The 144,179-nt window shown below is 41.6% G+C and overlaps 1 protein-coding gene across 1 annotated transcript; it reads right to left on the bottom strand.

The window, feature by feature from the left end:
* Window positions 1–76,144: 76,144 nt before the first annotated feature.
* On the bottom strand, window positions 76,145–141,155 carry MKX (mohawk homeobox). The gene is made up of 6 exons (XM_057733363.1): window positions 140,968–141,155; window positions 139,119–139,278; window positions 124,777–124,930; window positions 124,012–124,347; window positions 76,437–76,470; window positions 76,145–76,331 (listed from the first exon to the last, which is right to left on the bottom strand). Exons 1-6 carry the CDS (start codon window positions 141,153–141,155, stop codon window positions 76,145–76,147), a joined length of 1,059 nt encoding a protein of 352 aa, XP_057589346.1.
* Window positions 141,156–144,179: the final 3,024 nt, after the last annotated feature.

Here is a 144,179-nt window from a genome sequence, read left to right as displayed (position 1 = left end):
TCCAGTTTTGTCAACTTCTATTTCTGCATGATTTACTGAGATTTAAATTTTTTTTGAAGACCTATTTCTAAAAGAGAATTATTGCTTGAGTGCAAAATTAAAAGAGCAGAATAAGAAGACAAGTTTTCAGAATAACTGCCACCATACTTTTCAACTCTGCATCCCAGCAACACAAAATTGTCATGTAAGAAACACAAGTAACGTATTTTCTCTGGAAACCAGTAACAGCAAAAATCCCTTAAACAGCAAAAAGAAAAAAAAATTAAGTAGATTATAATTAAGGAAATGTTTTAAACAAATCCTGCTATTAATCTAAATGCTGATGTTTTTCTGTTTATTATAGTTTTGGGTCAAAACTCAAAGAATGCCTCAGAGTAAAATTAAAACTTATTGATTGTATCATTTTTGCCTATATTCTCCTGAGCAGAAGTACATTCTGCTTGGCTCATATAACTGTCATACTAATAACAAAAGGAACAAAAGAGGCTCTATTTAAACAGACAATTGCAAATTTTCTGGTGTCATCCTAGAGCATTTTATAAGCTCATATATTTGTTGCAAGATTTAATTGATTGATTGAAAAACGATGACCAAGGAATACGAACATATAAGAACAAGCTTACATATTACGGATTCCCATCCTCCACCCAAAAACTGCTCTCAAAAAGAGACTAAAGAAACAAAATTTGGGGACAGGGGGGTAAAAGAAAACAAGTCTTGAATTTAGGAAAATGCCGACTACCTTGTACAAACATCATGGAATTCCTGCTGCATACATCACAGTTTGGACCAAGTGAAGACATGGAGAATCACGGGTCTCTTCCTTTTCTGAGAAAGCAGTACCGTGTTTCTGGGAGTGAAAAAAGAACATTCTGGAAGTGGTGGTGTGTTGGGGGGTGGGAGGGATTGTAAGGGCTGGGTCTGAACACTGGGGATGTCCCAGTCTTCAGGGGCTGAATTATCAAGATAAAAAATAGAACATAGAAGAAACTGGGTCATATTTACTTGAGATTATTTCCACAGCTTTGGACCAACACTAGTAAAGGGAAGAGTAGCTATGAATACCTTTGTCACACGGAAAACCGATGCTCACTGAGGGTTTTATTGTTGTTTTGTCATCATTAAAGTTCTTGGTAATATAGCTGGTTATCTTGGTCATTGCTGCAGGGAAACACACTGAAATCACAGCCCTGTCTCTTTGGTAGGTCATCATACACCTCTGAGATGCTATACTTCCACCAGGAGCATGGTTCCAGGAAACCAAACTAACGAAGCAAACAATAACATAAAAAAACAGAAACGAAGTTGCCAAAGGCAAAGCTCCTGGGCTGTTTGGCCCATGACACCCACATTCCTCCTGTACGTGTCACACTGCTGTGTGGTCCATGGATAACAACATAAATCTACGTCCTGCATATTATTCCATGTAAATATTTTATTTTTGAACATGTAACATATATACAGGTTAAAAAAAAAACCCCAAAGGACACAAAAATCATTTTAGTAATCAGAAATAATCCCTTTTTCTTTTTATTATATTTTAGTTACAAAAATTGATATATCCTTCTTGTAACAAATGTATAGGAGTGACTGAAGTAAAAAGGGAAAGCTGGACTATATTAGTTTCCTGTTGCTGCTGTAATGACCATAAACTTGGTGGCTTAAAACAACACAAATTTATTCTTTTATAGCCCTGGTGCTGGAAGCTTGAAATGGATTAGTTTCCACCTCAAGATTCCCAGGGGTTCTGATTTAGTTGGTATGTGCTGTTGTCCTGGGCCTTGACCTGCAAGAGTCCTGACCTGAGGTGCTGCTTTGTGACAAAAATGGGTGATTAATTTGTTTTATGACTCCTGGTACTTTCCACTCTAAGGCTCACCCCTGCCTGCTCCTTGTACTCAGGATGTTAGATCCAGGGTGTGGGCTCCTGCAGGTTTTGGGGCCCTTTCCTAACATCCATTAGACAACTCTAGGAGTATGATTTAATTAGCCAAAATAATGATGGGTTTGTGGAGTGCAATTATTTCAAAAGAAAAATAACAAACCAGAGATCCTTGGGAGTATTAGAACCAAATGGACCAAGATATTTAAAGAAACTTAAGGGAATACGCTGGCATCCAGTGATTACGTGTCTGCACTTTCACTGAGGAGGGTGTGAGTTCAATCCCTGGTTGGGAAACTAAGATCCCACAAGCTGCATAGCATAAATAAATAAATAAACTTAACACATACCTGAAAAGACATAAATGGACAATATAGGCAGTATGAAGCAGAAACACAAAAACAAAAAGAACCTAATAAGTATCAGATATGAAAAAGAAAATAATTTGAAATAAGAAACATAACAGTATAAATAATAGAAGAACCAGCTGATGAGTTAAACAGATTGAAAAATCTCCCAAGAAGAAAGCAGCAGAGGACAAAGAAATACAAAATAGAAAAGAAATAAAAAATACAGAAAAAAAAGCTAAACTATATGGAGGACAGAAGTGCTAACTTCTACAGATAAATGATTCTACAAGGAGAGAAAAATAATAAGAAAATACGTGAAGAAATTATGTAGAAATTTTCCCAGAATTGAAGAAATGAGAAAGACTTTAGATTACAAAAGCTCCTAAAGTTTCAAACAAAGAAAAGCATGTGACCTTCAAACAAATGATGTTCTTCTTCCCATTAGAAACAGATGCAGGAAGACAGTAAGGTTTCAATGCATTGAAGGACAAAACTTTGAGCCTAGAATTTTATATCCTTTGAAATTTCCTTTTGCATGTCAGAGCTTAATGAAACAATTTCAGACATACAAGGCTTCAAAAGGGTCATTACACAAAGATCCACAGTTTTCAAGAAAGTCTTCAAATATGAAGAGGAACAAATCTAGGAGACGCTACAAATAGACACGGAAAGTTAGAATGATCAAATAACTGTTGTAAAAAAACACAATATAATAATAAAACAGAATAAAAATAAAAAGATAAGCAAAATGAAGAGAGAAACTTTGTACATAACAACCCAGGATTTAAATTTTAAAAAATATCACACGACCAAGGTGACAGGGTATGAAAGGAAAGAAAAGAACATAAAAATGTGTTTGAAGTTCTAATGTTGGAAGGAGGGTGCTGTGGGTTGAATTTGTCCCCCAAAAGATAGTTCAAGTCCCTAACCCCCAATGTCTATGAATGTGGCCTTATTTGGAAATGGGGTCTTTATAGGTGTACTCAAGTTAAGATGAGGGTCATATTAGATTAGGCTGGGTCCTAAAAACAGTGACTGGTGCCCTTATTAAGAGGGAAACATTTAGGGATTTCCCTGGCAGTCCAGTGGTTATGACTCTGTAATTTCACTGCTGAGGGCCAGGGTTCAATCTCTGGTCTGAGAACTAAAATCCTGCAAGCTGTGCAGAGTGGCGGGGAAAAAAAAAAAAAAGGAGACATTTGTATGCAGCGACACAGACATGCAGGGAGGAAGGCTGTGTGGAAATGAGGCACAGATTGGAGAGGTGCAGCTACAACCAGGAACTGCCAGAGCACGAGTGGAGGAAGGTTCTCTCTCAGAGCCTCCAGTGGGGGAAGGCCCTGCCCACACCTTGGTGTCAGACTTCTAGCCTCCAGAACTGCAACACGGTATTTTTCTGTTGTTTTAAAAACCATCCAGTCTGTGGTACTTTATTTTGGCAGCCCCACAAAACTAATACAGAAAGAGATGCAGATATCAAGTTTAAAAAAAAAGAAAAAAGAATATAGAAAAAGGAAGGAAATTGAATGTAAAAAAGTAAGATGATAATCACAGTTAATTTAAATGAACTAAACTTGTCAATGAAAAAAGAGTGATGAAATAGATTTTTAAAAATCTAGCTATATGCTGATTTATAAGACAGACCTAAACACATAAGGCTATAGAGAATTGGAAGGTAAAAGAATGGAAAATATATGTTAGGTAAATGCTAATTAAAAGAAAGCTGGTGTGACTGTATTAATATAAAATATACAAAAAATGTTTAAAACAGAGAGCATCATTAGGGATATAGAGGTTTACTATACACATGCATATATCTAATAAATTAATTTGAATATTCAACAATTGATAAAACTACAGGATATAATTGACAAATTCAATGTCATTGTGGAGAATTTACCAAACATCTCTTGTTGATATGAAAAGAAAAATAATCAGTCAAAAATATAGATCTGAATGACACAAGAAAGCTTGATCTGATAGACACATATGATGTTATAAAAATACATTATTCTCTAAGCTGTAAAGCAAATCTCAGCAAATTTCAGAGAATAAGGTATCATACTGGCCAAAGTAGGGTCTTTGTAGAGTACTCAAGTTAAGATGAGGGTCATACTAGATTAGGATGGACCCTAAAAACAGTGACTGTTGCCCTTATTAAGAAGGAGACATCTGGAGAATTCCAAAACAAGACACTAAAATTTTCCATTATTTGGAGATTTAAGCAATCTATACTTCTAAAAAGCTCATGGCTTAAATATAAAATTGTGAACAAAATTAGAAAATAATTGACATATACACACTATTATATATAAAATAGATAGCTAATAAGGACTTACTCTATAGTACAGGGAACTCTACTCAATACTCTGTAATGACCTATATGGGAAAAGAATCTGAAAAAGAGTGGATATATGTATATATATATAACTGACACTTTGCTGTACAGCAGAAACTAACACAACATCATAAATCAACTGTACTCCAAAAAAAAGAATGACATTCTTTTCAATGACATGAACATTTGAAAAATGACCCACATATTGTGATTCTCTGAACACAATGAATCCAAAAAGTTATTAGAAAATCCTAATGTGTTTGGTATTTAAATAGTATACTTTTGATCATTTTTATGTAGTAAAAATAATAACCCATGTGTCAAAGAAGTCTTAATGTAAATCAGAACATGTTCTGAACAATAACAGAAATAATTCATATTAAAACATGTGGTATATTAGCTGCACTACATTAAAATATATATTGAGGAAAAACTATAGCCATCAATGCATAGATTTAAAAAGAATAAATGCTAAAAATTAATGTCAGGCAAAATAAATCATCAAAATAAATAAAAGAAAGTAGAAAGAAGGAAAACAATATAACAGTAAAAATAGCTACAACAACATACAACAATATGAATTATAATTCAGTAGTGTTCAGTGGAAAAAAAGCTACATGTAGCATGATAATCTTTTTGCGTGAATGAATTAATTAAATTTATGGTAAGAGACCCATAACATAAAATTTACCATCTTAACCATTTTTAAGTATAAAGTTCAGTAGTAAGTGTATTGATGTTGCTGTGAAACAGATCTGCAGAGCTTTTTCATCTTGCAAATCTGAAACTATACCCATTACATAGCAACTGCCCTTGTGCCCCTCGTCCCAGCCCCTGGTAACCACTTTTACTTTCTGTTTATGTGAATTCAACTACTTTAGACACATCACACAAGTGGAATGATACAGTAATTGTATTTTTGTGACTGGCTTGTTTCACCTAACATAACGACCTCAAGCTCCATCAGTGTTGTAGCATGTGTCAGAATTTCCTTCTTTCTTAAGGCTGAATAATATTCCATTGTATGTATATATCACATTTTATTTATCCATTACTATCAATGGACAGTTGGATTGCTTTTGCCTTTTGGCTATTGTGAATAGTGCTGCTATAAGCACAATACCACCCCCCCCCCCCGCCCCCGGTTTTTTAAGTTCAAAGGACATTTAGAGCTAAACAGCATTTTTTTTTAAGTTGTGTTAGATAAAAATATTCCAAGATGTCAACAGGATGCTAAATAGAAAATTCAGAGTGGTTGGTGATTTGGAGCTGGGTTTAAAGGCCAGGGAAAGAAATGGGTAGACATGATGATCAGAGTTATAGCTCTGCAGCTGGCCAGGCACTTGTGACTCTTCATAACATGTGATAAATACACTGCAAATAAGTAAAATAAAGAGTATGCATAAACCTTTTTATTTATTCAATTGTGTTCACCTGAGTTTCACTAGCAAAACAATTGTGGTGAGTCCCCTCCGTGAGGTGTATCTGTTTGCATGTGCTCAGGCAGCTGGCAAATAATTTGAGATTTTTTTAATTCATAAGATTCAGAGTAAATTGTCTTCTATTGTTTTTTGAATGGCTTTCCTCAGGTATAATTGTTATGCAATAACTGCACATGTATAAAGTAAACAATCTGATCATTTTGATATACACCCATGATGCCATCACCACAGTCAAGCTAAGCAACACAGCCATGATCCCCAGAGGTTTTCTCCTGCAACACTGTAACCCTTCCCTTCTGATTCTCCCAGCCACCTTCAGCAACCATGGATCTATCTGCTCCCTGTCCCAAGAGATCAGCTTATAGTTCCTAGAGTTTTATATACATGGACTCATACCATGTACTTTTGTTGGCTGGCTTTTTTCATTCAGAATAATTATCATGAAGCTCATTCATGATGTTGCCTGCATCAATAAGCCATTCATTTTTACTGGCAGATGGTATTCCATTGTATGGATCTACCACAATTTCTTTACCCATTCATTTTTTTAATTTTAGCCATTTTAGTAGGTGAGTAATAGTATCTTGTTTTAATTGGCATGTCCCTAATAACTAATGAGGGTGAGAATCTTTTCATGTATCTGTTTGCCATCTATATATATTCTTTGTTGAAGAGTCTATTGAAATCTTGTCATTTTTTTTAGCCAAGGCTTTTTTAAAACTTATTATTGAGTTTTGATAGTTCTTCATATATTCTAGGTACAAGTCTTTTATCAGATATATAATCTGAAAGTATTTCTCCCAGTCTGTAGCATGTGTTTTTGTGCTAAGCCCACATTTTGAAGAGCAGGTTTTCAAATTTCTTTTCTTTAAGAACTTTTATTGAGATACAATTGACATACAATAAACTGCATATATTTAAAGTGTTCAATTTGATTTTTTTTCTTATTAGTAATCTATATACGGCAATCCCAATCTCCCAATTCATCCCACCCCAACCCCTCCTGCTTTCTCCACTTGGTGTCCATATATTTGTTCTCTACATCTGTGTCTATTTCTGCCTTGCAAACCGTTGACCTATACCATTTTTCTAGATTCTGCACATATGTGTTAATATACGATATGTGTTTTTCTCTTTCTGACTCACATCACTCTGTATGACAGTCTCTAGGTCCATCCATGCAGAAGTTTTCAATTTTGATGAAGCCCCATTTATCAATTTGTACTTATGCATATTGTGCTTTTGGTATCATATTTAAGAAATCGTTGCCTAACCTAAGGCCACATATATTTCCTTCTATAGCTTTTCTAAAAGTTTTATAATTTTAGGCTTTACATTTACATCTGTGATCCATTTTGAGTTAATTTTTGTATATTGTGCAAGGTATGGGTGAAAGATTTGTTGTTTTTGTTTTTGTTTTTGCACTTGGGTATCTAATTGTTCTAGCATCATTTGTTGAAAAGATCATCCTTTATCACAAAATTGCATCTGCATCTTTATTGAAAATTAGTTGTCTGTATTTGTGTGGATTTATTTCTGGACTCTTTAATCTGTTCTAGTGATTTGTCTACCTTTATTCCAGTAGTACCAATGTCTTGGTAACTATAGGCAGAGATAAATAACATAGTAACCACAATGAATGCAACTTAAATATTAGTTGACTTCCTACTTCCTAATAGCTACATTGAAAGCCAGAGACAGTGGTAAAATATATTTAATGTGATAAGACAAAGTAATTGTCAACCAGAGTTGTGTACCTACAAAAATTATCTTTCAAGAATATGGGTCAATAAAGCATTTTCAGTCAACCTGACATAAGACTGTTGGGTAACAATAGAGGGGACCCCACTATAAGAAATTCTAATGGATGTTTTTCAGGAAAAAGGAAAATGATCCAAGCTGGATGGTCTGAAATATAAGAATAAATATAAAGAAAAAAATATTGGTAAAAAACAAACATTAGTTTAATAATGTCTAATTTGAGCTGTAAAAATAAAGTAGTATCAAAACTGGGAGAAAAACATAGGGGAAAGATATTGACTATCACTGAGTTGTTAGATATACTTATTAAAATATCTAGAGAAACCTGTAAATATAGATATTGATAAAAAAAACATTAATCCAATGGAGAGAAAAAAACTTGTTTCATTCAAAAAAGAGAAGAATAGAGGTGGAAAATCATTGAAAATGTATAAAATAATACAGGAGGAATAATTGTAAGTACTACATATTAGTACAATAAATATAAGGATACTATACACTCTCTAGGTAAAAGGCAAAGATTACCAGATTGACTTTTAAAAAAATTCAGGTGTATTCAATTTTAAAAAGATACACCTAAAGCATAATAACTCAAAAAAACTGGAAGTTCAAGATAAAAAAAGATATAATCACTAAAAGAAAGATGGCATTGCTATATTCATATCAGATACAAAATATTTTAAGGCAAAATTCATTACTAGTAATAAAGAGGTTTCCTGCATAACAATAAAAAACTAAGAAAATTAGTTTATTAACTGCATATTAACTAAGAAAATAGGATATTCTATCTGCTTCTATGCACTTAATACCATCTCCTCAAAATATGTGAAGCATATGTTGAGAAGTACTAAGAAAAATTAACAACCCAACATGATAGTGGGAGATTAGTGCACTCATTTCTCAATATTTCATAATAAATTTCTTATTCCTTCAGCAAATACTTATTGAGCACCTACTATGTACCAGTGCTGTGAATACAGCTGTGAATAAAATAGGCAAAAATCCTTACCCTTCAAGGAACTTTGATTCTGAGGCTAGATAGAGCAATAAAAAATTAGTAAGAACAAAGAACACTTGAACAGCACAATGAACAATCTTTATCCAGTGGACACATGCAGAACATGCAAAACATTTATGAATACTTGACTGTGTGCTAGGCTATAAACTCAACACAGACACAAAATCTTAGAATTAATATCATATAGACCATGTTTTCTGACCACGATATATTAAGTTAGAAATCCGAACTAAAACTTGCAGAAAAGATTTTTGCATCATTCAGTAAAGCTAAAAATATGCATTCACTCAAATTCTCAAGTGTCCCTAATTTGAGAACCCTATAAGAGTAGCGTTAGGGCCAGGCTGTCCTCCTCTCCCCAGCAGTAAACCTTGTATTTTGTTCTCTACCCATGAGTTTTGAACTTCACCAACAATGGCCAGATTATTTAATTTGTGGGGGAGGGCAAGAGTCTTAGTAGGTAGGAACATACCCAAAGCAGTTAATTAGGCAGCCTGGCAGAAGAAGCCTGGAGAAAACTGGAGATCTAGTACAGAAAGGAAGGGTTATTTATTAACAGTAGTTGTCTTTTGAAAGTTTTTATTTTTGGCAATAAAAAGCACAACATTAAAAAAAAAAGATAAGCATATTCACTCACTCTGTAATTACAGTCTTAAGTTTCTACCCTTGAGAAAATCTGACACAAGTGAACCAGGAGGTATGTACAAAAATGTCATAGATGCTATACCTGTTTAAAAAAAAAAACAAAAAAACTATTGGTGACACTTTGTCCAGAAACAAATGTTTACCTGCAAGAGATAGATTAAAAATAATTGTGGTCTATTCTTATAATCAGTAATAGACATTTATAAACTTCACCTGCTTGCATCCATATACATGCAAAACTCAAAAGGTTAGTTTCATGTTATTTCATCTAGACCTAGTTTGAAGTTGTGTACTTACTATGGAATGGTATTGCTTCATGTTGCATGCAAACGTGATGAGGGAGAAAGAAAAGCAAGGGGAGGCTGCACCCAGAATCCAGGATTGTAGGAAGGGGTAAGATCAGGGAGGTACTCACAGATGATTGACAATGTTTCCATCTTTGTACCTGGGTGCTGGCTACAAGGTGTGGTAAGAGTAATTCTAAGATGGCCCCAATGATTTCTGCCCCCTAATGTTACACCTGTGATTATGTCACTTAACATTGCAGAAGGGATTTTACAGGCGTAATTAAGGTTACTAATCAGTTGATTTTGAGTTAATCGAAAGGGAGATTGTCTGAGTGGTCTAACCTGATCACTTAAACTCTTTAAAAGCAAAGCATTTTCTCCAGCTAGTTGCAGAACAGAAAGTCAGAAATTCAAAGCATGAGAAGAATTTGACTGACATGCCATTGCTGTCTTGAAGATAGAGGGGCCACACATCAAAGAAGTGAGGACTTAAATCCTACAGTTGCAAGGAACTGACTTCTGCCAACAAGAATGAGCTTGGAGACTGGTTCTTCCCCAGAGCCTCCAATGAGAATTCAGCCTGGCCTGATTTCATCCCAGCAGAGGATGCTGTCCCACCATGCTGGGCTTCCATACAGAATTGTGCGCTAATAAAAGGATGTTGCTTGTGGTAATGTGGTATAGAGCAATAGGAGGCTAATATACATAGGCATTTATATTGTTGGACTTGTACCTTTTACTTATGTTATAAATAATCTTTAGTGTGATTTCATTATTTAATAAACTTTTTAATTTATAGAATTAAAAAATTCATTTTTATTGAGATTTAATTGAAATATAGCATTGTGTAAGTGTAAGTTGTACAAAGTGTTGATTTGATATATTTATATATTAAAGAGAAATCTAGCGATTAATTCTCTTGACTTTAGAGGGCCTTCTGAACAATGTGGGTGTTGGGGGGTTGTTGTGTGTGAAGAGAATGTAAAGATTTGGCCTGCACAATAATGACAACATGTCTTAAAGAGAAATCATGGGTTATGGGCCAAGCCCAGGACCATTTTTATGATGTCTTTCATTAGACTGTATAAAGTTACAAAGTACAGATTACAACTGGGCCAAGAATGCAGACTGCTATTTATGGAGGCCCAGAATTTGGGAAAGGATTCAGTCCTGTTTATTCTATGTAATGATGTTATTGTTGCGCTAAACATAGGGGTTGTAAAATGATTCTGTATGTTAGTTTAAGTGTGTAAATATTTCTGTATGGCATCCTTATGTACACTGACCATGAATATTTTATTTTATAGTGTGCTTGAATTAAATCCATTATAACCAAAGAAGGCATCTGAACCTGGAGTAACACTGGCATGGCCTGTATCCTGAACCCATCGAGCATGGAATTACTACTAATAATACACGTGAAATATGAGTAAAAGCCCTGCAGGCTTAAGAGAGTAACTCCATTGACTCCAACAGACACTTCAACAGATTTAACAGATGTGAGATGAATGACACAAAATAAATAAAACCTAATGCGAATAATCAGCCGCAAGATGGCATTTGAATACTAATATATTTAAAGTTTGGGACAATACTGTAACCTAAACACGTGCCTATCTTAACCTCTTCCCTTCCCCAGTCACTTTTTCTCATATCACCGTGTGAGAAAATCACAGCTTTATTTGCTCTGTAGCCTAAGAGTCATAAAACATCTTATTTATTTTTCAACTTATTTTTTATCTCTTGTGATGGTTAATTTTATGTGTCAATTTGACTGGGTCATGGGTGTTTCTGTGGGGTATTTCTGGATGAGATTAACGTTTAAATTTCTAGACTGAATAAAGCAGGTTGCTCTTTGTTACGTGGCTGGGCCTCATCCAATCAGGCAAAGACCCTAATAAGGTTGATCCTTCTTTACATAAGAGAGAATTCTCCTTTCTGACGACCTCCAAACTGGAATGTAAGCTCTTCCTGGTTCTACAGACTCAAACTGGGACATGGGCTCTGCAGACTTTGGACTTGCCGGCCTCCACAATTCCATAAGCCAATTCCTAATCATCTATCTATCTGCCTATCACATTGGTTCTGTTTCTCTGGAGAGTACTGACTACTACATCTCTCAATTTATTGTTAATTAACTGCCCACCATAATGGACGTTCCATAAAGGCATGGACTTTGTCTCGTTGCTGTTACATCTCTAATATCCAGACTGGCTCTTAAAAATTATGCAAACAGTTATTGGCTGAATGAAAGTATCTTGGTAGGGGATCAGTGACTGCATTTAGATGCACTGAATGGGGACAAATGCATCAGCTTTAGAAAATGGCATCACTTGGATGGATGTTGAAATCATGTCACAGTGATATGAAAAGTAAAATGGAAGAAAATTTTGAGTCAAGCCATATTGTTACTAAATGGGGAAGTTTATGTAAACTCTGCTAAAAGGAAGGGATCATCTATTCCTGAGTTTTAAATGTTGTTTATAGGTATTCGGAAATTATATATGTTGATAACAAAATTTGAGACTGTTCTACTGAAGTTTTGGCCGGCACCAAAGTATGCAATCACACATTTCTGTTGCCCTCCGTCTCACCACGTCATTCAGCTGAAAGCAAAACCTAAAGAAATCAGTGTCAGTTATGATTACAAATTCTGGTTGCCTCAGGAAGAGATGGAAGAGACAGGAATCAAGGGAGTGAATGAAAGGGAACTTTGTCAGTGTTTTGTTGATGGTGGTCAAGACTGTGAAAGTGAGTCGAGGGGATCATGTGTCACATTTGTGAGCTGCAAATACGATTATAAATCACCATGTCTTCGTGCAATGTGACTATGATAAAGTGGGTAAGTCCTCCATCCTAACCAGTCTTACAAAGATTATTTTTAAATCAAATGAGAACTATATCATGTGTAACTGACTCAGCAAGCTGAATAGATTGAGGGTACAGTCAGGAAACAGCACTATTTCTTTTCTCACTGCTGCCTTTAAGCACACTCTCTGTGACCTCCCTTTTGTCTTCTCATCAATGACAACTCAGTTTCATGTTTTCCAGTTCACTCTCAGATGTAAGAACTGTCACATTTCCAGATACTAGAAGTCCAGTCCAGTATCACTCAAAACTCCAACCTCGCCTCCAGTTCCCAGCGTCTCCCCTTCTTGCTCTTCAGACCCCAAGGTTTGGTTCAGGAATCTGCAGTGCGGTTGGGGTGGAGGCTGTGCTTTCATTGACCTCACATTTTCCCTCCCATCACTAATGTTTTCCTAAGTGGAGGTAGGACAAGGAAGGAGGAGAAGGGTTAGAGGGAAAGGGGCAAAGCTGTCTTCATATAGACGCTGCTGTTTATAGTTATCTCTGCCGTCTGTCACTCAGACCACCAAACGCTGGCTCTTTTCGGGGCATATTAGTAGACTCCTTAGAGATGCCCAGTAGGGGGCTTTGCCCTGTATTATTTCCTGGCGCTCTCTGGCTGGCCGCTTCCATCTTCATCCTATTTCCTGCTTGCCCGGCACAACACCCACCCTCTTTCTTCAAGGTCTCCTCGTCCAGTCTGGAAGCCCCGCCCGGTGTGGCCCTTTCAAAACGGAGCATGCTCAGTTGCCTGAAAAGCATCCCGGGGAACTCGTACCCCCCAGAGAGTGCAGACTACTGCCCGCTGCAGCCTCCTCCTTCGTGTGCCATGCAGATTGCTCCCGAGCGCCTCCTGCCTTCAGGCTCTCCCGCCTGGGAAGCAGACATCCCCAGTCTCTGCGAGTGTTTCTCCTCTGAGCCACCCTTCCCCTTTCCCCACGAAGGGACAGTGAAGTTGGGTGCTGGCCACCTAACTGCGCACCTGAAGGATGCTCCCTAGAGACTGGGCCTTCGACTGCGCTCCAGCCACACCCTTGAACTCTGGGGCTCTCAGGCGTCTGTCTCTGCCTAGGTCCCAGGAGGTGCCCAGGCAGTGGCTTCACATGGTCATACGGTTTTCAACACTTGCACAAGGAAGATATTTTAATTTTTGAATGAGGGGACCCTCAAACTGTATACATTCAGGCCCCACGAAACCTGGTTACTTCACCTCCTGCAGGAAACAGCTCAGACGCAGAGTGAGTTGTCCCCCACTCAAGGAAGGCGAAGAGTAGAAAGATGGGTGAGCCTGTGACCCCTCCCCCGCCATTGTCCTATTTTATCATTAAGAAACTGACTTGGGGGGTTCGAGTTGATTGGGATTTACATTTGGTTGAAATTCAGGAAATTGGTGTTTCCCCGGTGACGCAGTGGTTAAGAATCCGCCTGCCAATGCAGGGGACATGGGTTCGAGCCCTGATCTGGGAAGATCCCACATGCCATGGAGCAACTAAGCTGGTGGGCCACAACTACTGAGGGCCACATGCCTAGGACCTGTGCTCTGCAACAAGAGAAGCCACCACAGTGAGAAGCCCACGAACCACGATGAAGAGTAGCCCCTGCTCGTGGCAACTAGAGAAAGCCTGCACACAGCAACGAAGACCCAACACAGCTAATAAATAAATAAATTTAATTATTTATTTTTTAAAAAAAGAAATTTGGGAAAGAGTGCTTTAACTTGTCCTCAATACTCTAGGTAACTTAGCAGCCAATTGGAACATATATTATCTATAAATCTATCTAGGTTTCTATAAATCCAGATAAACTAAGGAATGAAATGGGAATATACACATAATTCTGCAATTTCCGTTTCTTAGTTAACACATCACAGACATTTCCTTGTTGTTTTATATGACTCTCTCTCTTTCCACTAATCCTAAAACTGTGCAATTATCATTAGTCCCTAGTCATTGACACTTGGGCTCTTGTAATTTTTCTTTATTATACACATACTACTTTTATGCAATTTTTACCATCCCACAAGGCCATACAAATTTACCCTCACCAAGACTATATGATAATAGCCATTTTCTCACACCCTTAAAAACATCAAGTGCTATAAATCCTTTAATTTTTGCTAAAAATATGGGCCTCAAACTGTATCTCCTTCCTTGAGTTTGAAAAAAAATTATAAATGAAATTGATCATTTTTTACAGATGTGTATTGAACTTAAACTTCTATTTCTTCTAGAATGAATTGATACTTTTTCCTTTCCTACCTTTCTGTTCTAACTCTGGAAGTCCCATTAAGTCAATGTTAGTACAGACTGAGATGTTGAACACTCAGGGTTTTCAGGAGCCTGTCAAGTGGCATTACCCCACGGCAGGTTACTGCACTTAGAGTGGTTTTATCCCCACACAGGGGACGCTTTTTATTCAGATGAGCAGTTGTACGATCTTAGTCAGGGCTGAGAGTCCCTAGTGCAGTTGGTGTGTGGGCTGGTGGGCCTGAGCCAGAGCTATGGAGGCTGCTTGAGGGGAGGGGTTTAGGCTGAGGCTGGTGCAGCATGACCTTGATTCTCACTGGAACAAGAGTCTTCAGGAAAGACCAAGGTGGGGTCAAGACTTCCTCAGGCACTGCTGGTGGAAACAACATTTAGTGCCCTTGAACGGCAAGGGAGCTGCATTCCACCTATACCACTGGGCAGTAGTGAGATTCCAGGTTGTGTGGTCGCCAGGCCTAGCTAAGCATCACCAGACCAGTTTGCTCCAAAAGACAGCTTCCGTTCAGTGCCAAGGAAGGAAGTGTGGAGGGGTCAACCTTGTGCTTAAGTGTCTGTCCTCAAGCTGAAAGGTCACCCCCACCACATGGTATCCAGTTAGCTCTGGATTTGGGTGGCCAGATTGAGCAAATGGAAATACAGGATGCCTAATTAGATCTGAATTTCAAATAAACAGCAACAAAGTTAGGTATTCAAGTATATCCTACACAATATTTGGAATATGCTAAAAAGTATCTGTTGTTTATCTGAAAGTCATATCTAACTGAGAATGCTATTGTATCTGGCTTGCTCTACACTAGATCCATCGATTATACATGCTTTTAAAATAGCTGTAGAAGGGTGGGAGGGAGTCGCGGGAGGGAGGGGATATGGGGATATATTTATAAATACAGTTGATTCACTTTGGTGTACCTCAAAAACTGGCACAACAGTGTAAAGCAATTATATTCCAATACAGAGCTTTAAAAAAAAATAGCTGTAGATGCCCAGGACCAAACTGCACAGTTTCCTAAATTTGGCAGCTTTAAAGCCAGTGTCGTGGTAGTCTTACCTTTCTTTGAACACATTGGACTTTTTTTAAATTAATTACTTTTTTATTTATTGGCTGCATTGGGTCTTCGTTGCTGTGCTTGGGCTTTCTGTAGTTGTGGTGAGTGGGGGCTGCTCTTCATTGCGGTGCATGGGCTTCTTATTGCAGTGACTTCTTTTGTTTTGGAGCACAGTTCTAGGCACGCCGGCTTCAGTAGTTTCGACACATGGGCTCAGTAGTTGTGGTTCATGGGCTCTAGAGTGCAGGCTCAATAGTTGTGGCGCACGGGCTTAGTTGCTCTGCGGCATGTGGGATCTTCCTGGACCAGGGCTAGAACCTGTGTCCCCTGCATTGGCGGGTGGATTCTTAACCACTGCACCACCAGGGAAACCCAACACTGGACTTTTTAAAGGCAGGGTGTATGAGAGGCTAGTTCAACCTGTGGTTCGAGGTGAACCACATCTTCCAGAGGACAATGCAATCTGAGGCTGCTGGCCAGCTCACTCCACCCAAGCACTGAGGACCATCTGGTGATGGCAAAATCAGATGTTAGGGAGGAGGAGGAATGTTAAACTTCTATTTCTTTGGATTTTTACCACATAAGGGCAAAAGCTTTTGGATATTGTCTTTGGACTGTAACTTAAGAGTTTTGGATTTTGATCTCTTTAGGATTTAATCTTCAAAATTTAATTTCTCAGGAGGAAATTCCTAATGGGATGGGGTTTATATTCAAATCTGAAGCAACACTATATTATTGGAAATTTACTATGTAACTTAAATAACAAGGTATTTAATACAAACACATTATGGGGTATCTCCATATCACTGAAGAGCCTCTGACAGTACAGGTGGGTGTAACTGGGTTGGAAAACGGAAGAGGAAGTGAGTATTCAACCTTGAATACAGATTGGCCTAAAGAAAAGAATTTATATATTTAAACTACTCTAGACCATATTAAAGGATGCAAAGCTTGCTAATTTTATGAAGCTGGCATAATCTTAATATCAAAATCTGATATAAAGGTAACATAAAGATATACAGCCAGTTCTTGTTATTTGCAGTAATTATGTTCTATAAAGTTGCTATAATATGGGATTAGTGAATGCCAGACCACTGCTCCTAGGGGAGATACGTGGCTAGGTTCCTGTGAGCCTCTGATCATGACATTTTGTGTGTTTATGTTTAGAGAAACCTTGTTTAATAGATACTGTTGATTCATTAACATTGAATTCACAGCCAACTCAGGCCTATAACTCATGCCTGAATGAAGCTTTTCTAATACACAAATTTTCTCTTTAAGGCACATCACGGCCTTTTTGCACCCTGGCACATTGGGTGATACTTCAGCACTGTGCTTAGGTGCTATTTTAAACAGCAAACTCACCAACAAAAAGCACAAAAATGCAAAAAAGCATGGCACTAAATACACCACAAGAAGGACGTTTGTTTACAGAATAAGCTGACACACAAAGACAGAGCATTGCCTTGTTCAGCCTCAGCTGGGAACTTGCACATCAGGTGACTCAAATTTTTTGCCGCTTTGCACATGTCCGTGAATGACAGAGAAAGCACGGCCATATTGATTTGAGATTCCAAATATATTTTAGTGAGTAGGCGAGTTTACAAATACGGAACCTGTGAATCACGAGGATTATTATTGTCTGCATGGCAAAATTTCATTCATATTAGCAGTGTAGTTCTAATTGTGGACTAATGACCCAAATGAAGATAATTATAAAACAGTACTAGAGGGCATTAGACAAGATCTAAATAAATGGAAAGATCTTAATCTTAGATATTTCTGGATAGGAAGACTTAATCACATAAGATGTAATTTCAATCAGAATTCCAGTGGAAAGTTTTTTAATAGACAAGTATTTTAAAGTTTTGGTGTAAAAATTGATATGCTAGAGTTGCCCCAAAATCTTTAGAAAAAATAAGACGGTTAAATTTTACTGTGAAAGTATTGTAAATGGAACAGTGTAGCATAGGCACAGGGATTTTAAAAAGAGAGTTTAGAAGCAGATCCATGTGATTTAACATATGAACCCATGGCATCCCTACTCACTGGAGGCTAGGGTGGTGTTTTCCAGACGGCCTTGTGGTAACTGGCCTTACACATCAGAAGGAATAAACCAAGACTGGACCTCACATAATACACACAAAAGTGAATTCAAGATGGATGCGTTAAAATTCTTGATCTTTTTAACAGCAAGTATTTTTAAAGAAAATTTAAGATACATATTTTATAACCTTGAGTGGCCTAAGCCAGAGTCCATGAAGAATTGACTATCTAAAAATTAAAAAATCTCTCTGTCAAAGGACAAGAATAAGAGCAAAATTAAAAGACAAACAAGCCTGGGGAAAAAAACATTATTAGCATATGTGAAAGACCAAGTGTTAATGTTATTCAGCTTTTGCAGATTCATAAGGAAAAGAACCTAATATGGGTGAGGACAGGCATTCACAAAAGAGAAAATATCTATGAAATGACCAGTAGACAAATACAAATATGGTCAACCTAGCACACAGAAATGCAAATAAAAAAACCAAAAAGATCATTTTACGCCCATCAGAGTGCAGGAGGGGGAGGAGAAATAAACTGTGATCCCAGAAATGTGGGAAAACAGGCACTTGTATCTACTCCTGGTGGAAGTAAGACTTGTTATTATAATTCTAAAAATAAAATGACAGTATTTATTAAAATATCAAATGTCCATGCTTGTAAACACTCTTAAACCATCCTATGGAAATCAAAGCAGCATTTTCATTTATATTAACATATATTTACTTGTCTATTGCTGCCTTGTTTATAATAGGAAAAGAGACTAGAAACAACTTGAATGTCCACCAGTAAACAGTGTAGCCATACCATGGAATAGTCTGCATCTATGAAAAAAAATGTGCATAGACTTTCTCTTTAAATGCAGTGGCTCTTTCCCAAGATTATGCCTTTAAGACCTTGTGAGATCTTGCTCGAAATTTCTCGAGAAATTCCCTTGGCCTTCCAGGGCTGCCTGAACCTCAGATAGGATAGTATTATGGAAAAATTGTGTTTGTGATCCTGCATTTAGTAGCAAAACAGGTGTCCCTCTCTGGGACCACCCACACGATCCTGCTTATGTACTTAATGGGTTCACAGCTTTCCCCCTCTGTACCCCTGAGAGGCAGAGGAAATAGCAGCATCCTTCTACCAAACCAGTTTGGGTTTCATTGGCCCTGGTGTGCATTGCCCCAGCTCCTTAGAAATATGACCACTTGGGTGGAACCATGTTAAAACTTTTTTTTTTTTTTTTTAAGATTTAAGAAAAGCCTGGGGGAGAGGGTAGGTGGGGATAAAAAAAACACAATATGGGTTTTTCAATAACATCTTGAACTTATAACTCTGTGAAATAGTGTCTTTGAGCCATTAATGAAACCCACATTTCACCAGTGGCCTTGATGTTGAACACGGAGGGGGAAGACCAAGTATTACTGGCCCTTGGAGCGCTGTACTCCTCATTAGGCTCTTGTTGCCTTTTGTACTTGAAGATAATTTCTGGAGCCTCCATGGCTTTTGTGCCATTTCTCCTGGGAAGAACTGGTTTAGAAATTCAAGCAGTGCTTGGCTATATGTCCTGTGTCTGCCATTGCCACCCGTGTAGCATGAATAACTTTTGGGGACCCCTGGCCCTGGCCTCCTCTCCCCAGTTTGGGTTGATGAGAATTCCCACAGAGCCTAAACCTTTAGGATAAGCCTAGTGCAACAGCAGTCTTACAAACTAGTAGGAAATTGGAAATCTTAGAAATCACAGATTTCGAGGCTGGTAGAGACTTTAGAGGTGATTTTTCGTGTTTTTTTTGTTTGGTTTTTTTTTTAAGTCTGCCCCCATTTACAGGCGGAAAGGAAATATGAATTCAAGAAAGACTTGCTTTAAGCTTCAGATGCTTGCTCTGGACCTGGGCGCCCCTCAGGCTGTGCTTCTCTGGTGTGGTCTGTGGACCAGTTGCTTACAAATCACAGGAGCTTGTGAAAAATGCAGATTTCACAGACTTCAATTTGGTAGGTCTGGAATGGGACCCAGAAATCTGGATTTTAAAGTCTTCCGGGTGATTTGTACATTCTCCAAACTGCAAGAACCACTGCACTAGGCTCGGTCCATCTTCCTGGAGGTGCTTCATCTTCGCTGATGAAGCTGCTGGCAGCTGCATCTGAAATTGTTAGCTGAGATTTAGAAGTTGAGCCCTTACATCACCCACAACATTTTCACTGAAAGGCAGAGTTGTTCTTCCAGGTCATTGAAAGGATTGTGACTTCTAGTACTACTAGAATTAAAGCTGACACTTGGTCTTAGTTCTGTGCCTGCATAAGCAAATCGATGATTCTACCTACCTGGGGAGGCAGCTGTTCTCCTGTGGCTGAGGTGACTTAATCATCTGTCCTTCTGTGCTTCCTGCTGCCTGCAGAGGGTACGAGATGCTGGTGTCTGACAAGGTTGGGCGAGAACAGGCAAGAATGGCAGTTTTGTGTGTGTGTGCAGAAAAATAGATCTTATCTTTTGAATCTGATGGAAGCCAGGGACATCCTCCCCAGAAACATTTATATACACAAACTTTCGCACAAATTTCTGAAGACATAAGAAGCTCCTAAACTCAAATTTAAGAACCTACGAGATCCTAAGAGAGGATCTTTTCTACTTTAACTGATTCTAGGGACTCACCTAGGGTATACGCTAGTGGATCTGGAATTCAAAAGAGCTGATTTTCAAGGGGAAAAAAACAACAATGGGTAGGGTAGCAGCAACAAACTTTGTAAAACGCGGATGACTGTTGAAGCTGGGCAATGGTTGTATTAGGGCTAATTACTGTCTTTGGGGTATGATCATTGCTGTAGTAAAAATGGGGGAAGATGAAATACCTAATTTTCTTCTATCCAGTTTATCCATTTGGATCTCAGTTGCTGATGGAATCTTGGGTGCCAACTGAATGTCTCTGAGGACCAACCAAGTCACACCAATAACATACAATTCCCAAGTTTTGCAGCTGTAAATATCCTGTATTACACACCAAGTGTCAGACTTCCACTTGTAATTTATAATCTGTTCTGCTTTCCATGGGGACTAATATCAGTCAGCTACTGCCAAACACTGTCACATAAAACGCCATCCTAAAACATGGTGGCATAAAAAAAATAAACTTTTACACTGGATCATGTATCTGCTGGTCAGCTGGTGCAGGCTGGCTCCAAATTTAGGCCAATCAGCTTGGGTGATTTCATCAGTTCGAGCATCTTCTAGGTGTTTCTCATTTTCCTGGGACCGTTCAGTTACCCAAGGCATGTGCTTCTCATGCTGGAGGCTCAAGAAAGCAAGCCTCTGCTTGCATCATGTAGCTAATATCTTGTTGGACAAAGCAAGTCATGCAGCAGGGCCCAAAGTCAGGGGAAGAAGAACATTCCACCTAGGAGGAAGAAGTAAAAGTCACACAGCAAAGGGACTGGATTCAGAGTGACCGATAATCTACCACAGGGCTAGCCCATCCCAATCAAAGGAAATGGGAAGTAACCCCAACCTCTGTTTCAGGCAGGTCTCCCTGCAAAAAGAACCACAGGAAGGCCTCTCCCCAGAACAGCTTTCCCTTGGCTCTGGCAAGACCGTTTTCAACTCTGGCTCTCCAATCTCCTAAAATTATGTTGTCAGTGGGTAGATAGTTATACTATATAAAATCCTAAAGGCTGTCAAATTGGATCCAGACACCTAAGGGACAATAAGCACATAAAAATGGTAGATGCATCTATGAAAACCCCCCAGGTCTCTGTTATCAGGAAGCTGTAAGGAGCCTGAACAGACTGGCTTACATCAACCAAGAAGCTGGAAAGCTTACTCTCCTCTGTTAACAGACATTGTGGGAAGTCCACTCTCTTTTGGCAAAGTTGCTTTTCTTTAAGGCTAAAGGATTTAAAAAAGGCCTCAAACTTTAAACCTGAAATTAAGGTTTTCTTCTTCCCTTCTACAACCCGTCCCCGTTAATGAAAGGAGTTTCAGTCACTAGGAGGCTAAACCCCCTCAGAAAAATCCCCTCTGAGAAACATATAGCAATTTTCCTGTTGGGCTTGCTGTTAGAAACTTCTGTCCCCAACAAATTATTACCTTTGAATTTAGACAGGACAGAAATTCGTGCAAAAGCATAGAAATACTCATCATTCTCTTCTACTGTGGAACATAAGGCTTATTTGTCCCATCTATTTAGGGTAAAACTGATGATAAAAATAGCCCCGCCTCTCCACCTCTCCCTGGTTCCACATGCTTTACAGTGTGATTTAGAAGTGACTTCCTCCCACCAAGACGTGGAGCCTGTTTTTGCACCTCTGGAATCTGGGCCAAATTTGTGATTTGTCTTAGCCAACAGAATGCTCTAGAAGAATAATGTACCAGCCTAAAGCCTAAAGAGGCTTTGTGTGCTTCTGCCCCGCAGCCACACGAGCCTGGGCTCACCCGCTGGGGGATGAGAGGCCAGCCGCCTCCAGCTGACCTGCCAACCGACCACAGGAGCCCGGCTGAGATCAGCTGCGCCTGCCCAGATCCCCAAAGCTGCCCAGTGGACCCAGAGAACTTGAGCAAAAATAAATGTCTCTTGTTCGATGCCCCGAAGGTTCTGTGATGAAAAAAAATAAACGATATGGCAGGAGTGAGGGAGACCGACAAGAAATGAACCCGCTGAACAGAGGGAACGGTTTTTCCTCCTTGGTGGAATTAGGTGACCACAGGGACCAGCTTAAAGGGGAGGACACCAGCAGGAAGAAAATGCATGCGTTAAGGTTACGGTGGCCGCTGGATTGGTTACTGGTTGCTGGAAGAGCAGATTATTTATTCCACAATATTTTACAAATATTGAAGTGTTGGATTCTCACATGAAATAAAACGTTTAAGCAGAAGGGCACTTAACTGCTGGTTTAGAGACAGAATGAATATGGGGGGGGGGTGGTGAAAGGCGGGGGACTGGCCAAAACATAAACCCTTGGTTATTACATGCAGATGCCTGCTTCCTTCTCCAAGAGATGTGTCAGAAGAGTTAAGGGAGTCCTTTCAACTGGCTCTTGGTCCTGGAGAGACTCTTCATGGGAGCCACGACTTAGCACGGCCAAGGAAGATTACAGGTGCCCTGTGCTCTACAGCCCTGGCACCTCACATAGGCCTCAGATAGATCGGTGGGCTTTGTCTCCTGAAATGATGCAAAATCTGGTGTAAGATCAGGTATTTTCCTCCCCGAAGAATAATGCCCAATGCTAGTTAACTCCTCAGCTCTTCTTGATGATGGGAGACAGACGGGTGTAAAAAGCGAGGTTGCGATTTTAGCAGGTCAGTCTTCCTCCGAGTCTCCTACATGGAAAGGTCTACCAAGCAGGTCCACTGCCCGTGAGCTCCCACCTTCCAGTCCAGCTGGCTGCACTCAGATCTAGCACAGAGTCACCTGGTCCTTGCTGCGTGTACCACCTTCCACCCTACATTGGCCACCACGAGAAACTAGTAAAGTCTTCTGTCTTGTGTGGGTGACGACCTGCTCTCTGCCCTGTACCATCTGCCCAGTAATCGGGGAGCAATACATTTCTTGTATGTTGAAGGCACTAATGCTTTAAAAGTGCTTTCTATCTCTTCACTCATTTTATCGTAAACATAAAAATGATGCACTAGGACAGAAAGGTCTTCTTATTTTATAGACAAGGGAGACTGAGACACAAAAGCTCAGGGGTGACCCAGGAGTCTGGCAGCTTCATGTGTGATGTTGACTCAGCTCATAAACTTGTTAGCATAGTTCTAATCTCGAAAGGTTGCTACAGAAGACCTCTTCCCAGAGAACTTCTGGAATCTTCCTGGAGTGGCTCTTTTACTTTGCTCACATGAAGCTTTCTGTTTTGATGCCTTCAAGTGAGTGACAGCAGAAGAGAGAGGACGAGTGTATTTTCATGCTGCTGAGTCTGATGACAGGTAATTGGTTCCACAGGTTCTGTTCTCCTTGACGTTCCTCCACGTGGAGCTCTCAGGAAATTCCATTACTATTGATCCCCTCCAATTTTAATGCTGTAATGACGTCACTTCCATTCGCAAGGGAAGTGATGTCGTGCACTCTGCATCGTGTGAATCCACATGTACCTATTTATATACACATCTCTGTTGTCCTAGCAGAGTCCTCAATGCAGTCAAAATGGTCTGTGAATGTCCTTCCAAAGCCCCTCCAGGAGGGTCCAACAGTGTATCATAAATTAGATTTTACTTTTTCGTTTGTTTGTTGGTATTTGGTGTTAACTGCCGAGCATTTTGAGTAATACAAAAGAGATTCCTAGAAAAGAGGTTTCTTCTCTTTCTCTTTTCTCTCCCCTCAACCCCCCACCTTCCAAAGAGCTCTTTTTCAATGTAAGAAGTCAAAAGCTTCCTGTGTTATTCTTTGGATGTCTCCCCACAACATTCAGACCTTTGTCTGGGCCAGAAGAAGAGTTGAGGAGGCTCCCTCCAGACTGGCAGCCAGCTTTCAAAGTCTCCCCTTTCCAAGTAGAGAGATAAATTAAAGCTGACACTTGGAGTGTGTGAACGCCCGCTGCCTTTCAATTTGTCCTCTCTCGTGCTTATTTATTTTTGCTCCATTGCAAAAAGATTTATGACCCCTAATTATGAATTCTGACGCTCTTGTGCTACGTGGATGCATTTAGATTAATTTTCACTTTCTGATGGCTTTGAAGAGCTTTCCTTTTCAATTCTAAACCCTCAAGGGCAACAAGGGTCCCTTTTGAAAGAGGGTCTGGCCGGTGCCACTGCCTTCAAAGGCTGTGTTTTCATGGCTTGGGCTTAATCAGGGCCCAGGGATTGATGGACGGGTAGTAACCTCAGCCGCTGCTTTATTTACTTTCTTGGCCCTTTTCTCTTTCAGAGAATTGAAGTGAATATATTAAAAATGTGCTTCTAAATAAAAGCTGGCAAGCAGAGTGTCAGCCTGGAAATAACCTTTTTAAGACATTTCAGGAAAACAAGAATACTTCATTATTTGAAATTTTAAAAAGATAGCAACTGATGGCTGATTTGGCTGGGAGCATGGTGATTTTGCAAAACAGAAAAACTGAAGTGAACTTCATGAACAATTCATCTGAACCAACATAGGATGATGCAGGATGCTTTGGTTTTCTTCTACAAATGCACAGTTCATGGCATTTCTTCAAAAGTAAGCAAGGGGACTTCCTAGGTGGCTCAGTGGTTAAGAATCTGCCTGCCAGTGCAGGGAACACGGGTTCAATGCCTGTTCCTGGAAGATCCCAATTGCCGCAGAGCAGCTAAGCCCGTGCACCACAACTGCTGAGCCTGTGCTCTAGAGCCCACGAGCCACAACTACTGAGCCCATGTGGCATAACTACTGAAGCCCGTGCGCCTAGAGCCTGTGCTCCGCAATAAGAGAAGCCACCACAATGAGGAGCCCACACACCACAATGAAGAGTAGCCCCTGCTCGCTGCAACTAGAGAAAGCCCATGCACAGCAACAAAGACCCAACACAGCCAATAAATAAATAAATAAATAAATACATTAAAAAAAAGTAAGCAAGAAGAGAGGTTGGTCTGATGGTTGGAGCAATAGCTGTAGAACTTGGCATCAGCCCAGGTCCCAAGGATTGCAGGAAGCATAGGGGTTCACCCTGGAGTGAAGGAAGCATAGGGGTTCACCCTGGAGTAGGTGCACTCCTATGCACCCCCTTGAGCACCAGCTAAAAATCCAGGCATATTCTGGAACCCGGTCAGGATTCTCACCTCTTCCTTTCCTGCCTCCCTCCCTGAGTCCCAACTTCCATTTACACCTTTTTGGTGTGTGGATCCTCTTCTTGGGTCATGGGGTGGCAGTCATCGCACTGATGGCCCTAGAATGTCACCTCTCATACTGGAAAGTGAGGTAGCCTGGGGGTGGCATCAATGCATCAGGTCAACATGTCAGAGGGTTGGAATTTTTTTTTATCAGAACACTGTCAGTGGAAAGCAAAATAACTTAATTGAGAAGATATTTTGAAACATTATAATTTCTAAATTTCATTTTAATTAACTAATTAAGCAATAGAAATTTATTTCTCACAGTTCTGGAAGCTGGAAGGCTGAGATCAGGGTGCCAGCACAGTCGTGTCCTCACATGGTCGAATGGGCTAGCAATCTGTCTGGAGCCTCCTTTGTGAGAGCACTGATCCCATTTGTAAGGGCTCCACCCTCATGATTTAAGCAGCTTGCAAAGCCCCTCCCCCCAACTAATGCCATTCCCTTTGGGGGTCAGCATTACCACATATGAATTTTGGGGAGACACAAACATTCCAACCACAGCACCCGCCCACTCATCATACTCATTCTTCAAGACCAGATAACGTGCCACCTTCTCCTGACATCCTTGTGAACTGACTCTGGTCACCAAGGGCTCCCTCCCCTGAACTGTGAGCACGGGGGAGTCCATCGGAAGAGCAGGACTTTAATGGAAGCTGCAAGACATTTCAAACTTTCCATATTACTCCTCTTAAAAGCTCCATAGGCAGCCAACCCTTTCATTAAGTGAGCACCTTCCAGGCTGCACCCTCCACGAGATGGGCACTGCCCCAGGATGCAGTGCATTCACCTTCTATTGGCTCCCACTTTTGCCACCTACCAAAGGATGACTTTGGATGACTCACTTGCTGTAATCTCTAAATTTTAAAACAAGCCTTGGCATGTCATGGAATAGGAAGGTAAATCCACATAACACGGAACATAGTCTCAGCCTCCAGTGAACAGGCTGCTTTCCCAGGGGTCACTCTCACTCACTCCTAGATGCTCCAGTGCTTTTATTTTCTGAGAAGCAATGGTCTATGTCTCAGGCTTGTTAGGAGCCAGATGCACAGCAGGAGGTGAGCGGCTGGGGAAGGAAGCTTCATCTGCTGCTCCCCAGCTCTCATTGCCACCTGAACCATCACAGCCCCCGCTCCCCCTCCCCCCAACAAACACCTTGGTGGAAGAATTGTCTTCCAGGAAACCGGTTTCTGCCGCCAAAAATGCTGGGGACCACTGGTCTATCACACTTGCTATGGCTGCCCCCCTCCCCAGCCCTGCTAGGCGACCAGGGTTGAAATAAATTTCCTCGCTGAAGAAGATAACTAAATTTTATTGGTAAATCCAGCCTTGCAGGAACTAGAGAAGCCTTTCCTCCTCTCTCTCCCCACGTTCTCCATCTTCAGTTTTACCGCTAAGCCGCCGTGGGGACGCCTGTGCCACAGGCACCAAGTCTGGGCTTCCAGGCTTCTGTAGGATTGCTCTGACCACCAAGATTTCTGCTGAACTTGTTCCAAAGAGCCCTTCAAACGCAGTATATAGCTGTCACGAGGAGATGTCTGAAGACATCCCCCCATCCCCACCTCCCCTAACCAGAGCAGGAAGCCTGACGTGGTGAGTTTTCAGTCCGTGAACTAGGATGTCCCTACTTTCATTGTTTCTATAAACCTCTGTACGCAGGAATCAGCTATTCTTTTAAAGTGCCAATTAAATCATGCCGCCGTCCTGCTCACTTAAACCTCGCCGGTGCTTTCCCTTGAACCCGGAACAAAACCCCAAGTCCTTGCCGCGGCCCGCGGCACCCACAGGACCCGGCCTCCCTCCCCGGCTCCCACGAGGCTGCACGCGGCCGCTTCCTGCTGCCGGGTCCCGCGGGGGCACGCGCAGTGGGATCTCCCCGCCCATCTCCGCCCGCCCGGGGGATGCTCCCCGCTCCACGTGACGCCTCCTACCGACCCCTGCTCCCCACCACCCCCCAGAAACACGTTATCCTCTTTCCTGTCTTCATGGAACTTAGCACCTGGAGTGACCTTGCTCGTTGAATGTATTCGTGTGCTGGCCTCGCCTCTCCCACCGCAGCCCTCATTGCTGAACCGAAACACTGCGAGGGCTTTTCCTCCTGTGCCCCCCGCAGCCCGGTGCCCAGCGGATGCTGCCAGGAGGAGGAGGAGCACAGGGAACACCTGCTGAACGAATGACGGAAGGTATGGATGAGTGAATGTGTCAGATGAACCGCGAGGAAGACGTGACACCACCTGCCTCCGTGGGGAGGAGACAGAACGTCAGATGCTCACCTCCCCCCGCCCCCCCCCACCCCCCCCCCCCCCCCCCCCCGCCGCTGGCTGCTCCACATCAGTGCTGCGAAGGAAGAGCTCAGGGATAGGACAGGCTAACAGCAGGCTGGTCTAGTGCGGGGACCCGGGGGGCTTCCCTGGAGAAGTGAGGTAACCTGAAGCACGAGAGCATTTTTCCCCTTGATAACCTGGTGTTAACTTGGTAACTAGCTTGACTCTACGCAGATGACGCTGCGAGAGAAGGGAGATGGCGTAGGGGTGGGTGGCCACCCGTCATAGCCCAGCGGGGTTCAGTTTCACAAGGCTTTTTACACTTGAGTTCACGCACTTTTCTCCTTTTCTTTCCTTCTTATCTGTTTCTCTTCTTTTCTTTTCTTTTTTTTTTCTTTCCTCTTCTTTTGTTTTCTGTTTGTTTTGAAAAGTATTAAGAAACTCTCCTCATCAAATACACTGATTTTTTTCAACCCACGTTTGCTCTCCCCACTTACATCGCCCCAGATATTTATATTTTCAACGCAGGCACCTCAAACATGTCTTTTCCTACATGTTTTTATCTTTTCTATTTGTCAGATGGCGACGATTCGTGCGTGTGTGATTGGCGTGAAACTCCTCTTCTTAAAGTCAGCTCAGCACTGTGTCATAGCTGCCCCCTTATCTCACACACACGCACGTGTACACACACTGACACAGACACACACGCACACGCCCACACGCCCACACACGGACACACGAGAGCGCGAGGTCGGGAGGGGCTGCCGCAGAGGGAACCCGGCATCTGTCATTGGCAGGTAGACTGTGTGTCTGAGTCACTCACTTTTCAAAAGGATAATGTAGACAAATCAGAACCCAGCTGGGCTCTGCCAGGTACGTTTTTGTTTCTCCTTAACCTGGGTGTGCACTTCAAAGGAGATTTCTTCTGTGAGTTTCCTCTTTTTTTAAATCAGCTTCTGCAAATGGTGGTGGTAAAAGCCATCTGAAGCTCCGTCAGTTTCTCTGCCCCCTTTTTACCTTTCCCAGCACATTGAAAGCAAAGTTAAGTACAGCCTAGAGATTTAAGAGCTGCTTGAGGTCCTAGATGCTCTCACCTGGGAATATCAGTTGTCCTTTATCCCATTCTTAGGGCTTTGCTGTGTGGGGTGGTTCTTCTTCTCAGCTGTCCCAACCTCAAAGTGAATGAAGCCTGAGGTGACCCAGTCCTTCCCTCTGTTGAAAAACAGAGCTCAACAGAGAAAAATTTTCAAGGTCTCATTGGCTTTATTCAAAGAATCAGGCAGCAGCCAATCTAGCAGATAGAAATGAAAGACATTTTTAAAAATTGAAGTATAGTTGATTTACAATATTGTGTTAGTTTCAGGTGTACAGCATAGTGATTCAGTATTTTTGCGGGTGATATTCCATTATAGGTTATTACAAGATAATGGGTATAATTCCCTGTGCCCAGTACATCCTTGTTGCTTGTCTATTTGTACATAGTCATCTGTGTCTCTTAATCCCTTACACTAATTTGTCCCTTCCCCTCCCCTTTCTCCTTTGGGAACCACAAGTTGGTTTTCTGTGTCTGTGAGTCAGTTTCTGCTTTGGATATATATTCAAAGTGAAAGGAGAAGGGAGTGGGAACAGGGAGGCAAAAAAGTGGGTGGGTTGTGGCAAGGTCACTTTCCTTTAGGGGACGGCAGGAGTCTGTCAGGCCAAGTGCTGATCAGGTGATTCCTGACTGGACTGATTTAACATTCCATTTCTGGGAGAGGACAAAACTGTAAATAAGTCTCAGCTGGGTGATGTGGGGGTTAGCATAGTGGCTCCATTTGGGGCTGTTGTTTTTAACACCTCCATGCCTTGACTACTTGTACATTTCAAGAAAAGGACTTCCTGTCCCGAATCAGAGAGAGACTTCAGTTATGGCCAGTTAGAAAACACTGCTTCTCTGGACTAAGAGTTCAAGTTCCAGCTGCTAGACTGATGCATGAGTTCCCCATTAGCCAATTGCCACCCTCCAGTTGGACAGAGGACAGCATGCCAGAGCCCAGCATCTGGAATGTGCTGTGTGCCATGTACCAGATGGTTCCAAACTCTCAGGACACTGAGTGCCCCACATTCCTCTTAAATACAAAGAGCAAATGTCCCTTTTAGGAGACATGGGGTTGCATGCTAGGTGCTTACATCTCCATGGCAGCAACGGAAGGGTGAAAATGACTGTTTAAAGCCTGTGAACTTAGAACAATTGATTGAATGTAAAGTTGATGTTAATCTGAAAAACACACATTTTTCACATGGAAGGATCAGATCTTTGCAGGCAGTAATTATCACAGACAAAAAGATCCTGCTTTGTGTGTAATGATGCTTAAAAATCAAGAAGAGAAAATATTCTTAGATAAAAACATTTTCTGAGATATTCCTGTAAGTAATTAATTCCTGTAATCTTGGTCCTTGCTTTAGGTAAAAGTTGAGATGGGAAGAAAAACAAATTCAGGGAAACAATAAGCTTACAACAGGGTTTTGGAAACGAGGTCTTTTTAGACAGATGGATGTAGTTTCAGAATTGTTTTTTGGAGATTGTTTCTTAACTCTTTGACCTGAAATTGTGCTTAAACTTTTGCAGAATAAAGAATAATTTTGGTGTTGGATGTATAATGTCCTGTTAAGAATTCAGCATTTATCTTATCAAGAGATATTTTTATCTAATAGGATAAGAATACATTTTTTTTCTCTTCCAGTTTCTTTAGACTGGGAAGGAATGAAAAGGAAACTATGGTGTTCATCGTTTAGGGCACGGCTGGCTTGTTAACAGTGGTACCTCAATTCAAGAACTGAGGAAGCAGGATGGTAGGAGAAAAGGGATGGCACAGGTTCTCTAAACTCTTGATTCAAGGTGAAGTTATATTAATTGCCTTCCATAAGTCTTCCATTCTTTGTTTCCAGAATGTGTAAGACCCTGGAAATCAGGTATTTCTGAGTTGTTCAGTTCCCATTTTTTGCTGGATTTTCAAAGTTCTGCTGACGTTCTCCCACATGCTAGATTTCTCAATATATGTTTCTTGTTAGAAGGAATCAGTATGGTTTAGCTTTTGCTTGTTAAAGTTATTTACATGGCCTGAGGTCAGATGATGTTTTTTTCACATTTTGCTTGATGGAAACCTCACTGGACTCCATTGTTTTTATAGCAAAAGATCAGTTTCAGTGAAGTGGTAGAGAACTTCACTTCTAATGTGTCTGTTTAGTAGTACATTCACCAGGCACTCAGACCTTCTGGAGAAGATATAAAACCATGAGGTCTGTATCTAGAGGTTTGATGTGCTGGTTCCTGATCGGAATTGGGCTGGTTCACATGTTGTCAGGCTCACACACCAGTGAGGGAAAAGGTCAAGTGTAACATTCTTTCCAACAGAGGCAATGGACAGATGGCTTTGCTTGCTGGAGGGTTATGTAAAAAAATGAGATGTCTGGAGGTCATCGGTGGTAACCGGAGGAGAAAATTGAACTGAACAGGCTGCTTCCATTTAGCGAGGCTTCTCTAGAAGATTATTTGCAAGTCTGAGTCCAGAGCTCAGTTTCATGGAGTCAGAGAAAAACTGTACAATAATCCTAAGTCAGTCCATCCAACATTTGAAAAGGCAAGGAGGGAAGGGGCACAACGAGGGAGGGAAGGAAGAGGATTCACTCTCAGATCCACCCAAAGGTAGTCCTTTCCTCTTTGTCTTTGTCTCCTTGGCTGTCATGTGTTTCAAGAAGTCTGCAAGGAGACCGAATGGGGGTGAATAGCCAAAATGGTAGCCATCTCTGCTGCTCTGGTAGGAAAGCCGCTGGACGTAGGCGGCCATTTTCCCTTGGATCAGGGATGTCTGAAGTCACATTCTATTAGCTCAGCAGCACATGCAAAATAATAACCATAAACCCAGAAACGTTCTGTGGAATTTTCTCTAGCTCTCTTAATGAGCTCTGCAAAGCTCCTCTGTCAAGGAGAGTGGGGAATGTGTAATTTCAAACACATTTTTAATAGTTTCTCTTGGCTCTCTCCGAAGAAGAGGGAGGCTTGCTGACGCGGCTCTAGGAGAGGCAGCAATTTTACAAGAGTCGTGTTAAACAAATCACCCAGGTGCTGGTAGCACTTGGAAAGCAAGGGGAGCCACCTGGGAAGCTAGGGCTCATCAGGCAAAGAGCAACACTGGCGTTGAATGTGTGGCTCTACAAGTCAGGCCAGTACGGCATACAGTGAGTACAGGTGAAGATAGGCATCCTCAAAGCTCTCTGACCAAATCAAGACCCTTTCCCCCTTATAACCAAGCAGGATTTGGTAAAAACAGAGGAGAGAGGGAACAAGAGTGGAAATGGTAGCAGGTGCCAGACCACCAAGGAGCATCAGTTAGGATGCCCGGAGCTCTTGGCTCTTGGCTGTAGCAGCAGACAGACACCTGGTGTAGCTCAATGTCTTAGACACATTGAAGAGGACTCAGAACCCCTGGAGACCAGAGAGGAGGAGGTGTGTCACTCCTGGGCTTCTCTTGCTCAAGAACCGCCCCCCCCCAAAAAAAGACTTATTAGAAAGGATGTGAAGAAGTAACAAGAAAACACTATACTCGTGATAAAAACAGTCATTTGAAATATGAACTCTACGCCCTTCTTCCCTTCTCCATTTTCCCACCAGTATGTATAAGTACCTGACCATGATGTCTTAACTGAAAATCAGAACTCATGGTAAGATAGCAGGTCAGAATATTTGAAATCCAGACAATTTTGAAAAATCTGTGACTATGGTCACTATAATACAGGTTTAATTCAGGAATATACTGAATATACTGAATTGATTTCAAATTAGTAAATGCCACCTTTATTGAGATAAAACCTTTTCTATCTTTTATCTGCTAACTGGTAATGGAGAAGTTATTTCCTCATGATCAATTTCTATGTATCATCAGTTTGTAAAGAAGAGAGGGATAGGAGATTTACTGAATCAAGGGGGCTGAAAAAGGCTCTAGGGATCATGTGTTCCCAGCCCTCGTTTTATAGAAGATGAGACCGGAGCTCAAGGAAATAACCAAACCAGTGGCTGAGAACCCAGAGCCCCCACTTCTAAGCTCGGTGTAATTTCTTCTGCCTTCTGCAGCCTACTGTGTATCTGCTGCATGCGGGCTAGTTCTGCCTTGAGAGGTCAACCCCGCCCCCACACCCCCACCCCCACCCCCACCCCCCACCCCCACCCCCGCCACCTACCCACCCGCTCTCCGTGTCTGCCGTGGAAGACAGCGGGCTGTGTCTTTAACTCCTAGCATTGCACTGGGCAGCACTGCGGCCCCAGTGGGAAGGAAAATGCTGAGTGGGGTCTGGCTTTGGTACAAGTAGGCTAATCATGGTGAGTGGCTGGTAGGAGCTGTGAGAAAGACATGAGCTCCCTGCGGTACCATTTTCCTCCCTGAGCCCTGAGTTTATCCTCCTGGCCTCCTTTAGGTCATCTATTTCTTTCCTGACAAAAACATCTGGTTGTTTCAAAACTGAAATTTTCATGCATTTCAGCTCATGTAGGAATGTCGAAAAGCTGTTCTGAAAAACATAGCTCCTCCCTGTGCCAAACCAGTTGGGCTGGATTGAACAACTGTTGTTATAAATCTCTGCTCTGCCTCTTCAACAGCCCCAGAAGGTACAAAATAGAATGTTTCATGAGACCAGCCAGACGGATTGAATAAGACCTGCCTGGAGGAGCCCTGTGCGTTGAGTCTGGAGAAATCCCTTTCTCTCCTCCCTCCTCAGACTCTTCTTTCAATTCCTGGGACTGCTGGCAAGAGGACAGCATGTCAGGGTTTGCTGTGTTCACAACAAATTCTTTTGTGTCCTTAAGTGGAAAAATATTTTATGACATGGCAGAGTGACTTCTTGTTCTATGAGTGATTCACAAGGAAAACTCAGCGACCTAATGAGGTATGTCCTCGCCAAGACTGAGGCGGGGAAAGGGATTTAAAAAAGTGACCCAGAATCAAAAGTCTGAGAGGAACTTTTAAGATGCAAGACCACCTTTCCACTGAGCAGTTCCCGCTGTGGGCTATGGAACTTCCACCTTTGCTGTCCTTTATTTCAACCCATCCTTGTCCACAGGTTGGAGCGCCTGCCCCCAAATTCCATGCATAAAACCTCCTGTCCACTTGGGCTTTGTTTTAGTGTTTTGTTCTCTAGTCCCTATTTCCTAGAATGTACATTCTTATCAAGATGGTCTGTTGCAATGCTTGGTACTTCTGTGTAATTCAGTGCTGTAAATAAGGCTTCCCCGATACTCCTAGAATCAGAGGACATGCAAGAGGGGAGACCTGAGGAATCATCCAGTTTGATCTATCAAACACTGCAGGATCTCTGGCTGCAAGATGTCTGTCAGTAGAAGCATTGGGTCTGGTCTGGTCTTGCAGCACAGGGAGCTGACTACTTCACAAGGCAGCCTTGCCAATTCCTTGGAGGTTCTCCACTCTCTCGTTGAACAAGTGTGTCTCCCTGACTTCCTTCTGCAACCCCCTCTTCTTCTTGATAGACTGTCCTTTAAATATTTGAAGAGAGCGCTCACATTTCCCCAAATTTTCTTTTCCAAGTAGCACATCCTATGTCTTTAGTTATTTCTCTTGTTTTTCTTTTTCTCTTCCTCCTCCACTTACATTCTAGTTATTCTTAGTCCTCTGATCTTTTTCTTATGAACTCATGTCAACCTGTCTCCTCCATCCCGTTGTTTTGTAATTTATTTTGGAGATTAAATGTAGGACACTTTCTTCCTTCTGTGTTAAGGTTCATTCCATCAATTTTAGCCAATATTTGAGATTGTTGTTGGCATTTTGAATCTTGAGTCTGTCATTTATAGTAGTGGCTATCTCTCTTGATTTTTTTCATTGCAATGTTAATATTTTCCCCATGAAAATAACTGATACAAAGTTAAAGTCTGGAAACAACTCTCTAGATGTTATCAGGCCATTAATCACCCTTGAGATTCAATAATCTGTCAATTTCAAATCCAGCTAGCTTTATTATCATCCAGGGCATATTCCACCATACTTTATATAAAAATACTGTTGGATGTTTTGGCATATGTTTTGCTGAAATCGTTGCATAGCATGTGCACTGCAGTTTCCTCATCTATCAATCTGGAGTGCTGTAAAAAGTGGAACTAAATCTAGGCTAGGAACCTGTGTTGGCCATGTGGGTAGAGCTTTCTTTTCTGAATAACCTTCTCATGACCCTGTTCACTTCACTGCCTGTGCTGCTGGCATCCTTCTTGGTTTCCCTTTTGGATCCATTTTCTTCCTTGTTCCGAGTACTAAGATGTTTTCTGTGGCCCATGAAAGAATTTAGCTAACTAGTTTCCTAAGTTCCTGTTGGTGTGTCCTCCAAGACAACACCTGTATTTTAATGGGGGCCTCTGCACCTCAACCCAAAAGAATGGGGCCAGGGAACGTGTGGCCACACCAGGGACTGGCTTCATCACATCTCCTGGGAGCTGCTGCTTTTCTATAAAGCTGACCTTCTCCTCACAATCTGGTTGTTTGTATGTCTGGCAACTCTTCCTGTGCAACCAGCTCCCCAAACCCTGTCCCCAGCATGGCAGGCAGGTGCTCCTGTTACACAGTGGGAACCTCCATGGGTCCCCAGGCCATGCTTCCTTTAGCCAGTATTGGAAATGGTCTCAAGCGATTTTTGCCTTCAAAGCTCTTTCCTGAACTGTGCTAAACCCAGTTAGAACAGTTAGGGGTTTAAAAACCTCCATCTCTTCTTTTTTTCTCATCTCCCTTCCCAACACTCTCCTTTGTTAGCAGCAAGTGGAGGGTTCATTCACTCATACATTCATTTGTTCATTCAGCAAAGAGTTGATAAGCATCTACTGTGAGCCAGTCTGAGGTGGGCACTGGGGATTCAGAGGTGAGCAACTCAGCAGAGCTCTGCTTTTGGAAAGTCACCAGTCCAACTAGGAAGACAGATTTTAAAAATATAAAAATGACAGTGTGAGAAGGAGGTTATGGGGAGGACAAGATCTTACCTCGCTCCAGAGGTCAGGACAATGATGTGGGAGGTGATATAGATCACCTGAGTGGACCTAAGAGCCCAAGAGAAGCCAGCCATCCCTGGCAACCATGCCCTGAGTCCTGTCCCCCAAAACCCTCCTAGACTCCCCCAAGGCTGAGAGCTCCATCTGTGTCTTGGGAAGGGGATGCAATAAGATCTCACTTCACAGCCCATCTCAGTGGAAACTCTGGGGCTGTCACAGCCTTTGTTTATCTGCAGGATATTTATCAACCTGCAGAGTGACTTATTTTGCAGGAGAAATGTCTGCAGGGTTTCCATCTCATCTCTGGAGCTGCCAGCTCTCCCTGATCTTGGGTGGCCGCAGCCCACAGTGACTTGAAGCAGGGTTTCGGTTCCTGGCCAGGGAAGGAGATTAGGTTGCAGCGGTGAGAGCACCGAGTCCTAGCCACTAGATCACTGGTCAGTGACAAGGCTCTGGCTCTTTGGCTTTGCAGAAAAGAATTCCCACAAAGATGGAAAGCAGTGAAACAAGTTAAGTGTTTATTAGGAGAAAAAAAGGGTACAGTATGTCTGGACAGACACACAGGTGGGCTCAGAGAGAGTCGTGCCCTCGTTGTAGTTTGAATCACTTACGTGGGGCATTTTTTCCAGGTTTCCTTTGGCCAGTCACCTTGCTTTGCCTGTTCTGAGTCCGTGCTGGTGTATCTCAGGGTCCTCCCGGTGTGTGTGAGCATCTCCTAGACATGATGGAGTCCAGTGAAGAGGCCTATGGGGAGTTGACATCACTTACTACCAGGTGGTGCCCCTTCCCTTTTTGACCTCCAGAGAGCCTTTCTGCACATGTGTAGGAGGGGAGGTCTTCTTGACTTTGAGGATGAGGACTATGAGGGCTTCATCTCTCATCTGGGCAGGGCCCAGCCTCCTCCATCATCCTACTTTTATGCAGTTTCTGTCCACAGGAGAGAAACTGTTCAGCCTGGGGCCCATCTACCTCCCGTTTCAACCCCACCATCTCCCCTTCCTCTTCAAAACCCCAGCTGTGCTCAGCAGTGCCCCCAAAGTAACCACTTAGAATTCCTGACTGTCCTGTCCACAGGGCATTGGATTTCAGAAAGGAGGGCTGGGAAATGGGTTTTTGAGGACCCTAACCCTGGCTCCACTTATGCGGCCCCGCAGGATCAGTGGAGGGCACTGTCTTCCAGCACCTTTTTCTGGGGGCTTCAGGATCTCCTGATATGCAGACCCCCAGACCTGCAGAGTCTGTGCAGTCAGAAGAAGAGCAAGTTGATGAGAAGCTTTTTTTCAGCCTTGTCCGTCTTGGGACCGGGCTGCTTCACCCTCGAAAACCCCTGCTCCCTTGTCTTGCTCCTGCCTCGGCCCCCTCCCCTGAGACCCCAGGAGGCACGTCGAGCTGACTGTGGCTGCACAGCCGCTTTGCCCCTAGCTGAGCGTCCGGTCCCTTCATTTCCCTTTCCCGGGCCATCCGGGGGCTCTTTCGCTCCAGAGTCTCCTTGGATGCCAGTGAGAGGCTTTGCACGGAGACTCGGAGCTGGAGCGCCGGGGACGGCATCTGCAAACGTGGAAAGTTTCCCTTTTGCGTTCTCCGGAAACATTTGACAAGAATTAAAGTTTCCCCCAGGGGAACCAATTTCACATATTAAAACCAAACTTTTCCCCTTCTTAGAGTCTCTCTCTCCCTCGCTCAGTCTCGGATTCGAAAGGAATGATTTCCTCTGAAATAGAGTCGCTCGTGGCCCACGCGCCCCGGGAGCGCGCGCCGAGCGGGGTGGCCCCGGGGGCTGCTCATCCCTCTGGGCTGGAGGCCGGGCAAAGGCAGAACCTGTTTTCTCTGGAAAAATAGTAAAACGCCGAGTCAGTTTCTTTTAAAAGGGCTTCTGTTTCACAATTCCAGTTGAGTTTTCGCTCAGGAAATGAGTACCGGTTAGGCCTTTAAGGCGGAGGGAGGGAAGGGGATGGGGAGGGATTGGAGGGCGGCTGAGGCTGCTCGGGGATGCGCTGGTGGTCGGGCCGCGACTCGCCCCTCTGAGCCCGCCTGGTGGAGCGGTCCAGGCGCCGAAGAGCTTCTGCTCACCGCCGAGCAGCAGCTGTGACCCCTCCGCCTGGGTTGGGGTCATTTGTGCAGCTCCGGGCGGGGCTCCCTTTAGGAGGGACAGGGTCCAGCATAACCAGACAGCATATACATCTGTGATGAAGCCAGGCAGCCACTGGATGTCGGCAGCCCGGGTCACTTTAGGACCACGGGGACGGGCCAGGGAAAATCCCAGGCGTCCCTGGACAAGTCTGCTTCCAGGAAAGCAAAAATGGAAATCGGGGGCATGGGGCTGGGGGGTGGGGCGGGGCGGGGAGACTGAAGACAGAGGCGTAGCCATAAATATGCATGTCTGGGCAGTGTGTGTTTCAAATGGAATGTTCGCGCGCACACGCAGGGTGTACTGGAGGCCGTTTGCGAACATCCCCGAAAGGGCGGAGGGCTCGAACACACATTTGGAATTTTCATTGGAAACACATGCACCGTTAGCAAAAATGAAAGCATGTCTTAGAGACATTGAACTTTCACCCAAGCAATTAGCAAGCTGATTTCCTTTTGATTTTGCTGGGTTCTGGGGGCTCAAATCGCCAAGTCTGCATGCGGTGGTGGCGGTGGAAGTTGGATACCTTTAAGCCCACGGAAGACTTTCCAGATCCTTGGTATGGCTGGGGGCGGGGGGCGGGGGTGGATGCTGGACTTGTGGTAGTTAACATCCTATGATTCCCAAGTGAACCAGTTTGGAAACGGGATTTAGAGAGAAAGTATTCAACCTGCGTGAGAACTTCTTAGAACACGCGCGCAGAGAAGTGTGTCCCTTAGGTCAATGCACTTTCTCATGCCGAACTTGTCTGTGTGATCAGCGCCCAGAAGCCTCACTTAGCTCCCTGCCAGGTGCTGCTCTCTTCCTCTTATCATTATATTTTAATTTACACTTTTATTTGTCAGTCCCCAAAGATGATAATGGTTTATTTTGTGCCTGAACCTCAGGGCAAAGCTGGTGTGTGCTGTGCTCAGCAGAGCCCTCCTCAGGCTCCCAGCGCCACCGGGACATCAGCTCCAACACCATGGCCCCGAAATCGCTCCAGATTGCTAGCTCCTCAATTCCAGTGGCCCTTGGAGTTTATACATTGACTCATATTATCTGTTGTCTCAGGCTGCTGTGACAGAATATCATAGACTAGGCGGCTTGTAAGCAACAGAAATTCATTTCTCTCAGTGATGGAGGCTGAAAGTCCAAGATCAAGGCACCAGCAGATGTGGTGTCTGGTGAGGACCTTGATCCTTGGTCTCCTCCATGTTTCCTCACATGATGGAAGGAGTGAAGAGGTCCCTATTAGAAGGGCATTAATCCCATTCATGAGGGATCCACTCTCATGGCCTAATCCCTTCCCAAAGGCCCCACCTCCTAATACCATCTACTCAGGGATTAGGACTTCAACATAGGAATTTGGGGAGGACACAAACATTCAGTCCATGCCACACATGTTGAGAGCCAACCAATACCAGGATCTCCACTCTCAAGGAGTTTAGCAATCTATAGCTGGAGAAAAACAAGGAAACAGTAGAATGTGGTCTCTGCTAAGGCCATAGTTAGCACAGGGAAAGGGAAGTACCCAAAAGGGAGCACTTGGTCTTACAAGGTCAAGGAAGGCTTCCTAGAAGAAGAAGAGCCTCAGCAAGGTCCTGGAGGACCACCAGGTGAAGGGGCTGGTAGTAAGGAGGACGAATTCAAGGCAGTGAGAACAGCATGTGCAAAATAAGAAAGGAGTAGGGTGAGGGTGGAGAGATTAGCTGGGATCAGCTCAGGAAGATCCCTTATGCTCTGGGTGACCAGATGTCTCCCTTTGCTCTGGGGTAGTCTCCACTTACACCTGCTGTTCCAGCATAACAGCCATCCTCTCCTCTCCTCCACTCTCAATAGTGATTGGTTTGGACCCCAAAATGATATAGTCACCTCATTCAAGCCATGCCAAAGAATTTGAATTCAGTCCTGAAGGCCTAAGGAGCCGGTGAAGGCCTTTGAGGAGGTAGAAATGTAATCACATTTGCGTTGTAGAAATATTACTTTGGCTGCAGTAAAAGAATATTTTGGAGAAAAGAATGATGTTTTAGGAGATTATTGCCTTCATCCAAGGTAGAGATGATGGTGGCCAGGGTTAAGAGATCAATCGTGATGATGGGTGAATTCAAAATGAATGAGAAATACTGAGAAGAGGAATCACAAGGACTTGGTGGTTGTATTTACTCTGTGTTCATTGGTCATTTATATACTGCCTGCTAAGATTTAACACTGGATTCTGCTGCTAGCCTGGTGCTCGGGTTCCAGGAGCAGAGAAGCCTTGGAAACACTGGAAGGGAAGAGAATGAAAGCAGGCTCCACTTGGTGTTTTCTGTCCCTGGAATGCAGAGCTTTCCTGTGCCGAGCCAGGTCCCCGCAGTGGCCTGGGTGGAGGCCAAGTTCAGGGCTAGGGCAGGGTGGTGCTGCTTTGGGGTGGTACACGCAGCTTGGTAGCACTGGGGTGCTCAGCACAGACTTCGCCCTTTGACTGGGAGGCAGGTTCGCATCCTGTAAGGCTGAGGGATGTCATAGGCTTGTGAATTACATTAGAGAAATATTTTATCCATACCTCTAAAGCAGTAGGAACTCCAGTCCATGCCACATGTGTTTTCCATGTGTGTCGCAACTGTAGAAAGTAACCAAACAACTCTGTATTGAACTTGTCAGAATATAATAAAAAATTCCGCTGATTACTTCAGCATGAAGCCGACGGCGCTCTCTCCCTTAATCATCAGAAGCAGGTCCGTCAGTGAGCACTGCAGCTCAGTAACAGCGCTTTATTGTGTTTCTTGGACAACTGCAAAAGTGTATCTTTCACTGCAAAGCTTTCTTGTTTTTGGAAACTTCGTCCCCATCACAGTCATCATTACTAACTCATCCAGAGTGCAGTGCTGGGAAGGTCCCATGCAAAGATATTCCAGAAATGGGAACAGACATTCATGCTGGAGTGGTGGTTTTTGCCAAAAAGTTCAACTCAAGCAAATGAATTGATTATCCTAGGCTGACGGCTTCATTGCCCGAGAAAGCAGCAAACACACAAATCCACCAGTGGGTCCCTGCTATTTGGCACACTTGTTTTGTCTCTGAAGGCCAATAATAATGACAGAAGAAAGCTGAAGGAGCTTAGAGCCCAGGAAGAAAAATTAAGAAGTTTTTAACATTTATAAAGAAAAACATTGTTTCTCTTTCATCTTTCTTGTCTCTCATTTCAGGTCCCATTAAGCATCTGCACATTTGGGGGACGGGGGGAAGGGGTGGAGGGAGGGTGGTGGAGAGAAGGAAAAAGAGAAAGTGAAAGCAGTGAAAAGAAATAGTAAGTTTTCAGATAGAGAGAATGCATAATTATTTACACGGATATGAGAGAGCCTTAGTGCAGAGTCTGTATATGTTTATATTTGGTTTTTAAATGAAATAAGGTAAGCCCTATTTACTATTCAGAATTCCAAATTTACAAAACAGATTTTTTTGTTATTGTTGTTTGTGGAAAGGGGAGTGGAAATGGGTTGGGACAGGAGTTTATTCACATTGCATAAAAATTCTTTACTTTGCAAAATGATTCACTGAAAGCTTCCTTTAAATAACAGCTCTGCTGGTGCATTTAATTTACCAAAAAATCAATTTTAAACAGAATTTTAGAAATAATGTCTGTGTTATGCAGTGGAAATATGGTAGGCATTTAAAAATAAAGACAGACTGGGGTGAATATGAAAAAAATTGTATTCTTTGTATAAACTCTTACTAGGCAAGTATCAGGATGGTGGAGGGAGAAAGTTGAAGGGTTAGGGAGGATTAGGGAAAGGAGCACGGATTTAACTTTAAAAATTGGACATGATATCATCTACAGAATGAGTTTTAGTAGGAGACCTTTCTTCACTAAAAGTAAATGAATGGATTTCTAGTTTAAGATGCAGATAACCTCCCCCGCATTTAAGCATGCAGGTATTGAAAATTTCCCCTCCCTTCTAAATTCCCAACGAAATAACCAAATAAATACATAACAGAGAAGTCTGCATCAGTGTTTACATGGTTGCAGCAAAAGCAAGTATGACAGTTAGAAAAGAACTGTGAAGGAAGGGAGAGTTGATCCTAATGTTTTTAGGCTGCAACTCCTGGGCAGATTGATAAGTTACTTGAAAGGTAATATACATAATGTAAAAAATTATTACTAGTCATTTGGATCCAAAAGCTTAGATTATTTCAACAGTAATTTGGAGCTAGGGGATATGAAGGCTGTTAAGTGTCTTATTTTACATGAGGGAGGGGCAGTGAGTAGATGTGATTTCTTTTTGCTTGATGTGATCAAGAATTTTGGCTCAAGTATTATTGAAAGGCACCCTCCTATAGAACAAACATAGGAATAGAGATAGGTAAAAAAAATAGTAGCGTAAGTCATGTCAAAAGGAAAAAAGAAGTCTTTCTATTGGTCTTTTCAATATATAGAGACAATTTGAGGCAAAGACTGAAACTTAAAATCACATGCAAATATTTTGGTGCTGGTAAGATCTGTAAACGCATGTCCCTTTTCTAGCATGGGATTTAATGAGTTTGGGGATCTACAAAGGGCAGTAGGCTTGACTGGGGTGGAGAGTTAAAATATTACCTATGCAAAAGTGAATGTCCAATAAGAAATGTCAGCCTTACACGGTGAGGGAACAGTCACCTGTAGGGGAAGGTGGTTCATAAGGAATCTGTAATGTCGGGATGACCAAAGAAGTTTTAAGAAGAGATTTGCCTCATTTGATATTACTAATTATTGTGCTGCTATAATTTATAATCCCTTATCACCTTGAGTCTTCAGTAAACGCTTTGCAGAAGGTTTGGAAGTAATGAAAAGCTTAGTATAAAGTTTGGAGGGGTGGACAGGTTGATGGGGAATAAAGAGAAAGGGAACAGGAAACCTCTGGGCCAGGACAAAGCTGTGGGTACCGCACAGCCATGGCAAGTGCTCAAGAGATGCTGAGGGTGGAAGACACAGACAATCAGAAGCAAAATTTGCCATGAAAATGTAAGTGGCTATAAATTTGCCCAAATCATGGAGAGGATTTTAGATTTCTCATTGAATGTGGTAGCAAGGATCAATGGTTTTGTTTTGTTTTGAAATATCAAGAAGCCATGTGATTGGGACTTCCCTGGTTACATAGTGGTTAAGGATCTGCCTGCCAATGCACAGACATGGATTCGATCCCTGGTCTGGGAAGATCCCACATGCTGCAGAGCAACTAAGCCCATGCGCCACAACTACTGAGCCCACGTGCCACAACTACTGAAGCTCTTGCACCTAGAGCCTGTGCTGCACAACAAGGGAAGGCACCGCAATGAGAAGCCCTAGCAGTACAACGAAGAGCAGCCCCCACTCACCGCAACTAGAGAAAGCCTGCGTGCAGCAATGAAGACCCAACACAGCCAAGCCAATAAATAAATAAATTTATATTAAAAAAAAGCCATGTGATATCTGTGTACACAGTGGCTACAGTACTAGAGTTAAAAAGATAAATCTATCAAAAAGTGAAATGAAAAATAGCCAGAATGCATTAAATAAGATATAAGAAGTTAGAGCAAATAAAATAGTTATATGAGTAGTTAAACTTGCTACTAAATGACAAAGACTCAGACACTTGCATTTTATGGCTGAACAGAGTAGGTCACAGCCACCCAATGTTCTCACTACATTAACTAGAAAAATCCTGGAAATTTCCAAAATTATATATTCAAAGACATAGGAGAGTTGTGGAAACAGAACCGGATGAATTGGAATTCCAATTCTGAGGTCACCTGGCACTCACCAGCTATTTTCTTTGCTGAACCCATTTGCCAATTTGGTTTTTAAAAAAGAAACTGACTATATGTTGTTTACAAGAGACACATTTTAAATAGAAGAATGTTTACAGGAGACTTTATTTATAAGGACACAGGAAGATGGAAAAATAGGAAGACACAAAAGATACTCCATACAAACACTAACCAAAAGGTAGTTGATATGGTTCTCTCAATAGCAAACAATAAGATTTAAGGCAAGAAACGTTAACAGAGACAGAAGGATAGCCACAATGATAAAAGAGCCAATTCATCAAGAAGACATGACAATTTTTTAAGTAATTAATTAATCAATTAATTTATTGGCTGTATTGGGTCTTTGTTGCTGTGCACGGGCTTTCTCTAGTTGTGATGAGTGGGGGCTACTCTTCATTGTGGTGCATGGGCTTCTCATTGCAGTGGCTTCTCTTGCTGCAGAGCATGGGCTCTAGACACTTGGGCTTCAGTAGTTGTGGCACGTGGGCTCAACAGTTGTGGCTCACAGGCTCTAGAGCACAGGCTCAGTAGTTGTGGTGCATGGGCTTAGTTGCTCCGCAGCATGTGGGATCTGCCCAGCCCAGGGATCGAACCCATGTTTCCTGCATTAGCAGGTGGATTCTTAATGACTGTGCTACCAGGAAAGTCCTGATATGATACTTTAAAGCTTGTATATTCTTAATAGTTACAAGCACTATAAGGCAAAAGTTGATAGAACTAAAAGTAGAAATTGATAATCCAAATTATAGCTGGAGATTTTAATACATCACTCTCAGTAACTGACCATAATTGACAGAAATACATAGAGAAAAAAATAAAAACATGGAAGATCTGAACCCAGTTGACAAATACTGTATAGAACATCACACCCAACAATGGCAGAACACATTCTTTTCAAGTTTATGTGGAATATTTACCAAAATAGACCATATGCTGTATCAAAGAGTAAGTCAGAAAATTTCAAAGGACTAAGAACACAGAGGAACTGTTCTTTGACCACAGTAGAATTAAACTTGAAATCAGTAACATAAAGATAAGTTGAAAACCTCCAACTTCAATAACACATGTATCAAAAAAGAAATCACAGTAATAGTTATGAGATATTCTGAACTCAATAATAATAAAAATTTGGCATATCAAAACCTGTGGAATGCATTTTCTGACCAAAGAGAAAGTTATACTTTTAAATGAATGTATTAGAAAAAGGAGGACTTCCCTGGTGGCACAGTGGTTAAGAATCTGCGTGCCAGTGCAGGGGACATGGGTTCCAGCCCTGGTCTGGGAAGATCCCACATGTCATAGCGCAACTAAGCCTGTGTGTCACAACTACTGAGCCTGCACTCTATAGCCCGCAAGCCACAACTATTGAGCCCGTGTGCCACAGCTACTGAAGCCTGCTCGCCTAGAGCCCATGCTCTGCAGCAAGATAAGCCACCACAATGAGAAGCCCGCTCACCACAACAGAGTAGCCCCCACTCCTGCAACTAGAGAAAGCCCGTGTGCAGCCACGAAGATCCAACACAGCCAATAGATAAATAAATAAGTTAATAAACAAATTTATAATAAAAAACATTTAAAAAAGAAAAAGAAAAAGGAAAGTTGAAAATCAATGATTGAAGCCTCCATCTTAGGAAATTACAAAATAAAAAGCAGATTAAATTCTAAGTACATGGAATGAAAAGTAAAGTTAAAGCAGAAATCAATGAAATCAATGACATAGAAAGCAAATATATAATGGAAATGAAATCAACAAATTGACCGTATGTACCACTTAAGAAAACTATTTAGCAATATCTATTAAAGGTAAACATGGGTATATTCTATGATCCAACAATTCCACTTTTGGGATATATACCAAGAAAAATTAGTTTTTATGTCCTCTGTAATAGGATATATATAAGACATGAACTAGACGTGTAAGAATGTTAATAGTAACATTTTTAATAATAGCCATGAATGGAATCAACACAGATTTCCATCAATGAAAGAATCGATAAACATATTGCAATGTGAGTTTTAAATGGAATACTGTATAGCAATGAAAAAGAATGACTTTTGCTACATGTAGCAACATGACGAATCTCACAGGCGTACTGCTGAACACAATAAACCAGAATGAAAAGAGTACATGCCCTGCAATTCCATTTAAATGAAATTCAAAATTAAGCAAACTAATCCACGGTAATAGAAGTGGGAATGATGTTTTCCTTGGGGGTTACTGACAAGGATACGGCAGACACGAGGAAGTCCTTACTGCCCAGACCCCTTCAGGGAAGGACGTTTTGCTCCAGCTGCTGGGAGTGCCATCAGTGAGCAGCCTTCAGCTGTTCATGTAAATCATACATCAAAAAATAAAAGAAAAAGGAAATGACTCAAAATGAGTTTAAAAATGCAACTATATGCTGTTTTCAAAAGACACATGTCAAAATAAATGATAGGAAAAGTTTAAAAAATAAATAACAGAAACATGGTATATGGAAAGCATGAGTTCCACTCTTTGCAGAAATCCCCCTGAAATGACTGTAAAAGAATATTCAAAGGGCTTAAATCCACAAATACAAGAAGAGAAGGATAGAAAACAATAGCAAGCGATATATATACATCAACATTTTGGAGGCAGGAAAAGGGTGACTGACTCAGCAAAGTAGAGAGAAAGTTGACATCTAAGCCTGCGGGTGGAGAAACCAACAGGAAGTGAGACAGTTTCCACACACGGCTGCAGCAAGGCTCAGGGAGACAAGGGCACAGCATGCGGCTGAGATCAGGAAGACTGGTTAAAAGTCCTTGTATTGACCACTTAGACTCCTGGCTGCTTTCCATGACCCCACACTGTCACGTCACTACTTCTCCCCATTTTCAGTAGAAGTCTGAAAGTTTTCTCTTTGGAGAGGGTGAATCTGACAGGTTCCAAACTTGGGCATAGCCAGCACCGCAGAGATGTGAGTGAGGTGCTGTATTGAAAACACAGGATCAGATGAAAGTTGACATCCTCATTGGTGAGACCTTGGCCATCTTCCTTCACTTGGGTCTCAGAAAACTAACAGCCAGCGTGAACCAACCAGTGAAAGGTTAGTTGATTCCTTTCTGAGGAAACTGCCCAACCCGGACGAAAAGACTGCTCTCATCCTTCCTTGCAAGGTCCCTGTGTTCTTGAAACTCAAGCAACTGGCTTTCAGCACAACCCAACTGAGTCAGTCAGTCAGCTGAGGGCCCTGGGCTGTGCGTTCTGAAGGTTTGCAAGTCGCCTGGAGAGCTTCTAAACCAACAGCCCAGCCTGTCCTTGAGGGTCCACCTACTTCGGGTTTTCCACTCCATTTGGAGGAAGGTTTAAGACAATTCAATTCGAATGTTTTAAAATGTGTGGAGTGCACAAGGCATCTGGATTATACCTCTATGTAGAAAACAGCAACATTTTAAAAGGGGAATTTTTTCTAAATTGTTATGATGCTGGGTGCTCCCCAATTTAATACATAAATCCTAATAGTATCTAACAGAATCAGTCAAATGATCCTAAATTTTACGCAGGATAATAAACATAAAAGACAATACCTTACTTACCATGTAAGCTATTAAAAGTGATCATCAATTTACAGGAATTAAAAGGAAAGGACAGGACTACCCTGGTGGCGCAGTGGTTAAGAATCCGCCTGCCAATGCAGGGGACACAGGTTTGAGCCCTGCTCCAGGAAGATCCCACATGCCACGGAGCAACTAAGCCCATGTGCCACAACTACTGAGCCCATGTGCCACAACCATTGATGCCCATGTGCCGAGAGCCCGTGCTCTGCAACAAGAGAAGCCACTACAATGAGGAGCCCACGCACCACAATGAAGACTAGCCCCCGCTCTCAGCAACTAGAGAAAGCCCGTGTGCAGCAACAATGACCTAACGCAGCCAATAAATAAATAAATAAAATAAATAAATTTTTTAAAAAAAGGAAAGAACAGCTCAGTACAACAGAGTAGAATTAAATATGAGGCCTCCACAGATGACAAAGGCAGCACTTTACATCAGCAGAGAAAGAGTAGACTGTCCAACGAATTGTGCTGATACTCATTAGAAAAAGGAAAGAAAATGATTTTATTTCTTTTTCAGTGATTAATTAATGGAGATTTCTGGAAAGCTGGGCACCCTGTGTCAAACCATGACTGCTCCCAGTTTCCCAAACAAAACACCATCAAGTGAGTTGCAGATGAAGCCCTCGCAGCTCAAACATTCTGTAGTCACTCTAAACTAAGGCGGTGGCTGCTTTTGTCTGTCTTTTTCAAAGCTCCATTGAGTAGTGGCATTTGGTAAGTCAAAAGAGAAAGACAAAAGTAAAAATAAACTTGCCTGACTTTCTCCCTTGAAGGAAGAGGAAAGAGGACCTTATGGGGTCGTTCCAGCCTCGAGGGCCTGAGGGACTTTGGAGCTTCTTGACATGCACTGTTTGTTTTCAATGGGAAATTACTCAAAATGTAATAAGGAAATATTTTGCTGAGTAAATAGATCGTTTACATCTTGTGGCATGGACGGTTAAAAAGAATCCTGGCTTTTTAGCTCGCTTGGCTGAAATCCCCAGTCAGAGAGAGGGATTTCTCTTTTCACTAGTACTTCTGTCTTTCCAAGGGGCTCTTCCTCCTCCTTCTTTTGAAATCAGATATTTTAAGATACTTGAAATCCAGGGAGGGAAAAGAGACTTTCTTCTACTGTGACGGGGAAGAAAATTATTAATGTTTTGTGGTCACAACCTTTCTAGAACCCTTCCTGCCTCTCTTGAGAATCTAGCTTTGTCAGCTCAGAGTTTATGATGTGGAATTGAGGCAATGGGTGAGACAGACACACAGCTGGATGAGCCAGGACATGGGGTTGACGCTGGAAAGGACTAGATTATTCATGAGGAAGAAAGCCAGAGATGGAAGGGAGGGTGGACAGAGGGAGGAGCAGGGCTGGGAGCTGAGGCAGAGGCACCAGGAGGCTGCTGGGGCCAGCTGCCATTTCTGGGTGAGTCCTGAGCGTGGAAGAGGCAAAGGAAGGACTCGGCACAAATGCTGTGCCTTAAAAGTGTAGTTCTCTCTACATGTCTTGGCAATTTTTCCCGAAGTAAAAGTTGGAACTGATTTCATTTCTGTTTTTCAGCCGAGTGTGGTTCTTTGAATCAAAATGTATGTGCTGAGGCCAAGCCAAGTGGGTTTCAGTACTATTTGGGTTGTGCCACAAAAGCCAAAGGTTGTATCACTCTTGGCCGCTTTCTCTCGCTTTTCTCTTGGCTTTGCCCCATCTCTTTGCCTCACGTAAGTGTTCTCTTGCTTCTCGCTGACGGGCCTCCTCTCTGCCTCAAGGCCGCCCCTTCACTGATTCCTCGAATCCCAATACAGGTAACAATGTATTCAGAAATGTCCATCTTGAACCTACCCACGTCGCCTCATCTTTGTCCTCACCTGCAGCCTCTGAAGAAAGTTTGGGTCTGGAAATGATTATTCCTTTTCAAATGACTGCAGCGTGGTCCCTACCAACCGGCCAGCACAATATTACTTTGATTAGCAAAACCCAGGCTACAGTGGAAACGTTCCCTGCTGGGTCCCTGCTCACTCAGATACCCACCCCCTGCCCCCAAACACACAGCACCCACTTCACGGCAGTTGCCAAGGATGATATTCATGCAACAAATAGTTACTGAGCACCAGATGCCAGGCGCTGTTCAAGTGTTGATGATACAGCGATACGAAGAGAGAAAGCCAAACAGAGCCCCCAAATCCTGCCTTCACGTTGTTTACAATCTAGTGGATGCATATTAGGTAGTGAGAGAGCGGTGAATGCTAAGCCTTAAAACTGAGGCAGGGATAACGGATGGATGGAGGTAGTTGACATTTTAGACCGGGCGGCCGGGGAGCTCGCACTGAGATGGTGGTACTTGAGTAAAGAGCTGGAGGACAAGAGAAGGAGAGACCTTCAGTAGAGGGAACCACTGGGGGAGGCTGTGAGGCCATGAGGTGCCTGCCAGAGTGGCTGGAGCAGGCTGAGTCGGGGGAGTAGAATGAGATGATCTCAGAGAGGCTGTGGGGCACATATGTTATAATGAACACTCAAGCTTTTTCCTCACGTGAGGTGGGAAGCCGTGGGAGGAATCTATGAAGGGAGGGGACACGATGCGACTTAAATTTTAACAGGATCATTTTGGCTTCCATTTTGAGAACAGACAATGAAAGGAGCAAGGAGATCAGCTATGAAGCTTTTTCAGATGAGACAGGGTGGAGGTTTGCACCACAGTGGTAGCACTGGAGTGAGAGAAACTCGATTCTGATTTGCTTTAAAGGAAAAGCCGATGTGTTGAGGTAGCTTCCTTCTATTTCTAGTTTGTTGAGTGTTTTCATCATTAAAGCATTGCACATTTTCAATTGTTTTCTGCATGAGTGGAGATAATCACGTGGATTTTTTTCCTCCATTCCTCCATTTAATGTGGTGTATCACACTGATTAATTTCTGTGTTTCAAAAAAAATTTTTTTTATTGGAGTATATTTGCTTTACAATGTTGTGCTAGTTTCTGCTATACAGCAAAGTGAATCAGCTATATGCATACATATATCCTCTCTTTTTTAGATTTCCTTCCCATTTAGGTCCCCACAGAGCAGTGAGTAGAGTTCCCTGTGCCATACAATAGGCTCTCATTAGTTCTCTGTTTTATACATAGTATCAACAGTGTATATATGTCAATCCCAATCTGCCAATTCATCCTACCACCGCCCCTTCACCCTTGGTAACCATAAATTTGTTTTTTTATTAATATATCTGTGACTCTATTTCTGCTTTGCAAATAAGTTCATCTGTACCATTTTTTTAGATTCCAAATATAAGCGATGTTATATGATATTTGTCTTTCTCTTTCTGACTTACTTCACTCTGTATGACAATCTCTAGGTCCACCCATGTTGCTGCAAATGACATTATCTCATTCCTTTTTATGGCTGAGTAGTATTCCATCGTGTGTATGTACCACATCTTCTTTATCCGTTCATCTGTTGATGGACATTTAGGTTGTTTCCACATCCTGGCTATTGTAAATAGTGCTGCAATGAATATTGGGGTGCCTGTATCCTTTCAAATTATGATTTTCTCTGGATATATGCCCAGGAGTGGGATTGCTGGATCATATGATAGCTCTGTTTTTAGTTTTTTAAGGAACCTCCATACTGTTCTCTATAGTGGCTGCACCAATTTAGATTCCCACCAACGGTGTAGGAGGGTTCTCTTTTCTCCACACCCTCTCCAGCATTTATTGTTTGTAGACTTTTTGATGATGGCCATTCTGACCGGTGTGAAATTTTTGTATGTTTAAGTACCCCTATGTCTCAGGAATAAATCCCCCTTGGTCATGGTGTATAATTTTTTTAAATACATTGTTGGATTTTGTTTGCTAGTATATTTTTGAGAGTTGTTACATTATTATTCATCAGGGATATGGGTCCGCAGTTTTTTGCTTTGTTTTGTTTTGTTTGTAGTGTCTTTGGGTTTGGTGTCAGAGTAATGCTGGCCTCATGGAATGAGTTAGGAAGTGTTTCTTCCTCTTCAGTTTTTGGTAAAATTCATTACTGAAGCCATCTGGCGGAGGGCTTTTCTTTGTTGGGAAATTTTAATTACTGATTCCATTTCCATACTTACATGTTATAGGTCTATGCAGATTTTCTATTTGTCCTGAGTTAGTCTTGTTAGGTTTGGTGTTTTTAAGAATTTGTGCATTTCATCTAGGTTATCCAATTTGTTGCCATACAACTGTTTATAGCACTTTCTTATAATTCTTTTTATTTCTGTAGAATCAGTAGTATTATCCCCACTTTAATTTCTGATTTTAGTATTTTTAGTCTAATCTCTCTTTGTTCTTAGTCCTCTAGTTAAAGTTATGTCAATTTTGTTGATCTTTTCAACGAAAAAACATCTGGTTTTGTTAATTTTCTCTATTTTTTTCTAGTCCCTATTTTATCTCTGTTCTAACCTTATTTCCTCCTTCCACTAGCTTTGAGTTGTTTGTTCTTTTCTAGTTGCTCAAGATATAAAGTTAGGTTGTTGATTTGGAATCTTCTTTTCAAATGTAAGTTGTTACAGAGATATATTTACCTCTTAGCTCTCTTTTGCTATATCCAATAAGTTTGGATATATTGTGCTTTTGTTTCCATTCATCTCTAAATATTTTCTTATTTCCCTGGCAATTTCATCTTTGACCCATTAGTTGTTTAAGAGTGTGTTGTTTAATTTCCACATATTTGTGAATTTTCCAGTTTTCCTTTTGTTAGTGAATTCTAATTTCATCTAATTGTGATTGGAGAAGAAACTTTGTAATAATAGGTATCTTTTTAAATCTATTAAGATGTTTCGTAGATCATATGTTCATATGGCCTATCTGGAAGAATGTCCCATGGGCACTTGAGAAGAATGTTAATTCAGTTGTTTTTGGATGAATTATTATGTGTGTCTGCTTATGATTTTCATGTCTTTTTGTTGTTAATACATAGCTTCCTTCTTTGTCTCTTGTAAACTTTTTTGATTTAAATTCTATTTTTCCTGATTTGGTATAGTCACCCCAGCTCTCTTTTAATGACTATTTTCATGGAACACCCTTTTTCATCTTTTCACTTTTTAACCTATTTGTGTTTCTGCATCTAAAGTGAGTCTTTTGTAGGATGTAGGATATAGTTGGATCATTTTCTTTAATCCATTCTGCCAATCTCTGCCTTTGATTGGACAGATTAATCCATTTACACACAATGTAGTTACTGATAGGAAAGACTTCTGCTGCCATTTTATCATTTGTTTTCTATATGCCTTATAGCTTTTTGTCTCTCATTTTCTTCATTTCTGTCTTCTTTTGTGTTTGGTTGTTTTTTGTTTTGTTTTTGTTTTTGTTTTGCAGTAAAATGTTCAAATTCCTTTCTCATTTTCTTTAGTACATATTCTATAGATATTTTCCTTGTGGTCACAATGGGCATTGTGTTTAACACCCTAAAGTTATAATGCTCTAATTTGATGCTAACTTCTATAGCATACAAAAACTCCATTCCAATATAATTCTGTCCCTACCCCCTTTCAGTTATTGATGTCACAAATTACATCTTTATACATTGTGAGTCCAAAAACACAGCCTAATAATTTTTAAATGAATTATGTAGAAATTAAAAAGTGGTATTATAAATCAAAGTTACACTAAAACTAGCTTTTATAACTGCCCATATGTTTCTCTTTACTGGAGATCTTTATTTCTTCATGTGATTCCTAAATATTGTCTAGCACCCCTTCACTTCGACAGGAAGGTCTCCCTTTAGATTTCTTGTAAGGCAGGTCTAGTGGTAATAAATTCCTTCAGTGTTTTTTTTTTTTTTTTTTTTAATCTAGGAATATCTTAATTTCTCCCTCACATTTTGAAGGACAGTTTTGCTGGATGTAAAATTCTTGGTTGAAAGTTACTTCTTTCAGTACTTTGAATGTATCATCCTGCTGCCTTCTGCCTTCCAAGGTTTCTGATGAGACATCTGCTGGGATCTTGTTGAGGATGCCTTACACGTGACAAGTCACTTGTCTCTTGAATCTTTGAGATTATCTCTTTGTCTCTTGACAACTTGATTATAACGTGTCTCTCTGGGGGTCCCTTTAAGTTTATTATACCTGAAATGCATCCAGCTTCAAGCTTCTTGGGTTTGTAGATTCATATCTTGCATCATATGCAGGAAGTTTGTGGCCATTACTTTTTCAAATAATCTCTCTGCTCCCTCCCCCCACCCCTTCTCCTTATGAGACCCTGCAGTGCATGTGCTGGTCTGTTTCATACATCCCACAGGTCCCGTGGGCTCTGTTCACTTTTCTTCAGTCTCTTTTCTTTGTGTTTCTCAGATTTGATATTTTAGGGTTTTTTTTTATTTAAGTTCACTGATCTTTCTACTGCCTGCTCAAATCTGCTTTTGAATCCCTCTAGTGAATTTTTCATTTCAGGTACTGCAATTTTCAGCTCCAAAATTCTTTTTGTTTTGTTTTCTGTTTTCTATATCTTTGATATTTACATTCTGTTCATACATCAGTTTCTTGAATTTGTCTATGTCTTAGTTTAGCTCTTTGAGACTCTTTAAGACAGTGTTTAAAACTCTTTTTCTGGTAGGTCGGCCATCTGATCTTCCTCACAGGTATTTTCTTTTGATTTATTTTTTCCTTTGAATGGGCCATATTTTCCTATTTCCTTGAATGTCTTGTAATTTTTTTTATTTAAAATTGAACATTTGAATCTTACAATGTGGTAACTCTGGAAATAAGATTCTCCTCCTTCCCCAGGGTTTGCTTAAAAACATTCTCATAGAGAATCTCTTCAGACATAAACTGAAGTTCTTCTCAGATTTTTTTCTGAGCCTGTGTCTTTGCCTTGGGCATGTGTAGTGACTTTATAAATTGCCCCACATATGTGGTTGCTTTTAAATGTCCTAATCCTTAAATGTCAGGCTCCCAAAAGGGAAAAAGGAGAAAATGAAGGGGAGAGAAATAGGCTCTGTTTCTTTCAGTTCATTGGAAGACACTGCAGTCAATGGGTGTGTCTTGCAACAGTGGTGGCCCACTTCTGTGTCTGCAGCTTTATGATCAGAAACAGCAATCAGAGATCAGAACATGGATCCCCAATATCTGGGGGACAAGGTCCTTCTTGGCCACTCTGGTTCCCAGGAGTTACTTCAGGAATGTTGGCATGGCTGCCGACCGAGGGGCTGGGGGCTGGGACCTTGGTAGCTATTACCCTACTCATAGCTGATAGTGACTGAAATTAACCTCAGTTTACAGTGCAAGCCTTCCCTTGGAAACTGCAAGCTTTTGAATAGACTCAAGAGTTCCAAAATAGTTGCATCAGACAGATTCTGACAGTACAATTGTTGTGGCGGTGGAGAAATGGATTTCTGGAGATTCCTACTCTATCATCTTCCCTGATGTCAGTCCTCCAACTCTTTTTTATACTATTTCCAGAAATAGTGTCAGTAAAATCAGGCTAGGAATAATGCTTGATTACTCTCTGATTCAGCAAAGAAATCACACACCTCATGAATATCAGTTAATAATTTTGTTTATTTTGATAAAGAAAAAAGTTAAGCAACATAGAAATATGCCAGATCTTTACTTCTTTGGTAAAGATGTGAGAGATTTCTTTGTTGAGTTGGATGATAGTTTTTGAACACTGGAAGAATATTTTCCCATTTTTTCTGCTATTCATAATATAACAATAAAAGACACAATATTCTCGATTTTAACATTTAAGTATCTGCATTCTTAACATTTCCTTCTCATTTTCTTAAATCTAGACCAGATCAGAAAACTGTTTCTGTAAAGAACCACACAGTAAATGTAAAAATGTAAAACAAAAAAGTAAAGTGAAAATGACTTTACAGGCCATACTGTCTCTATTGTAATGACTCAACTTTGCTGTTTTAGCACAAATTAGCAACAGACAACACATAAACATGGCCAAGTTCCAATAAAGCTTCATGGATGTTAAATTTTGAACTTTATATAATTTTCACATCATGAAATACTCCCCTCAGTGAAATGCTTGAACTAAATACTCCTGACTACTCTTTCAATTGCACACCCACCCCAGCCCCTCACATTCTTCCATACCCCTCAATGCAGGTCTTCATACAACCCAGCACAAGCTGAAATTATTTTGTTCATGTGTATGTTTCTTTCTACTCTCTTTCTCTCCACATCAGAATGTGAGTGTCATGAGAACAGAGAGACCTTCTTATTGCCAGCACTTATAACAGTGCGTGGCATCTTCTAAGTGCTCATAACTATTTTTTTAAAGGAAGAATGGAATTTCAATAGTAAACCCGTATTCATCTTACCATTATTTTCACTCTAGTACATGTTTTTATGAAACAGAGCCAAAGAATATTACAAATGATGTGGAGAATTCTCACTCCATTTTGCTCCTAAAAATGCTGCAAAGGGCCTTGCCCTGGGAGCCTGCTTGTGTCTGCAGGAGGTCCTATAGCTCCTCATAGAACGAATCCAGTGTTTCAGCCAGGGCGGCTGCATAAGGCAATGCTCTGTTGGAAGTTGGTTAAAAATATTTGGGAGAAATGTTTTCCTTAGCGTTCACAGCTTAATGGAAGGTTGTTATTTTAAATGTGCTGTAGGAGGCCAGTCATGTTCCTCAAACGGGTCCTCCCTGAAACAGCTCGAAATGAGTTTCAGGCTGTCTGGGGACTTACTGATAGAGAACAAATTTTGCAGTTCCTGACTTGGCCATGTTTGCTCAGGGAGACAGACTTGTCTGTCCTACTTGGTCATTGGGAGCCTGAGCTTCCTGAGAACCAGCCAGTTCCACGAAGGACTTCTGTGCGTGCGGGCTGATGCTTCTGCTGCCCTTTCAATGTGTTTCACATCCATCTTCTGACTCTAGGTGGATCTGTTGACCTGTAGAACTTTGGATATGTCACCACAAGGCATACTCTAATAAAAATTGTCATTTTGAAAACTAACCTGTGTCACTCATGATCTGGAATCATTTCCAAGCAGAGACAGAACATCCTGAGTATTATCTGCCACTAATGGAACATTGTTAGTCGAAACCTCAAAATTATCTAGATCAACAAGCATTCTTACAATTTGTATGTAATGACTGCACTTCAGAAACATATAGTTCAAGTAGATTTTCCACAAGTGTCTCAAACTCATCAAGTTACAAAAAAAAAGGGGGTCGGGGTGGGTGTCGGGGGAGGTAATCAGATCTGCCCTCCCAGTCCCACTGACCCGGTTTTCATTCGCTGTGCACTAGTTCAGACCTTCTTTAATTTTTCCGCCCACCCAAGCCGGAAAGGCCTCAGTTATCATCCTCATTGCGTCTCTCCCTGATACCCACACCCAGTCAACCAGTGAGCGCTGTAATTTCTCCTGAACCATCCGTTTCCCTCCATCCTCTCTGCCACCCCAGTATAGGATGCCTTGACCTTCCACCTGGTCTCCTAGTCTCTAAACGAGTCTATTTACTGTAGCCCGAGGGATGTTGTGCTAAACCACTCACGTGATGCTGGCTCGCGCCCGCTGAACGCTCATTTCCCGCACAAAACTTCTGAATGCGTGGGCGTGTCGGACCTTTCAGATCTGGTGCCACAACTCTCAGATCTCTCAAAACACCCCATCACTGCTCCTCAACCCTCCACCCCCGCCGTGCAGACCCAAGGCTACACCTGGCTTTCTCCCACGTTCCGGCCTCTACCCTAGAGGCCGTCCTTCCGCTGTGCCTCCCTGTTCAGCAGTAGCCTGACTCCCTCCCTCTACACCCCTCAGCCAGGCGAGGGGCCTCTCCCTCCTCACCCCGACCACCCTGCCTCCATCCTCATTACCTGCCTGTCTTCCTAGCGGGGCGGGAACCATGTCCTCGGAGCCTCCGAGCAGTGGCCTTGCAGGAAGTAAATAGAGAGGATCTCAAAGTCCATGGATGTCCTCTGAGTCCAAGGGCAAGGAGAGATGACCAGAGAAGGGGCGCTCCGTTTGGAGTTCTTTGGGCCCCCAGCCCCGGACAAAAGCAGCCAGAGAAAAGGCCTGGGACCCGGAAAGAGTGTGGAAGAGGTCTCTGCGGCCGTGGTGAGGGTCTTTCTGAGGAGCTGGGTCAAGGCCCCGAGGATGGTCTGGGAGTCCCGCCAGGCCTTGAGCATCGTCAGGCGGAGACCCATCAGGCTGCCCTGGAGGAGGCGGAGCCGCAGATCCCGGAGGAGGTGAGACCCTGCACCAGAGCCTGGAGGGGTGGGGTGTCACTAAGGCAGGTGGGAGCCCCCCTGCCTGGAGGGCCTGTCCTCTCCTCATCCCCCCGGGGAGGGGACTGCGCCTCCTTCCAAAAGGAATCCTTTTGGTACAAATGGTAGCCCAATAGTACAAATACTATTTGGTACAAATAGAACCCTCATTGTTCACAGAAGAAGAGAAAGGAAATGAGGACGGCCAAGAATCGGGAGGCCGCGCTTGCGAACCCGCGCCGCCACATGCTGTGCACCCCGGGCTGTTTGGTCTCTGGAGGGTGCTGATGAGAGGTCCGAGGTTGGGAGGGGGAGAAGCCAGGAGGGACCCCGCCCCCCCTTCGCCTCCCCAGCTTCAGGAGGACCCCTGGCGGTGGCTGCATCTGCCACCGCACAGGACTACCCCTGCCCCGCGGCAATGCCAGGCAGCGTGGCTCCGGCCTCCACCTGCACTGCCGCCACTCTCACCTCTCCATCCCGGTGTGTCTCAGCATCTCTGTCGTCACCTCTGGCGAATTCTCCGTCTATAACTTCCCTGTTTGAAACATCCAGAGTATTTATGTTTTTCTGGTTGAACTCTGACTCTTACTGGCCTAGGAAGAAATTCTCTAATAAAAAGAAAAACATATTAGTCCAAAGGAAGAGGGAACATAGTTTTATAAAAGATTTATTGCAGAAAAAGGAAGTCAGCACTCTGAATAAAATTTAAGAAAATGTGGACTCTACGAAATAGGACTGAAATCGGTCATCAAGCTAAATCGGTCATCAGGCTTTTCTGAAAAAGCTAAATGGGATAAGGAAGAATGCTATGAAATACAGGATGAAATGAAAGATCCGAATTCCTCTCTCTGAATATCAAGTTCGTAATATGGAAGGCAAGCTTAAAATATTTCTCAAAATGAAGAGAAAAGGAGGAAAAAATATTCTGAGAAAATAGTTTTAGAGGCCATCTTTGTAAACTTAGTAAAAAGTTCTATATTTTGGTAAATGCAAGATGGAAAATATAAAGAAGAGGGAACTTTGGTTACTTTTTTTTTCTTTAAGTTGGATTCTAAGCAAAATGTAGAAGTGTTGTCATAGTTTGTACCAGGAATTCTAAAAACCAGTTGTGAATCAGATTCACCTGAGAACAGTTAAACAAACAAATGCAAATTCACGAATTCTGTTCTCAGAGGTTTTATTGACTAGGACTGGGCCAGGGCCTGAGAATCTGTATTTTTAATGAAATGATCTCAGTTCATTTTTGGCATAGCTGGCCAGGACCAGGGTTTTAAAACTGGGTTTCCAGGAAAAGTTACAGTACTGCACCACCTAGTGGCAACATACCCTAATTGCAGATTCTCTGGGGGAGTGGTTGCTGGCTAGAATATGACATGGTTTAACAGTTTATTGAGCAAAAATTAGTAACTGGCTGGAAATATTTGGAGAAGGAGGAAGGAGATCATTAGGTAAATTGGACAGGAGAAAGCCAAGGAAATACTAACTTCCGTAATGAATCAAGTTAGTGTCAGAAGGGGACTCATTTTAGGAGAAACCCCAAGACTGTCGCTGCCGTAGAACCTCCTCTGTAGGGTCTCATTGAATCCTTAAGACACTCAGACCTAAACACTGGCAAAGAGATTCTTTCCTTGACCCCCTGAGAAAAATTATCTAATCATGGCTGGGGATAACCAAAGAGAAATGTGTAGAAAATACTGAAAGTAGAGGTAGTCTGTTAGCTTTGCAAAGTAGAGCTTGTGACCCAAAGGTCAAAGCCATGTGTGGGATACCAGAGTATCGCATCCAGCCTTGCTTTGAGACTTTCTTTCTAGGTGTCAGTTTGAAAATGCCATAGTTAACAACCACCATTTAGAAGCGGTCCCCTAGATATTAGACCCTGTGATGTCCAGACCAAGAAAAGCTGAACCGTCTTTTACACCTAACTGGGTCTGTGCTCTTGGTTCCAATTTCCTTTTTGAGGCTCAAGCTTCTTTCCCAAAGAAGTTGGCCTAGGAATCACTCCATCTTTCCAGTGAGACTCCACCTACCAACAGGGGCGCAATCCAACCCTTGTAGATTCAACAGTAAAACCATATTAAAACAAAACACAAATCTGTCATTTTCATCCTACAAGATACCCAAATACAGTAAGGTGGAGATTCCAGAAAGACGCTTTCACACTTGAGCTTCTGGGGTTTTGTGTATTGTGTGTGTTATGTTTGCTTTTGCCACCAGAGCACTGACTTCAACTCTGAGACAAAAATACCAAGGAAGAAGGAGGAAAAGGAGGAGGAAAAGGAGGAGGGGGATGGGCAAAGAGAAATGAGAACGTAAAATAGAAGCATGGGGTCCAGTTAGAGAAGCAGCGTGCCCGTGTGGGCTATTTTGGGGGATGACAATGGCAGAAAAGAGAGTGAAATGTAATCCCAGGTTCTTTGGTGCTGTTGTGCTGTGAACTGAGAGTGCAGTGCAGAAGCAGTCAGCTTTAAGGTGATCAGGAGCTTTGCCTCTGGGGTGAAATGCTAAAATCCACTGGCTCCTTTCTGAAAGGTCTTCATGAGCCAGCTTGAAGCTAAGGCTGCTTCTCCATTGGCCAATGGCAAAGGTATGGAAAATTCCAGACAGTGGATAAACAAAACCTCCCAGTGTATTTGGCTTTGGGGTGCATGATATACGATGGTGGGGCTTTCAGTAGCAGATTTCCTTCCTAATGATGTTTTTCTTAGGCTAATAGGCAGCCTCCTTTATGCTCCTGCACATCTGTGGCTCCGGCGGCCAGGCTGCCTCAGAAGCTCTGCCACTTCTTGCCACCTTCACCTGCTCATGAGAAAGTTCCTCTGGTGATTCTTAGAAATTTAAGCAGATATATGCAATAAAACTCTACTTCCTGTGTTCCCTGGAAACTGTCATGACTAAGTAAAAGAACTTTCACATTTAATAAATACTTTGGCGTATTGTTTCTCTCCTGCTGTGGTTAATGTGACAAATTCTATTTTTTGAGAAATCTGCAAATCAACTTGATAAGAACCACTGTTGGTTCTAACTGGGAATCGCTGGGCTAGAAACTTCAATTACCCGAAAGCAAATTCACTGAACATCAGTTCACTCAATGACTAATTTCCTGAATTGATGAGGATTCCCCCCGATTTGGTTGTGCCTTGGCTTCTGCGAAGGTCTCCCGCCCTGCCTCGCTCTGTCCTTGTCACTGCTGTTTTGAGATGGCTTCCTGTCTTTCCTACTCTGGCAGAGTTGAAGAATTGACCCCTGGCCTGGGCTTTGCAGCAGTATCTGCCCCCGCCTCCATCGTGTTTCAGAAGCAGGAGAGATCCTTCTTTAAGCACCGTTTAGGGCTGTCTCCACCCTGGCTGGTCTGTGCCTGGCAGCTGCTCCTGAGCCCAGCCCTTCCGCGGGCCGGGACCTGCCCCTGCTTCTGGCAGTGAACCTGCAGCAAACTGCCCCCGGGCTGGAAGGATTTAGGGCTGCTGCAGAAGTCAAACTGGTCACCCGCCTACTCGGTGATTTGGAACACCGGCTCCAGTGATCTGGTCCGGTTCCAAGTGGCCGGCAGGGCCGAGGTGATGGCTCTTCGTGGTCACACTGAGGAGGCGATGCTCTGAGTGTCGTTCCGTCTCTCCAGGGACAGGAGCCATGCTAGTCTCTGCCTGAAGGTCTTTGCTGTAGCATGGAGTTGGGTGAGTACGTTTTGTTAGATTTCAGCTGGTGCTGGTTGGAGTTGTCACATCCACCTTCCCATGGCCAGGACTCCCACAGGGAGTGTCGCTCAGCCTCAGAAGTGAGCAGAAGGACTTCAGAGGGGGAGGGTGCGAGAGAGGAGTCCAGTGGGGCCGCTCGGGGTGAGGGGGTTGGAACCAGGACTGGAGAAAGTGGGGAGGGTGGTGGAGAAAGAGCCACCAAGACAGAGTCAGGGGCCTCAGCTTTCTGAGTGAGGAGAGGGTCAGGACCCGCGTGGTCCCCCCAGAAGGGATGAGTGTGGAGGAAGCGGAAGCCCTGAAATGATGTCCTGACATCTTGTTTTTAGGTAATACATGTCTTTTAAAAAAACATGTAAACCATTTTAAAATGCACAATTGACATTAATTGCATTCACAATGTTGTACAACCATAACCACTATCTATTTCCAAAACTTCATCACCCTGGAAAAGAAACTCCATAACCATTAAGCAGTAAATCCCCATTGCCCCTCCCCCATCCCCTGGTTAATCTGTAATGCACTTTCTGTCTCTCTGAATTCCCTTCTTCTAGGTACCTTAAGGGCACTCATACAGCATATTTGTCCTTCAGTGTTTGGCTTATGTTACCCGATGTCTTCAAAGTTCACCCATGTTGTAGCATGTGTTAGAATTTCACTCCTTTTCATGGTTAAATAATGTTCCATGTCTCTTTTTTGACCATTGAATTTTCCCCACCGTGGATACCTTTGCAAAAACACAGGGTCCTGGATGAGATGTGTGAAGCCACATAGGTCATCAAAGCCTTTGCCTAAAGAAAAGACACCGGGGCTGGTGGAGAAGCAGCTGTGTGCAGCTCAGGCTGGGGAAGAAGCTGCTGCCTTAGGGAAGCCACAGTTCTCCATTAGAACTGACCATGTCTGACCTTTTTCGAGTTGGGCAAACTTGGAAGAGTGACCAGGCAAGGAGTTAATAAAAAGAGGAAAAGATGATTCCGTATCCATTTCGATCTTTGTCTACACCTTAAAATAAAGAAATGTCCCTAATTTGTGGTTATTTACAGCACAGTAAATCAAGCAAATGCCATGAGGTGCCAATAAAAATTTTTAAAAATCAGCCTTAAATAGCTAACCTCTCAACAGCAGCTCATAAAGTGAGGCTTGGCAGTTGTTAGGTAGTTATGGTTAAATTGACAGTCCTTTGGGGAGTTAAGATATCCAAAAAGCAGAGGTAGTTAAAACTATAGTGATAAATGGTTGGGCTTGTTGGTTGAAGAGATTTTATAGCACACATTTAAGCTTAACCGCCTGTGAGAAAGTGAACAGGAAATAGAGGTTATCACTTCTTCATAGCCACTCCATTCATATTGACCTCAGGGGGTCTTGTGACACACTAAGCAAGGCAAGACTGAGGCTATTTAAAGGAAGAAATCATTTCTAGGTAACATGATACTGTCAGGCAGAAAGAGAGAGTGGGGGATGGGTAGTGTTGGCGAGTTCTGCAAATGGAGCAAAGGTACAAAAAAGAAAGTAAAAAATGAAATATCAGAACAGGAATGTTTAAGATTGCAATAAAGAAAAATAATAAGCATGGAACTTCCCCTGAGACTTCTGGTGGACGATGACAGTACAAAGTTATATTTATTTGATTCCTTTGCTAGAGCTTCCCACAAGCACCAACAAGAAGAAAAACAAAGGGCAAAGTTTCATCTTTGACTCGGCTTGGACGCAGCCACGGAAGGTGGAGACTGTGTGTTTTGTGCAGCGGCACTTGGACCACATTGGGGGGGGCGGTGTGAGAGTTGATGCACACCTCTCCACATCTCAAGCACGGTATAGATTGCTCTAAAAGTAAGTGAAACAAAATCCTAAAATAGCCAATGAATAATCCCTTACTTAGGAAGACAAGGGCTTGGGTCTTAAGCAGACTACAGGTAAAGGGGTAAATCCCAAGGGGCATTTAGTTTCCTAACTGCAAGACTTATTTTTTCCTATCAAGAAATGGACTAGAAGTGAGAGAGGCCTGAAAAAAAGAGAGAAAACAATGATCTAGTTTGTAATTGCTGACTGGAGTCGTTTGAACAAATAAGTAATCTGTGAGTAATATTTCACTATGAGCCTCTTCAATTCCTGCCCATCCCGGGGAGAGGAGGTATACCCTCTGTACAGACACGGAGCAGATTTGGTAAAAGCAGGAGCAAGGTGTCGTTCTGAACACATACCTGGGCTGGAGCTGCCAGGGACACTGTGCCCTCACGGTCCCAACAGCCCTTCTTGAACAAAGAGTAAATCAAAAAGAGAACTCAGGAAGGGGGAAGAGCACATGACAGGACTCCTAGTCAGCACTAGACCAATTTCAGTAACTGGCAAAGAGTAGTAATAAGTGTAAAAGACAAAGAGTGGGACCTGAATGTTATTCCCCAAAAGGAAAAAAGCAAACATAACAAGCAAAAAGCAAATGAAAGACCTGCATGAAAATAGATTTTCCAGGAGAAGAAGAACATGTGTGACAAATATTGCTCTACATACTCAAAGAGGCTAAAAAGGAAACATGTCCTGAAAAGTTAGTTCAAAGAGATATAAATGATGTAACTGTCACAGACGAGAGAATAATGGGGACATAAAAAGTGAGCCTCTGAGGGCAGGAAAGAAAATAGAAGATAATTAAAAAATAATAATACAGAGATGTGAAAATAACCAAAGGATAATTTGACACTGCTAAAAATAGGTATGAAAGATGGACACAGAGGATTTAATTAGAATTCTGCTATACTCTGTTAGTATACGGTACTGATACTCAACACCTAGCAGAGTACCTGGAATAGCATAGTACATATAGTTGAATAAATAAATGAGGCAAATTGGTGATTTTGAAGAGGAGAACATAAAAAGGTAACTTAAGAAATAATTCAGGGGAATTCCCTGGCTGTCCAGTGGTTAGGACTCTGTGCTATCACAGCCGAGGGCCAGGTTTCAATCCCTGGTTGGGGAAGTAAGATCCCACAAGCCGAGCAGTGTGACCAAAAATAAATAAATAAATAAAAATAAAGGCAAGCATGGGGAGACTGAATCTTTCCATACCTAAAAAAAAGAAAAAAGAAAAAAAGAAAAAAAAAATTAAATTTAGATATAAGAATTTTTTTCCTGAAATAAATTAGATTTCAGTTTGTAGATTCAAGAGACAGAGAATGCTCTAGAATGCTTCAGATATTGAACACATTATTGTTAAGTCACTCAACTTTAGGTGTAAACAAAGACTTGTATGGGCATTGGGCATTCAGGCCAAAAAAAAAAAAAAATCAAGTAATGTATCAGGGGCAAATAAGGCTGGGATCAGAGTTCCCCATGGTAATATCTAATTTGTCACTTAGTAGTGGAGCAGTAATAAGATTTCCAAGGGCAAGCGTAAGACCTCAGGCTTATCTAGGATATCATGAATGTATAAGGGAACAGAAGACAGCTTCAACTTGAGGGAGTGCAGCATTCATGAGCTCATCTTTGAGAAAAACGACCAAATCCATCCAACCAAGAGAGAAATCAAAACAGAACTCGGGAAGAAGAGGTACTGTATGAAAGGACTCAGAGTCAGCATTAAAGCCATTTCAGTAACTGTGGGAGTCATGGTTTCAGAGAATAATTTAAGTAGCATAGATCCTGACATTGTAAACTTACAAGAACGTTGTTTAAATGGCATGTGAGAATGAGAGGAAGTTACTTTATTTTTCATATTGGGGATCCAACAGAGAGTGCTTAAACAGTGCAGCTCAAGGAGTAGAGATTGGGGACACGGCAGCCCCAGTGTGCACCTCACTGCGGGCCCCAGACCAGCTCCGCGGCGAGGCTAATCTTGAGTTCCCAGGCGGAGGCTGTGGAGTTGAGGGAGGACTTGGCCCTTGGAGGAGAGAGATGGGGAGAGGGAGGAGAAGGGCAATCAGGAGAGGGAAAGAAGGGAAAGGAGGGAGAGGAGTGGAGGAAGGGAAGGAGGGAGGGAGGGCGGTCATTCCTGTGTTTCTTCTGTCCAACTAGAACCTGATGCGTTATAGAGGAGAGCCCCGTGGTAAGCAGCAAGCTCCAGCTCGTGGAGAATGTCTGACTTGTGGACATGCAGAGGTCTCTGAGAAGAAGGCAGCTAGTCGGGGTGAGGTCCTGCCCCTCAGAGTGCTGTGAGATTGCTGAGCAATTGGCTTTCTTTCTACTTTTTGCAGAATTTTGCAGCCTGGTGAGCAGAAGGGATGCCTCTGGGCACCTTAGCAGGGGATGACAGTTTGCTACTGGGCTACCCCCTGATCCCCAGGGCTGAAAATGTCGGCCCACCCCCTATTGTAAGCTTTCCACTGCTTAAGACAGACCTGGGCTTCTAACTGAAGAAACCGTTGAGTGTGCAATGAAAAGCTGGCGACTGAGCAGCTGGATGGAGGAATAATAAAAGTAGTATACAGAGCAGACAGTTTCTACTGAAGCAACTGTTGGATGAAAACTATTACAAACTGAAGATAAACAAACAAACAAATATGTTCAAAGAAACTCAACTGTAGCATTAGACAAGATTTTTTTTCCTGAAAGATATTTGCTACACACGCTTACACATCTGATGAAGTATTCATATCCAGAATGTATTAAAGAACACTTGAAAATCACTAAGAAAAAACAGACAACCCAGTTTAAAAATGGGCAAACAACTTGAACAGGCTCTCCACAATATCCAAATAGTCAATACATATTGAAACACAAATTAAATGTTAATATTACATAATATTGATATATTTAATATTATTTTATTTTCATGCTAAAAACACAAATTCAGACCACAATGAGTTGCCTCTGCAATTCTACCACAATGGCTAAAACATTAAAAATAATTTGCTCCACAAACTTTGTAGAGCAACTAGATCTCTCATGTCCTGCTTGTAGAAATGTAAACTGGTGTTGCTACTATAGAAAACTCTTTGATAATATCCACTAAAACTGAACATAACAAGTTCACACCTACCTAGCAAAAAATACACAAAGTTACCAGAAGAAAGGTGCAAGAATGTTTATAGTAGCATTATTTGTCGTAGCCCCCAAAATGGAAATGTCTATTAACAGTTGGATATATTAACAATTTGTGGTATATTCACATATTGATGCAATAGTATATAGCAATCAAAAAGAATGAACTGCTGCTGTATGCAATAAGATGCATGGGTCTCACAAACAATATTGAGCAAAAGAAGACAGAAAACAAGAGTGTAACCCTGTGATTCCATTTATTTAAATTTCAAAAATGGACAAAAGTCAGAAAAATTTTTACCTTTAGGGCGGCTTCTAGAATACTTTCTATGTTCTTTATCTTGATCTGGGTGTTGGCCATGCAATTATATTTCCTCTATAAAAGTTTATTGAATTGTACACTTATGGTTTATAAGGTTTTCTATGCTACAATTTAATAAAAATGTTTAGAAAAATATTCAACATCCATTTATAATAAAATCTGTTAGTAAGTCAAGAAGGAAAGATTATTGTCTTAAAATGTTAAAAAGAATAACTATCTCAACCCAGTGTATATTCTTATATACAATATTTAAACACTAGAAGTTATCCCATTAATATAAGAAAAAATACACAAGGGGCTGTCACCCCTATCTTTAAAAGTTATTCTGGAAATGTTAGTCAATGCCAGAAGGTTAAGAAAAATAGAGTACAAATTTCAGAAAGGGTCTATAAATTTTCATTGTTTGGAAAAATATGTATATCTGGAAATCAAAGTGAAATATCTGGAAAACTAATTTAAAATTTTCCAATTAAGGTGGCTAGCTAACAAAAATATTTAAAAATCAATAGTTTGCCTACAAACAAATGGTAATTAAGATTATATAAAAATGGAAAAATCCCATTTACAATGCAACACAAAAATAAACACCAGTGAATAAATTAATGACATATGAAGAAAAATAAACTTGTTGAGAATCAAATTAAAGAAGAAAATTGGACAATAAAATTCAACATTGCAAAGTGTAACTTGATCTATATTTTCATGTGATCAACAAATACCAACCCAATTTTGGGGAGAGTGGTGGTCTGAAAAAATAATTCACCATGTATATCTTTAAAAGTTAAGATGAGGAAAGAGCCAGGAAAATTCTGAGAAAAAAGAATAGTAATGAAGGGTTCTATACTCACTACTGTAGTAAAAGACAATAGAGAGTTGAGAAGCAAATATTTAGATTAGAGGATTATCTAGTAAATAGTTTGAGACCAGCTAGATTTTCTTTTGCAGGGGTAGGGGTGTTTGGGAGAGAGCTAGAAATCTAGTTTATTTATTATTATTTATTTATTTATTTTAAATTAAGACTTTATCTTTTTTTTTAAGCTCTTTATTAGAATATAATTGCTTTACACTCACGTACCAGCTTTTAAGGTACACCAAAGTGAATCAGCTGTATTTATACATATATCCCCATATCCCCTCCCTCCCGCAACTCCCTCCCACACTTCCTGTCCTGGCCCTCTAAGGCATCACCCATCATAGAGTTGATCTCCCTTTGTTATACAGCAACTTCCCACTAGCTATCTATTTTACAGTTGGTAGTGTATATATGTCTATGCCATTCTCTCACTTTGCCCCACCCCCCTCAACCCCATGTCCTCCAGTCCATTCTCTGCATCTGCATCCTATGAAGTAAGCCAGAAAGAGAAAAACAAATACTGTATGCTAACTCATATATACTGAATAATAATAATAATAAAAAACTGTACTGATGAACCCAGTGACAGGGCAAGAATAAGACTTTATCTTTTTCGAGCATTTTTAAGCTCACAGCAAAATTGAGGGGAAGGTACAGAGATTTCCCATATGCTCCCTGCCCCCTACACATGCACAACCTCCCCTATTTTTTTTATTATATTATTTATTTATTGGCTGTGTTGGGTCTTCATTGCTGCACATGGGCTTTCTCTAGCTGCAGCAAGCAGGGACTACTCTTCATTTTGGTGTGTGGGCTTCTCACTGCAGTGGCTTCTCTTGTTGTGGAGCATGGGATCTAGGTGCATGGGCTTCAGTAATTGTGGCACACAGGCTCAATAGTTGTGGCTCATGGGCTCTAGAGTGCAGGCTCAATAGTTGTGGCACACGGGCTTAGTTGCTCCATGGCATGTGGGATCTTCCTGGAGCAGGGATGGAACTTGTGTTGCCTGCATTGGCAGGCAGATTCTTAACCACTGCACCACTTAAGAAGTCCCCAACATCCCCAATTTTTAACATCCTCCACCAGAGTGGTACATTTGCTACAACTGATGAACCTGCAATGAAACATCACTATCACCCAAGGTCCATAAATTACATTAGGGTTCACCCTTGGTGTTGTGCATTCTATAGGTTTGCACAAATGTATCCATCATTATGGTATCATGCAGAGTGTATTCACTGCCCTGAAAAATCATCTGTGCCCTGCCTGTTCATTCTTCCCTATCCCCAAACCCTTGGCAAACTCTGACCTTTTTTTTCTGTCTCCACAGTTTTGCCTTTTCCAGAATGTCATACAGTAGGAATAATACAGTATATTGCCTTTTCAGATTGGCTTCTTTCACTTAGTAATATGCATTTAAATTTCCTTCAGGTCTTCTCATGGCTTGATAGCTATTTATTTTTAGTGCTGAGTCATATTCCATTATCTAGTTTTGCCACAGGTTATCTATTCAATTACTAAAAGGCATCTTGGTTGCTTCCAAATTTGGGGCAACTGTGAATAAAGCTGCTATAAACATCCATGTGCAGGTTTTTGTGTGGACAAGGTTTCAGTTCCTTTGGATAAATACCAAGGAGCATGATTACTGGTTCATATGGCAAGAGTATGTTTAGTTTTGTAAGAAACTGCCAAACTGTCTTCCAGGGTGGCTGGACCAATTTGCATCCCCACCAGCAGTGGATGAGAGTTCCTGTTGCTCCCCATCCTCACCAGCATTCGATGGTGTCAGTGCTCTGGTTTTGGCTGTTCTGATGGGTGTGCAGTGGTGTCTCATTGTGGTTTTAATTTGCATTTCTCTGATAACATATGATGTGAAGCATCTTTTCATATGCTATTTGCCATCTGTATATCTTCTTTGGTGGGATGTCTGTTAAGATCTTTGGCCCATTTTAAAATCAGGTTTTCTTGTTGAATTTAAGAGTTCTCCGTATACTTTGGGTAAGAGTCCTTTATCATGTGTGTTGTTTGCAAATATTTTCTCCCATTCTATGGCTTGTCTTCTCATTCTCTTGGCATTGTCTTTCACAAGTTTTTAATTTTAATGAAGTGCAGTTTATCAATTGTTTCATGTATCATGGATTTGTGATGTATCTACAAAGTCATCACCAAACCCAAGTTAATCAAGGTTTTCTCCTGAGTTATCTTCTAGGAGTTTTATAGTTTTACGTTTTACATTTAGATCTGTGATCCATTTTTGAATTAATTTTTGTGAATGAGTGAAAGGTCTGTGTATAGATTCTTTTTTTTTTTCCTTTGCATGTGGATGTCTAGTTGTTCCAGCACAATTTGTTGAAAAGACTGCTTTTTCCCCATTATATTGCCTTTGCTACTTTGCCAAGTATCAGTTGACTGTATTTGTATGAGTCTATTTCTGGGCTCTCTATTCTGTTGCACTGCTGCATTTGTCTGTTCTTTTCACCAACACCACACTGCCCTGATGACTGGAACTTTATAGTAAGTCTTGGAGTGAGGTAGTGTCAGTCCTCCCACTATGTCCTTCTTCAATATTGTGTTGGCTAGCCTGGGCCTTTTGCCTCTACATATAAACTTTAGAATCAGTTTGTCAATATCTACAACAGAACTTGGTGGGATTTTGCTGGGGATTGCACTGAATCTATAGATCAAATTAGGAAGAACTAACATCTTGACACTATTGAGTCTTTCCAACCATTAACATGGAATAATTTGTTTTTAGTTCTTCTTTGATCTTTGATTTTGTTCATCAGAGTTTTGTGGTTTTCCTCATATAGATCTTTATACATATTTTGTTAGATTTACACATAAGTATTTAATTTTTAGGAGTGCCTAACTCACTTTTAATGCCAAAATAAATTGCCAATAGATACAAGATTTAAACATACAAAAATAAACTAAAAAACTAATAGCAGAAAAGTTGGATGAATCTTTTTACAATCTAGGCACTAACTGTGTACCAGGTACTATCGTTGTAAGTGCTCTCATATATAATAAATAATTTAATCCTCACAATGCTAGGAAGTAGATATTATTATGATTCATATTTTACAGATGAGGAAACTGAGGTTAAGTGTCTTGACTAAGATCACAGAGCTAGTAAGCAGAGAGATAGACTTTGAACCTCAGCAGTCTGGCTCTAGAGCTCCACTGCTTTGATGGTGACCAAATATATGTAGTACCTTCTTACACACCCTGTGTATATGCACATGTGATGTTTAAGGCCCTGAATTCTAAAAATATTATAAGGGAGGTAAAAATATATTAAAAACTGGGAAAATATTTGCAATCTATATTATAGACAAGGTATTGAAGTTTTAAATATACAAAGAGCTCATACAAATCACTAACAAATAGATGAAAGAAAGAAAGGAAGAAAGAAGGAAAGAAAGAAAAAGAAATGAAGGAAGGAAGGAAGAAAGGAAATGAAAGAAGGGAGGAAAGGAAAGAAAGGAAGGAAAGGAAGGAAAGAAGGAAATGAAGGAGGGAAGGAAAGGAAGGAAAGGAAAGGAAGGAAAGGGAAGGAAAGGAAAGGAAGGACGGATGGACGGATGGACGGAAGCAAGGAACAAAGGAAGGAAAGAAAACAGACAAACAGGCAGTTCACTGAATGGAAATACCAATGGCCAATAAGCTTATGCACAATGTCACTCATCTTTAAAAAGTATAATTTAAAACAATGACGAGATATTTTCTAGTTATCACATTGTCAAGTATTGAAAAGTTTAGTAATATTCAATGTTTTGACCAAGTGGAGGAAAACAGACACTCACACCCTACTGCTAGAAGTGTAAAATGGCAAAACTTTAAAACAGTAATTTGGCAACATCCATCAAAAACTTTAATGTACCTATCGTCTGACACATTATTTCCACATCTAGGTATCTATTCCACATGTAAGTGGCTGAAGACATATCTACACGAGAATGTTCACTGCGTCAGTATTTATAACAGTGCTACTCAAATACGGTCTGCACAGCGTTGATAATCTATAGACGGCTGGTTATTAGTCTGCCAGGAGATCAGGGGCCAGAATGTAAATCGACCACACTTCTAGGAGCACTACGAGTTCAGGTGACAATTTTTTTTTTCATAGGAAGACTTTCTTATTAAGAAAACAGTATATTGATTTGTATTTTGGTGAAAGCTCCTTATCTCAATGTGAAACAGCTCTTTGAATAGCACTAGTTTATAATAACTAAAAATTGGAAATAACTCAAAAGTCCATAGGGGTATTTGCTGGATAAATTTAATAACCCCAAACCAAAGCCCTATGCATTCATTTTAAATAAGGAAATCTACATACGGTATATATGCATATATACTGTATATGCACACACACAGGATGGAGTGGAAAAAGTGTTGCAAAGCAGGAGAAATATAAAAAGTACAAGTCTGTACATATATAGAGTTTCTGAAAGCATACACAAGATGTTGTGAACCATGGTTATCTTTGGGATGTGGGATTGGGATTGTAGAGAGAGAGAGCATGGGGCTTTTCCTCTTGTGTCCCTCTGTACTGCTTAAATGTCTCTACAGCTAGCATACGCTACACTTACAGTGTTTTAAAACATGAATTAAAAATTTTTGTTTAAAAGTCATGAATCAGGCTCACTGCAGATCAAATTTCCAGAAACTGGAAATTTGGACTGCGATTTGTTTCAGAAGACTTACTGAGACAATCTTTACATGGGATGAATTTCCATGGAGTCATCTGTGTGAAGATGTAAGAACACATCAGCTTGTTTTTCCAAACTCAGAAATCTGTTTTTCTCACCCTAAAAAAAAGTTTACTGTGGCCAATGCACACACCTCCCAAACCAAATTTTTAGTCCATCTCTAGGAAGTGGTGAAGTGAGGACTCTGTCCCCTAGTGTGACAATCAATGGCTTAATTCTGATCATAACTATTACAAAGAAGTACAGGACCAAAAGACTCTTTGTGCTCAAAATGGCCCAAAGATGGTAGATCACAACAAGTCTTTTCAAAATCTAGGGGTCCTATATGCTTCACGGAAACCACAATTTATACTGCCAAAAATTATGGGATGTTAGGCCTTTCAGAGTCATCTGGAACACATTAATAATTGTTAGCATTTGTACAGTACCGTGCAGTTTGCAAAGCACTTTTCTATCTACTGTCTTACTTAATCCTCATAACAGACCTTTGGAGTACGTAAATTTCATAGATCGAGTTTTATAGATGCAAACACTGGGTTCAGAGGCTTATACTTATTCCCCAAAGTCACTCAGGAGTGAAGAGGCAAAGCCACATTGTGCCAGCCCAAATTCTCACCACCACCCCACACTGCCTTCCCAGGCAAGGCCGACCTGAGCAGCCCCAGACAGAAGAGTCTGGGCAGCTTGCTCTTATTCTGTGTGTTTATTCTCATGATGTTATGCCGTCGAGCTGGATGAGTTTAAAAGCAGACCATGGCTGTTGCCACTGTTTGTTAAACATTGCTACTTGGAGCAGGCAGAAAGTACAGACAGCAGCTTGAGTTCTTAGTCATTTTGAACAGGATCAAGCAGGACCAACAGAGGGGAAAGCAATTCTTGTTGACCAGAATGAAGGAAGCCAATGCACATGCTGCATTTCCTGTTCTTCCCTACCTTGGTTCTACCATAAGCTTTTCTCCAGGAAGTTCAAAGTAACATTAACAAAATGATCTTTCTTGAAGGTCTAATTCTGATACCAGCTTCTACCACTTCACTGTAATCTTTCATGTCAGATAGCTTTCCTTTCCCAAGGCTCTTTATTAAACTACCCACATCTTATATTCCATTTCTATTTCTACTTTCTTGCACATAAACCCTATATTAGGGAATTCAAATAATGTGATAATACCTTCCATTTATTGAGCACCTATTAAATGCCAAGCACTGTGGTAGGCACTTTATATATTGTATATTATCTCTAAACCTTGCGGCAAACTCTATGGGGTATAACTCATTCCTCTCACTTTGCAGATGAAGAAACGGATGCCAAGAGTGACTGAGTCTGGCTCCTACAGTAGCAAGGGGCAGAGCCGGGATGCCAACATACATCTGTCTAGCCTCAAAGGCAAGATTCTCTCTGGTAATAATGTGTATTGTATCAGCTACTGGAAGAAGGTATTTAATGAAAATGTTCATTTTAAAGTTATGTATTTTAATAGTTAGCATCCTACTTTCTTTTCCTCAGGTCTTAAAACCTGACCACCTCAGGTTGGTAGTCTAAGGTGATGAAATGCCACCCTAATACAAATGCAGTGCCCCCATATCATATCCCTGACCAGCTGAAGGAGAACTGCGGCACATAATGGACCCTTCTGTTCTACTTCTCTCTCCACCTGGTCAACTCTCAAAGGAAAACAAAATTCATATGATTATTGAGGTCTAGAAATTAACTTTTATTTTAAATCTGTCAAGAACTCCTGGCAGTTATTAATTTTATTAAAATGATTACACATGGCAAAACAAAGACTAGAGGTAATTCTATTTCTCTACCACATAAATTATGAGTTAGAGACTCAGCTGCTGACTCAGCATTGTTGAAACTTCTTTTAAAGGATTGGGGGGACTTTAATTTCCAGAAAATGTTAAAGGAGAAAAAGGAAAAAATAAAGGAAAAGTAATTGCAATTGGAGATATTATGCCAAGGATGTGCTAATCATAAAATTGTCTCGATGTATTTACAGGCCAGACTCCAAGCTTTGGTATTTAAAAAAAAAACCATGTGAAGAGCTGTCCTATATTGGCTTGACATCCATGGTTTATAACACAGAACAAATTTGTTGATTCTTTTTGAAAAGATGGTAGAAAAGAATTATGACTAATTCAAATAAAAAAAACAACCAGCATCCATTCCTCTAACTGAAATATGTAAAAACAAAAACAATTTTATTAAAATATTTAATACCAGAATAACTTATAATAGTATGAAAAAGAGTGAAGTACTTGTCCTTAGTTTTCACTGACATGATCACATTTTGGCAAAAGTATTTTATAAAGATTCCAAAGTTTTTATCATGGGTCTGTAACTATTTAAGGAACTTGTAAACCAAAAGAACTCATACTTCATCTGATCATACAGTCATAACTTACATATCTTGCTTTGCACTTACTCTTACTGCAAACAGCAATTTAGAAAACAAAGTAAAAATATATATATACAAAATATTTTTATATCAAATTATTTTCATTACACTAAATAAACCCAATCCCCAAATGTTATGTTACATGAAAAAGTGTCCTACAATTTATATCAAGACTGATACTGTCCATATATCAACTACAGCAGCCTTTGGTTTTAAAAGCATTTTGCAAAATAAAGAAAAATGTCACCACGTGGCTGCACTGTTGGCTGTCATTCACACTCACAAAAACGCTTTCCAGTTTAAAAAAACAAATTTATAAAATAGATTACATACCCAGAAAAAGCATCCCACCATAAAAGAGTCAAATCCTTTTTACGTCTCTGAGCACAAATACTGTGTTATATTTGGCATCTCTACTGTTTATTCAAATTTCAAGCCTCCCCGAGCTGATTAGAATATTAATATTTGACTGAAAAAGACCTTCTTTCTTGATATTGATTATTCTCACTCAATGATAGTCTAATTTAGAAACAAAATATTCTTTCTTTTAATGCATGATTTCACCTTAATGTCCTATTTGGCAAAATTCAGAGACTGTTCAATGTTTTGTTTTCCATATGTTTTAAATTTAAAAATCAATTTTGTGTGTATATGTATATTCACAGACATAAATTTCTTTTATTGCCTTGTTTTCAATGCAGTGTAAGTTGTCCATCAGCAATTGTAATTTGAAATGAATCAAATAACAGGATTTTAGCTATTCTATACGAAAAACAGTTTCCATTACAAAAAAACACTGAACTCCAATGCAAACAGGATTATGTTTTAAACGTAAACTAGAGATTTAGTTTTACACAGGAAAATTTCGAGTTATTAAGCTAATAAAGTTTTTGAAAACTTCGGCACAACTTGAGAAAAAGAAAATCCAAATCGATTCTAAAGAGCATTGGGGTGTTTTCCAGCTGTGCTTAAAAACTTTTTTTCTGATCACATTCATTGCCATTTTTCCTGAATGTACACATTATGTGATCCCTGAATCTTTTATTTTGGAAGTTTGTAAGCTACCAGCTATGCAGGCAAGATACATGCATAGAATTCTCACTGTCACTGTATAAAGCACACTGAACAATTTTCTATACAGCAGAATTTTTTTTAAAGGAACATTTCACTTGGGCTGAATAGATTTCCAAGTTTTAACATGTGAATTAGTGAATACATTTCAAGGGCTTTCAGCAATTCTGGTTTCAGTCCTGGCATGGGCAGGCCATCTGGAATGGCGCTCACAGTCTAATAAGTGTTGTGGTGTTGTCATTTTAAGGCACAGCTGCTCTACTGTGCCCACGTTGTAGCTTATTTTCGGGAAAGCAAGGCACTTACTGTACTGGCAACGCAGACATTTTATGCATATTTGGAGTAACATAAAATAAGTTAATATTTTTGATTAAAGTGAGGTTTTATAATTTATATGTCTTTTATAGAAGCAACTACATGATATAGTTAGGATAATTAAAAATAAGAAGAGGTTTGAAAGGGAGTCATGTTCACTCCTGCTCCAGCTCTTAGGATGAGGGTTTCTGAAAAAACACTGACGCGAAGAACAGCCGTCGTTCTGAAAAGTGACAAACTCTTAAAACTGCTGAACCAGGGGCACCTTGACTGTCTTCACCTCTGCAATGTGGGACGACTTCTGGATGATGCAGCTGGCGGTCCCCTGCAGCTTGTCTTGTCCCTGCGCCAGGTTTGTTAAGGCCATGGCTGCATTAATCTCCTTCCAGTATGTGTCGTCCTTGCTCGGCGCCTTTCTATTAGCTGCACTGGATTTAAGCAGAACAGAGAGAAAATGATCAAACTCACTGCAGTGTACGTAGAGGAGACCATCACGGAAAAGCACAAATGGCAAATAAAAACGTACTGCTCACCTGTCACCCTTACTGGATCCATTTTCCAGAGTGTCTGTAAAGAAAAACAAAGATTTCATGACTCTTCTTTTTTTGCTTTCTTTTTAAATCTCAGGCCTTTCATCATTAATTACGAGGAATAAAAGTTTGTCAGGAAACATGGCTGAAAATTGATTATATATGCATTTTTTTTTTTTACAAAGAAGATGTGAAAAAAATCTCTTTGCAGAGAAGCAGGAATAAGATGAGAACAGGTAATAGAGAATAAAAGGTAGCTTTCATAAATATACAAAAACCTGAGGTTAATTTGTTCTGAGACATTGACTGGGCCTTTTCGTAAGGAGGGCAATGGTACAGGGAAAGAGGGCTGACTGTATGGGGGCCGGATGCCGTCTCGCCCCCACCCCTCATCACCTGCCGCGCACCTTTGGGCAGATCGTAATGCCACATGAGGTCTGGGGCGGGCAGCTCCCTGAACTACAAAATAAGGGGGCTCCTAGATGGTCTTCCGGGTGCCTCTGGCTCAGCAGTCTATGATTTCATGCAAATCAAACCTTCGACCCAGAAAACAGCCTGGCAAATTGTCCCCTCTGGCGAGTTAGCAGATGAATAACAGACCCAATGCTGACAGCACCCGAGGGTTCCTGGCTATCAGAATAAGCAGGCACTGGCCTGTGAGCCCCACGCGGACCCCTCGTGCTGCCACGGCAGGAAACCAAAGTGAGACGTGCTCCTGCACTCAGATCGCTAATGTCTGTCAAAACCACGTCATCGAAAGGAAGATGAAATGGGTTCTTGATCTAGATTAAGCCTCTCTGGCGGACCTCCTTTGGCCAAAAGAACAAGGTACTGGGAACACAAAAACAGACCTGCTGGAGGGAAAGATTCCAGAGGGTATGGAGGGCCAGCAGCGTGGCCTGGGAGGTAAGAATAAAGAGTGCAGCCGGGAGCCCCAGCAGCCTTAGAGACCCCAAAACACAGTGGTTAAGACACTGCCGCCACCACCATCACCACCAAAAAGCACCACCGAAGAGGCTACAGAACGAGGCACCGTGCCCCCACAGGAAGCACGAAGACCATGGAGTTTGCTCACAGCCGTCTTTGAGCTCCATGGCCACTGGAAAGCTGTCTTTTCCTGCCCTAAGTCCCTTCCTTTTCTTCTCCTCCCCTTACTCGGTATTTCTGAAGGCAGTCTTTTCCCCTGTGATGCTCAAGGCTAGTTAAGCCATGCCGCCTAATTTCCAAGCCTGGGCTCCCAGAGAGCTGTGGAACTAGGAGAGACCTAGGGGGAGAACGTGAACACGGTCATAACATGGTCCAACCAGGGTGACATCTCCCAGGGATGCAACCATGTCAACAAGGCAGCTAAGCTTTGATGCCCTCGATGGATGAAAAGAATCAGGGAAACCTGTCAACACATCCTGAGTCAGGCCATGCAGCGCAGACTGGGGGAACAGGAACGGCCACTGTGAGCTCTTTGCACAACCTTTCACTCAAGGCCCACGTGACCCCCGCGCCAAAAAAAAAAAAAAAAAAAAAGACAAGCAAACAAAACAAAAGCACTTAGTGACTACATGACAAGGTTGTTATGAAAAATAAATGAGATTAAGTGTGTCTGGCCCCAAATGGAACAATAAATGTTAGTCCCTTTGGTTTCCTTTCGTTTTAGGGATCTTTGGGAAGATAACTGGATCTGTGAGCAGTTGGTCACCCTCGGAAGCCCTGTTAGCCTCTTAATCTCTTGGCCCCTGCACGTGGTCGGCCCAGATGGTTAGCTACACCTCTGCTGCTTGATAATCTTGGAATGATAATATTACTTATGTAAGCAGAAGAAAAAGAATGACAACTTTGAATTCACAGAACTCTGATAATCCTCGTTTACAGATCGCATCCCGTGTGCCAGGCACGACTCCAAGCACTTGTGTTTTAGCTCTTTCAATGTTAGCGACTCTACATGTGGACAGCAAGTCTCTGTCGTCCGTCAAGTCTTTCTTCATTTGGTGCTATTATCTGCAAATCTTTGCTCAGTAATGACAGAGACAAGGCACTACCAAAACAGAGAATAAGTCAATGCCTTTGTTTAGGACAAGAAAAGCTAAGAACGTCAGACATTTTACAGAGAGGAAAGAAAAGAATTAGGCCTTTGCTCAATTTTGCCCACAAATTGCAACAATTCTGTTGCCAAAGTGCAGCAATAGGCTATGGAGATATTTATCCAATGGAAAGACTTGGCAAAAGCAGAATAAGTTCCATGCAGGTTAAATAGCATTAGGGAAATAACAAAACATAACTGAGAAAAGACCATGTAACTGATGCTCTGGCTTATGAACGACGCTGTCTTGCGTGCACAGAGGGAACCAGAATCAGATTCCCCCAGGATGGTTGACGGAGATGATTACAGTGTGGATGACAGGCAGGAAGCCTGTGGCTGCAGACTCTGCACATAGGTCCCTGGAAGGTCCAGGAGAGCTTCTGTCTAAGGAGAAGCATGAATTAGGATGTGCAGCCCTGCGGCTGGCCAGACACTGCGAGCACTGTGCCTCACCCCCACCCTGGCCCCCTACCCGTGGCTGCCTGCAGGAATCTTGCCACCAAGAAACAAGTTTATGACATCTAACTGTGAAATTATAAAATTCTGCTTACTCTTGGGGTGTATGTGTTTTACAGTTTGGTGCCTATGAAAATACCTTTGAAGTGTAAACACAGAGACCCCATTCCGGGTATTCTTAATTAGTTTCATGCATTTCAACAATGTCCTCGCAATAAAGATGAATCCTATTTCTAAGGCAGAGGGGCGCTTAGTTCATTGTCATTAGGTGTGGATTCAGGTTCCTTTCCCAGCATCGGAAGAAAGGCTTCATAAAAAGGAATGAAGAGAAGAAACAGTTTACTCCTCCATCAGTAATCAATGTTAAAACAGCACGTAACCAAGTTCAATGTCAAAGATTTCAAACCAACAAGGAAAAGCTGACTATCGGGGGTCAGAAGCGGCTTTTGGGGGTCTCTGTGCCGAGGGTGGTTTTGGTGTGAAATATAAATTGGTGTTAGAAGGGCGTGCTTTTCCTACTGCTGCTGCTGGTGAGCTGCCCAAGTCGCTGGGGTATTATGCATCCGAGAGCCACTTCCCGCTGAGCAGCAGTTCCCAGAAGAACCAGCAAAAGCAAGACAGCAAACAGGGGCCCTTTTACTCTGAAACATTTGTGCTTTTGTAGGACAGCAAAGGACTGTAACGACCTGGGAATCTGGGGAGACTTTTGCTTCTATTCCGTATGCTGAGATGAAATTTGGGGAAATGCCCCAGAGGCTTCAGAGAACTGAGATCATTTGAGGGGAACTCTGTGTTAATGGTGAAAAAAATTTTTTTTCTCCATGTGCTCTTTTCCTTTGAAGTATAAACCTGCCAGCGCTTATCTGGTTCAAGTATTTTGTGCCTCTTCAGCCAATAGTCAGTATTTAAAGAAGGGTGGGTTTTTGGACCACCACTCAACGCCGCTTCAGCAGACAGGAGGTCTTGCCGGCTCCCTCCAGCTCAGGAAGTGGCACCCAGCAGCTTAGGAAAGAATCTGACAGGAGGAGAAGGGTTCTGAGCGCGGCTGAGCCGCCCCTCACTGCGCGTGCGCAGCGGCGGGTCCGCCTGCCCTGCATCCCTCTCAGCTGCGCCTCTTACTCTGCAAGTAGCTTGGCTCAGCCTCCCCCACGTCTGAGCTAAAATGCCTTTTTAGATCCTAAGGTTCCAAAAATCAGCTACGCTGTCAATTACCATAAAAGCAACTGGTTGGCAGGAAAAACTTATTGAACCAGCCAAAAGAGCGTGTTTTGAGACCAAAAAAGAAAAGGAATGAAAAAAAGAGGTGCATAGTTAGGAAAATCTTGGATGCTGTAAAACCCAAACCATGTTGAAACTTAAAATGGGGCTATCCTCAGTTTGGACATGTGTTTCCTTATAAAGTTAAGCAGAGAAACAATTATAAAGAAAATTCAGTTCTACTGCAACTTGAGATATATAAGCACGGAGCCCTGTGGGCAAAGTGTCCATTCAAGTTTGAGAAATGCAGTGTAGAAATATTAATTCTCATATATATATTCCTAAGGTAATATTTCTGGTCATAAAAAGAGACAAAAATATGGCCAAATCCTTTGGACTGAGATTATTTTTCAAATTTAAAAATCGGTAAGTCCTAAAGTTAGGAATGTTTTGAAATGTTCCACAAAATACTACTCACACCGCTGAAAGGTCAATAAAATTAAGATTAAGAATATGAGTATTTTAAATTAAATGATCTAAACATCATATTTTATATGTTTCCCTAAATTAAAATGGAGAGAGAGCTCCAGATGTTGGCAACTTTGCCTTCTCACGCTTAGTGGGTTTCGGGGCCGTTGCTGGAGACAGCAGGTGTGGACTCCAGGCCTTAGTGTTTCTGATCTCAGAGGTCCAGGGAGCCCTTGGCACACCAGTTCAGTTTCTGGAGTTATTTACATACTTGGAACAACTGAGAGAAAGAAAGAAGGAGCCTGCCCCGAGTGGGCGGATATAGAGCCTCACTGAAGATTCTGAAACACCGAATGCTCTGAGCTTGCAGGACCTCTCACCAGACAGACCCCTGTTCCCATCATCCGGTCTCTCTCTGCTTCCCCACGCACAGGGTCTGGGCTGGGCTCACATAGCCACCGCCACTCTACGTTTCTTTACTTTTAAAAATAGCATTTTTTGTTCTTTAATAAGAACGTCTGGCAGGCTTGCTGCAGAAAATCCAGGAAAAAGTGTAAAAGAGAAAATAAAGGGCATTTGGGGATAACTCAAAGTAATATTGGGATGTATGGCCTCCAAAAGCAAGTGTATCTACATTTTTTAAAGAGGAGTCACTTCGTATGTGTTTTAGAACTTGCTTTTTCACTCAGTTTCTACTTTTTCCTTACCCTTTTGTTAACAAATAAGATAATAAGCTATCATTTGGCTTCCCTGATGTGGCAGCGGTTTTTTTGTTTTTTTTGTTTTGTTTTTTGGGGTTTCTTTGCCTGTGAAAAAGAAACAATTTTGAACGAATTCAAAATCCAGCTTCACCCAGTTTAAAATGGAGTATCAAGAGTCTCGAATGTTACAAGGGGTTATCTTTAAAATAACGGTTACTAGCATTTCATCATTTAAGTGATCTCAGTTGGCAAAGTCTAACGCATTGTTTACATAGAAAGCCTATTAAAAAACCGATTAAACACCTATTCTGTACTTTCTGCTAGTATTTTAGACCATAGAGATACAAAAAAAGACTTTTTGCCCTCCTTACTAATCTGTAATATTAAAAAATTGGTTCAAATCACAGAATAGGAAATCTAAAGCTCTGTAGAGCTCATCCTCACACTTTAAATTAGAGCGACATTTTAATAGATGTGATATTCCTACAATCACTCCTGCATCAGCAGGAGTGAATTACTGTGAAGTAACTGCTAGACAGCTGTTGCCGCATCACTTTTGGGGGAAATGTTTGTGGCTATCCTCTCTTTGGAGTAGTTAGAGCTTTTGAAGGAGTAAAGATAAATCATCCTAAGTGATTTTGCTCAAAAAGGAAGGAAAAAATCCTACCCAACAACCTGTAATATTCATCTGTTGATGATTAAACTGCTTTTTCCAGTGCCACAGACCAAAAGTGAATTACACTTTAAAACTTCAGCATGACAGGAAGAGATTGCCACTAAAACTTGGTGAATATCAAGGCTATTGCTCATGGAAGGATTACTGGAGTCTTTCGGAAGAGTTAAAATTATAAAAATGAGACCCACCTCATCTTCATGGATGGAGGTGGTATTTTTTTTCCCTTTTGCAATTTGCTAGTTAAATTATTTATCCTGGGACCTTAAAGAATGAGTGGCTTCCAAAATTATTTCAGAGTTTAAAGAAAAATCTTTTCCAAAAATTAAGCCAATGTTTCCTCCAGCCACGACTTCCCCCCATCCGGCTGAAGATTCTTTTCCTTCCTGCTACCTCTCCTGTGGGCTGGCCCCTCACTACAGCTAATGGTGCCAGACATCCTGGGTCCACAGGGTCCCCATCTTCCACTGCCTTTCTGTCAATGCATCCTCCTACCTCCTCCCAGGAAATAAAAACTTAGAAGCCACACCCCTCTATTCTGGACCAACAGTGAAGACGGGCGTAGGTGACATTTCAAAGTTTCCAGGACAGGTTATGTTTTCATTAACAACGGCAGAACATCTTGAGGGTCCCGGGGGCACCCATGCCTGTGGATAAACCTCTAGGTGTCGGCGGGCTCGTTATCAGTAAGGGAGCTACAGAGCCCTCCTGTGGCTTTTCTGATTATGCAGAGGGAAAGAACTTGAGGCTGGTGCCTCCTTATTAATTCCCAGCTGAAGCTTTGTTCTGGTAAAACGCACAGTGGTTCTGACCTCATCAGTCTGGACTGGAGGACTAAAGGCATAGGAAGTGGGATTGGTAACTTGAAAGTAACTTTTCAAAGAAGCAGAGTGCCACCCAATTAGGCTGTCTCAACTCCACTTTCCATCTTTTTCCACTAAAGGTATTTCATGTCCTCAATGCTAAGTTAACTCGGCGTAGTCCCATTACCAAGACTGCTCCTCTGTGATCTCAAAGGCTCCACCTTCCCAAAGTTGAAAACTTTCAGCCTGAGACTTCACTTTGAAGATCAGAATGCAGTCTATGGGGAGGAAACTGTTGGTGAGTAACCAGGAAGGGGGTCTGGAAATGTTCAATATTCTCATTTCTATTCTTAGCACGTCATTACTATCTATGAGGGTGGTCTGGTGTGAGGTACAGAGGCAGCATGGGGCAGTGGGTGGAGCCCACCCTGGAGCCAGGCGGCATCCGTGCTCCACCACTGATTCTCTGTGTGACAGCTGGCCATCTGCTTGACCTCTCTGTGCTCTGATTTTGTCACCTAGGAAGTGGGGCTAATCACACTGGACTCAGGGTTGTTATGAGGACCATGTGATTTCATATTTTCTAAAACACAGAGGAAAGCTCAAGCATATATACCAAAATCCTTGTAAAAATTTCTTAAAAACGAACCTCTCCTCTCACTGTATTTTTTACATCTAGAATATGGGGTTGAATGCAGTCACCAGAAAAATTAGTATTGTTCAGAGATTTAATATGAAAACCATCATGTAAGGATGAGATATTTTAACTCTGGGCAAAGCCCATCAGCTCAGATTAATGGATTAAGTGTGCAGAATCTATCATCTTCAAAGACAAAGTGGCTTTTCTGATGCTCTTTTGTGCCAAAGCACTGTAACATGCCAAGACAAAGAGCGCTGGAGCCACATTAAAGAATATCTACTACCTCTAAGTGTCTAATGGGCTTTGTTACTTCATTTCTCAAGGGGAATACTGGAGATGTTACCCCAAATGTTTCATCCATGAAAGCTAGGCTTCTAGCCAAAGTCTCAGAAAATGACTTCCTAACTATACAGAAGTAACTTCTGTGTGTGCCTGTGTGTTGCAAGGAACATTAATTGTTTATAAAAGTGCTGCCTTCTACGGCAAGGTGGGCGACTAGTTCTGAAAACAGGGTGGACTTTCTCTGATTTTTAGCTAAACTTTAACCTTGTTCCAATGTCCCAACATTGACATTCATCCTCCAAGTTCTGCAGGAGCACAAGGGCTACTTAACAGCCTCCACACCGCAGTCCTAGGAGGCTGATGTTTAATAAATACATAGCTGAATAGTGTTAGGTTATGAAGTTCTAAAACGACTTTCTTCAGCAAAAAAAAAGGCCTTTTAAATGGGAAAATGTGCGTTTGTTATAGTCTAGAAATTGGCTGGGAAGTCTGGCTCCATTGATGTATTTTTAAGCTCTTCAGTATCTGAAAAATCATCAAAAAGTACTCTTGCTTTGATATATGAACTGTAGCGTATCTTTGGGTTGGCTCACATTATGGCCATGCTTTTCAAATTCCTTAAATTACTATCTCCAGAAATGACACTTCAGACTATAAGATCTTGCTGTTAAACCTGTCTGCATGCATTAACACCAGAAATGACACAACAAGAGAGGTGATGTCCGCCAACTCCTTGGATCTTTCAGAAGAGGAGCAAATGACAGTTCTCTACTCACAGTTCAGCTGCTGTATTTATTAATAGAAAAGAAGCATATTTTAGACATAAGATGAACAGTATTACCAGTCCTCCTACATTTCAAATACATTTTGATGTTCCTAATACAGTTAAAATGTTAAAACTATACTTGGCACGTCAATGTTCTATGTTCACACATTTCTACATTTAAAGGTTCTGTGATTTTCTGCTTTTAATTTCAGAAAGAGTCATTTAAAGTCTAAACTACGGTGGGGAAGGACTTTCAAATGGAAATTGGGAAGGTTTTTGTTGATGATGTGTTGAAGGCAGGAGAAGCTAAAAAGGAGGGAAGTGTACAGATGAGGTAAGAAGCCTTGTAGGCCGAGGCTGAGGCTGTAGGTCCGAGCATCCTCTAGTCTAGAAGCCTCATGATGACCAGTGTTGACCAACCGAAGGCCAGATAATCACCAGGAATCTACACCCAAAACCATTTATAAATTCCAATCGCATATAGATCCTATTCCACTGCTATCACCTAACGGTAGGATACAAGAAATGTCTAGAAGAGAGTAGGGGATAAGTTGCTTACACCTAACAAGTTGATCTGTTTGGGGAGGAAACAAATCATTGTATAGATCAGACCCACCTTTTTATACAATAATTTCTCTAAGGCACAGGATGTGTCTTAGGACCATAAGGAAATAGTTGGTGGGTTTACTAGGAACAGGACATTGGGTGAGTCACTGATGTGCACTGCATCTCCGGTCCTCACCTATAAATGGGGTAACCCCTCCTTCGCGGGCTTGCAGGGAGGATTAAATGAGGTGCCTAGTGTATAGCTCTTGGAACAGAGCCTGACACAAAGGAAGGGCTCCAGCGTCACAACTCCGCGAGTGAAGTGACGCTGTCAGTCGACCTTCACTAGCTAGCCCCCCGCCACCCACCCCCAGCGCCCTATGGCTCAGAAGCAGTTGAGGCTGCATTTAATGAACCAAGTCCCCGATTCTACCTTCGTATCAGCAGCAGATATAACATCTGTATTAAGAAAATGCCGTTCAGGAATGGGTGACTCCAGGTTCAAAATGCTTTTGTCTATTTTTGCTTAAACATGAGTATAATACCGCTAAAAAAAAATGCCTTTGGAGGGGGTTAATAAAACTTTACTTGCATTACTTTCCCCAGGTGTTACAGTTTTTGCCATGCTGTGATGTATAATTCAGGGAGAGTCATTCCAAATACAAAGTTGAGAATACAGGAACCCAAGATTTTCGCTGTAATGTATACACGATACTTCAGAATAATCAAATCACCCTCATTCTTCTAACTGGAATAGCTATGGTAATAACAGACTTCTAAGATCTGTGTTTTCTGTTTTGAAAATAAACACGTAGGCCCAGCTCTATATTGCTGTGATGGTGGGGCCTTTTATTTTGGGGAGTCATTTCTTTTTTTTAATTTTCCTTTGGGAAAATAGGGTGACAAATAGTAATCCAGATGGAGGTCATCAAAAAGTAATTATTCAACCTAATGTGGAATTTTTTTTCTTTCTAGGGTAGGATAAAAAGCTTTTCTAAACTAAAGTAAACTTAGTTTCTGCTGCCCTTAGTAGAATATTTTGTTCAGGCCTGCCTCAAAAAGAACAGAGCATGGTTTTATTATACATTGTGATGAGATTTACAAACAGTTTTTGGTTATTTTTAATCTGCTTTTTTTACAGCAGCCCTGAGAGGTAACTGGAGCTGCATGATCTCTAAAGAGGAACAGGAACAGGAACAGGCGAGCAGAACCAGCACGCAAACAACATGGTCACTTCAGGACCCAAATCAGTACAGTATCGGAGGATGGGGGCATCCTTTCTGGGCCTGCTGGGGGCTCGGCTTCTGAACAAGAGCAGAAATGGCAGAGCACCTGGGACCAAGGGGCTGAAGGGATCAAAGTCATCTCCTTGAAGCCACCCAGAGGTCCAGGGACAAGCTGAGAACTGGGGCTGACCCTCGGCCGGGTGTCTGCTGGAGGTTGAGCTGAGTTCCTTCTTTCTGCAGAGCACAGGGGCTCCTCCTGTGCGGGGACCACCACCCACCAGTGCTGACCCAAATCAGACGTACAGGCTCCACACTACAGCCCCAAGAAATGCAGTCTTCAGGAGGCGTATTTCTATCACAAGGTAGTAAAACTACAGTACTTAAACATGAAGCAAAGAAATTGTAAAGAAAGAAGGAGCAAACCCTCTTAGGATCTTAGATAAAAAGAAAAAAATACCAGAGCTTGATGACTATCAAAAAGAAGAATGAGTATAACATACAGAAAATTTCTTGCAAAGCCGTTTCATGGAAATTTAAACGCAGAAGAATGGCATGTTTGCATGATTTAAATAAATTTAAATGCCAAGCAGCTGCCATACATAATGTCCTATAAATGTCATAGGCTGTTTTATAACTAAATAAGACTCCTCAAAAATAAAAGGGAAAACACATTTGTTTTAATCATTAAAAATGACTGACTTAGAGAAATGGACAATGAATCCAACTTTATTTTTGGACTAAAAGCAATCCTCTGCTATTCCTGATATTTTCTGCCCTTTCATGTACTTTAGAGAGAAATATATTTTAACAATCAGTTGTGTAAACTAATTTAAAAATAAACAAAAGAGAGAAAAGCAGAAAGCTGTATGAAAAAAGAGAAAAGAAACAAAAATTACATTTCTAGGACCAACCAGATACACTTAACCACACTTTCGGGTTTGGTGCTGGGATATACTATACATACTGAAAAGTGATGTACGGATTAAATTCTCTCCAGACAACCAGAAATAGGTGATGAATGGGCACTGTGGAGAAGATCGTAGTCACTGCTTTGAATCAAAGGACTGTACAAAAGAGCCTGGCTCTCACACTCAACAGTAAACAAACGACAGATTTTCATCACGAAAGCACAAAAAATTGCCCCTTCTTTGGGTAATAACAGCCAGGAAAATCATAATTCCTTGCAGGATTCCCAAGCTCTTGCAGGCATGTGGCCTCTCCCCTCCCGAATGGTGATTCTAGTCACTTCTCCACACTTGGGACAGCAGAGCAAAGGGGCCAGCCCTGGATTTGAGGGCAGAAGAGTTGCTCACAAACACTAAAGAGCTGTGAAGGCTCCTGGAACTACAGATGTGCCACAGCGTTGCTCTCTGCACCCTCTGTGATTCCAGATGCACACCCAGTTAAAGCCAGCAGGTGTGAGCCACGCTCTGTTACACATACGGTTTGCACATGGGTCCAAAGCCAAAGAACGGAAGGCATCTACTGAACAAGAGAGGAGAAACCATCCCTCCCAGGCCACCCACACTGGGAGCAGAACACAGGATGCTACAAACACACAGGAAGAAGTGAGCCATCGTTCCATGCAGGCCTCGGGGCAGTGTTTAATTACACAGCCCTCAGCACAGGATGGGGATAGGAGTTGGTTGGTAGGGCTTTTTAGAAAAAGTATTTCTCTTCTTTTCCAAACTCTAAGTAATTGGACATATTATCTAACTGATTTTCATTCTACTTTAGGAGGTTTATAAGTCATCTTACAGAAAAAGACAAATGCTGAATGATATCACATATATGTGGAATCTAAGAAATAAAACAAACAAATGTGTATAAAAAGACAGAAGCAGACTCACAGATCTAGAGAACAAACTAGTGGTTACCAGTGGGGAGAGGGAAGGGGGCAGGGACTGGGGAGTAGGAAATACAATCGACTGTGTATAAAATAGACAAGCAACAAGGATTATACTGTACAGCACAGGGAATATAGCCATTATCTTGTAATAGCTTTTAAAGGAGTATAATCTGTAAAAATACTGAATCACTATGCTGTACACCTGAAACTAATATGAATATTGTAAATCAGCTATTCTTCAATTTTAAAAATTGAATGATCTGCTTAGAAAAAAATAATAAAGTCATGAGATTAATTTTAAAAAATAAAAAATTATTTTATAAGATAGCTTTTTAGACAATATATCGATTCTTATTTGGAGAAAAGGATGCACAAAAATCCTTTCTTTCAAAGTGAAAGGCATGAGGAATCTGTATTTGTGCTGATTTACAGGAGCCCACAGGAGAAGCATAAAGAAATGAAGGATGAAAATGCACTGAATTTATTATTTACATGAGAAATCATCATCATCATTATAAAAATAATTAGCAGGGCTAGGGAAAGCAGAAAGTGGGCCCAGAAATGGAAGAAGCATGATTATTTTTATACTGGAGAAAAAAGGAGGTAATGGGAGTTGTGTGGGGCAAGTGTTGAAAGCATCTGTCAAAAGGCTGCTTTAGAAATGGGAGTCCCAGTTTATGATTAATTGAAAAATTATTCCAATGGAAATTCCATGCTAACATTAGCCACCTTTAAGACAGGGAAAGAGAATAACCAATTAGTTACTCAAATTCCTACAGCTGCTTTTAATGGGATTCACGCTTTTTCTGGTTTATCTTGAATTGAGAAATTGAGTGCACCTGTTCCCTGCTAATCAGTGCGAACTGTGAAGGGCGGAATTCACTTAATTATGCTTCACTCCTCCAACATCAAGGTGCACTGGGAAGAGAGCAGATCTGGAACCAGAGAGCTCGGGGTTCTGCTGCTTATTAGCAAGCAGTTTGGGGCAAGTCAGTTAATATCTCTGCCGTCGCAATTTTTTTCTCATCTGTAAAATAGATATAAAATACAGAACAATGAAGACTGTTGCAGAAATCAGTAATAGTCACTGCAAAACGGTAGGCAGCAGGAATTCTCAATAAAGAGCAGCTACAATTATCCCACAATTGCAAATACTCTTTTTTTGTAGTGGCAGCAAACTTGGATACATGTTGAAGAATTACCCTGACATGGAACAGATAACGAATAACACAATTCAAAATATTTTGTGCACTGAATTGTCTCCGCTGGGTCACGGGCAGGCGTGTTATGTCTATGACGCTCTAGTGAGGAAAATTCCCCAAAGGGCAAGACTGCATATTATGGAGACTTCGGTTTTGCAAAGGCTTGGAGAAGGTCACTTAAGTTGCTTAGTAGCCTTAATATGCAAAACATTAGGACGGAATCTTCGCTGAGAGCGGGAATGAGCACACCAAGGCAAATTCCAGGATTATGTCAGCAACTGGTCTTCTGCTGTTCGTTTTTGGGGTTGGCACATGTAGCTGTTATGGGACTGGCAGCTTACACATGTCACCCACGCAATCATACGGGTATGCTAGAGTGTTTACTCTTAATTGCTCGGAAAAAGTTTTAAATGTGAAGGTCTTTACTCAAGATAGGATGTGGCACTGGGATCTGGGGGAACAGCTTTGGAAATGCCCAATTCTTAAAAGATAGGTCTCTAATGTTTGCTAGTAAAAAATTTCTATGATGAGCTAACATATAATTCCACAAGGAAAAAAATAACTATTTAAAACATACATTACCTAAAAGACCTTAACTGTATCACTGCTTTATCCTAAACAGCTGTACTTGGTATCCTTAAATCGGAGCAAGAATATATAGATTATTTCAATACTCTGATATCTTACAAAGAGACCAACATTTATTAAAAGGTCTTCCCACTACACAGCAGAGTGGGAGAAAGACTTGATTTCCCTTGGAATTTTTTGCCATCTTTGGATGCCTGGTACTTTCATAGAGAATAGATAACAACACTGCAGTGAAGCTGAACTTATCCAAGTAAAAACCGAATTTTTTTGAGTGTTAAAATTACACTTTGTACACAGCATTTTACGCCCCCCCCATTTTGGGGGGCATAATTAAGGTCCAGGTCAACTTAACACAATTCACAGTGGTGACAACAATATTATTTATCAAGCATTTTGCAAGTTATAAGTATGCAATTAATCTCATTTCCATTTTGTGCACACATATCATTTTCCCCATTTTACAACTGAGACCAGAAAAGCTGACAGGTCCAAAGCTAAACTGTTAGTAAACAATAGGGCTAGTACTAGAAGCCCAATCTTTTAAGTACAATAGGATGGGCTCTTCTCCACGGTGTCTTCATTTACTACTTCATGAGTTCATACATTTGTTCAGCAAACATTTACTTAATGCACCCTAAATGTCAGGCACCTTGATAGGCCCTAGAAATACAGTAAGTCCCCTACACATGAACGAGTTCCGTTCCAAGAGCATGTCCATAAGTCCAATTTGTTAGTAAGTCCAACAAAGTTAGCCTAGGTACCCAACTAACACAATCAGCTATATAGTACTGTACTGTAATACGTTTATAATACTTTTCACACAAATAGTACATGAAAAAACCACAAAAAATAAATCATTTTTACTCTTACAATACAGTACCTTGAAAAGTACAACAGCTGGCATACAGGCGCTGCCATCGAGTGCACAGGCAAGAAGAGTTACTGACTGGAGGGGGCAGAGGAGGTGGGAGATGGCAGAGCTGAAGGATCGTTAGCAATAGGAGATACCAGCCACGTCACCACTGCTTTTACGCTTGCTTCCGGACATCCTGGGCTTCAAATAAAGATACTGTACTACTGTATGCACTCTATACAGTACTGTAAAGTACACAAAAGCACAACCACTTGTAGAGGATGCACACACGTGACAATGTACTCCAGACACGTGAACTACCTTACAAGACTGGACATGCGAATGCATGCTCGCATCTTTGATAGCTTGCAACTTGAAGGTTCGTATGTAGGGGACTTACTGTACAAATTACAAATGAGTCTCATCCCCAAGCAACTCACAGTTTACTGAGTAAATGACGAGAGCTCAGTGTGGTTAAGTGCTGTGGGAGCCAAGTGGGGAGGAGCGATGGCAGAGGTGGGGGCGTGGTGGTCCTGAGAGGGACTTCGAGTGAGATGATGTCTTTTAGGGCAGCCAAGAAGAGGCCATGGGCAAGTGCGTCCAGCAAGCACCCTCCTCCACTCCCGCCTGCGCCCAGCCAGTGTTATCATCATCGGAGCGCCAAGACACAGGAGAGATGGGAGAGCACAGGCCGAGGTAAAGACGGGCTGGGCTATGGAGGTGAAGATTGGGACGGCATCCAGGTGAAGGAGCAGCTGTACGAAAGCACAGGGCAACACTGCACCTGACTCCTGTGCAGCTGAAACAAACGAGGTGTGTGAACAGGCAGGTGAGAGGTCAGCAAAGGCCAGGCACTGAGGGTTCCTGGGTTTGGGTACCAGGAGAAGGAAGGTGAACTCCGCCCTGAAAGGATGTGTAACCGTGACATAATCAGTTGTGGATTTTAGAACGATCCCTCTTGCCTTAGTGCAAGGTGAGGATGGAGGAGCCCAGCGGGATTGCGGCAGGAACTTAAGACAGGAGAGGAGTCCGGGATTGAGGAAGTAGCAGTGCGGATGGGCTGGCAGGATCTGAGGGACGCTAGGGGCAGCCTTGCTGAATGGTTAGGTGCTGCGGAGCTCAAGACAGGAGCCTGTCCCGCCTCTCAGGCCTGCCTCACGTGACTGGGTGGATGGTGCTTCTCCGAGTCAGGGAAGGAGTGAGGGAGAGCACGTTCCACCTTGGAGGAGGCAGGCCATCATGAATGTGATTTTGACATGCTGGGAGTATGAGGTGCTTTGAGGACCTTCAAATGTGGATGCTGAGGTGCTCAGGGATGCAGGATGCCGCCCTGAACAAGAAGAGCACGCAGCGTGGCCACATTACTTAGCAACATATTTAGAAATACTGTGATATTACCTCCTCAGAATATTCATTTTAACATGGAAACTGATCAGCATATAGGTAAAAGAGGTATACAAATAGATATGGATGGGTTTTACATGAATCTAACTACAGAATAATAGTTTTGCACATAGATCTAAATATTTTCTGATATGCTGGCTAATATTATTCAATATGTGATTAAAAAAAAGTGTCAAATACCAAAGTCTTGAAAGATGAATTATTTGAAAATCTTTATTCATCATACCCTTTATCCATACTGCATTTACTCTCAGAAGAAATGTACACCCAAAGGGTGAAAAGGAAAGAAATAGCTTCCTTAAGTGAAGGAACAGGAAAGAGCAGGGCCTGTAGCTGCCTACATGGCAGTCAGAGAACACTGAAAAGCTAGAAGTTTCAAGGCAAATCTCTACTAATCCATCTTTTACCAAAGTTCTCAAAGTCCACCTTTTGACATGAAATATTTAATAGGAACTTTATTTTAACCACGAAATGTCCCTAAAAATATGTAACATTGGGTTCCACACTAGACTAAAAGAAGAACCTATTAGGTAAGTGAAAAGTAACACGTATTTAAAAAAAAGAAGAAAAAAAGCACTTGTGAAAAGTGTAAAGCAGTTAATGAGAATTTCCACTGAAAACTGAAAGTTAATGACAATGCAAAGCTTCTTTCCTATTGAGGACACAAGCTTCTTAAAGAATGGGTAAGTCAATAAAGTCCATTTCCTAGTGGCGTATTTGGAGTCACAATTTTAATCTGTTGAAATGGCACAAAGACAGAAACCAAAATACAAATGAACAACAACAAAGGAAGGTTTTCTTTTAGAAAGAAACTCCACCTAATTGGCTTCCACTCTCGCGGTTTAAATTCAGCTCCTTAAGGGGGAATAACTCCCTCAGGAAGGCAGCTTTTCGTTGGGTACGTGCACTATGTTCATTTGTCTTGCATCTAAAAATTAGAACATAACAAGCTTCTAATCATCACTTGTTAATTTGAAACAAAAAGAATTCTTTTTTTTTCCATTGAAAGCAGATTGTAGTAAAAAAAAAAACAAAACAGCATTCTCCAAGGTCATATGCTGTTGGCAAAGTTCAAAAAACCCTTATAGTCCAACTTGCTTATGTTCAGCTGTGTTTACTTAGACTTAACTTGACAAAGTCTGCCTCTGATTATCCTGAGTAGTCATCTGCCCACAGATAAATAGATATTACACAAACTTTTGGAGGGAATGACATTTGGCCTCCATAATTTTGGAATAATTCACTATGTACCCTCAACTTAAAACACCAAAATGCTCCACAATATGTTTTGGGGAGCGGAACATAAATATTTCATCTCACAGAAGGAGCGGTCTTCATGACCTCTATGCATTTTAGGTGATTTACTAACAAAGGGCGGTACTGCTCGGGGAGGTGTGGAGTTGTTCTGCAACAGGCAATTTCAAGGCAACATTTATTTCAGTCTTTTCAATAACCATCAAGATTTCAAGGAATTTCTGTAAACAAACTGTCACTTAAAGAAAATAACTTTCCATCAGTATTTTTGCAACAAGTCTCCAGAACAGAACAGGCATATAAAAATCCGAGTAAACTAAATTATTTCCAGAGACTACATGTTAGAGTGATGTTTACACTATTGGTAGAAAGCAAAAGCTCGGTGTTTTACCACGATTTCTTACACTAAATGCAGAATTTTGCTTTTGGAGTAATGTGAACCATTTCCATGGCAGAGAGTCTGTTCATGATTACCTAAGAGTTGATTCTGGCCCATCTTATTGCTTTGCTTGCTGCTATATTTACAAAATAAAAGATACACACACGTTCCTCTCCAAACTAAGATTGTTTCAAAGGTGGAAGGACTTACTATATTCCCCAGCGATCAATCAATGAACCAGTCAGTCAACAGATCTTTACTGCATTTTGCCAACAGCCGGTAATACAGTAGTGACAAGAGAGAGATGCTTCCTGTCCTCTGAAGTTTATCCATGAGAAAAACAATAAACGGAACACGTAGTGTCGTTTTCTGGGTTGTTCATTTTACTTTATACAATTATGAAGCGTTTTCCCCCACTGAAACTATCACATTTTCTTCCCTGACTCCTTATTATTGAATTAACCTAGGGATGGGGGGGGCTTCATTTGGAACTGTTGGGTGTGTTAATGGGACCTGAGGGTATTCTGCTGTGCCCCCTCCCTCTAGCAGTTCAGGTTATGTCCACAATGGGGGGTGGGGTTAGTTTCTGAGTGATTCATTTAATGCTCTCCATTTTGGCTTTTATTCTAATGCACTAAATTTGCTTTGATACGCACTCTGTGAAGTGAAATAATATAAATGACAGCAATGCTACTGTTGGAGCAGCTGCCACTCACCCCTAATAAACAAGGGTTTCCAGATTTCCCGGAAAGGACTGAATCCAATGAGGGGCCTTATGGCACATTCCCCATTGTTTTCTCTCTCGATGCTTCTGCTCTGAGGGTCGCAAAAGATGATTTTGCATATATCCATCAAGAAGGAATTATGTTTCCAAATGTGCATGCCTTTAAGATCAGCGAACAAATCCAGAACACGTGCTGGAGACTGGAGTGTCTTCAGACTAATCTTTGTGAGAGAATACATTAAGGCCTCATTAGCTTTTAATGCAGAATTGCAACCACAATCATTCTAGAAAGGGCAGATTCCTCAAATTCGACGGGTAGTCAGAGGACTGAATCCAGGAAAATGAGGGCGAACGGAGCTCTCGTCTGAAGCCCAGCCACGTGACAAAGCCAGAGGCACCTCCAAAGCCACAGATGTGCCAGCAAACCAGGTGAAAAGGGCTACTGCCACCTGAGAAAGCAACTTTTCTACCCTGATACCTAGGTAGAGCTGTCTAGAAGAGGAAGGTAAGTGGTGTTAGAAATCGTGAGGGATACGCAAATGACCACACATTTTACTTTTCAAGCATGGAGGGAAGGAGGAATTGATACACTTCAAGTAACAAAAACCCTCTAGGGAACGGAGCTACTTGTGGGTGGTTTATTATAAAGGAAAAGTAAATTTGCAAATCTTATCAGATTGGACCAAGACATAACTCTGCACAGAAACTAATACAGAAGCTCATTTTTTAAAAGGAATACGCACGCCAGTTACTGTACATGTAGGCAAGGCTATCGGGAGGCAGTGTTATGTCTGACAGAGGAGGACAGCCGTGGGTACCTCCAGACACTCAGTTCATTCTCCAAAATGCAGAATTTCACACAGAAGCAAAATTTATAGAGTTACTACGGATCACTGGCCGGAATTAGTTTGCAGGAGATCTGCAGTTGAATCCAATTTATACGGCCCTCTCAATGTTAACTAAAGTAGGAAAAAAAAAAAAAAGGAAAGCTTTCACAACCAAAAGTCTTGAAAAATTTCCTATATTTTTTGGTTTCATTTTTCCCAGAACTGAAACACCACAAAATAACACCACCTCAGTACACTCACTTCCAGCTCAGTCAGGAAGTGCTGAGGTACATAAACATTTTTTATTTCACTTTTTTACAAGACGGTGACCAACATTTTCTTAGCCTTCCAAAAAGCTTCAGGTTTGGAACACATTTTGGTTAAATGTCAGCAAAGGATTTTGCTCATGGTTCAAACAGCACTTTTTCTTTCCAACCTTGGAGTATATGTAGGAACTGTGTTGTGAATGGAATTACAAAGGGAAATCCAGCTCTACAATTCTCAAGAGCTCTGTAGGGAAGCATTCTGTACCGGAGAAAACAGGACTAACAGGGGACGTTTATACACAGCTTACCAAGTGTTTTCACAGTTACTATCAATAGCTTTGTGAGGCAGGGATTTTTCTTTCCCTCATTTTATAGATACTGATATAAACCAGAGAAGTTAGATGACTTACCTGATGTTTCTCAGTTAGTTACCGGTAGAGAAGAAAATCTGAACCCAGATCTTTAAAGTCTAAAACCATAATCCGAAAGTACTGTAACTGAAGCCCAAAAGCCAGCATCACGCGTAACTGGAAAACACTAGAAGTGTTGCCAGGAAGGTCAGAAACAAGACAAGCATGTACACCACCATTACTATTATTAACACGGGGCTGGGGGTACAATTCAAGCAAGAAGGCAGAGAAAAAAATTCATGGCAAAAATTTCAGAAAGGAGGTAGAGTCGTTACTATTTGAAAATAACATAATTGTATTACTGGAAAACACAAGAAAGTCAACTGAAAAAACTACCAAAAGTGGTAAGCGAATTCATGGTGGTAGCAGAGCACAAAATTAGGATACAGAAAGGAATGGCTTTCTCATGTAAAAACAACAGTTACAAAAAGTGATGGAAGAAAGGACCCTACTTACAGCAACATAACAACAAAAAGATAACATGTCTAGGACTAAATTTAACAAGAAATGTTCAAGACTCATCAGGACCATTTTAAACATGACTAACGGCCACAAAAGAAGACATGAACAGATATACCAAGTTTTTGGATAAGATGATTCTACATCCTAAAAAAAAAATCAATTTTCTGTAATTAATTCATAAATGTAACACAATTCCAATAAAAATAACAAAACTTTTTTTTTTGAGGAGACAAGCTGATCCTAAAGTTCATATTGAAAAATAAACAAGCAACAATAGCTAGAAAAACTATGAAAAAAGAAGAATGAGAGAGAATAAGCACAGCCAGATCTTAAACATATTCTAAAGCCTCAATAGTTAAAACAGTGTGGGACTGGAGCATGAGTTAAAAAAAAAAATCAAGAGGAGAAGAGCAAGGTAAGATAGACTCAACTTAAAATGTAGTATTTCCAACCAGGGAAGAATGAGAAAGACAGATCAATAAACAGTATTAGAGTAACTGGGTGGCTCTATGGAAAAAATAAATAAAATTGGACATTTTCTTCACACTAAATTATCAAATTATACCATTTCTCAAGCTAAGATACATTCTAAAGAAATAAAATATTTAAGGTACAAATTGAAACTCATAGAAATACCAGAAGAAAACCTGGGACACTCCCTTTAAGGTTTTGCAGTGAGGAAGTTCTATCACTTAAAATCTACCAGCCATACAAAGAACAATCAATAAATATAATTACATTTTTTCAAAGGCTACATGTGGGAAAATCAAAAGGAAAATCAAAGCGTATATAACAAGTTGTGACAAAACACTTGTTACTCACCAACATCACAGGCTTATCTCCCTACTCCCTAAAGTGCTTTTCAAGTCAGTAAAACATTATCAATAAGAGAGTCAACAGCAAGAACAATATGAACATAAAGACACAGAAAACATGGAATCTTGTGACTAGCTTTCTCCACTTAGAATAATATCTTCAAAGTTCATCTATTTTGGAGCATGTGTCAGAATTTCCTTCCCTTTTAAGGCTGAATAATATTTCATCGTGTATATACCACATTTTGTTTATCTACTCATCTGTCAGCAGACACTTGGACTGCTTCTGCCTTTTGGCTATTGTGAATAATGCTGCTATGAATGTGGGTGTACAGATAACTGTTTGAGTCTCTGTTTTTAGTTCTTTGGGGGTACAAACCCAGAAGTCGCATCCCTGGATCATATGGTAATTCTATTTTTAATTTTCTAAAGAACCACTGAAGTGTTTTCCATAGAAGCTGCATTATTTTATATTCCCACCAGCAGTGCACAAGGGTGCCAGTTTTTCTACATCCTCACCAACATTTGATTATTTCTGTTTTTTGATAATAGCCATCTTAATTGGTAGGAAGTGGTATCTCTTTGTGGTTTTTTTTAAATTGAAGTATAGTTGATTTACAATGTTGTGTTAGTTTCTGATGTACAGCAAAGTGATTCAGTTATACACATACATACATTCTTTTTCATATTCTTTTCCATTATGGTTTATTACAGGATATTGAATATAGTTCCCTGTGCTATACAGTAGGACCTCCTTGTTGTTCATCTATTTCATATACAGTAGTTTGTATCTGCTAATCCCAAACTCCTAATTTATCCCTCCTCCACCCCCTTTCCCCTTTGGCAACCACAAGTCTGTTCTCTATATCTGTAAGTCTGTTTTTGTTTCATAGATAAGTTCATTTGTGTCATATTTTAGATTCCACATATAAGTGATATTATATGATATTTATCTTTGTCTGGCTTACTTCACTTAGTATGATAATCTCTGGGTCAATCCATCTTGCTGCAAATGGCATTATTTCATTCTTTTTTATGGCTGAGTAGTATTCCATTGTGTGCGTGTGTACAAACCCCCCTCTATACACACATCTTTATCCATTCATCTGTTGATAGACACTTAGGTTGTTTCCATGTCTTGGCTATTGTAAATAGTGCTGCTATGAACATTGGGGTGCATGTATATTTTCAAATTAGAGTCTTCTCCAGATATATGCCCGGGAGTGGGATTCCTAGATCGTATGGTAGCTCTATTTTTAGGTTTTTAAGGAACAAGAATACTATTATCCATAGTGGTTGCACCAATTTACATTCCCACCAGCAGTGTAGGAGGGCTCCCTTTTCTCCACATCCTCTCCAGCATTTGTTATTTGTAGACTTTTTAACAATAGCATTCTAACTGGTGTGAGGTGGTACTTCACTGTAGTTTTGATTTGCATGTTAAGCATCTTTTCATGTGCTTATTGGACATTTGTATATCTTGTTTGGAGAAATGTCTAATCAAGTCCTTTTTCCATTTTTAAAAACATTTTTATTTTATTTTTGTTTATTTTTTATTTTTTAAATTTTTATACAATTTTCAAAGGTTACTTTCCATTAATAGTTATTACAAAATATTGGCTGTATTCCCTGTGTTGTACAATATATACTTGAGCCTATCTTACACTCAATAGCTTGCCCCCCCCCACTCCTCTACTGCCCCTCCCCCTTCCTTCTCCCCACTGGTAACTGCTAGTTTGTTCACTATATCTGTGACTCTGTTTCTTTTTTTGTTATATTCATTAGTCTGTTGTATTTTTTAGATTCCACATAAAAGTGATATCATGTGGTATATGTCTTTGTCTAACTTATTTACTTAGCAGAATACCCTCCAAGTCCATCCATGTGCTGCAGATGGCAAAATTCTATTCTTTTTTATGGCTGAATAATATTCCATTGTATATATACATATATATAATGTGTACATGCATATACATATACACATCCCATTGTGTATACACACACATACACTACATCTTCTTTATCCATTCATCTATTGATGGACACTTGCTTCTATATCTTGGCAATTATAAATAATGCTGCTATGAACATTGGGGACATGTATATTTTCCAATTAGTGTTTTTTTTTTTTTTTTTCCAGCTATGTACCCAGGAGTGGAATTGTTGGGTCATACGGTAGTTCTAGTTTTAGTTTTTTTGAGAAACCTCCATACTGTTTTCCACAGTGACTGCACCACTTTACATTCCCACCAATACTGTACAAGGGCCCCCTTTCCTCCACATCCTCTCCAGCATTTGTTATTTGTGTTCTTTCTGATGAAGAATAAAAACCATATGATCATCTCAACAGACGCAGAAAAAGCTTTTGATAAAATTCAACACCCATTGGGACTTCCTAGGTGGAGCAGTGGGTAAGAATCTGCCTGCCAATGCAGGGGACACGGGTTCGATCCCTGCCCCAGAAAGATACCACATGCCGTGGAGCAACTAAGCCTGTGTGTGCCACAACTATTGAGCCTGCGCTCTAGAGTCCGTGAGCCACAACTATTGAGCCCATGTGCCGCAACTACTGAAGCCCACGCGCCTGGAGCCCATGCTCTGCAACAAGAGAGGCCACTACAATGAGAAGCCCGTGCACCACAAGGAAGAGTAGCCCCCGCTCACTGCAACTAGAGAGAGCCCGTGTGCAGCAACAAAGACCCAACACAGCCAATAAAATAAATAAATTAAAAAAAAAAAAAAAAGGATGGGTAGCAATACTTGTTACCTATTTAAAAAAAAAAAAATTCAACACCCATTTATGATAAAAACTCTCCAGAAGGGCTTCCTAGGTGGCGCAGTGGTTAAGAATCCGCCTGCCAACGCAGAGGTCACGGGTTCGATCCCAGCTCCAGGAAGATCCCACATACCGCGGAGCAACTAAGCCCGTGTGCCAAAAAAACAAAAAAAAAAAAACAAACAAAAAAAACCTCTCCAGAAAGTGTGCACAGAAGGAACATACCTCAACATAATAAAAGCCATATATGACTCACAGCTCACATCATGTTCAATGGTGAAAAACTGACAGCATTTCCTCTAAGATCAGGAACAAGACAAGGATGCCCACTCTCACCACTTTTATTCAACATAGTTTTGGAAGTCCTAGCCATGGATATCAGAGAAGAAAAAAATAAAAAGAATCCAAATTGGTAAGGAAGAAGTAAAACTGTCACTGTTTGCAGAGAGCATATTATACACAGAAAATCCTAAAGATGATACCTTTTTCCATTTTTTTTAACTGAGTTGTTTTTGTTGAGTTGAACAGTCTAGACTTTATATAAAAATGGGAAAAATAAGAATTTACATTCATATTTGCTCTTAAATATATAAAGGTTCTCTGTAAGGATGCATTAGAAGTTAAATATTTTGAAAATGTACTTGGGCAAAATCCCTCTGTTATATATGATGTGGTATCCTGTACTTCTAGGTAGTATCTGGCACATTTCTTTGTTCAATACTTGTCTTCCACAACATACTGTCATGTTCACTATTTTACATCCAGTATGTAGTAGAAAGGATTCTCAATGACTATTCATTAACAAACTGACTGATGGAGAGAGGGGAATGTACCACATTAGAATACATCAGGCTATTAGGATGCTGACAGTTCAGCATCCTAACAGCTGGAAAGCAGGAAGAAAGACCCTGGTGAGTTAAGCATGGGCTCAGGGCTGTGTTATGACTTGTGGGCTTGGGGACTTCTGCCTCTGTGGACTCCTTCCTCCCTAAAGAACTTATCACACGGTCACTATTATTATGTTAATTTTTCTTTTGATTTTAAAAGAAATGAAAACGCAAGCATTAAACTAAAGTGGGAAAAAAAAGAAAAAAAATTGAAGTGGGCTGTGCTATTGTGCTTAGTGTGTAGTTGGCCCTGGATGAGGAAAGAGTAGTGGAATGGGAGGTATTTCTTAAAGAAAGCCGGCCTGTAATGTCAAAGGCTATGGTCCTGGGATTAGAAGGCAACGTGAAGATGCAGGAAGCCAGCTTGCGTGAGGAGACGTAAAAGGAACACAGAAATCCAGCCCCCTGGAGCTCATCTTCCCTCCTTCCACACCACTTCTCTCTGCCCTCTTTGACAATTACTTGCCACGGCACTTGGCCACCACTGGCATTAAACATGGGCTTTATCTGCAAAACTAACTCTGGTTTTGAATTTAAAAAAAAAAGGAAGGAAGAAAATAGAACCTTCTTCCTGCCCTATCCTAAATGTTCCTCTAGTTAATCCACTTGTTTTTCAAGGGAAATTAATTTTTTGAAAAACCATGTTTTCCTAAATGAAAGCTTATATCCTACTTTTTAAAAATTCATTTGAAAGCACAGTGACTCATATGTATACAGATTAAATTAAACTGGCCTCTGCGTTATTCTATCAGAAATGGGGTTCGACCAGTGGCAACTTTGTGCCCTTAAAAAAAATGGGAAAGTGGATGATGCAAGCCTTTATAAGTTTTTTAAATAATTTTTTCCTACATTTTATCCCTGAGGAGGGAAACGATTACCTCTCTTCATTGATTTAAAGAAAAATTTTTTAAAGCGTAAGAAATACTTCCAACCAGAGAATATTAAGGAATTTAACAGCTGGTACAGCATGTATACCAATCAATTCGAAGACATGCACACTGTTGAATATTTAACACCTATTGCCGAAAAAGCTTTGCTCCCAACTCCACATGTTTCTCCCCTGAGTTAGTTCACTGACCATCACAGGTCTTTGATCATATACCTGAACCTATAGAACCTATATTTTTCTTGTGCACCATTCAGCTATGCATTTCTGTGTTTCTTTAACACACACAAAATCGACTCTACACCAGGTATGCTGGGAGCTGGGGATGAATAAGACAGAATCTATACTGGAGGGAAGTCAGACCTAAGGGGAGCAGCAAACTGGTTCTGTTCTTCACACTGATTTCTGAGGTCTGGTAACGATCATAAGACAACGGTGAGCTGATACACCTGATATGGCTCTAGGCCACATGCACGAAGGACCCTGAAGATAGCAGGGGTTTCCTGAAATCAACGCCACACCTTCGAGTTGTAACGAGGAGCTCTTTCACCCACCTGCCTCCTGCCATCACCACTAAGGCACTGTTGTCCAACAGAATTACAACGCGAGCCACACATACAAACCAGGTAAGCAATTTTAAATTGTCTAGTAGACACACTTGAAAAAGAAAACACAGTTTTAATAAAATATTTTCTTTAACTTAATACAGCCAAAATATTATCATTTCAACAAGGAAACAACCTAAAAAATTACCCATGAGATATTTCCCACAATTTGCCCCCCGTATGTGTTAACACATCTCACTTTGGACTAGTCACGTCCCAAGGGCTCTGTCGCCTCAGGTGGCCAGCGGCTATCACATCGGACAGCACGATTCTAAGCGACTCTACACAGAATGAACCCTTGAGCTAGTCCTTGAATCTCATAGTGACAGTGAATTCTGAGGAATCTTCAAAAGTACAGAAATGTCCACAGTCTCCTACAGAATTCCTGTGAAAGCAGAGATTCTTAGAATCGTCCTACAATGAAAAAGTTGAAGACACGTTAGGACTTGATCTGTGACCATGTATTCTGCTTCCTATTCTTAATCTCTGGCTTAAAGAAAGCTCTTATTCCGGATTCACTACTAATTGGCCACAAAGACCAGGTTCCCCTCTCACCTGTTTATCACAGTTCCTGTATCAGCACAAGAAAAAAATATTTCTTGATGTTGCTTACTCAACACACTTCACTCTTTTTCCCTTAAAGGTACCTTCCCTCAAAGGCCCATCTAGTTCATGGGCCCCTGATAGAAGACTGGACAAACTTATAAAAGACTTTAACTACATCCCACGGTACTCGATAAGCAAAGAATACTTAGTTTAAAGACTCAACAACACTGCTCAACATGGGATCCGCAAATTCCTTCAAGAGCCCATTTGGGCCTAACTTGTCAGTAACTCCTGGGATTTAAGGATCCTCTGACCCTTAGCAGGCAGAACTGCTCCAGAAATAAGAGGCATCTCCCCCGTTACAATCTGATTTTTCCTCCTCCTCCAGCTCTCTCCTTTTCAATCTGATCAACTTTCCAAAGTCCTTTTCCCCACATTACTATGAAGCTTTCTTGGATCCTTCTCCTCTGGATTTTCTTTCTTATTACTCATTGTTTCTTTTATCTTTCTATCTCTGACATCATTATTTATTATAACCTGGCATGTAATCATATTTATACTTAATGTCATTGTTCCGGATTATTCTTTCTCAAAATCAGATTCTCTAACTCCTTATCAAAATAGATTTATCTGATACAGTCAAATATTAAGATACCCTTCCTTCCCAGGAAAGAAATTTACATAAATATTGTCCCAAGTACCCGAATTTAAATGGTCAGTGGTTAAAATAAAGAGGTGAACCCAGTGCCTTTTGACCCTGGCTGCGTCTTCTTATGAAGGCAGGAAGGACTTGCAGAGGCCAGTCGAATGGTGGGAAGCTGGTGAGACAAGACACAATGTGTCTGAAGTTGCTTCTTTGCTTTAACATTCTGATACTACCTTCCTTCAACTGCACCGGGAGTGGGTTAAGGCATTAGGGGACCACAGACACTGCCCCACAGCTGGAAGGAAGCACGGACAGGGCACAACGTCCAGTTTTAGGATTTCTGCCTCTGCAATGCAACTTCAGAATGGCAGTGGGTATAACAGCATCTCTGGTCTATCCCTAGCTCCAGACCTCTGTCAGTTTCTTACCATTTGTGTTCACCAGTGATATTTCCAAGTCACATCATGGTACTGAAGAGGGCGTTTCCTTCAGAAATATGATAGATTCTAGCCCAATCATATCACTGCTTTCAAGTAGGATGAAAATCTTTTGGGCCTGCCCAATCACAAGAAAGACCAAAACTATAAAGCCAGAATACCCTGAAATAGAGGGAAACCTCAAGCAGCAAGACTCTGAAATCACAGACCAAGGACGGGAGCTCTGTCACTTGGGAAAAGAATTAATCTCTCGGAATAACATGGTTTCAGCTTTAAATCAAATGAAAGAAATTATCTTAAAAAGACTCTTTTCCTAAAATCACTATGCACTTCATTATGCAATTTTATGCCATTTTCTGTTCCTATCTCATGTTCTTCACTTTTCCTGATAACACGTGTATCATTTTCTCTATGAAGAACATAAGCATGAATCAGAGTGGCTTCTGTTGGATTAACTGATTTGTTTTCTTTTTTCCCCGAAGCTTCGACTCACCCCTCAGATTCTGGACTGGCCGGCTGAACGGAGTGAGGACGTCCACCAGCATGGGCTCTGAGCCCTGCGATGGCTGCGCACCGACTCTCTGGAACTGGCCAGGACCCGGCAGCATCATGAGTGCTCCCTGCCTCATCCCTAACTCTGCCCCAAAGAGGAACCTGAACTCACAGAGTCCCGAGAAGACCGGAAACCCCAGAGCTATCTCCAAATGGGGCTGCAAGCCTAGGGGGGTCTTAGGACATCTTTGAAGCCCTTATAATAATTAACAGGTATAACTGAAGAAAGTAAACTGCCATTTAATATCACAAATGTCTTATAAGGAAGGTGAAGGTTATGAACTACAAGGCCCTGCTGATTTGCTTAGCACCTGGGGAATGGGTTGAGCACACAAAGTAGGCCTGGGATGGAGTTCTGTGGCGGAGGCAGGTGAGGGTTGGATTATGTAACATTACATGGAAAGAAATAGGAGATTCTGGAGCAACTGGGGAACAAGGTGGTGACTAGGAAAGGATAGAGGGGGCAGCGTGGAGCTGGGAGCCGCTGTGCTGCTTGCATGGACCCCTCGGGACAGAGGGAGCAGGGAAGAGTCCCATGTGGAACGGCTAAGGGATGCTTAAGAACAAGGGAAAGTAGCGCTCTGTAGGAAGTCGTGTGCACTGTGGGATGTGAGGCCCTCCTTCATTCCCTCCAAAGCTTCCCTACAGTCCAGTACACGCACGTGCCTTCTGGTACTGGAGGAAGGGGGCACGCTGCACCTCTGAATCAAGGTGCCACAGAACAGGGACCGCACGTGTGGGAAGGCAGTGTGACCACAAACGGAACGCACTTTGGAAAGTAAACGTTCCCAACATGCTTTGAAGACAGAACCCTTGGGCAGGGTCTGAAATCTTCGGAAGGGCCCCACCTTCCACAGCAGGAGCTGTGTCTGAGAGACTCCTAGTTAGACCTAAAGGATCAGAGCTACCCCTGCTGCCATCCCGGTTACAGAGAAGTCTGGGGTGGGGAAGTACTTGTGTGTTTCTTTGAACATGGATCCAGAGCTTTTAATCCAATTTTCAAAGCAGTCCATGTACAAAAGGAGAAACAGCTCCAAATAAGGTAAGAGTCACTGTTTTGGAGAGGTCAACTCCATAAGTGCTTTAAAAAAAAAAAAAAATCTGAGTACACTTAACCTGGATGGAAAACACCATAAAATCATGTGGAAAGAGTCTGAACGAGAAGCTGAGAGACTCAACTTCTCTTTCTGGCTCTGCCGTGAGGTAGCTGTGCACCAGTGGGTCCCTCTCTCCCTCACTGTGAGAGAGCTGAAATAATCATCCTTATTTTTACCTCATAGAGTTGTAATGAGGACCCAATAAAATGACAGATGTTCGTGCACTTTCTACAGATCTAATCTGGCACTAGATTTGCTAACCGAATACCAGAATAGTAAGAACCAAAATGACCTAGTGAAAATATTTTTACAATTCAATCATGGATATTATCCTCTTTTCTTGCCATAATAAATAACGGCATTCGGCTTTAAAGGATATTTTTATCATTCATCCAACGTCTGGAGCTTCACCGTGTTCTAGCCTCACTTTACCACTTCTGTTTTGTGACTCTTCCTCCCTACTGCCTTGCTCCTCTGTGGGTGCGGGCTGAACTTGTACAGTCCTATGCATGGCAACAAGCACGACATTTGATCCCAGATGGGGATTAAGTCATTCATGAGCAGAGCCCAAAGGGAGGAACAGCTCCAAAATAACAACCAGCCTTGCTGGTACTACAACATCCAGAAATTCATAGTCACTTTTGCTACAGTTATAATTTGTAGTCTGTCTGGAACTGAGAAATCAAACTGCAGTCTCTGTGGTTTAAATAAAATGTATCTACAGTAACTTGGAGCCATGTTTTAAAATGTTCCATGTTATTTTAGTTCAAGGACAAGCTTTTAAAATTAAAAGAAAACTTTGGCTTTAATTATAGATTAAAAGTGAAAGGCTGTTTTTTTTTTTTTTTGGAATGCTATTGAGTCCCAATTTTGGAGAAAGCACTTGAAATAAAAAAAAAAATTAGTTCTCCTAAAGTCTAATCTTTATTAATATGGAAGATCAAAAACTGAGAACACACTCACACATAAAGACAACATTTTTGTGGTTTTTAAACTATGATAGTCACAGTTCATCTACTCAGTATTATATTTTCCAGTGACTTCAGTTGTACTTTATGACCAGGATGCAATATTTTAACAGGCACTACTGCTGAAACAATGACAGACCTAATAAAAGGCAGTTGATAATGTTGTTTAACCTTAAATTTAAGGAAAGCTTAATAGAATCTAAATTTATGAAACACAGAAGTTGAGTTATATTGTTCATACAACAAAAGGGTTCCCTGCACTACTGTTTTAAAATACCAAGTGTCTGCACTGTCCTTAAAACTTGACTCAATTTAAATCTATTATTTTTAGAATGTATCTATTTAAAAATTCGAGGCACAAGTTTATTATATTCTGTGGATTTATACAAAGTTGCCTAAAATAGAAGCTTTAAGTCAAGTGCACCAGCAGGAGCAGTAAGTAACTGCCTAGACGCCAGGCATCCTGGGGCCACTCGGGATGCTACAGGAAGGAATCTGACTGCAGTCTGCTTGTTTTCTCAACAGATTTGCTGCCCCTTCCAAAGTAACAGCTCTCCCACCCCATCAGCCTTGTTCTGTGTGACTGTATTCTCTCCTTTCCCCACATTTCTGGACTGCGCAGCTCTCAGGAGCATTGCTTCAGGCAGACGCTTGTCTCCCTCTGGCCACTTTTATGTCCCTGCATCCCCTCTCCTCTCTATAGAGATGCTCTATGCTCCTTCCTGGGATTCTAAGGCCAGAAGGACGTCACCTGCCCTATAGAGAAGGCCCCATCCACAGCCTCAAATACTTACCATGGGACTTGAAAAGAAAGAATCTGCAGTAAGACAAAGGAGGAGGTGAAATAAATTCTGGGCTGAAAGTTGTAACCAAAGATGAAGGAGCCCCATGGCTGACCCTACTCTTTGGAACGGCAGGAAGATGAGGGTGGCCCAGAGTAGCCAAGGAGGCTCCCTTAAAACTCGCTCACATAGTCAATCACTTAGTGATTTACAAGTTCTGCTTTCAAAACACCCTGTGGAAAATGGGAACGGTATCTGCCCCATGAGGTGGTTATGAGGATCAAGTAAGAGAACGCACGTTGAGGGCTTAGGGCAGGGCCCGGCACTTGACGAGCGCTCAGTAATCACCAGCTATTATTATTATTATTGTCACTGCTGTGCCCTAGAGTAAGCTGTTCTGACCATGCTTTTTTTGTCACATCACAGTATCAGCTGTCCTAAGACACAAGCCTGCAGTATTTGACAGAGACATGGACAACCGTTACCTCTGGAGGACTGAAGGGGCAGCTGAGCACCTGCATGATGGGCTGGGCTTGGGCACAGCAAAAGGACACAGGCTCCTTTGGAGGCAGGTGACAAGGAGCCAGGAGGCAGAAGACGACCGAGAAAAAGAGGAGGAAGACCTCTCAAAGATAAAGTGCCACCTGTGTAACTTTCCCCGGGTTTGGGAAAAAGTAAAAGACAGTGGGTAAGAGCAAAGTTTTAGAGTCAGACAGGTGTGAGTCTGAATCCTGGCTCTGTGACACTGCAGCTTATGTAGCCAGATTCTGCTATTTAAGTGTGTTCGCTCATCCTCAAAATAAGGATCGTAACAGAGCTACCATAGCGTCATCATGAGGACTAAACAAAATAACATGTGCAGGTAGTGCACAATGAGGTACACAGTGAGCGCTCAATAAATAGTAGCTATTGTTAGTAGGTGCAGTGCACACTCAACAGACTGTGGGGACCTCTCCAGCCAGCCATCTTAGAAATACGCTGTCAGTTGTCCGATGCCTGCCTCATGTTACAGACAAGAGGTGTGTACCCTTCAGGGAAGCAGGATGAACCAAATATATAAAGACAACACATACGTGTGGGTTTTTTTGTGGTCATATGTAAATAATTATGTAAATTTCCACTAATTTACTTAGACAAGATTAGATTACTCAGTTACAGATTATCCATACCCGAAGCATTTACAGCAGTATCTCTCTCATACTTTAAAACTGACAGAACAAACTAACGATGACGCTTATTGTCTAAACGTTTGAGGTTGAACAGGCAAAACCTCATCCAGATCCTCCTGCTACATGATCTCTGCCGGGGTAAGCAGAATTTGCCCCCATAACTTTCCCCTCTAGTGTCATATCTGTGGATGTGCTATGTTCCACGTTAAAAGTGACTTTGCAGATGGAACTAAGATTACCCATCAGTTGACCTTAAATGAAGGGTGGGCTCAATGTAATCACATGAGCCCCTTAAACACAGAGCTTTTTCCCGGTTGAGGCCACAAGGGGAACGCAGAGAAATTTAAGCCTGAGGAGGACTGAACATGCTGTTGTTGGACCAGAGAGAAGGAACAGGGCAGCTCCTAGAAGCTGAGGTGTCAGGGGAGGGGGACCTCAGTCCTACAACCATAAGGAAATGAATTGTGACGACCGCCTAAATAAGTTGCAAGTGGGTTCCTTCCCAGTGCCCCCAGGTGAGAACCCAGTGTGACCAACGCCTGATGTCAGCCCAGTGAGACTCTGAGCAGAGCACCCAGCCATGCTGTGCCAGACTGCTGACCTGAGACAATATTTATGATAATATTTATTATTGTTTTAAGTTGTTAAGTTTGTGGTGATTTGTTACACAGCAATAGAAAACCAAAATATAAGCATAAAACCAGTCTGTGATTTATAACCACGGTCATGACTTTTGAAGCTGTGATCATTAGTTAAAACGCAGCACACTCCATTCCTGACTGTGATCTACAAGCTGCCATTCCTGGCAATGGATGTGCCATGATCTCAAGCTAGCCTTCTGGCATTCCCCTGTCTTAGTTTCAGGGTCTTCACTTAATATGTTCTTAAAATAAGTGCTTGGATCTGTTGCTGCTCATTTAGCGTCTCTAACAGAGGGTGTGCAGGGCCACTGGAAAAGAAAACCCTTGAAATCCCTATATTCCAGGAAGACCCCTGCGAAGGGACAGGATGTCGTGACTAGCTAAGAACTGTGTCTGGACACTTCCTGCTTGTGCTGCTATCCCGTGGCGAGCTCAGCTCGCAATACTTTGTGAAGCTCTTGGCCTCATCCTCACCAGAAGGATTCTAGTGCTTCAAAGGATGAAGGCATTAGTACATGATCCCGGGCAAGAGCCCCTCCTGCCCAGGACAACAGACACTGATCAGGGCAACAACCCAGTTGCTGTAAGCGAGGACTCAGGGAATGGGAGGTGCTCCCGCAAGGCAGGGTGCCGCTCTAGGGAGGATACGGGGAGCAGTGGCCCATCTTAAAGTCACTGACGTTTAATCAGCACAGTGTCCATGTGCTGACAGCTGCACAATCAAGCGTATTCCTGAGGGAAAAAAGAAAACTCATAGAAAAGTATTCTGTGGTCAGTCTACCCCTTCCCAGAGACAGAAACATGGTGAAATATCAGGCTGCTGAGCCACAGTCGAAGAAACCAAGAAGGAATCTGGACAGCAGAGCCCTGAATAAAGACAAGGGAGTTTTTTGTTAAAAGAGAGAGACAGAGAATGAGAGCGAGAGAGAGAGAAGGAGGGAGAGAGGGAGGGATGGAAGGAAGGAAGGAGAGAAGAAAGGAGAGAGAGAGAGAAAAAGGGAAGCAAGGAAAGAAATCGGGAAATATTAGGTGAAAGGCAAGATATTTTTACATTTTCAAAATAACCTGAGTATTCAAACTTTAATATACACTTTATTAATATAATAGTTTTGAAACATAATAACCCTTTTCTTCCCCTGCCATTATTTTATTTTCATGCATAACTTTAATTAAATACATGTGTAGCACTAGCTAAAAATTATTACAGTAATCCAAGTAGGAAAGGGTAAAAAAAAAATAACATGAAGCAAATAATTATTTAATGCTCCATTAATTGATAATTTTGCTAGAAGGAAAGACTGGCAAAGAGGAATGGAATTCTTAGCTTCTTGTTTTTACTTAAAAATTCCCAACAGTACTCACTCAAACAAAGAACTTCAGTTTCCACTGGAGGACAGAAAGCAAAGTCAGTTCCAGCACGCCCTGTCACGTGCCTCACTGCAGAGTAAAGCAGCGTCCATCTGGATTCTAATCACACTTCAAAGGTGTCACAGTTACTAGGTGCATGGCTGCCAAGTACACTCTATCGCAGTGTTATAATTAGAGGCATTTTTTATTTAACTAAATTATCTTTAGCTCTTTATTTCAAGCACTACAGTTTGGAAAGTCTTACCCATCATAACATGTCACATTTATGTACATGACACCCATCAGAAATCTTCCAGGAATTCCCACATCCCGCTCTGTACACAATAGCTCTATATTTATTGTTCCTTTGATATTCAGAATCTATGCCTAGTTCTAAATGCGTGCAAATTCCTAGTGAAAATGGTCAGCAACAAAGGAAACATCTTTTATGATAAAATCACTTACTGAAAGTCTGTACTACAGAGTTCCCTTTAAGATGGTAAACTGCATAAGCTATATTTACTTCTCTCTAAATCCCATTAAACTCACAGATTGTAAATTTCAAAACAAATGAATCCCTAGCAGTCTTCGAAAACAATAAAGGGTACCACTGCCAAATCAAAAGAGTTGAGAAATTCATGGAAGATGAAATGCATATGGCCTCACGTCGGTAGGGAAATCCAAACAGAGAACCACAACTCGAAACAGGTGGAGGGCAGGACCGCGGCTGGTGTGAGCTACTGCTCCCAACAGGCACAGAAGATACTCCACATTAGAGAATAAGCAGGTCAGGAGGGACTCCCGGAGGTACCAGTCAAGGGACAGACATGGGAAGAGCTGGGCCACGCTTCCTTCCTTCCTGAGCCTATAGGGTCATCTGACCCCAGGACACAGCTTCTGCACATGTTCTTTAAACGGGTAGGAACCCTCTCTAAAGAGGGTTCCTAGCACGAAGGCCATGAAGACATGCAGAGCAGAGATTCAGGTAACTGCTCCACAGGGGTCATGGCTGCTATGAAGTAGGAGCAATAAGAAAAAAAGATGTTATCAGAAAATAAAAACAAGATGCCGCAATTAAAATTGCACTAGAAAGGTTGAGTAATAGAATGGAAGTGGCAAAGTTGAAGACTACGTTGGTGACCTGGGAAAAAAAGTTGAGGAAACTGTCATAAAATAAAGAAGAAAGATGAAAGATGTGAGAGGAAAAGGAGAGGACCAGGGAATCCCAGGCCAAGATCATTTCAAGGTGAATTTTCAAGCCTTCAAGGTATCAGAAAGAGCTGATCCATGTTCACTCAAACTTTTCTAGAGCAGAAAAGATGAAATACTTCCCACGAGACCAGTATAGCTCGAAAATCAAAACTCTGCAAGCAGAGCACTAGAAAAAAAGAAATTACAGACAAATCTCACTTGAGAATTTTGATATAAAATTACTAAATAAAATGCTAGTAAACTGAATCCAGAGATCTCTTAAAAAGAATGATATATTGTGATGGAATAGAACTTTCCCCAAGAATTCAAGGCCAGTTGAACTAAGAAATTTCCTCTAGATAGACAGATTAAGAGGACAACTAGATGATGCTCTTAAAAACTGTGGAAACAGCATTTGATAAATGCAATAACCTATTTAGTTATATGTGTGTTTGGGGGTGGAGGGATCCCTTATTAAATAATCTAGGAATAGAAACAGAATCCCTTAACTTGACAAAGTGATTATACCAGAAGCTTTCTGTGAAAATTACACTTAATGGTAAAATATAAGGAAAATTTCCCTTAATGTCAGTCATCACTGCTATTAGTCAACATTGTTTTGGAAAACTTCATCAGTGCAATGCAACAGCTGGAGGCAGGGAGGAGGGGTAAGAGAGAGGAGAATAAATACCTAAAACTATTACTATTTGAAGGTTATATGCTTGCATGTCCTTTGACAATCCAACTGGATATAAGAAAAATACACAAAACCCAACAGATCAGTGATGACTCATAAAATTTAACAGACAAGTCATCCACAATAGAAACAATAAGAACAACAAAATAAAAGATCAAGTAAGTAACTTAATGAGAAATATGCAGACCCTACGTAAAGAAAAACTACAAAATGTGTTGAATATCATGAAAGGTGATCATAATAAATGGAGAAATAACCCATGTTCCTGAATGGGAACACCTGAGATAATAAGGCTATTAAATTTGGTGCTATTCTAATTTCCAATGGAATTTTTAAAGTAGAATTTGTCAAACTTATTCCAAAGTCCAACTAGAAAAGTACACTCAATAGTCTAGATGTGAATAGTTTGAGAAAAGGGAAAATAAAGTAGACACAGCTCACCAGATGTCAACATGTACAACAAAGCTACAGTCGTGAAAACAGTGTGCTACCGCCAGAGGGGTACCTTTTAAGTTTGATGGTTACAGTACAGTCTAGACATAGACACACACACACACACACACACACACACACACAGGGAAGCATTTCAAATCAGCAAGGAAAAGTGCACGTTGTGTTGGGACAACTGGCTATCAATTTGGGGAAAAAATCAGATCATTACCTCACACCATTTATAAAAACATTTCAGGTAGATTATGAGCATATAAGCGTACAATTAAAATAATAAAAGCAGTAGAAAAAAACGTAGAAGCAAACTTTATAATCTTGGGAGAGTCTTCCTAAAATGACACAAGAGAAAAAGGAACCCGTGCAGATTTAACCCAGGGTCCTCTCCCTTCTTGGCACCCTCCCCCACCTCAGGGCCCAGCACCCCGGGCAGGTCCTCTCTCTGCTACCAGGGGCTCCCTAAACCTCCTGTGAGATGTTCCCCCGTTGCTCAGAGCCCACGTTCTGTTTCTAATAGAGATAATATGGTCTGTATTTGACTATGATTTTCAGTAAACTGTGGGCTTCCTTCTTTCCCTGGAAATGTCACAGAATCTCAGATTATCAGAGGTAAAAAGGTACTTACAGATTATCTTGTCACAAGCCCTCAATTTATGGCTAATGGAACCAAGGCTCTGGTCAATAAAGGCACTTGCCTTCGAACACATACCAATTGCTAGCAAGTCTGGCTGAATACAGAGCTCCTGATGTCTAAGGCAATGCTCTCTGCTCTTTACACATTATAACTTCCTGTGGCTTAAACTACAAGTGGGTAACTTCAGGTCAGGTAAGGAGGGTGGATGGAGAGAAAATTTGGGCACAGAAAGTCATTTTCCAAACCACAGATGAAGCAGCAGATATTTAACTACAGTAAAATATAAATTAAACTTGTCATGCTTCCACTGGCCTCCAACCCAGACCTTTATACTACCATTTTAATTAAAGCACCTCAGAGAGTGAGGTCCAATACACATCACTCACCTTCCTGGGTCTTCTCTGAGCTTCCTACTAGCATTTCACGGAGTGTGTGTGGGGGGGTGGGGATTAGGAACAGTATTTGTCATGAAATCATAAAGTTGAGCTTTTTTGCATTTTCCTAATGAGAGAAAAGTTATTGTAACTATAAACTAAAATTTTACTGCTTCAATCATAGTAACCGTGAAATAGTCCTCAAACACCTTTCAAGATAGTTGCGAATTACTATTCCAGATGATTTATGTTTATACTTTTTAAAGCACATTTAAAAATATATATATAAATTTAAAAAAAATCTTCTGGAAGAAAAAAGTACACAGGTTAGATAAACTGGAGGCCCCAGGGGTTGTGAGCAAATCTGAACGGGTGCCATGATTTCTGAATAGGTCTAAAGTAAAGGAACCCAGGAGACACAGTAAAAACTAAAACAAGACCAATCGCACTACTGACAAAGTTGTGAAAAAACTCCTTGATCCAGCTGGATAGATTTAGCAGCCCAGAAGAGAAGTCAAGGAGGAAAAAAATACAGCAAGACTAAATGCAGCCAAGATGATAAAAGAAAATGCAAAACAATGATAACACTCAGCCGTGGCTGCAAACTAGGGAAGGCCAGTGGATTCTCAAGCTGCCGTTTAGCTCTGTGCTGGGCGAAGACATCACAGCAAAGGCACTTGGCACCAGGCAACTTCTGGTCAGGGATTTTACGTTCAGAAATGTAAGACCCAGTAACATCTAAGGAATTCCTGTTCCTGCCAGATAGCCATCCTCTTGCCCCGAAGCCATGTGACAAATGATCCTGAATACCACTCTGCCTTTTACGCATCTGCTGTCTAAATCAGCATAGAAACTGGAAGCAGCGACTCTGAATTCTGGCCTCAGCAAAAGGGTACATTTTAGTGTCATAATGACAGTCTTGGCAGAACAGGGCATTCTTACTTGAAATGTCTCTGCCATACTGAGAGCTTTGTCCATCGTAACCTGAGTCTGGCTCGACTGAGGGACTATCAGTTCTAAATTTTAAATACAGGGGCAGCTACGTGAAAGCTTAAAGAGCAACTCTTTCTCGGAAATCCCACTGTATGAATGGTTGTCTCTGACTACCTTTCAGCGCTTTAAAAGGTTTCCTTTTCATTTGCATTGCTTTTCCATTTTAATTTTATCTCGTCCACTGGTCCTCTCAAAATCGCTATTCTAAAAAACATTATTCTCTTCATTTAAATGAAGCCCGATCAAAGGCAAAATTGCTTTATATAATGGTACCAAAAAGGGAACACAGTCTTTCTATCAAAGATGTCCATCTCAGTCACTGTATCAAAGAACTGAGTCAGTGGGCAAAGGGCTATTTCCAACCCCGTCCGCAGTCCAGTGATTGTGGGAGACACCGCACGAGCCCACAGTGCCATCTGGCCACACAGCGAGGTGCTGCCCAAGTCTGTGGCACAGTGCCGTCTACACGGAAATCTAGCTTTTCCTACATGCATAAGTGTCTGATCTGAGGAGATGCTACAGGCGAGTCTGACCCCAAAGCACCTCAGTGTTACCATCCTGCACGGCAGCGTCCTACTGGCCTGCGAAAAAAGACTCGATGTTGTGAGAAGCTGAGGAGTGGATGTTGTTACTTAAAGCTGAGAACAGTCTATCTTCCCCAAACCACTTTCCAATTGGGCTGTTAGTATCACTCACATTTTTTCAGACCACTTTCAGGTCATGACTCGAGGTCTCCAGGGTAGACCCACAGCAGGGGAAAGATACCACTGGTCATTTTCAAAAGCCACTTTGTTTTCCCAATTATGTGCAGTTCTACTACTACTACTACTGCTATACACACACACACACACACACACACACACACACACACACCCCCAAGAGATTTTGCCAGCAGTAGTAACTGTTAGAGACCTTCTACAAACCATTCCTCTTTCCCTTAGTAACACAGGGAGTCCCCAGGTACCAGATGTCTATTACAATCTACAATCTACCAATGTGTGAAGACCTTTCCACTGCAGCCATTAAAATAGATTTTTTAAAAAAAATGCACACATACACACACTTATCCTAAGTTCTGAAAAGTTCAACACTAATGACAAGCTTTTTAAAATAAAAGTCAATTAAGTACCTGAAATTGCCAAAAGCCACAGGCTTACTATACCAATAATCAGGATCACATTTCCAAGCAACCCAGCAACTTGCATACAAAACACCCAACAATTTCCATGCCTAGCGTAGAGCCCAAAGCAATTTTCTTATCTGCAAATGAAGGGATTGATCTGGAAGATCCTTTAATGTTCACTGCTGAATTTATAAAAATCCTTGACTGTTTTCCTCTTTAGTATAACGGAAATAAGGTAAATTAGGTAACAAAGAGAGGAAAGGTTCATTACCCAGCTGCTATTTAAACATGCCACCCTTCATTTAAGCTGAAAACCATGAAAAAATTCCAATGTGAAAACAATTGAACAAAATGAACAAAATTATTATTATTTTGCTTCCTCAAAACGCACAATTATCAATGATATAATTTCTAATAGAAAACAAGAACACAAGCTCCCCAAATTTAAAAGTACCAAAATTCTGGGCTAGAAGAAAACACATATTTATCCTGAGCAAAAATTCTGTTACATCAACAAGACAAATTTTGACACAGAAAAATACCTGTTTAATTTTAGAAACAAAGTAGGGAGGCAGAAGGGAAAAACTAACTGTGACTCACCAAAAAAGAAAGAAAGAAAAGAAACCACTTCCATATTCATTAAATAGAATGTCTTGTTATTTTCACAGACAGTAAAAACTTTCTGACATCCTTTTCAGTCCCAGGCTGGAGAGGTGTCAGTGGATCTTGTTTGGTCTTGTCAGTGTGTAAAGAGTTTACAAACCTGACTAAATTTAGAATTAGTGGGAGTTAGGCACTTATATTCCTTATACATAGAAGGGGGAAAAAGGTCCTTTTATGCCAGCTTTGAGTTTGGCTTGAGTTTTTATGACTTATTTAGAAGCCCTAGGGAATGAAAAAAGTCTCTTAATGGAAATACTGACACAGTCTTAAATACAGTGACATGAACCAGCACTTCTATGAAACTGCACCAGGTGTGACTGACCACTCCAGTGCAGCTGAAATGCATAGTGTCAAAAAATCAATTACGATAGACTGAATGCCAGGAGGTAGTCCTGCCTACATATAGGGGATATACCCCTGCAGGATCAAAATGTCATGTTGATAAACTTGTTTTTAACAGGAAAATGGGTAACATGTATGGGATCTTTACTCCTACATGTGGAGGAGAGAAATTTCTGCATAGATGTTCTCCAATTATATCATAGTATTAAAAATAGTCATTCTTAAAAAAGCCAAAGTGGTCATGTTAACCCCAAGAGTGAATGGGGCCGAAGAGTTTAAATTATTGGATCTAAATCTGCGCTTTTGTTTCTTAAATCTCACCCACAAGGCCATGACCTAGATAAGTAGACAACAGATATCATTACTTAGTGAAGTCAAATTCGTAAAAGTTCCCTTTCTTTTTACTTGCCTGTCTGCTATACTGTTTATTCTTCAGTGGATTTTCTTTAAACCAGCTAAGCTTTTCCATTTATCATCCTTGCATTTTCCTGAAAGTCACTCTTTTAACTTGAAAATCAGTTTAGTTTCATTTTATACTTTCTAAGTTTTTACTTCGACTCTCTTAAACATCTCATAGTTTTAAGCTTCATTCTGTTTACTTTTTTCCACCGGTTTTCACTTTTTTTGCATTTGGCTTTTTTTTTTTTTTTTTTAACCCATTTAAACTTATTCAGGACCATTTTCTTTCCCTTGTCATGTTCACAGACACAGATCAACATATACATGCGTACATTAAAATGTCTTTCATGATTTAAGAGGCAGACAGACTAAGTCATGAGAACACTAACTCATTCAACTTAAGACACAGTTCAGAAGCAAACACGTGAGAGACACTATTAAGTGCTAGGAGGACCATAAAAATGAATAAAATACCATTTCAGGGCCTCAGAGAGCTTTTAATACACACAAGGCAGTGAGTATCAGCACGAAAGGAGAGGATGCGGCTGCATTTCGGAAAGCAGCCTGCCTACACTCAAATTTGAAAACAGTGTTGCTATCATTCTAAGGTACCACATGGAGGAAACGCAATATAAAAGGACAAAAAAAAAGTCAGGATCAAACCCAGCCCTAAAAATGTGTACATTTTCTAAACTAAGCTGCCATATATTTTGGATTTGTTTGTAAATCAGGTTGTTGAATGGGGCTGTTAAGTCTCAGCGTCTATATATAGACTTTTTCAGGCTCTCACATGATACCAAATAACAAGGAAAAGTGAATGAGAAACTAAGCCCTGAAGGAGCCAGCAAACTGCTTGTGCCAGTATCTGTTCTCTTTTTCTATTTCTGTCTGCCACGAATCTCTGTTTTTAACAGTAGGTGGAACACTTATGCAGTTTCATTTAAATTTTGCAAGTGAATTCATAAAGAAAATTTACTCTCAAAAAATCAAGCTAATGTGCATTTCAGAAGGAATCCATGTGAACGTGTTTTGGCATCATCATCACTGATAAATATTTAATAATCTATAGTGTTCAGCATATCATGCTTAAGTTTTAATAATTCTACCCCAAGCTGCCCCAACAGTCAGAATTTCTATAAGTCTCATTTCAAAGGTTACTGCTCTGGAGTAAGTAATTAGGAAAGATCCCCTTTCAAAAGGCTATCAGAAAGACATGGTTCTTTATTCAAAGGCATCAGGAGCAAGTTTAGAGCTGCGGTTAATCCTAAAATGACTGATTTGAAAGGGTGGAAACATATAAAAAGCCACAGGAGGAGGGAGTTTAGAGAAGAGGGGGAGGCTGAGGCACACCCCACATGCTGTGTTTCATACTGTACGTCCAGGAGAGCAGAAAATTCTATCTTAAAATCGGTCCTTAAATTTCTATCTGGAAATTTCACTTAGGTGGAAAACCTCATTTCCAGATGGTATCTGATAGGTGAGGTATGATTGTAGTAAAGATACAAGACAAAAAAATTGGATAACCTTTCAAATATCCTTTAAATGTCACAAACTGGGCTGGTGACAGAGGGTTTTATTATCCTCTGCCTGGAGTACATCAGCAGCCATTCGCAGGCCAGGAAAAGAATGTCTGGAATCATCCAACAGGGCTAAGCTTAATCCTTCACTAAAAACAAGGACGCGACAAGCACAAAAAGGGAAATAAAAGAAGATGAAAGTACCCAAAGTTGACTTACTGGTCAACAAAATTCCAAAGAGAAACTAACTTGTACACAGAAACCCACGCTGTCCTTAGCAGCTGACTCTTGACAAAGCCTTCTCTCAACTACCATCAGGCTCTCTTTAAGCTACCCCCACACACCTACAATTGATGAAACAAATTAGGAGTGAGTATTCACTGCTCAAAAAGATCTGACAAGGTAGTTCTTTAAAGCTTTCCTCTGCTTTGTTTAAACTACGATTTCTTTGATGAGTAGCCTAGCACAAAACCCAGGGCTCCAGTGGGCCTAGAATGCTGTCTGTGGTGTGAAAGCGTGAAAGGGCACCTCGTATGTGAGTGACCTGTGTCCCAGAAGTGTACTGTGAGGGCCACTTCTCCAAAGAAACTATGCTATAAATTAGGGTTAAATCCCAGCCTAATCCAATCGTTTATTGAACTCATAAGCATCCCTGGGTTTTACTATTGATAATACCAGCTTAAATTCTAAAGTACACAAATGTACAGGAAGAGAGCAAAAACAGAACATCTCCACCTTACCCCCCGGGGGTCATCATTAGCCAAGAAAAAATATTTGGAAATGGCATTTAGCCTTTTGTCATTCTCCCAGACTTACTTTCCAGCGCCTCATTTGTCTTTCTCCGGTAACCGAAGTCCCTAGTTCCCTCATTTTGCTCCATTTTGCAGGCCATTCAAATGGACTCCACCTCCCAAAGAGTCTTGTGCACTGAATAAATGACTTCTTTCTGTCCATCAAAATCTCCATTTCTTCCCCTCAGTGAAGTGGAGGGGAAGCTAATCTGATTAATTCTCACTAACACAGAAAAGAGTTCTATCCGCCAGTATGTTTTTGCTATACCAGATGTGTATAATTAAGAGGGATTTTAGGTGGTTTAACAAGATGAAGTTGAAACATTCAGCCTTGTGGGAGCAGAGTAAATTTATGAATTATATACCGGGGAAGCAGTGGGGCTCAGAGAGTAACCATTAGAATGTACTAGCCATTTATAAGTTGATCATTTGTGAGCTGCGAAAAGAAAGAACAGAATAGGAACTTGTCCTCGTGCCAGCAACAGAGCAGGGAAGTTCACACGTTTTATTTCAAGACTTGCCTGACTTTCCCTCATCAAGTAAACTTCTTAGAAATGTCTCTTCTCTCCCTCCCTGAAGAAGGAAATTTAATAGGCTTGGTTTGGGGGTTAAATTAAACTCGAACCCTAGTTAGGAAAGGCTCTAGCAAGGACTCACTCTGGAAGATGTTACAGATGGCAGATGGCTCCTTCAGGATGGCCCCATCTGGGGAACACGTGCCCTGAGTCATCAGGAATGGAGGTGAATGAGATGATAGAGTCCTTACCCCGATGCTTCAGAGAGCAGACTCACCTAACGACTAGAGACTTGGAGGGCAGTTTGCAATGGGAAGTCACTCTGTCAAATATTTTGGAAATTACCATCCATTTTAGCCTAACATGATAGGACTGTAATTTTAATTTAGGTGTCCTCATCCAACAGATGACACTGAGTGACTAGATTTTCTTGCGTATTACTTAACTGTATTTAGAAGCAATAACCTTAATAATTCTGATCAATTCTAATGTTATAACTGCTGCTGTCAGAATACTCATTGCGAGCCTACTATGCCCCTGAAAAAAGAACATCTTTTCTTTTTTTCCTGCGTGATGTGGGAGACTGCAGATTACACAGAAATATGTACTGTCTACATAAAATCAATAAAAACACCTGTATCTACTTGGATGATGCCTAGTAATATCTTCAATTAGGATTACTGCTTTATAATCTACCAGGCTTCTCCCTGCTAGAATTTAGCAAGTAAAATGAAATTCAGTGATACATTACGCTCCCAAACACCACCTCTTTCTTTCACTTGGCTTTTTGACTCCGTATATTTAATGAAATGCATCATGAGACAGCAGCTGTCTTACAAAAATGGATGGAAAAACAGATACAATTTCTTAGCACAGATAAACTAATAAAATATATTTAAAGGTGATCTCTTCTGAAAAAAAAATTAAAAGCTGAAATCTAGGGTGGTGGAGTGGATGCTGTTTAGGTGAGGAAGAAACGACATAACCAGAAGGAACTGAGGGAACTCAGAATAGCCTGTATGCCAGAGAAAACCAAAGCAGCTGCTCAGAAAGTATTCCCTGAAATCCCCTGTTCTACCACTTATGCACGACTGCTAACCTAGCTACAACTGCAGCAACACTGTTACTCAGTTCCCACAGAAGACAGCCATTTATTGTTTTGGTCTGAAATTTAGTAGACCTGTCTGAGACCAGCCGGTCTTTCTTCATTTTCCATCCACAAACCCCCAAATTTTATTCTGTTCTTTTTAAGCTTATACATGTGCACCAGAAACCAGAAGTTAATGTGTCTAGGCTGCCATCTCATTGCTTGCATAACTAAAAGACAGGTTTTTATTTAAAAACAGAATTTGGCAAATGAATAGTTCATAACACGGACCAAGTGCACTTGGAATGCTTTAATAAAATAAATGGCCAAGCCATTTCACTTTGAAAAGCATCAACTATACAGGCATGCCAGTCCCTCTTTGACTTTACATTTTTTCACCTTTGAAAACAGCATGCATTTTCAGAAGACCCAGCACACAAACGTCATAGCCACATGACCTTGTTTTTACTGGGCAACATAAATTTACAAGAAAAAAAATTTTAAACAACAGACCTTCAATTACCCTTCCTTATCAACCTGTAATTTTTACTGTTTTTACCTTTCTTGTTTTTGTCCATACACGCTTGTCATAATTGTATTCAATGTATCCACAATTAAAATTTTTTTCACTTAACACTACATTATCAATATCTCCTATGTTGTTTCATTGTCAGTATCAGTAACACAAATAAAAATTTTGACTTTTATGTTATCTTAATCTGGTTTGGGATTACGATAACATTTACATTTTTAAAAGCTGAAATACTTCCCATGTTTTTATACGATCCAGAAAAATGTATAAAGCATAGGAATTAATTATTTCTTCAAAGTTTGAAAAAAAATCTAACGCGTCTATCAAGTCACCTATCAAGTGTTTTGGAGACTGAGTTTACTAAAAACCTTAATTTTTCCTGCAATAGCAGTCATTTAAAACTTTTCTTATTATGAATTAATAAATTTAATTTGTGTGGATAATAGCAATTCACTTCATCTGTACGTTTGCATACAGTACAGTGTCAAACAATTGTGCACAGTACTTTATCATAATTTAAAAAAACCTTTTGTTTAACAACTATATCCTCTTTCTCATTTCCAACTTTAATTTGTGTCAATTTTTGCTTGTTTCTTTTACTACTGACTTCAAAGAGAAAACTCTTATTTATTTTTCAGCCTTCCATCTTACCGTTGTTTTCTCTCTATTCTTTTTCAATTATACTTGAATGACTTGATTTATTTCCCTTTATCTCAAAATAAACATTCTGTATTACTTACAAGTTCTGGTCTGGCCACATCAGTTAGGTATTAGTACACAGTTTTAAATTTTTTGTTATTGGCTAAATTATCTTTTATTGCACCTTTTACTTCTTCCTAGTCCCAATTACCACTTACAAGGCTATATGCATTTCTGAGTGTTTGGAGTTGTTTTCATGGTTGGAGTTGGAGATACAAACAGAAAATGAGATTGTCATTAAAAACGTATTGGGATTGTCTCTGAATCCTCAGATAGTGTTTCTTGTACATATTTGTAGACACTTGAAAATCAGATTTCTGGCTAAATAACCTTAAGGATATATTAACTTTAAATTTCTTTATAAAACTCTGTTGTTCACATGTCAAGGAGCCTGACATGTGAACAACAGATATGATGACATGATGTTCTAAGGATGAAATGCACTGCTGGCAATACACGTAATATGTGTGATACTAGCAGTAATAGTCATCTAGCAGTAGTCACACTCCTCCAACCCCTTATGCAGGCTCAGCTACACCACTGAATCTGGAGAAGAGTAACTAGCTGTGTGTTCTCTGTCTGGGCTTTCTTATCTGTGACATAATGTGGCTGGACTACATGCTTCCTGAAGTTAATTCCAGGGGCAACACTTCTAAATCTCATTGCCTGGCATTTTCAGGACCTGGACTCTACCTATAGCAGATGCAGGACACACATAACCCTTTGTACTGAAGCGATTTGCTCACACACTCTTTATAAGCAAAGCTCTTGGGGGAACCGAAGTCAACAGAGAAAATTTGACCAAACTTGCCACTCCATCTGAAAGTTGTGGACAGGTAAAAATTGATTCATTATTTCCAGACTAAAAGTGAAAATTTTAAAGCTATTTATCAGCCCTGCTGGGGCTTTTCAGGAATAAAAGTGAAATTTCCAAAGCAATTTAAGCCACTTCTCATTCACAAACGTCTCGGCACCCATGCTGGTTTGTGTTCATTTTCCATCACCATAAGCAATCAAAGAACTTATGAGAAAAGATGGAATATAAAGTAGTTGCACGGCTGGTTATAATCGGGACATGCCTCCATTATAATTTATTCATAAAGCTAATATATATCTCCTCTAAGAATGTTTATCATGAAGATTACAAATTTTTATTAAAGATGAAAACTTCCCAGTAGACCATCATCTAATAACAAGTGTATCTGCTAATTAAGAACAAAACGAAAGCTTTCAAACTGAATTAGGGGCCATACGTGCATAATCTGATGCACAAGCAATAAAAATTATGCCTTTACACCTGTCGAAAGAAAGCCCTCTGCTGCAGCCTGAATTCTGTTTTAAACAAGCTATCAGGAAAAGCACGGACTTACCTGTGCGATAGACGAAGTTGCCCTCGGTTTCTGACGACGAGGGGGATACCAGTTCGTCCTCAAATTCATTGGAACTAAAAGATCCCGAGTGGTTTCTTTGCCTTGTCTTTCCCATCATGGCAGCGTTCGTGACCATGACGTGTCTCAAAGAGTCGTTAAGGTAACGATTCAGCAAGCTGCTCTTGTATTTGGGGGGCGAGACGTAGTCCTCGTTGGCCCGAGACTCTGGCCTCACTCCAGCTTTTACGACTGAGCTCTCGCTTTTAATCACAGGATGGTGAACTGGACCACTATAGCCTCCTTCATTCATGTGGTTTCGTGGGGGGTTTTCTCCATCTAAGGGGTGAAATATCACCAGGTAGGACTTACACACACTTTTCCCCAGCCACCCAATGGTTACACTTCATGATTTAAAATACATATAGGAAGAATATGTAAAGTGTATAAAATTATCTTTGATATTTAAGATTAATTTTTAGGCAGAGGAAAGCAAGAATCTAGGTAATCTCTTACTTCAGTATTTTAATTTTAATGAACTTTACAGAAAATGTTACTCTGACACATGCTAAATCTACGAACAAGAGGAAATGGCCATAATTTGGTTGGTCCTTTATAGTTCTGTAAAAGTGAAGTCACCTCATGCAATAAAAAAGAACCGTTACGGCACCATCCTGTTTTGTGGGATCAACCCTAAAAACAGCGACTGCAGTAAGTGTCTCCTCACAGAGGCACAGCAAAGAGAGCAAGATAGAAATATCAACAAACCTTCAGAACACGAGTCATCACTGCTCACACTCAGCCGCTCAGCGTTCCCTTGGACGTATTTGTTGTACAGCTTTATTCTTAAGGCCCAGCTCAAATCCGGCTGTCGAACAGTATTCTTAAGCCGACGTCTTGCATTAGCAAACCAATTTGACACCTATAAGAGTTTTATTTCTCAATGAACATGACATAAAAAATTACCCATCACACAATTACTTTCCCAGAAAGGACCTAAGCCTCTCTCATAATCGCTGATCATTACATATTCTCAGGACATAACAGAACTGGACATTCATATCCGTTCACTTATTCATTCAACAAATGGGCTGAGCACTTACTACACAGATTGAGCACTAACTGTATTCTGGGAATAAAAAAAATATTAAAGGGCTTTGCCATAAAATTTTCAGTCTAGTAAGAGAGGGAGGAGAGTACCCAAATAACTCTAATATCTATTCACAATAGCTGAGACATGAAAGTAACCTAAATGCCCACTGACAGATGAATGGATAAAGAAGACAGGGTCCATATATACAATGGAATATTACTCAGCCATAAAAAAGAATGAAATAATGCTATTTGCAGCACCATGATGGACCTAGAGATTATCATACTAAGTGAAGTAAGTCAGAAAAAGAAAGACAAATACCATATGATATCACTTATATGTGGAAGCCAAAATATGACACAAAACAACCTAACTATGAAACAGAAACAGAATCACGGACACAAAGAACAGACTGGTGGTTGCTGGGGGGGGAGGGGGTTGGGGGAGGGGTGGAAGGGGAGGCTGGGGTTAACAGATGTAAGCTTTTATGTACAGGATGGATAAACAACAAGGTCCTACTGTCTAGCAAAGAGAAGTATTCAATATCCTACAATAAATCATAATGGGAAAGAATATAAGAAAAAAGAATGTACATATATGTATAACTGAATCAGTTTGCTGTACAGCAGTAATTAACACATTGTAAATCAACTATACTTCAATAAAAAATTAATATAGGAAAGAATATGATACATGGCTTAAGAGGCATTAAAATACAATGTAATAGGAGTGCAAGGGAAGGAGGGGTTACTTTGATGTGACTCAAGACTTCATGAAGAATTTAAGCTAGATTTTGAAGGAATATGTCAGGGATAGTGAGTAGGAACGTGTGTTTCCAATAAAGAAGACACGGGAACAAGTATAAGTCCCATTCCAGAGACACTGGTAGGTAAGGAAGAAGGAAGAATGTGAGATGCTCTTGAGTTATCAAACCTGTGTAAGAAGTGAACACAGTGTCATTTTGAAAAAGAAAGCAGAATTGTTTGAGGGTGAAATGATGGGGGTGGTTTGGGAACATTTAGTTTGAGGTACTAGAAAAGTATACAGGTGAAATGTGCAGCAAGAAAATAAAAATGGCATCTGAGATTTAAGGGCAAGGAAGATCAGATTCGGATGAAACGCACAGAGGTGAGAGCTGAAGTTGTGAAAGGCAGAATGAAAAGAGGGTCAAGGACCAAACCCTGGAAACCTCCAGCGATTAGAACATAAGAGCTGGCAGAGCCGTCAGAGGAAAAGAAAAGCCAAATAACACCCATCTGTAAGCTAAAAATCAAGTGCTTCCAAATAGGTGATGGCAAAGAAACGAACATTGCAAAGCAAAGTTAGTTCCATTGTTTTCGTTTAGGGTGCTACTGGATTTCTAGAGGCTAACGGCACTTGACATTTCTTTTTAAATATCAAGCTATCATCAGAGTATATACATATTAAAAACTTGGAAGGCCAATACTTTCATTGATGAAATGTGGAAAAAAGATCACATCTTTCTACTAATTTGTTCCATAATATGACCCCACAGTATATTAATGGTTTGTGTGGGGATGCTTGTACTGGAATTTCTTTTCTTCTTCTGTTTTTTCACATTTATACTATAAATACACAGCTCTGTACATTGCGCGAGCCTTGATTATTGAGTGAACCAGTGATGAATCCTACTTAAAAAAATACATATAATTTTTCCTTTTTTTCCCCATGGGTAAAACATGGTAGTTTTTTCCCAGTTTACATATACACAAACCATATCATACATAATATATATACTCAATGTTACCTCCTTGTCTTTTTTTTTTTCTTTAGCTCTTTATTGGAATATAATTGCTCTACACTGTTGTACCAGCTTTTGAGGTACACCAAAGTGAATCAGCTGTCTTTATACATATATCCCCATATCCCCTCCCTCCCACGATTCCCTCCCGCACTCCATGTCCTGGCCCTCTAAGGCATCACCCAACATCGAGTTGATCTCCCTCTGTTATACAGCAACTTCCCACTAGCTATCTATTTTACACTTGGTAGTGTATGTATGTCTATGTTACTCTCTTACTTCATCCCAGCTTCCCCTTCGCCCCCCGCCTCCCCAACCCTGTGTCCTCCAGTCCATTCTCTGCATCTGCATCCTTATTCTTGTCCTGTCACTGGGTTCACCGGGACCATTTTTTTTTTTTATATTCTGTATATATGAGTTAGCATATAACATTTGTTTTTCTCTTTCTGGCTTACTTCACTCTGCATGACAGACTCTAGGTTTATCCACCTCATTACATATAGCTCCATTTCATTCCTTTTGATGGCTGAGTAATATTCCATTGTATATATATGCCACATCTTTTTTATTTTTATTTTTTTTTTATTTTTTTTGGGGGGTACATCAGATTCAATCATCTGTTTTTATACACATATCCCCGTATTCCCTCCCTTCCTTGACTCCCCCTTCTCGAGTCCCCACCACCCTCCCTGCCCCAGTCCTCTAAGGCATCTTCCATCCTCGAGTTGGACTCCCTTTCTTATACAACAACTTCCCACTGACTATTTTACAGTTGGTAGTATATATATGTCTGTGCTACTCCCTCGCTTCGTCTCAGCTTCCCCTTCACCCCCCGCCCCCTCCCATACCTCGAGTTCTCCAGTCCATTCTCTGTATCTGCATCCTTATTCTTGTCACTGAGTTCATCAGTACCATTTTTAGATTCTGTATATGTGAGTTAGCATACAATATTTGTCCTTCTCTTTCTGACTTACTTCACTATGTATGACAGATTGTAGTTCTATCCACCTCATTACATATAGCTCCATCTCATCCCTTTTTATAGCTGAGTAATATTCCATTGTGTATATATGCCACATCTTCTGTATCCATTCATTTGTTGATGGGCATTTAGGTTGCTTCCATGTCCTGGCTATTGTAAATAGTGCTGCAATAAACATTATGGTACATGTTTCTTTTGGGATTATGGTTTTCTTTGGGTATATGCCCAGGAGTGGGATTACTGGATCATATGGTAGTTCTATTTTTAGTTTTTTAAGGAACCTCCAACTGTTTTCTGTAGTGGCTGTACCAACTTACAGTCCCACCAACAGGGCAGGAGAGTTCCCTTTTCTCCACACCCTCTCCAACATTTGTTGTTTCTAGATTTTTTGATGATGGCCATTCTGACTGGTGTGAGGTGCTACCTCACTGTGGTTTTGACTGGCATTTCTCTAATGATTAGTGATGTTGAGCATCTCTTCATGTGTTTGTTGACCATCTGCATGTCTTCTTTGGAGAAATGTGTATGTAGGTTTCCATCCATTTGTGGATTGGGTTTTGCTTTTTTGATATTAAACTGCATGAGCTGTTGGTATATTTTGGAGATTAATCTGTTGTCTATTGCTTCATTGGCAAGTATTTTCTCCCATTCTGAGGGCTGTCTTCTTGTCTTGTTTATGGTTTCTTTCGCTATGCAAAAGATTTTATGTTTCATGAGGTCCCATTTGTTTATTCTTGATTTTATTTCCATGATTCTAGGAGGTGGGTCAAAAAGGATCTTGCTTTGATGTGTGTCAAAGAGTGTTCTGCCTATGTTTTCCTCTAGGAGTTTTATAGTGTCTGGCCTTACATGTAGGTCTTTAATCCATTTGGAGTTTATTTTTGTGTATGGTGTTAGGAAGTGTTCTAATTTCATTCTTGTACACGTTGCTGTCCAATTTTCCCAGCACCACTTATTGAAGAGGCTGTCTTTTTTCCATTGTATATTCTTGCCTCCTTTGTCAAAGATAAAGTGCCCATATGTGCTTGGGTTTACCTCTGAGTTCTCTATTCTATTCCATTGATCTTCCTTTCTATTTTTGTGCCAGTACCATACTGTCTTGATCACTGTGGCCTTGTAGTATAGTTTGAAGTCAGGAAGCCTAATTCCACCAACTCCATCTTTCCTTCTCAAGATTGCTTTAGCTATTCAGAGTCTTTTGCACTTCCACACAAACCATAAGATTTCTTGCTCTAGTTCTGTGAAAAATGCCGTTGGTAATTTGATAGGGATTCCGTTGAATCTGTAAATTGCTTTGGGTAGGATAGTCATTTTCACAATGTTGATTCTTCCAATCCAAGAACATGGTATGTCCCTCCATCTGTTTGTATCGTTTTTGATTTCTTTCATCAGTGTCTTATAGTTTTCTACATAGAGGTCTTTTGCCTCCTTAGGCAGGTTTATTCCTAGGTATTTTATTCTTTTTGTTGCAATGGTAAATGGGAGAGTTTCCTTAATTTCTCTCTCTGCTCTTTTGTTGTTAGTGTATAGAAACGCAAGAGATTTCTGTGCATTAATTTTGTATCCTGCTCCTTTTCTAAATTCATCAATTAGTGCTAGCAGTTTCCTGGTAGAGTCTTTAGGGTCTTCCGTGTATAATATCATGTCATCTGCAAAGAGTGACAATTTTCCTTCTTCTTTTCCAATTTGGATTCCTTTTATTTCATTTTCTTCTCTGACTGCTGTGGCTAAAAATTCCAAAACTATGTTGAATAATAATGGTGAGAGTGGGCACCCTTGTCTTGTTCCTGTCCTTAGAGGGAATTCTTTCAGTTTTTCACCATTTAGAATGATGTCGGCTTTTGGTTTCTCATATATGGCTTTTATTATGTTGGGGTAATTTCCTTCTATGCCCATTTTCTGGAGTTTTTATCATAAATGGATGTTGAATTTTGTGGAAAGCTTTTTCCGCATCTATTGAGATTATCACATGGTTTTTTTTCCTTCAGTTTGTTGATATGATGTTTCACATTGATTGATTTGCGTATATTGAAGAATCCTTGCATCCCAGGAATAAACCCCATTTGATCATGGTGTATGATCTTTTTAATGTGCTGTTGGATTCTGTTAGCTAGTGGTTTGTTGAGGATTTCTGCATCTATATTCATCAGTGATATTGGTCTGTAATTTTCTTTTTTTGTGACATCTTTGCCTGGTTTTGATATCAGGGTGATGGTGGCATCGTAGAATGAGTTTGGGAGTGTTCCTCCTTCTGCTATATTTTGGAAGAGTTTGAGAAGGATAGATGTTAGCTCTTCTCTAAATGTTTCATAGAATTCACCTGTGAAGCCATCTGGCCCTGGACTTTTGTTTGTTGGGAGATTTTTAATCAGTCTCAATTTCCATACTTGTGATAGGTCTGTTCATAGTTTCTATTTCTTCCTGGTTCAGTCTTGGAAGATTGCATTTTTGTAAGAATTTATCCATTTCTTCCAGGTTATCCAATTTATTGGCATATAGTTGCCTGTAGTAGTCTCTCATGATCTTTTATATTTCTGCAGTGTCTGTTGTTACTTCTCCTTTTTCATTTCTAATTCTGTTGATTTTAGTCTTCTCCCTGTTTTTCCTGATGAGTCTGGCTAATGGTTTATCAATTTTTTTTAATCTTCTCAAAGAACAGCTTTTAGTTTCATTGATCTTTGCTATTGTTTCCTTCATTTCTTTTTCATTTATTTCTGATCTGATCTTTATGATTTCTTCCCTTCTGCTCACTTTGGGTTTTTTTTTTTTTGTTCTTCTTTCTCTTATTGTTTTAGGTGAAAGGTTAGGTTGTTTATTCTAGATTTTTGTTTCTTGAGGTAGGAGTGTATTGCTATAAACTTCCCTCTTAGAACTGCTTTTGCTGCGTACCGTAGGTTTTGGATTGTTGTGTTTTTATTGTCATTTGTTTCTAGATATTTTTTGATTTCCTCTTTGATTCTTTGGTGATTTTCTTGGTTGTTTAAGAGTGAATTGTTTAGCCTCCATGTGTTTGTATTTTTTAGTTTTTTTCCTGTAATTGATATCTAGTCTCACGGCATTGTGGTTAGAGAAGATGCTTGATATGATTTCAGTTTTCTTGAATTTACCAAGGCTTGATTTGTGACCTAAGCTGTGATCTATCCTGGAAAATGTTCTGTGTGCACTTGAGAAGAAAGTGTATTCTGTAGTTTTTGGATAGAATGTCCTATAAATATCAATTAAGTCGAGATGGTCTAATGTGTCATTAAAAGCTTGTGTGTCCTTATTTATTTTTTGTTTGGATGATCTGTCCATTGTTGTAAGTGGGGTGTTCAAGTCTCCTACTATTATTGTGTTACTGTTGATTTCCCCTTTTATGGCTGTTAGCACTTGCCTTGTGTATTGAGGTGCTCCTATGTTGGGTGCATAGATATTTAGAATTGTTATATGTTCTTCTTGGATGGATCCCTTGATCATTAGGTAGTGTCCTTCCTTGTCTCTTGTAACAGTCTTTACTTTAAAGTCTAATTTGTCTGATATGAGTATTGCTACTCCAACTTTCTTTTGACTTCCATTTGCATGGAATATCTTTTTCCATCCCTTTACTTTCAGTCTATATGTATCCCTTGGTCTGAAGTGGGTTTCTTGTAGGCAGCATATAAAAGGGTCTTGTTTTTGTATCCATTGAACCATTCTGTGTCTTTTGGTTGGAGCATTTAATCCATTTACATTTAAGGTGATTACTGACATGTGTGTTCCTATTACCATTTTCTTAATTGTTTTGGGTTTGTTTTTGTAGGTCTTTTCCTTCTCCTGTGTTTCCTACTTAGAGAAGTTCCTTTAGCAATTGTTGTAAGGCTGGTTTGGTGGTGCTGAATTCTCTTAACTTTTGCTTGTCTATAAAGCTTTTGATTTCTCCATCAAATCTGAATGAGATTCTTGCTGGGTAGAGTATTCTTGGCTGTAGTTTTTTCTCTTTCAGGACTTTCAGTATATCCTGCCACTTCCTTCTGGCCTGCAGAGTTTCTGTGGAAAGATCAACTGTTATCCTTATGGGTTTTCCTTTATATGTTATCTGTTGCTTTTCTCTTGCTGCTTTTAATATTTTTTTCTTTGTGTTTACTTTTTGTTAGTCTGATTAATATGTGCCTCGGTGTGTTTCTCCTTGGGTTTATTCTGTATGGGACTCTCTGTGCTTCTTGGACTGATTAATTATTTCCTTTCCCATGTTGGGGAAGTTTTCCACTATAACCTGTTCAAATATTTTGTCAGGCCTTTTCTTTTTTTCTTCTTCTTCTGGGATGCCTATGATTTGAATGTTGGTGCGCTTAATGTTGTCACCAAGGTCCCTGAGACTATCTTCCATTCTTTTTATTCTTTTTTCTCTTTCCTGTTCTGTGGCAGTTATTTCCCACATTCTATCTTTCAACTCACTTATTTTTTCTTCTGCCTCAGTTATTCTTCTGTTTATACCATCTAGAGTATTTTAAATTTCAGTTATTTTGTTGTCCATTACTGTTTGCTCTTTAGTTCTTCTGAGTCCTTATTAACTGTTTCTTGTATTTTCTGTATTTTGTGATCTAGATTTTGGATCATCTTTACTACCATTACTCTGAACTCTTTTTCAGGCAATTTTCCTATTTCCTCTTCATTTATTTGGTCTTGTGGGTTTTTTCCTGCTCCTTTGACTGCTTGGTGTTTTTTTGTTTTCTCATTTTGTCTAATTTATAGGATTTGCTGTCTCCTTTCCCTATGCTGCCTAGTGGTAATTCCTCTTGTTTCTGCCCTTTGCCCGCTGTGGTGGGGTTTGTCCAGTGTCTTGAGTAGGCTTCCTGGTGGGGGAGTCTGGTGTCTGCTTTCCGTTGTGTGGCTCTGTGTCTTTTCTCTCTGATGAGCAGGGCCGTGTCAGGTGGTGTGTTTTACGGTATCTGTGAGGTTAATATGGCTTTAGGTAGTCTGTGTGCTGATGGGTGGGTCTGTGTTCCTGTCTTGTTTGTAGTTTGGTGTGAGGTGTCCAGCACTGGCAGCTGTAGACAGCCAGATGAAGCCGAGTCTTAGACTCTGATACAGGGCTCCGTGAGAGTTCTCTGCAGTTAATCTTCCTTGTGTCTGAGGACTCCCTAGTAGTCTAGCAACCTGGATTCAGTGCTCCCTCCCCAGGGTCTCCCATTTGACTTCTGATGGAGTAGTCCAGACTTCAGAGGTTGCTTGTCCCAGTTATGTCAGGATCTTTGCAGTCCTTTCTGGTGTCTCAGGTCGTTTGTTGGTGTTCAGCTAGTTCTCTGTGGGAATTGTGTCTTTTGGTGCATTCCTGATGCATCTGTGGAGAGGGATGCATTCCACGTCCTTCTACTTCACCGCTATCTTTCTTCTGTGTCTTTTTTTTAAAGAACTTTTATTGAAATATAATTGACATACAATAAACTGCATGTATTGAAAGTGTACCATTTGATATTTTTTTTCTTTTTAGTAATGTATATATGGTAATCCCAATCTCCCAATTCGCTCTGTGTTTTAAGCAATGATAACTGTCCTCAAATTTATATGCAGTGGTGTAATATCTCACCATGGCATTTCAGAAGCCTCAGACTCCACCAACTCCTCTTCCTGCCATGCTGTGCTATTATTATTATGGTTTAGTCTGACTTCAAATTCTCAGTCTCCTCCAAACTCTACAAACAGACAATTTCTGGGACTATTCAGTCAACAAATGCATACTGAGTAGCTCCTGTGCTTTAGCAGTGGTGTTAAGTGCTGGGAATGAATAAACTTTGTCCCCTGCACACACAAAAGGACTAGCAGTGAAGAGCTATCCATGATTAACTACAATACACGAGTGAACTTGCACTATTCTCCCAAGTCACGGCCAAAATGCTCGTCCAAGTCCTAGTTAGTACCAACTTGGAATTTTAGAACATTATTTTTTTGAATTTCCCTACCTTCCATTCTGTCCTCATGAATGGATCTTCACCACCACCATCAAATTCAGGTGCTGCTGCACTGTTATGATTTAATTACTTAGCATTTTCAAATCCTCATTCATGTCCTGTTATCCTCTAAATGTGGTATAATGGAAAGAGACCTGCTTTCCTGTTCTGACTTTGCCAAAAACAGGCTGTGTGAGTTTAGGTAAGTCACTCATCGTTTCAGAACTTTATGGTTCCTGACACCCTGGCCAACGCTGAAAATTCAGATGTGAGAATACCATCCATGCTCTCCTGTAAGTGTTCATTCATCTCCTGCATGGTGGGTACCAACCTACCTTCTGCTCTTGACCACTACTCCCTTCAGCAATCAGAGAGCTGTGTCTTATCTCCTTCTCTGCTCCTCTCACACACAGAGGACAGCCTGCAACTTCCCCCATGCCTATGTCACTTATATTTATTGGAATCCAACTCCAAAACTTTTTTGTTACTTTGTTTACTAAACATCATATAATTCAGAGGCTAATTTTAAATGTTAAGTGACTTTAACTTTTAATACAACCAACACACAGTACCACATCGTGTAAAATTCAATTCTTATGAAACTCTTCATATTTATATTAACATGCAATGGACTTCTAATTGTTAAAAAAATCAATATACTTATAATTCTAACATACAAAAATAGGGACCTTTAAATGTCACGCTGGGATTAGCTAGCTTTTCATATATAGGAGTCATATCATTTCTTATGTTTTGTATACTCATAGTTCTTAGCAGAGTATATTAATTATACATCAGAAGATTTTCCATAAAGGTTTGCTGGTGTCTAACAGGCTAGTTCTAAACTGATTTCATAAGTTTGACTGGCACCCAATCTACTAATACATTTTCTCTGCCAGTGTTTTATCATCAGAAATTTACAGTACAACCTAAGGGCCGGATATAGTCTGGGGTGTTTAATATCTTCTTGTGTTAAGTTATGCAAACAGCAGACAACAGTTGAACAAATTTGCAAAAGTATCACTTCACAAGTTTTTTCCTGAAGAACTGATGCAAACGCCACCTGTTTCAATGATGGTAAAAACACCAGTTCAAATTTTCTACCTTTAACTTACTATGGATTCCTTCAGGTTATTCAAATTCTCTTGAAATTCTATTTTACACGAAACAGGCCTCCTTACCAAGTATAGGTTCTGCAACAGCATTTTAATGTCCAACCCAGAGCTTTAAAAACACTGTATTTATAAGGAAAGCTTAGAGAACCAAACATCTAGGAGCTGGAAGAGAAAACGAAGTAATTTTCATCCTCCTCTAACAGAAGTGTTCGCGCTCATCATATTGACAGAGCAATCACTGCAGTAAACCCAAGGGGATATTCTGGCATCTGTCCACCTTTGAACACACAGAATTAACAACTTCGATTTGGTCATTCGACTGAAGTATTGAACACCTCATTTCTACACCATGTAGTTTAACACTTGGAATAATGTACAAGGACCAATCTGAGGTTTTGTTGAACATTTAACAGCGGCTATGATCCTTGCAGTTGATAACTGCACACGTATCTCAGCAGAAGCACTCAACACCAATCAAAAGCTATGTCAACACGGGGCAAAATCTTGCAACACAGCAGATTTAACCAAATGGCACACAGCTGTATCACAGGAATTTGAAATGTCTACCATAAGAGAAGGGAACACTAACACCCAATCACTAAAATGTAGTCTCTATCTCCACTTGCACTGCACTCTGTATTGTGATCATGAAAAAAAATCATTTTACTCTTTGATCCAGGAAAAAACATAAATATATTTTAAATATATATGCATAGACTATGGGAAATATTGAAACCAGGTACAGCCCCCATCTGCTCTTCTTTTAAAAACTTCTTCAGAGGCAATTATTCCCTGGGTAAACTCCATATCCTACAATGATACAAAACCCCAATCACATATCTGTTATTCCACAATAAAGCTATTTATATTTCGAGAGTAGAGAGCATATTTTTATAATGTTTGAACAATGGTCAGTCAGAGGAATCAAGCACAATAGAATATTTGGTTAAAATCAACACACACACACAAATCATCTTCATGTTAATTTTATAAAAGTACGTATATCTTATTAGGAAGGTGGCAGATTAATAATGAAGTTACGGCAAATTAAGACAAATTGCTGAGTCTAGTGAATAGAAAAAAATGAAAGTTGCATAAATACCTTTCTCTGCCTCATTTCTCAGGGATGAACAAAATGCAGTGTTGATTAATATCCTCAGAACTTCTATTTATCAGAAAAAGTAACTTCTGTGGTCCTAAAAAAATTCCCTCCATTAAAGTTTCAGCATTTTGTTTCTAGGCTTAATGGAGATTGTGGACCAGGTTTTACACCCTTTGGAGTAGCAAAAGTACTTCTTATGAAAAGTTTGACAGTTTGACACATAACCAAAAGGGAACTATTAAGTGTAAGAGAAATTTTCAAAAATATAAGACACTCCAGTAGTTAAGGAACAAAATAATTATACTGACAACTTATTAATATAAATTATGAGAAGCAGAGATAAGAGTTATTACAATAAACAAGAAATAGAGTCTGGAGCCAGAAATAAGGGGAGCACTCCATATTTGTCTATAGACACAAAATATGACATATTTCCAGATATGCTGAAAATAATAAGGTGAGTTATATGCTCGTCCTGTAGAATTAACGTGTACATTAAGATAATTAGCTGCCCTCTGTGTATTCCCTACAATGAGATGGATTTTCAAAACCAGAATATCTTAGTCTGATTTCAAGACATTCTCCAGTTTCCAGAAAGATGTTTGAGGAAGTCACATGGTGATTACAGAGGTATTCCCCAGTTAGAACCTATTCAGTCCGCAAGCATGTATGAAGAGTTTACTATCTGGAAAGTACTGGGCTGGGGTGAACTGGGAGGACAAAGATAAATAAGACATGATCAGTTTTCTCAAGAAGGCTGACTCCACAGGAGAAATTTATTCACTGGGAGAACCTGACTCATGAAAAAGGGGTCTAATTTGCAGGGCTCAAAAGCTTTATTCAGATCACAGCTTGATATTTTTCTCCCAGAAGTGAAATGTATTGACATAATTTATTTGGTTTCCACGGAGTCAGAATTTGCTTTGGATGTTTAACATATGTCTGACTTACACAAACCTTTAAATTCATAAATATATATATTTTCTTACATAGATATTCCATTGTGCCTAATTGAGAATTAATAGGATCCAAACTGAATGATATATATGGGTCCCTTGGTTATTCTATACATTTTGATTTTTTTCCATTTATCACTTTAAAGTTCCAGAAACCAACTTCATTTACTATAAAACCTGGAAATCATTAAATAGGTATCAATTATAATTATAAATTATTACCTCTGCAAAAATTACATATTTGCATGCCTTTTTATTTTCTGAAGACTAGTGTGAGAGAAAATATGATGGGAAAATTTTTCATTACATGAATAAAAGCTTCATGTAAGTTAGAAAAATGCAACAGTCTTATCAAGATCTTAATGCAAAAAAAATTGTTATTTGTATTTGAACTATCACTACAGGTAGAAAATAATTTGATTCTGTATCAAAATGATACGTGTAATGCAGATCAAAAAAAAAACTACTGCACGTGAAAATTTAAATCTCTGCTAATGACAAATAATACTTTTCATAATTAAAAATGTCCTAAATATGTCATAACCATTTTTTGCTTTCTGTCTGAAAGAATGGCAAGTACTAAATATGGAACTATATGATCAAGAATCTAATGTTTTATTGTTGACATCAGAGTGAAATATTCAAATAGCTCTATAAATTAGTGTATTTTCAAAATAAATAACATACCAGTTTACACTGAAATTTGAACATATGCATTTATTTTCTTAAGTCAGATTTTTTGACTAGAATAATTTATTTAAAAACTACTTTGGAAAATCACTAAAAGTTCATAGCTTTATGTTAAACAGATATTAAGCCAAGAACACTAAATTAATTTTCCCCTCCAGTGCTGTAGCAAATCACTATTAATACTATTGCCTGTTAATATAAAGCAAAACAGATGTTTTTCTCTACAATTGTATTCTGAAAATAAGCAGAAAAATGCATATAATAGTTTTAATAAGCCTGAGTACAAGTCAATTTTCATGCTTTCTCAAACTTTCTAGTAATTCCTAAAATGACAATCGTAAATACTCTGGAAAGCAATTTTTATGTTATCTAATAGTTAAACATTGCCTTTTATTTTGGGGTTCTCACTTACTATAATTTTCGTGGAATGACCAAAATTTCACAAATGCAGTGATGCAGTACTACTTTAACACATGAGCCTTCTCAGCTCACTTAGCTCCTCCTCTCCTCTTTCTGAGTAAATCTGTTCTGTTTGCAGGCATAAAACTTCATGCCACTATATTTATGAAAGAAAACTGGTGTGATGGAAAGAGTATTTGATATGGAATTACATTATTTCCAGGCCTATCTCCACCCCTACTAACACAGTTCCTCCTGCCTTGGCTACATCATCTGGGAAATGCTGACAATAAGTGCTCTACCTCGCCCCGATTTTGTGAATATCAGTCAGATGCAATTATGGAGGAAAAAACTTGTCAAATGTAAAGCAGTATTCTTCATTAAAGAGGAAACAAACAAGACCATTTCTCTACACTTCACCAAGTAACCCCACCATCTGAAATCTGCCTCTTCTTAACCGGAGTTGAAAGACACTAGCAGCAAAATTGTGTGGATTCTAGCCAATACCCAGAGTGACTTTTATTAAAAGAGAGGGAAAAAAAAAAATCCCAAACCCACTTCTCGCCCTTCCAACTCATCTCCTAGCTCTGTCAGAAATGGTACATTTGAAGTTATCCTGTACTTGACCTTTAACATGGGGTGACTTTCTGCCTGGTCTTCAAATCACCCCCAAGAAGTTGTCAGAAATATAAATTATCGTCCCCACCCAAGACCTACTACAAGCTCCGGGGTGGGGGCCAGCAATGTGTGCTTTAACAAGTCCTCCCGGTGATCTGGATGCAAATCACTGCGGGGTAGTCCCATCTGGAGCCACCTACACAAGTATGGCCCATAAATCCAGACTCCCAGACACCTTCTCACGACTCTGCACTTGACGTTTCACTGCCCTCCTTCACAAACACCATGCAATCCCTCCTGGACCAAGCTCAGAAAGGTGGGAGAAAACCCAGAAACTCTTCCCGCAACAGAACTCTGCCCCTGAGCCACAGCAGCTGGGGCATTCGCCCCGCCTGTCAGGGCCCCACCCTGCCCCAGCCGCGGGGAGGAGGAGACCCCTCCCCAGCCTCGCCAAGAGAGGGGGCAGGGGCTCGGTGGGCCCCATTACCTGCACCAGCGTCATCTGCGAGCCGAGCGCCAGGAGAATCTTCTCCGTCTTGGTGGGGTAGGGATTGTCGCGGTGCTTGTACAGCCACTGCTTGAGGGGCCGCGCCATGTCTTGCAGGGCCTGCCGCTTGTGCCTCACCTTCCCGCCGTTCTGCCGGGCCCTGGGACACCAGGAGAGGAGGGGGCCCCGGTGAGCGCTGCCCGCCGGGCCCCCCGGGTCTGCAGGCGCTTCAGCCTGCGGCGACCCCCGCCCCGCGCGCCCCCGGCCCTGGACCCCAGGCGGGGATGATGGCCTGCGTGTCACAGGAGGGGCGGGTGGCAGTCAAGGCCGCCAGCTTAATGCTGAAAAGGGGGAAATCTTGAAGCCAAGGATGAGAGGTTTAGGTGATTTGAAGGAAACTGTTTTGTAATTTCAAGCCACAGATCTGCGCAGCAGGGCTGTCACCGTTCCTCCAGGGGCCCTGGCCTCGCGGGCCGGGTAGAGGCTGAGGTTGGCTCTCGAATGTTCTTTCAGACTCATGCCCGCCGCTCGGGGCTTCCCGTCGCCCACTGGACGGTGGGAATAAAGCAAGGGGTGGCGGCCGCCCCACTGCCCTGGGCCTCTTCGAGCTCTGCCTTGTATCTTTTGATCCTCTGGGTAAAGGGGAAACTTTCCAAGAAAGAGCTTGAGGAGGAAAGATGCAGAACCGAAAAAAAGCAAACAAACAAAAACAAGCCCAAAACACTACAAGGGACTTTGCATGACATTAGGGAGAGCTTCAAAGTATGGAAAGGTTCTGACCAACCGGGTGAAGAAACAAGACCTCAGGAAAAGCACGTCCCTAGGAGGGAGAGCGGGCAGCGGCGGGGAGCCCGGCGCTGCGCTCCCCAGCGGCTCCGGGAGGGGTCGCCGCGCCGCCGCCCGCGCGCCCCGCCGCTGAGCGAGGCTCGCGCGCCTGCGCTGCAGCCTCCAGGGCTTTCGCCTCTTTAAACGCTTTGAAATGCAATTCCATCCGTGAGGACTGGTAGTAACATTTTGACGAAACCCAATCTCTATTTCACGAACCGGCAGCGCTGCAGAACAAGCAGCTGATGCAATCTTTCAGATGCACCGGCCAGTACGGCCGCCCCTCCCCCGCGGGGCACCCCCGGAGCCGCGGGACGTGGCGGGGGCTACAGACGGCCCTCCGCGCCTCTGCAGCCGAAGCAGCCGGCTGCCCGCTGCCCGCCCCCCCCCACCCCCCCCGCAGCCCCGCAGCCCCTCAGCCCGCGGAACCGAAACCTGGCCCAGCAGGCCCGCGGCACCCCCCTCCGGGCTCGCGGCGGACCCTGCCAAGCCGCGCGCGTCCGGGGTGTCCTGCGGAGAGCCGACCTTCCCAACACCTTGGCCGATGCAAGGCCCTGTCGTGACACGGGGGCGGGGAAGCCCACGGGGCTGGCCTGACCTGGGGATACCCGATTGCTCGGCCCTGCCCTGTGCTCATGCATTCCGCTCAGTCCTTTCCGCCTCCCCCTCAGCCGCGCATCTGCACCCGCGGTCCGGAGAGCGGCAAATAACCCCCGCCCTGAGGTCCAGGCATCGGAGGACAGGGGCAGTTTCAGACGTCCTCCGTTTCCAACGAGCCTCTTTTGAGCTGTTCTGACGAATCGATACCCCATACTTTGAGCGACTAACACCTTAAAATGAGAATGTGCGAAACCAGGAGGCGGAGACCCGTCCTCACTGGAAACTACGGGCCCCTAATCCACCGGCCCCTAATCCACGGGCCCCTAATCCGCAGGCCCCGGTTGCCACGAGCACGGCCGCGCCTCTCACCGCCCCCACCTCTCCCAGCAGCGGGCGGGCAGGGGCCCCGGGAGGGTGCGCATACCCGGTCCTCCGGTGTCTCAGGCCCAGGTTGTCCTTGAGGGGCGGGCCCTCCGTAATGCCCACCTCGGGGCGAGCATGGGGACTGTCCAGGACGCCGCCGTAGGGCCGGCCGCCCCGCTCCCGCTCCGGAGCCCCGCGGTCCTCAAAAAGCACGGCGCCGCTGAGCTTGTTGAAGACGATGGTGTTCATGGCGCGGGCAGGCAGGGGCGCGCGGCGCGGCCGCAGCGCCTTGGGGCCGGGCCGCCGGGAGCTCCGCAGGGCTCTGGTTCTAGGAGATAAAGATGCATCGCATTACTCGCCGAGAGCGTTCAAGCTCCTGAGCGTCCCGAGCCCCGAACTCGGCCGCGGCGCGGGGCTGCGGAGCCCGGGGGAGGAGCGGCGCGGCGGCACCTGAACGCAGGAACCCTCGCCTCCCGCTACCTGGCTACACCGCCTCCCCCCCCGCCCCCCGCAATCCCCGTCACTCCCGGGACAGGTACCCGCCTTCTTCTTTGCCCCGGCCTCCCAGCTCCCAAGGAATTTCAACCAGGACTAGTTTACCCGCGAGGGCAAAGGAAAGTGATTCCTAAACGAGCCTTCCTGAGTCGGTTTTAATCAGGATGAAGCACACTCCGGAGCAAGCGGAGGACAGGCGCGGGGCCGCGCGTGGTTCTTCAATCGCAGTAGAAGACTAAAGCCTCTCAGAGCTCCCACTCGGGGTCGTAAGGAGGAGTTGGTTGAAAGAAAGGAAAAACTGGGGGTAACATGAACAACCGCATCCGCAAGCCCTAGTTAATGAGTCCCAGGCCGTACCAGGATTTCGGGGATTTGCATGTTTTCTAGATCCTGGATGGTTTGGCTGAAACCCCTGCGTCCTTTTTCCGGCTGGGGTGGGGGTGAGGGCAGGGAAAGTTAGCAGATTCCAGAGCTAGAAAGTTAAGTGGCATCAGGGACGAATGCACCATACTCTCCCCCATCCCCCCGAGGCTCCTACCACCCCGCAGCCCGCTCCGGACGCGCAGGGTCCCTGCCCCAAGGGGCCGGCTGTCAGTGCCGTTGCCTTTCGCGGCGCGAGTGTGAACCTCGAGCTCGGTGTCCTTCCACACCCACCCCTTTCTGGGGTCTCGGGCAACCATTTCAAAAGTTGCAAAGGAGTGAAGGAGCGGGAAAAGGGTCGCAGTCCGCGCACCGCCGGGCCCGCGGCTGCCCCCGTCGGGAAGAACCGCCAGCTCACCTCCCGGGTCGCGGGGGCCGGAGCCTCTGCCCGCCGCGCGTGAGCGTCGGGGGCCGAGCCGCGCCGCGCCGCCGCGGAGCAGCCGGGTGACCGCCCGGAGGCGCGCAGCCGCCCCGGCCCGCCCCCACCCCCGCCTCGCGCCCGGGGGGCAGCTCCCGTCCCTGAGCAGCCGGCGCCCCCTCACCCCGCCCCGCCCCGGCGAGGGCCGCCGCCCCCCGCACACACGCAGGGTGCCCGCGCTCCACAACGCCCCCCGCCCCGCCCTCCGGCCGCCGCCGCCGCAGCGGCCACGCGCGACGTTTAGGGTCGTGACCGCAGCGGTGAAAGGACGGCTCCCGCGAGTGTTCGTGGGGAGGTGAGATCACACCTCGGCTGGCTGCCCCGTGGGCCATGCGGCTGAGTCCTCCCGCGCAGACAGGTACGTGTCTGGGGTGCTCACACAGCCTGGGCGGCCAGCGCGAGAGCAGAGGTCCGCGAGAGCAGAGGTCCGCGCTCGCAGCCCTCGTTCAAGGCGTCAGGACGCGCCTTGGTTTTCCTTTTAAATCCGTGCGCTTAGTGACTTGCGTTCAGGCTGCTCTTTCCGTGAAGCACGCCCGTTTCCCAGCCCCTCTGTCCGTCCCCACCTCAGCCCTGTCCTCCTATTTGCGACGGCGTGTTTTCCTGGTTTGCCTAGCGGACCCTCCCCGCCGTCCCAAGCCCACGCAGAGGTCGCAGCCACGGACCCCGGCGCGGCTGGGTCCGCAGGCGGCGGGCGCGGCGGGAGGCCGAAAGCTGGGTCCTGACGCCGGGGGGGCCGGGGGCCGCCGCGCGGTCCCCAACGCCGCCTCTCGGCTCCGCGCTCCCCACTTACCCGGTGGCTTGGGGAGCTCCCTCCCCGAGGAACCGCCCCGCCCAACGCCCGCGAATAATTTTAAGCAAAGGAGGCGCGGCTAGGCGGGCTCCCCGGCTCCTCGGCTCCTCGAGGACCCTCGGGCCAGCCTCGGCCGCCACCCCCACCCCCACCCCTCCAGGGAGCTTCCCGACGGACCTCGGAGGGAGGTGGGGGAAGGGCGGGGAGAGCCCAGGCGCGCGGGGCAGCGGGAAGGAGCGGCTCCGGAGCCTTCGAGAGCCTCCCTTCCCGCGGCCCTGCGCCGGGACGCCGCGACCGCGGGCTGTACCTGCGGCGGTGGGGCCCGCGGCCGGCGGCAGGGCGGCTGGCTCTCCCCCGTCGAGGCTACGCGCGCTCCCATCCCCGCCGCATGTTCTCCGCGCGGCCTCCAGCGCGCTCACCGCCGCCACCGCCGGCGTCGCGGCTTTATTTACCCAGACGGGCGCGCGCGGCCCGGGAATAGGAATAGCGAGGCCTTCTCATGTTTCCTGACCGCCAGGCCCAGCCGGCGAACATCCTGCGGGCGCGATATCCACGTTCCCGGGCCGGCGAGAGGAAGCCTCCGCGGGGACCGCCGTTAACCCTCGCGGAGGAGCTGGCGCCGCCGGGAAGTCCCCGGTGCGTCGAGTCCTCCCCTGCCGGCCCGGCTCTGGGAGCCGCCGGCCTCGCAGGCGCGGAGCAAAAGGGCGATTTCCTTCGCACTTCGGGGAGCGATTGGAGAGGCCGCAGGAGCGCCCTGCTCGGGCGCTGAGAGCTGAGCGGCTGCGGTGCAGATCCCGTGTCTTAGCTGGCCCGAGCGCCGGAAATTTCACCACGCGTGGCTGGGCTGGAGAGGGCACTGCGACGCGCCCTTTTCCCCCCTCGCGATTAGCTGTTGTGAAGTTAGAGCTCGGTTTGTGCCTGTGACGCGTGAGAGCGGATGGCGGAAGGTGCTTGAGCCCCTTTTCTCGTGTCACTGGGCTTGTGAGGCCCTGGCTGTCTCCAGGCCAGGCACGCAGTCACCTTCCAGGGCCAGCGCCGGCAGGTAGGCGGCAAGGCGGGGTCGAGGCGGGCCCAGGTACGCAACCCACGGTACCCAGGTGTGGAAGAGACGGCGAGAGCAGGGCCAGCATCTGCATGGAGCAAAGGAGAT

The sequence above is a fragment of the Hippopotamus amphibius genome, chromosome 4 (genome assembly GCF_030028045.1).
Source record: "Hippopotamus amphibius kiboko isolate mHipAmp2 chromosome 4, mHipAmp2.hap2, whole genome shotgun sequence".
NCBI classification, from domain to species: Eukaryota; Metazoa; Chordata; class Mammalia; order Artiodactyla; family Hippopotamidae; genus Hippopotamus; species Hippopotamus amphibius.
Note: the sequence above shows the minus strand (reverse complement) of the source record. Positions and strands in the feature narration are given on the sequence as shown.

Excerpts from the sequence above, each read along its gene's own strand:
- MKX (XM_057733363.1), bottom strand. The coding sequence starts at position 141,155 with ATGAACACCATCGTCTTCAACAAGCTCAGCGGCGCCGTGCTTTTTGAG. Across the intron at positions 139,279-140,967 it reads CTGAGACACCGGAGGACCGG|GGCCCGGCAGAACGGCGGGA; the intron begins GTATGCGCACCC and ends CTGGTGTCCCAG. Across the intron at positions 124,348-124,776 it reads TGATGACTCGTGTTCTGAAG|ATGGAGAAAACCCCCCACGA; the intron begins GTTTGTTGATAT and ends TTCACCCCTTAG.